Source organism: Rhinolophus sinicus, linkage group LG02, assembly GCF_036562045.2.
Source record: "Rhinolophus sinicus isolate RSC01 linkage group LG02, ASM3656204v1, whole genome shotgun sequence".
In the NCBI taxonomy this organism is placed as follows: domain Eukaryota; kingdom Metazoa; phylum Chordata; class Mammalia; order Chiroptera; family Rhinolophidae; genus Rhinolophus; species Rhinolophus sinicus.
This window is the reverse complement of record NC_133752.1, coordinates 28,181,148-28,325,324: the sequence shown is the minus strand read 5'-3', so window position 1 is coordinate 28,325,324 and position 144,177 is coordinate 28,181,148. Positions and strand designations below refer to the sequence as shown.

The following is a 144,177-nucleotide window of genomic DNA, read 5'->3' as shown; positions in this document are numbered from 1 at the left end:
CGATAAATTGCCTTTCACACAGTCAATTCACAAAAGATGTTAGTTTCTTTCCCCTTGAGCGATTAATATGAGTGGAATATCTACTGACTTGTCAATGCAATAGAATTGTTTTGCAGAATGAATTCTCATTCATTCTGCAAATATTTATGGAACAAGTCAGTCAGGGTTTGGGCATAAAAATAGATACTACTTAATAAATTCCAAGTATGAATTTTTAAATTTTTTTTTCAGTTACAGTTCACATTCAATATTATTTTATATTAGTTTTTATAAGTACAGCATAGTGGTTAGACATTTATATAATTTATGCAGTAAACCCCACGATTATTCTAGAACACCCCTGGCACTATATATAGTTGTTGCAACATTATTGACTATAGTTCCTATGCTGCACTTTACATGCCCATGACTATTTTGTAAGTACCAATTTGTACTTCTTAATCCCCACACTTTTTTCACCCAGCTCCCCAGTGCCCCTACCCTCTGGCAACTATCAATTTGTTCTCTGTGACCATGAGTCTGTTTCTGATTTGTTTGTTCATTTATTTTATTCTTTAGATTCCACATATAAGAGAGATATATATGGTATTTGTCTTTCTCTGTCTGACTTATTTCCCTTAGCATAATACACTTTAGGTCATTCATGTTGTTGCAAATGGTAAGATTTCATTCTTTTTTATAGTTGAGTAATATTCCATGGTCCTCCTTGCAGTGCTATGGCCACCAGCTCAGATGTATTCAATAATATCCAGCAGGGGTAGTGCTGCCAGCGCTGGCAAAATCTTCTGTTGCCAACGGATGTCACTCCCTGCCAGCATGAGTGCTGATCTGAGCCAGGCTTCTCTGACTTTCTTCTACCCCACTGTCTTAGGCAAAGGTCCAGGTGGGCAAGCTGAGCCAAGTGACAGACACTGCTGTCTTCTGAAGTCCTCCTCCTCCTTCTCCTTCTGATGCTGAGCCCTGGCCTAGAAAACACTTAAGATCTCTACTGGTTTCCTTTAGGACGAATTTTTCTTAAAGAGGTAATTCAGTCAGGCATAAATAGACTCCTGGTGGGTCTGCACCACCAGTGCTCAGTGTCTTAACTCACTGAGGTCAAAGTTCAAGAAGCTCGAAGTTGCATTAAATTTAAGCTGAAATACCCACAATAATATCCTCAGAACCTAGTATTGTTTGGCATAGATTTGTCTGTGTAAACTCGGTCAATATATTGGTACCAAACTCCCATGTTACTAATGTTATTATTCATATTATACAAATAGCAACAGCTTTAAATAGTATTTTTCTGGTGATTCTCATTCTGATAAATGATATTTTCATATACATGGAGAAAAATTACTGTCATGAAAAACATTAGGCTGACTTTTATCTTGATATTCTAAAATATTTCTTTTTGTATTGAAACTTGGAATACTTCATTTTGGGGAACTACCTGTTTATGACAATTTGCTACTTCAGTGTGATTTTTCAATGTTATTTTTCCTAGAGATCAAAGCATAATTTCTTGGAATAATTTGTATTTATATTTTATTTTTTTATTAGTTTTAGGCATACAGAACAACCTAGTGATCAGACATAGCATAACTCATAAAGTGATAACCCCAACAAGTCTACTACCCACTTGACACTGTACAGAGTTATTAAAACATTATCGATTATATCCCCCATGTTACACTACACATCCCCATGACAATTCTTTAAAATTATAGTTGATATTCAATATTATTTTATATTAGTTTCAGGTGTACAGTGTAGTGGTTAGACATTTATATAATTTATATAGTTATACCCCCAATATATCCAGTACCTATCTGACACTATACATGGCTTTTACAATACTATTAACTATATTCCACATACTGTACTTTACACCCCATGACTCTTTTATAACTATCAATTTATACTTCTTAATCCCTTTACCTCTCAAACCCAGCCCCTCAATCACCCCTTCCATCTAATAAACATCAGTTTGCTCTCTGTATCTATTGGTCTGTGTCTGTTTTGTTTGCTCATTTATTTTGTTCTTTAGATTCCACATAAGGTATTTATCTCTCTGTCTGATTTATTTCATGAAGCATAATACTCTCTAGATCCATCATGTTGTCACAAATGGTGAGTAATACTCCATTGTATAAATGTACCACAATTTCCTTATCCAATCATCTGTTGAAGGGCATTTCAGTTATTTCCATATCTTAGCTATTATAAATAGCACTGCACTGAACATAGGGATGCATATATCTTTTCAAATTAGTCTGTTGGATTTCTTTGGATAAAAACCCAGGAGTGGAATTGCTAGGTCATAAGGTAGCTCTATTTTTAGTTTTTTGAGGAACCTCCATACTGTTTTCCATATTGGCTGCAACAGTTTGCAATCCCACCAACAGTGCACAGGGTACCCTTTTTTCCACATCTTTGCCAACACTTGTTGTTTGTTGATTTATTGATGATGGCCTTTCTGACGGGTGTGAGGTGATATCTCATTGTGGTTTTAATATGCATTTCTCTGATGATTAGTGACACTGAACACTTTTTCATAAGTCTGTTGGCCATCTGTCCTCTTTGGAGAAATGTCTATTCAGGTCTTCTGCCCCTTTTTGAATTGGATTGTTTGTTTTTTGTGTGTGTGTGTGCTGTATGAGGTATAGATAGATAGATAGATAGATAGATAGATAGATAGATAGATAGATAGATAGATAGATAGATAGATTTTGGATATTAATCCCTTATCAGATGTATCATTGATGAATATCTTCTCTCACTTAGTAGGATGTCTTTTTGTTTTGTTGATGGCTTCCTTTGCTGTGAAAAAACTTTTTAGTTTGATGTAGTCTCATTTGTTTTTTTTCCATTTGTTTGTTTCCCTTGCCTGAGGAGATATGTGATGTATCAGTAAAAATACTACAAAGGGTAATGCTTGAGAATTTACTACCTATGTTTTTCTTCTAGGAGTTTTATGGTTTTGGGTCTTAGATTTAAGTCTTTAATCCATTTTGAGTTTATTCTTGTATATGGTGTAAGAAGGAGGTCCAGTTGCATTCTTTTGCATGTATCTGTTGAGTTTTCCCAGCACCATTTATTGAATAAACTGTCTTTATCCCAATGTATGTTTTTGCTTTCTTTGTCATAGATTAAGTGACCATATGTACATGGATTTATTTCTGAGCTCTCTGTCCTGTTCCATTGATCTGTGTGCCTGTGTTTGTGACAATACCATGCTGTTTTGATTACTATGGCCTTGTAGTATAATTTGATAACAGGTAGCAGGATACCTTCAGCCTTGTTCTCCTTTCTCAAGATTGCCATGGCTATTCAGGGTCTTTTATAGTTCCATATAACTTTCAGGATTATTTGTTCTAGTTCTGTGAAAAATGCCACTGGTATTTTGATAGAGATTTCACTGACTCTACAGATTGTTTTCAGTAGTATGGACATTTTAACCATGTTACTTCTTCCTATCCATGAGTATGGTATATGCTTCCATCTATTTGTATCTTTTAAAATTTCTTTTATCAATGTCTTATACATTTCTAAGTCTTTTACTTCCTTGGTTAAATTTATACCTAAGTATTTTATTTTTTTGATGCAATTGTAAATGGGATTGTTTTCTTAATTTTGCTTCCTGATATTTCATTATAGGTGTATAAAAATGCAACTGATTTCTGAATATTAATTTTGTATCCTGCTACTTTACTAAATTCATTTCTCAGTTCTAGTAGTTTTTTTGGTGGACTCCATGGGACTCTCTATTTCTCTCTATATATTCTTGTGTCATCTATAAAAAATGACTGTTATACCTCTTCCTTTCCAATTTGGATGCCTTTTATTTCTTTTTTTGTCTGATAGCTATGGCTAGGACTTCCATTACTACTTGTATGTTGAATAAAAGTGATAAAAGTGGACATCCTTGTCTTTTTTCTGATTTTAAGGGGAATGCTTTTAGCTTTTACCCATTAAAAATGATGTTAGCTGTGGGTTTGTCATATATGGCCTTTATTATGTTGAGATATGTTCCCTCTAGTCCCACTTTGCTGAGAGTTTTTATCATAAATGGATACTGGATTTTGCAAAATGCTTTTTCTGCATCAATTAATATGATTATATAATTTTTAGTTTTCATTTTGTTTATGTTGTGTATCCCATTGACTGATTTGCATATATTAAACCAAACTGGCCTACCAGGAAAAATCTCACTTGATCATGGTGATAATCTTTTTAATGTATTGCTGAATTCAGTTTGCTAATATTTTGTTGAGGATTTTTGCATCTATGTTCATCAGGTCATTGACCTATACTTTTCTTTTTTGTAATGTCTTTAGTTTTGAAATTGGGATAATGTTGGCCTCACAGAATGAGCTTGGGAGCCTCCCCTCCTCTTGAATATTTTGAAATAGTTTGAAAAAAATAGGTGTTAATTCTTCCTTGAATATTTGGTAAAATTTACCTGTGAAGCCATCTGGTCCAGGACTTTGATTTGTTAGGAACTTGTTGATTACTGATTCGATTTCATTAATAATAATCGGTCAGTTCAAATTTTGTTTCTTCTTGATTAAGCCTTGGAAGATTGTATGTTTTAGGAATTTATCCATTTGGCCCAATTTGTTGCTTATAGTATTTTCCATTTGGCCCAATTTGTTGCTTATAGTATTTTCTTATAAACTCTTGTATTCCTGTGGTGTCAGTTGTCACTTTTTCTATTTCATTCCTGAATTTATTTATTTGAGTTCTCTCTCTTTTTTTGGTGAGTGTGGTTAAAGGTTTACCAATTTTGTTTATATTTTCAAAGAACAAGCTCTTCATTTCATTGATCTTTTGTATTTCCTTTTAGTCTCTATTTCATTTATTTCCACTCCAATCATTATTGTTTCCTTCTTTGTACTCACTTCGGGCTTTGTTTGCTGTCCCTCCCCCCCCCCCCAGTTCCCTTAGGTATAAAGGTACATTGTTTATTTGACATTTTTCTTGTTTCTTGAGTTAGGCCTGCATTACTATGAATTTCGCTCTTAGAACTGCTTTGGCCCTATCCCATAGATTGTGGGTGTTTTCATTTTTGTTTGTCTCAAGGTATCTTTTTATATCTTCCTTGATCTCATTGTTAACCCATTCATTGTTTAGTAGCACGTTATTTATCCTCTATGTGTTTGTGTGTTTTTCTGGGTTTTTGGTTTTGGGGTCTTTTTTTGGTAATTGATTTCTAATGTCATACCATTGTGGTCAGCAAAGACACTTGATATAATTTTGAGCTTCTTATATTTAATGAGACTTGTTTTGTGGCTTAACATGTGGTCTATATTGGAAAATGTTCCACATATTCTTCTAAAGAATGTACATTCTGCTCTTCGGGGTGAAATGCTCTAAAAATATCAATTAAATCCATCTATCCTAATGTGTCATTTAAGGCTCCTGTTTTTGTGTTGATTTTCTGTCTGGAAGATCTGTCCATTGGTGTTGGTGGGGTGTTCAAGTCCCCTACTGTTATTGTGTTACTATTGCTCTCTACCTTTATATTAGTCAATATTTGCTTTATATATTTAGGTGCTCCTATGTTGGGTTCATAAATGTTTACTAGGGTGATGTCCTCTTGATGGATTGATACCTTTATTATTATGTATTGTCCTTCTTTATTTCTTATTGTAGTATTCATTTTTAAAGTCTATTTTGTCCAATATACGTGTATGTATTATAACCTCAACTTTTTTCTTGTTTCCATTTGCATCAAATATTTTTTCCATCCCTTTACTTTCAGTCTACCTGTGTTTTTCAATATGAGGTGTGTCTCTTGTAGACAGCATATACATGGGTCTTGTTTTCTTATCCATTCTGCTGCCCTATATCTTTTGATTGGAGCATTTAATCCATTTACATTTAACTTGATTATTGATAAGTACATAATTATTGTCATTTTATTATTCATATCTTTGATCTTTGTTTTTTTCTTCTGCTTAAAAAAATCCTTTTAACATTTCTTGTAATACTGGCTTTGTGGTAATGAATTCCTTTAGCTTTCACTTGTCTGGGAAGTTCTTTATTTCTCCTTCAATTTTAAATGCTAGTCTTGCTGGGTAGAGTAATTTTAGTTGTAGGCCCTTGTTTTTCATCACTTTGAATATTTTCTACTACTCCCTCCTGGCCTGCAGATTTTCTGTTGAGGAATCAGCTGATAGTCTTATGGGAGCTCCCTGGTAAGTAACAAGTTGTCTTTCTCTTGCTGCTTATAGGATTCTCTCTTTGTCTTTAATCTTTGCCATTTTAATTACAATGTGTCTTGGTGTGGGCCTGTTGGGTTCATCTTGTTTGGGATTTTCTGCACTTCCCGAGGATGTCTGTCTATTTCCTTTGCCAGGTTAGGGAAGATTTCAGTCATTATTTCTTCAAATATATTCTAGATCCCTTGCTCCCTATCTTTTGTTTCTGATGCTCCTATGATGCAAATGCTGTTATGCTTGATGATACCCAACAGGTCTCTTAAACTATCTTTATTGTGTTTTATTCCTTTTTCTTTTTATTGTTCCAATTTGGTGTTTTATGCTACCTTGTCTTCTAAATCGCCAATTTGATCCTGTGCTTCATCTAATCTACTGTTAATTCCATTTAGTGTATTCTTCATTTCAGTTATTGTATTCTTTATTTCTGACTGGTTCTTTTTTATGGTTTCTATGTCCTTCTTTATGCTTATCTTTTTGTTGAAGTTCTCAGTAAGTTCCTTAAGCAGTCTTATAACTGGTGTTTTAAACTCTGTCTCTGGTAGGTTAATTGCCTTCATTTCATTTAATTCTTTTTCTGTAGCTTTCTCTTGTTCATTTATTTGGAACAGGTTTCTTTGTTTCCTCATTCTGGCTGCCTCTCTGTGTTTGGTTCTATATATTAGGTAGATCTCCTAGGTCTCTCAGTCTTTGCTGGGTGTCTTTTTGTAGTATGTGTCCTTTGTGGTCCAGTGGCACAATCTCTCTGATCACCAGTGCATGTGTTCCAGGAGTTTCCCTTGTGTGTGTTGCACATATTCTCCTGTTGTAGTTGAGCCTTAATTGCTTTTGGCACATCAGTGTGTGGGATTGACTCTCAGGCTGACTGGCTGTGAGTATTGGCTATGCCCACAGTGTATGAGCTGCTGTGGGGGGGCTGATCCTTCCGAGGGAGATTCACCCCAGTGGGCTCTTGTGCCTGGGTGTGTTACTTGTGGGGCTAATCGGGTAGTGCTCTGTTGTGGCATGAGGCTGGCCTCTGGATGTGTTGTTTCTAGTGCCTCTTGGGAGGGGCTCCCATAAGGCCAATTTAAGTCTTGCCTGTGACCAGCCCAGGGCTACCTGGTAGAAAATGAAGAGAGAGAGTTGAACAAAATGCTCTCTTGGAGTCTCTTCCAGCTCTTGTATTCATATTTTAAAAGTGAAGATGACTGACAAGTATAATTATAGTTTTTATCTTCTCTTCTTGGTCATATTTCCATGAATGGATAAGCTATTTCTCAGGGAAAAGCTAGCTTTTTAGCTTTCCTAATGTAACATACACTTTTCAGGCAAAGAAAGTTTCACTCAGTTCATTAGAGTTGAATCTTATTAAGTGAGCTAAAGGAATGAATATATATCATATCATGATTAAAAAAAAACAAACCATTTAGTAATCTTTTTAATTAATAGATTCTGGCCCTACTGAGGACTATAAGAAGAGCATACAGAATTGAATATTTACTTTTCCCTTAAATGTTAAATAGTGTATAACCTGATTTTTTAAACATGATCTGTATATGTGGAAAGACTAGCAACAGGAAAAGTATAAAATTACCTAACAATTATATTTTTTGAATTAAAATATTTTTAAAAGTTACTTCTACTTCTGCAGTGCTTTCTGATAATAAAATATATTTGGTATTGAAAGTGTAATAACTCAAAAACACCCACTGAAAGGGTCTTTCTTTTAAAAATGCAACTCACAAAGAACCCAAATCTATTAATTCTCAAACATTAGTATATTTGCTAAATTATTGTGTTTTTATTTCTCATGCATTTGGAATTATTCACACAGAAAGCAATTCTTTGAGTAGAAAAGAAACATTGAGAATGATAATTTAAAAAAAAACAGATAAAAGGAAGATATAGTTGATGTTTTTGTTTTGGACTATATAAACTTATATAAATCATGATTAGGGAGATTGGGGATGTTTTTAATTTACAAAATGGTTGAAAAAATTTTTTCATTATAAAGAAGCAGAAGAGACTGCATATCAGGAAAGAGATTTACTCGAAAATAAACTGTTGGAATTCTTGTGATTTGCATGCATGGGCACTTCTATTCAAATTAGTACAATCTCTTCATACCACTACCTCTTGGTGCCATTTCTTTCATGTACACTTTAGGGGAAAGCATTTTTATAGATTTAATGTATTACATGGCTTTACAACTCCCTTTGTGTGACAAGCCCTAAATCATTACATTCAAGTGTAAGCATGTCTGTGTGTCTGAATAATGTTTTTGCAAAAGACAATCCAAATAAAGTTTCACCATGTGAAATCTGCAACTCAGTAATTTTAATTCCACATCAAGTTAAGTCTTGTACAGACAACATTTAGCTTTACAACACCTCATATTTTTCCCATAGGAAATGTTTCACATTGTAATGATTTTCATGCACAGAGAGGAATAGATGTGAGACTTCTTAAGTGAGCTGTATTTAATGAGTTAAGTTGATGTGTAGAACTACTAGGCACATAAAAAAATCCATGTATGTATTAGCTATCACTATTTAGAATAGTGGCAGTAGATAGAGGGATTATAGAATTGGTTACATATCCATTTCAATAACTTCTTCCTTTGTTACTTGCAACAAAGCAAAATAATAAGTAAACTTTAGTGGAATCTGAAGACAAAGCTTAAACTGGGCAGAATTTCCAAAAATCTCTATTCTAGAACTATTGTTAGTTCATTTTGGTGCTTATCTCCAGTAATGTTTTAGCACATAAAGAGATAAGAAACACACCTTTGACTTCTCCTACATAATTGGAGTGTCCATGTTCCAATTTAGCACATTATAACTATCCCAGGAGCAATCCAAAGTGTAACATTCATGCCAACATTAACAGAAAGATTATATTCTCTTCTCCACTAGGTTCTCCCTCCCTTTATATATCCCAGAATCCCTTGGAACGCTTACTTGTTATGAAAGACCAGCCATGTTTCCCTTTGCCTTGTTGCTAGAACCAGAACTCAGATTTTTCCCTCTCTGAGAATGATGAGCTCTCCAAATGCTACAAGAAGCTAGAAGTCCAGAATATGCTACATTACTTCTGCCTGTTAACACGGCTGAAATCTTTGTCATCCAAGGAAATTGTCTATCCATCACAACCAGCAGTTACTGCTGCCTCATGCTGATGGTTGTTGTAGTCACCACAGTGGTTCTTCAAGGTGAGTGAGAAAGAACAGTCATTACCACAACGACAAATGTTACTCTCAAAATTGGTCTGAGCTTCCAATATGACAGTTCTTAACGTCACTCAGACTACCACTCTAACTGCAAAGGCCTCACATGCAGCCTCCCAAGATGGATGACTAATTTGGGAGTGGGTCTAGTGTCTGCCATCAGATGGACCCAAATCCATAGTTTCCCCCCAACTACAAAAGAAAAGGATCAGCTCACCAATTCTGTCTCTGTCTGCCCTCATGGAAAGTTTTTTCCTCAGGAGCTTCCATGTCCTTTCCTGATCTAGTCAGAGTACCTGGCTCCATTATTTTTTGGATAGTTTCTTTGTCATGCCTTCAAAGTTACTAATCTTTCCTTCTGCAATGTCGAAGCTACCATTAACCCTATCCAGTGTATTTTTCAACTCAGACATTGTAGTTTTCATCTCTAGAAGTACAGTTTGGCTCTTTTTATTCCTTCAATATCTATTTAATTTTTTAAACATGCAGAATCCAGTTATAATAATTATTTTAGTGATTTTAGTGTTTTGCCTGCTAATTCTAACATGTATGTCAGTTCTGGTTTCAATTGATTGATTTTTTCAGCTATTTAAGGATCTTATTTTCCTGCTTCCTTGTATGCTTGGTTATCTTTGATTAGATGCCAGACATTGTGAATTTTATGATGTTGCGTGCTGGAATTTTCATATTCCTATCAATGTTCTTGAGCTTTGTTTTGGGATACAGTTTAAGCTATAAGGAAACAGGTTGCTCCTTTTGAGTCTTGTTTTTAAGATTTATTAGGTGGGGGCAGAACCATGTTTAGTCTTTGGCTAACTATTCCCCACTGCTGAGGCTAAACCCTTCTGAACAATCTATTCAATGTCCTGGGCATGTTGAGGTTTACCAGTCTGGTGGTAGGAGCAGGAATTATACCAAGCCCCGTGTGAGTGCTCACACTGTTCCTTGTACTCCTTTTAGATGATTATTTTCCCTTTCCTCTGACAGTTTCCTGACATACAAGCACTGGTGAAAACTCTGCTAAATAGTTGAGGGAGACTGTAGATCTCTGGGTTTCCTTCTCTTCTGTGGTACTCTGTCCTGTGCACTCTAGCCAGCTTGGTCTCCCTGGATTCTCAACTCCATTTACCCAAGTTAGGGAGTCTGCTAGGCTCCTCCTGTGTGCCCCTCTTTGCACCACAGACTGGAAATGCTAATAAACTAGCGCAAACAAAAGGCTTATCTAATTTGTTTTCTAACTTTCAAGGATAACTGTCCTATATTGCCCAATGGCTGGTGTCCTGAAACCATATATTTCATACATTTTCCCCCAATTTTTTGGTAGTTTCAGATGGGAGGATAAATCTGATCGCTGTTACTCAATCTAGGCTGGAAATGTAAATCCATCCAAATTTTGAATATCAGACAGACTCAATAATTTTCCATCTTGGGGACAGGATTTTAAGAAATGGTGCTTTGAAAATACCTAAATAAGAGAGATTTAGAGGTGGCAATCTAATTGGAAGAAGGGACTTGAAGCAGTGTTTGCATGATACTTTACAGAATTTTGAAAAAAATCCACATTATATCAAAGAATGTGGGCGATTATGGGGAAGGGGCTAACCCTGCTCTTGGGGGATTAGGGTCTGTATCTCTTTTTAACTAATAAAGCTCTTGGGATTCTTATGCAAATCTGTCCTAAATCTCCAGAGCAGGTTCAAACACCATATCTGAACAATTTTTACCCACAGGGAATTAAAATTCTATCCATCCCCTATCAATAACCCATGGGAAGGAGAATGCCTAGTAGAGTATGAAAAACATAGCAAGTCCTTCTGCTCTGGAACTTTGCATAGTCTGGCTGTTTCCTTGTAGACCTAGGATGGAATACAAAAGGGAACACTATGTGAGGTAACACAGGAGTTTCCCTCCCCACTTGAGTTCTTACGAAGACTACTGTTTCTGGTACCTCAAAAGCAGACATTATATTTTTCAAGAACCTACACTCACCCACATGAAAATAAAATCATCTTTTTAATTTTTAAAATAATTCCACAAAATTGACAGTTTTAGATGCTGAAAGAAATACAAAAGTATCTGACATGGAAGTGACTATAATCTAATTTATTTTCTAACTTTCAGGGATATAATCTGGTAGGGAAGTAAGTCATGTATTTATTAAAAGTAATACAAGGGAAAGAGAGGTAACTAGGTACATAACAATATAAAGTGTCAATCAAATAAGTGGCAAAGAAAATAATAATATTTTTCAGTTCAGAGGGATGGACAATCACTAGTTGGCATGGCTTAACCAGGTCTCAGGGAAGAAATGGGACTTGTGCTGTGCTACATAGGATTTTGATGAACAGATTTTGAATTTTTTCTCTTACAAGATTCATTATGGCTCATTTCTAGATAACTTGCATTTCACAGAATCACCTTCAAAGGTAAAGGAAAGTTTCAAGAAAGGGGAGGTAGCAAAATTATAAAATTCACGATCTCTCCCAATAAAAACCCTAAAATATTACATTCAGACACAGGTGAATTTCAACTGCTCCTGTGCTTTCCAGTCATGGTAGTGCCACAAAACTGCTTCTAAACTTTTATCACACCAAGGTGGGAAGGGACATCGTGCATAAGCAGGTACCTGATCATTGAGTACTTAATAGTGCGAGGAATCACCCATTATTCTGATCATTACCTGATTCAGTGAACACGACTAATGGACAAAGAGACAAAGCAGTTTCAATACAGCTGTGTGTGTTCTGTAAGATTGGTAGTATCATTTTTCTGCTGTCTGTAGAAGTATCTTATGGACCGGATGCTAAGAAATCTGCTGAATGTGGAACTGCTTGACAGTGAAGCAGAGAGAATATGCTGTTTCTCCCCTTTCCCCCCAGGACACAGAAGAGCAATAGGGTTCTGCATATATCAAGAGAAATATTAAATAGAACTAGTGAGAGAAAGACTCATGGAATTGGACAAATGAAAACAAATCTACAAAGAAGGAAAATACAATGCTGTGGACTCTCCTTCAGAGCAAGGGTAAATTAAAGAAAGACACTTGCAGCCAGCGAGGAGTGAGTAGTACAGAGTGATCATTACAATTATAATAGAACATAGTAGATGAGCCCTTCATTGCATGGCTTAAAAGTGAAAGTAAAACAGGCCCTTGGATTATGAGACTCTTTCCTGACTTGGCTAGATTGTGTCATTCAAAATATGAAGCATAATTTTAAAACATCTTAAATAAAGTTTGGTATTTTATTTCATAAAATTATAGTCACCATCATAATTAATATTCATAGTGAAATTTCAAGAAGTTCTTTATTTCATTTCCCACTTCCTACAATATTTGACTTTTAATGTCAAATTGAACTTTTTTCTCATCATGCTATGAACTTATATAAATTTTCAGATACTATCAGTACATGAATAGAGGATTCAAAAACAGTTCTAACTCTACTGCTAAATTATTGTGTTTTTTTTATTATTCCAATGCCAATTAAAATTTTAAAAACCATCTCTACATGAAGAACAAGTATAGATAATTAAATCCAGGAATTCCATCTTAATTTACTTTCCTTTTAGGAATAACCACCAATACATAAATGAAATAACATTGCTGCACTATTCACATCAGAAGTGGCATTATATACATTTCATTATGAATACTGAGATAGACACACATCTCCAGGTATGTTCATCAGGCAAGGTGACTACAGATGAAAGCACATGAGAGTCAGATAACCATGTAACTAATATTGTGTAAGTCATTGCATATAATAGTCATGCTTGAATTTTACATCCTCAAAAGAAAGAGATTAATGAAAAGCACCAAAAGGTTATAATCACTATTTCAAAGTGAAGCCAAATCCCTAAATCAAAAATGTTTATAAAAAACTTCATGTTCACTCTTCACTCAGGTACCACCAATTTTATTGATTGCACTCTATATTCCAGACACTGTGACAGAGAAGAAACGATTAACTATCACAAAATAGTTAATTTTATAATTAATAAAGATTGATTTTCATTAGACATAGTGGAAAAACACTTGAACTAGGTTTCTAAATGTGGCTCTGCCTTCACTTGGCTTAGTGACCTTTGGAAGGTTACTTAGCCTCACCCTGGATTTTAGTTTCCTTATCTGTAAACTAGATTATATCTGAATTGCTTTGCAGCTTTAAATTTCCATGCTCTAATGAAACATAAATTTGTTTTTATTTTTAAATCAGTGAAAGTATAGGTAGTTATGGTTGAATAAAACTTTAGGAAGAATTAGAAAAATTGGTTAGGCTATGTTGCTAATGAAACCATGCTCATAATTCCCATTTTGACCTAAGTTCTAAAATAGACTCATACCAAGTTCTACTGACCAACCTTGCAGAAAATGCTGATTCAAGGTTAGGGCAGGGGTGTGATGATAAGTGACAGTTTAACAAAAAGTACACACCCTACTGATGATAGTTTTACCACTGTAAACCAAAGGTCAACACAGATTCATCGATTGAGGTTGATTTTCCTTTACCTAAAAGAATAGCAATCTCTCCAGGAACTTGGTGAAAGTCAGAAGATGGAAGTAGAATCAGGCCCTTTTGGTGTCATCCTGAAAAGGCACTGACCATTTGAGAATGGTGACAAAAGGTAGCTGAGGAACTGGGAGAAAACACTTTCTCTATTTATAGATGAAAAGTGTGCTCCTTACCTTCTGAGCAGCAGATCCTAAAGCTATTTTTAGGAGCAAACAAAGCACAAATACTGTATATTACTTAATGCCAACTTTTGTTCAGATCCCCAAAAAGAGATATTTGTTCTGTGCCTACTATGTACCCAGTACACTTCTAGGCAATGAGGATACAAGAAAAAATTTTGGTTCAGTGGAGCTTATGTTCTAGCTGGGGAGACAGATAATATGCATTAATGAACAATTAAGTGAAACAACTTCAGGTGCAGAGACAGCTGTGAAAACTGAAAAAATGTAATGGGGTAGAAAGTGTAATGGGGTAGAAAGGAGGAGGGAGAAGGGCAGTAATGATGAAGCTAAGGTAGTCATCGAGGTCCTCTCTGAAGTGACATTTGGGATGAGGTGTGAGTGGTGTAAAGAGGCAGCTTTGCAAAGATACTGGGGACATGTGTCTTCACAGCCCAGAAATGGGACTCCAGAGTGTCAAGGAACAGAAAGAAAGCTCCAGAGGATGGAGCTTAGGGAATAAAAAGAAAAGACATTTTGTAGGTACTTGCAGGCCACAGAAATGTTTCAATGTTGTTTCAATTACATTGGGAAGCCATTGAGGGTTTTAGGTAAGGAAGTAATACTACTTATATTAGTTTCTTTGTTTTTAATTACAATGGCTGCTGTGTATATTGCATTGTTTGGGAATGAGAAAGGAAAAACAGACTTCATATTGAACAATTTCACACAGCTTTTCTTTAATAAAAAAATAAAATCAGGTTTTAAAATGTGAAACACTTGTTTAATCTTCATGTGTATCTGAATGTCAGATGTCTTCAATAAAGGCTTAATAAGGTATATTTGTTATTTGACTGTTCTATAATCCATTTTGTAAAAACAATCTCCAAGGGAAAGAGTAATGTTTAATAATGACTGAAAGAGGGACTTGGCACGGGCAGGGTGGATGGGAAGTGGGAAAGAAGATTGGAGGGGAGTACATAACACATGGAATGGAAGTCTCAGCACAAACAGGAGGTCAGCAACCAAAAACATGATCTATGGAAAAGTACAAACAGATAAATAATTAAACATCCTAATACGGAATGATGACAGGAAATGGATTTGTATTTTTTAGAGACAGCATAAACACCTTTTCTTGGTTTATTCAACTTAATAGGTCAAGATATGGAAAGGGATGGTTATTAAAGTACACGGAAATAACAGATGCTAAAAACATCTAGATTTTTCATGAAGAACTTGACCTAGTATAACATTATGTATATGTGTGTTTATTTTTCACTAAATACTAAAGTAACATATCTTCCAATAAATATGCTACACAAAACAAAATAAGAATAACACAAAAGTACAAAATTATTTTCCCAGGGTGGCCGTATGGCTCAGTTGGTTAGAGCGAGAGCTCTGGGCAACAGGATTGCAGCGCGAGCTCTCAACAACAAGGTTGCTTGTTCAATTCCTGCATGGGATGGTGGGCTGTGCCCCTGCAACTAAAGACTGAAAATGGCAACTGGACTTAGCGCTGAACTGCGCCCTCCACAACTAGATTGAAGGACAATGACTTGCAGCTGATGGGCCCTGGAGAAACACAGTGTTCCCCAATACTCCCCAATTTAAAAAAAAAAAAAAAATTCCTTTAAAAAAGAAACAAAACAAAAAAAAAACGAAAAAAAAAACAAAAGTATTTTCCCATAACCCTATATATTACCTATATAATAACAAAGAAAACCACTGTCTTTAACATTTTGATTTATGTTTTTAGTCTTTTTTCTATGTATGTTTTTACAATAGGAGTTTTATATTGTACATATCATTTTGTTCTCTGCTTTTATCACATAATATACATACACATATATTACATTGTGCACATTTTCTTTTTCTACAATACGCCTATATTGGTTAGTAGTTAAAACAGTTAAATGCAGTATCATAACAAAATTGATTAATATTTTAGAGAGAAAATCTGGTAAAATGATGTTCTATAAACTTAGTTACATTTTTTAATTTATAAGTAAAATAGGGAATGAGTTCTTCTTTCAGCGTAAGTGCTATCTGATAATCATTTATCCCCTCATTCTAGGTGTATAATATCTTCTATGAATCTCAGGAGAAAATTTGGATTACTGATGAAATATGGGCATTTTCTGAAGAGATGTGATGGTTGAATTATCTAATGGAGGAAGAGAAAGAGAAAATGTCTGACTTGTGGAAGAACTACATTTAGAGAACAAGAAGAGAAGATGTTGAGAAGACAGAATGGAGACAGAAGAACCAAAGCAATGCAGTGAAGCTAAAGGAGAGGAGAGTTGAAGGCAAGGAGTGAGTCATTCTTTTCTTTTTTCTCTGTGCTTTTATTTACATTCATTCAGTCTTTGTTCTCTAAGTATTTATCAAACACCGACTCTCTGCCAGGTATTGTGAAAATTGCTGGAGACAGAGCAATATGGTTGTGAGAATTGTACAGTGTACAGGAGGACTGGGTGGGGAGGGCTGTGGAGGTGGAAAGAAAAATATAGACATTATAGAGCTTTGCACAAATGACAATTAGTGGTCAAAGCTATAGGTGACTCACAGCAACAAACCAAGAACTTAAAGTAATCAAAGACAGGACTAGGAGATTACTAAATAAGGCATATAATGAAACTAACCAAATATTTAATATTTATTTTTGCCATGTAGATATAGCCTAAAGCAGGGTTTCTCAACCTCAGCACCACTAACATTTGGACTAGACAATGCACAAGGACCTGTCCTGTGCACTGTAGGTTGTTTAGCACATCCCAGACCTCTACCTATTAGATGCCAATAGCAAGCCCCACCCCCTTCTTCTCTCTAAGTCTTGACAAAGATTTTGCCAAAGATTGCCGGATTTGCCCTAAGGAGAGGGTAAAATTGTCCCTGATTGACAACCACTGGCTTGAAGGAAACATTCAGCTATTAAATAAAACTCACATGTATGGTAAATAATATTAAAGTCATGCTTTTAACTTAATGAATAGAATTTCTCTTGCTCACATGAGGAGCCCTTGGTGGTATGGAGTTAGAGAGGGGACATAGTCATTTGAACCAAACTTGTGCCATCATATGACTCTTCCATCTTCAATTTGTGGCTTTCCAGATTTCCCTGGGTGTCAACATCTAGCTAGCAGGCAAAGGAAGAGAGCATAGGATAACATAGGTAGTATTTATGCACCAGGTCTGAAGAGAATATGTCACTTCTTTTCACATTCCAATAGCCAAAATGGAGTCTTATTTCCAAGACAAAGTAGGCTGAGAAATGTTGCCCAGATGTGAGTCCAAGAGGAAGAGGAAATATGCTTCATGAGCAATTAGCCTGTCACTGTCAGTAAGCCAACAGCTACCTTGGATCTCAAATATAACTTTGTCTTTATTTATCAGATTTGTATGTCTACATGATTTAAATTAATAAAATCGTTAGACGAATCTCCACATATCTTATTGCCATGTACAGATACTGTTGCTTTAGAGACAGCAGTATGGAGTTTCAGTTGCAAAATAAAAGCAACAAAATGAATAAGGGATTCTGTACCGAATGACACATATTCATTATGCAAACAACTTTATAAGCAGTTGGGGGGAAACTGACAATGCTGTCCTTCAGAGAGATGCAGAACAGTATGTTAAGTGTTGTGATTGAAATTTGTTGCCCAAATTACCTCAAGAAAATGACTTGGCCGATTCTTTGGATGTGGATGTGGGTGCACTTACTTCATATCTGTAGTGCTGTAGTTGAAATACACAAAACATCAACCATCAAGAAAATGAAATAGACTTCACTAAAATCATCTGTAATGACAACTCAGATTCTCAAATTTATGACTCATTTGAAAAATAGAATAACAATCAGTTTGTTAAACATAATTAGTGCGTCACACTTTCCATTCTCATTTTTTTTGTTCTGTTACTATTTGAACATTTGTCATCATTTAACTAATAATCTAAGTAATATTTACACTGCTTAGATTATAAGAGCAATTTTTGAACACCCCAAGCTAATAGGAATACCCTCCAGCATTGGAGGCAAAAGATAACGTAATAGACACCCCAGATCAAAGCATGTTGGAGAGGGGCATCTCCAGTGTACTGAGAGGACTGACAGCCAGATAAACAAGTAGGTCTTATATTTGGATCTGGCAGCCATTTTTCCTTAGAAACATATTATAAATATGATTTGTTACCTAGGCTAGATGCAAAGACCTACGTAGCTCGTAAGGTAACTAAAATACAAACTTACTCATGGAAAAATCTGTACTAACCTGTAAATACTACTAAATTTCTTCTATTAGATTTGGAGCCAGTGAGATGTGATTAAGTAGCAACTGGGGCTCATAATAACAAACTCATATCATCGCCAGATGCATTAAAGACAGCAAATAAAAGACATCTGGAACCAAGTGTGACCATGAAAGTTGGTACTGTTTCATTCCATTTCCTTTCCTTCTCCTTCCCTATGAATGCAATTACTTTTATTTACATTTGTTTCTATGGTATGCTGAAGTGCAAACACAATAACCTTTTGGAAAACAAAATAGGAAGTTGCTATACCTAAGCCATTCCTAGAAGCAGTGTGAGACATGAGGTAAATCGCTTTGTGAATATCCCCCTCACTGTACAACAAGTCTGTTCAGGAAAAATCAAGTTAAATATTCAGAGCAGCTATGATGGGAAATAAGCGTTAGTGTACCATGTTTCCCTGAAAATAAGACCTAGCCGGACCATTAGCTCTAATGCATCTTTTGGAGCAAAAATTAATATAAAACCCAGTCTTATTTTCTGGGAAACATGGCACAACATTTTTCTTCTATTTATGATCCTCTTCTTTTGAGTCACTGTACTATACCAACAAAATCAGTCCTAAAATGAGGAGTGGCCATCCTTGGGCAGACAAAGCTAACTAGCCAGCAAAGACATGGCAGAGTGGTTGCTACCTGTGACTAAGGCACTTTGCTTTTAAGAGGAGTCATGTGACTAGTTCTGATCAATGAGTTTGAGCTAAAATAATGCATGTGACTTCCAGGCCAAGGTGATTAAAAATCCAGTGTGGGTTCCTCATGCTCTCTTCTCTTTCTGTGGCAATCTTGGAACATACATTGAAGAGGGAAGCACCACAAGGAAGAAGGAGCCTAAATCCCTGAGTCACTGCTTGGAGGGGAGCTGTCCAGGAGAGTTCTTTAACAAAAATATTCACTTTGGATGTGGCCTACGTGACAAATAAATAATGTAGTACAGCTATATTGGTACAGCTTGTTTGGGCTGTTAGAATACCCTTATTGAAACACAGCATAATTGGCTAGATTGGGACTAGTCTGAAGATAAATGATAAATGAATGATACCATGTTTAAATGTTTACAGGAGCATAGAGAAGAATTAATCATTGCTGTCTGTCTGTAGCAGTGAAGGTTTACTTGAGAATAGAGATAAGCTAGGTCCTGAAAATTATTAAAAAAGAGAAACCTGGGCAGATGCATCAGCACAAGAAAATGCATCATGATAGCACTGTGTAATGCATGTTTGCAAGACAATTAGTGGACCAGTTTGGTTGGAGGTAAATTTGAGAAAATGATTTTGAGAGGTTAGAAAACTTCTGGAGAGAATGGAAATGAGGCTTTGAAGATCACGCCATGAAGCTGATTCCATCAGTGAATGGGACTCACTGGAGATGTTACATAGTGCTTTGGCAACATGAAAGATGATTTTAGGTAGAATTGAGGAGACAGGTGGGGTGCTGGAGAGGATGGAACAGGAATTGGAGAATAATAGGGAGTACAAACTCTCTGCTGTTCTCAGGTCTGTCCTTCTCCTCTCCACAGGTAGAATATGTTCAGACCAGGTTTGTGCTCCTTGATATATGCAGTAGTCTATTGTCTATCCAACAGCCTTCCCCCCCTTCTATTTTGCTGACAAATATTCTGAATTTGTTAGTGGCAGTAATATATGCTGTTCTGGAGATGAATTGGACTTGTTTCAAGTCAGTCATTTCTATTACATTCCTCAGTACCAGGTGAAGCTACAGAAGGACTATGTGAGTCAGGACTGCTGAATGAAATGTCAGGGAAGCCTGCTGAGGGCATATGGGAGATTCCTTTCTTCACTGGTAAAAGAAAAGAAATCTTAAGGAAAATTTTTTACTCTTCCTCCCACCCTTCATTTTTGCTTTTGAAAGTGATGGTCAGAGATAGAGCTGTGACAATCAGCTTGAGACCATACAGTAAATATGGTGGAATGGATAGATGGGCATATATTAATTTCTTGATGGCATTATTAAGCTACCAAGCCATGAGGAAACTCTCTACCTCCAAATTTGTTGTTATGGGAGATAACTAGATGTCTTTATAGATTAAGTCTTAGTCTAAGTTTTCTTTACTTGGAACTAAAAGCATCTCTGACACCCAAACTCCAAAATAAATTCTTTCTCAAAAGGCATCTAAAATTTTCATATGCTCCAACCCATAGCAGGCTGCACCTGATGATTTCACACATGGAGACATGTCTGAATCCTGAGTATTGACATTTTAAGCAATTAAGCTAAGACCTTTGCAATATATGCATATAACTAACTTAGATCCAAATAAAATAGATATCAGATAAACCAAATATGGAAAAGTCACCCGAAAATTAAAAGCTAATGGAAATCAGGACATGAAATGACGTGTCTAAATAAAAATGTCAAATAATTCACCAGATTATCATCAATGACAAGAGTAGAAATAAATGAGACAAAGCATTCAGAAGATAGAAGGAAATTACTATTTCCATAAGAAATAGTATTATTTTGCTTGAGATTTGTAACATCATTGACAAGAAAAAGCACCTCAAATTAAAGTTTCCAAATCAGAAATGAATATATACTGTGTTTCCCCGAAAATAAGACCTAACTGAAAAATAAGCCCTAGCATGATTTTTCAGGATGACATCCCCTGAACATAAACCCTAATGCGTCTTTTGGAGCAAACCTTAATATAAGAAGGGGAAACACGGTATTTTTCCCAGGCTTACATTTAATAAATGATTCAAATAAATTCAGTTGGGAGTCATAATGTTTACACAGAAATAAGTACATTCTGTTCACTGAAGAAATAATTTTTCAACCCTATTAACATATATCTCATAGTGAAAGCAATTCAGAAATAATCAGGATAATCACCCTATCTCAAGATTTTTAATTTAATCACACCTGCAAAGACTTTTTTTTTTAACCATGTAAGGTAACATTTACAGGTTCCAGGCAATAGGATGTAGATATCTTTGGGGGGCTGAAGGGTGAAGGGGAGATCATTTTTTACCTTAAGACAGAAGCATACTAAAAAGTGATAAATGAAAAACAAGACATGGCCAAGAAATGAATGAACCAACAGAACAAATAACATTCTTATTACTCATATAGATGACTTTGATCATCTTAATGCAGTTAATGTCTTCCAAAGAAAACAATAATTAGACAACTTTATTTGTTAAAATTAATGTGGTAGTATAGAAATTTTAAAACCAAACAGCCAGTGCTAATAAATAAAAATTGGAAAATTATAGGCCTTTCCTCTGAAAGATATAATTAATATCACTTAAAGTGCAGAATGGATCTATTAGAATTATCGTGGGGAACATGATCCAAAATCATCATTGCTAGTATAATTCACTTGGATTCTTTATGGGATAAAAGAACATTGGGTGAGATATTTCTCCCACACCAACATTATTTTTGCTGACTTCTGCAGATAGTAAAGAAGAGAAAAAAGAAAATGTTGCCAAGAATTTAGACACTACAAAGGCTAAAAGAAATTGTTGAGTGACTGAAGCATGTTAGGAAATTTTATAACTCAAATTATAGAGCTATTATTAGTGCACTAAGAAAATTTATAAAGATAATTTTGAAATTCTTAGAACTATGGAATTCTAGGCTATATTATCACTACTACTTTTCTACTGTTGTTTCTCTATCCTGTCACTGTCTCCCAATGTATTATTGCACGTTAGAGAACCCAGTAGAAAAGCACTTTAAAATTATAGGAATAATAAGTCTTTTCATTTTATTTTCTTTGTTTTTCTTAATATTTTCAAAACCTGTACATACTAAGAGCAAGGCAGAAGTTTACATTCATGCTTGTAAGAGTATTTACTAGCATTTGCATTTTTATTATAGAATAACTTGTCCAGTATATATTTGCTGAAAAGTAAATATTAGGCTTCCAGTGAAGATGGTAGATTAGGTAAACACTGTGTTCACCTCCTCCCATGACTACATCAAAATCACAACTAAATTACAGAATAATAATCATTGAGAACCTAAAACTGAATTCCTATAACTATGAGGTCTGCCAGTTAAGTTCACAAACTCATCCTAGAAAAATTGCTACATATCTCGTTGCTGAATATCACTATGGTTACCTTTGAAGTACTCCCTTTGGGAAGCTATGCACTGATGCCAACACCTAGTCTCTCCTTCTAAGCAATTTTGGAACTCATTTTCTGGAATGGCCATCAGAGCTCTTGTCATACTACACTGGATGTCCTGAATGTCATCAAAATGTCTTCCTTTTAATAGTTCCTTTCTGTTAAGGTAAAGAAAGAAGTCATTGGGGGCCAGATCAGGTGAGTAAGAAGTGTGTCCCAATACAGTCATTTGATTACTGGCTGAAAACTCCCTCACAGACAGTGCCATGTGACCTGGTGCATTGTCGTGATGCAAGAGCTATGAATTGTTGGTGAAAAGTTCAGGTCATCTAACTTTTTCATGCAGCCTTTTCAGAACTTCCAAATAGTAAACTTGGTTACCTGTTTGTCCAGTTGGTACAAATTCATAATAAGTAATCCCTCTGATATCAAAAAAGGTCAGCAACATTGTTTTGACTCTTGATTTAGACTGACAGAACTTTTTGGTCATGGAGAATTGGCTGACTTCCATTGTGCACTTTGACGCTTTGTTTCAGGGTTGTATTGGTACACTCATATATCACCACCAGTGATAACACAGCCCAAAACATCATCTTGTCTCTCCAGAAGGTCTTGGCAAACTGTGACTCTTCTTTGCTTCTGTTCATCGATGAGCTCCTTCAGAACCATTTTTGCACACAACTTTCTCATGCCAAGATTTTAAGTTAAGATTTTCCTAACTGTGTCTCTATTGGTGTTTACTTGGTCTGCTATGCTTCTCACAGTCAGCCAATGATTTTGACACACAATTCGATGAATTTTTGCAATGTTTTCGTCAATTCTGCTTGTTACTAGCCACACTGAACTTTCTTCATCAGTGACACGTTCTCTCACCTCAGAAAAACATTTCATCCATTTGTACACTGCCATTTTCTTCATGGCATTATTCCCATAAGCTTGGACTAACATGTTCCTGATTTCACTTCCACTCTTGCTAAGTGTAGCAAGAAATTTAATGTTTATTCGTTGCTCTAGTTCAAGCTCAGACATTCTCATGACAGCACACAAAAATATGCAACAATAATGAACACAACTCAGCAAGACACTGCCATACATCGATATGAACACAGCTCTGAGACTCTGATATAACAACGTTATGAAATCTTACCGAGCTATTCGTACAGTGCTATCAATGTAAGTGCACAGTATCAAGTTTGCAGACTTAATTGTCCAACCTTGTAAGGATATAAAGAAAACTAGCTGAACAGAATTTCTATAATGACAGATATAAAGAAGAAGCCACATCAACACTGGTAGGAAAGGTAGAGGCAGGAGTAGATAGGTTCCACACTCATGGTGTGGTGGTTAAGAAATAGAAGTGATTCTTGGCTGACGAGGTCTCCCCTGAAGAGTGAGGGGTTCCAGCCCCACACAGGGTTCTCTAGCCCATGGCTCCTGGGCCAGGAAGAGAAGTCTCCATAACATCTGGTTGTGAAAACCAAAAGGGATTACGTTTGAGTAAGACAAACTGTGGCTGGAGATCTAGGCATTGCACGTATTAAAGAGCCCAAGTGCAGACTCACAAACTCAGTAGCTCTTAGCTGGAGCACTGGAACAATAACCAGAAAAGCAGCAAGGACAAATGAGGAAGAGACAAATTGATTAGCTTCAGAGTGAGGGCTGGAGGGGTAAGGGAAGAGCAGTTCACTCCAGGAACAGAAGTGCTATTGTCCCTTTGTTCAGCCCTCCCCCAACCCAGCTGACAGGCACAGGTGGGCACAATAGTTGAGATCTCCATTAACCTGGCTGACACCACTTGACCCTGGTGATTCCCTGAGACCTGCCCCACTCAAGTCACATGCCCTGCTCTAACCTCTTCCAGCAGCTTTTCCACTCAGGTTGGGGAGTTTCCTAAAATTGCTCAAAGGTCCAATAAGAAGTGGCTGGCCTCAGTGTGCTCCATACTACTTGTTCAATAGCCCCAAACATGTCATTAGTGGCAGCCAGCCTTGGTATTCAGCCTAGCCTCTCCCAAGCACCTCGAAACCAAACACAGGTGAGAACCAATTGTAGATCATTTTGTAACTTCTACCAGGTGGCTCCAGGCTGGACACATGCAGCAGCTGACCTTGGCCTGCACCAGAGACCTGCCCAAGAGGTCCTAGAACCCATTAGCCAGCTTCAGACCACACCAGAGCACCACCCAACCAGCTCCACAAACAATACATTCAAAGGGTGGACTTAGCAGGCACCAGAGCCCTGCTAAAGTGAATCCTTCTTTGTGGAGTCATCCCATACACAAAAGTTCATCCATTGGAGTCATGGCCATTCCTCACAGCAAGTCAACCTGAGAGTCAATTGCACCCAATAGCAATCAAGGCTCAACTACAACAGGAGGGCACACACAACCCATATAAGGGACACCCCTGGAGCACCCAGCTCAGGTGACTAGGGAGACTGCACCACTGGGCCTTACAGGACACCTACTACATAAGGTCACTCTGCCAAGACCAAGAAACATAGTAGATATATCTAATACATAAAAACAAACACAGGGAGTCAGCCAATTTAAGGAGACAAAGAAACATGTCCTGAATGAAAGAACAGGACAAAACTCCTAAAAAAGAACTAAATGAAATGGAGTCAAGCAACCTATCAGATGCAAAGTTTAAAACACTGGTAATAGGATGCTCAATGAACATAGGGGAAGGTGGATGAACTCAGTGAGAACTTCAACAAAGAGATAGGAAACATAAAAAAGAACCAGTCAGAAATGAAGAATACAATAAATGAAATGAAGAATACATTGAAGGGAATCAACAAGAGATTAGATGAGCAAATCAGCAATCTGGAAGACAAGGTAGCAGAAAACACCACTTGGAACAGCAAAAAGAAAAAAGACTTTTAAAAAATGAGGATAGTTTAAGGGACATCTGGGACAACGTCAAGTGTAACAACATTTGCATTATAGGGGTACCAGAAGGAGGAGAGAGTAAGGAATTGAAAACCTATTTGAAAAGATGATGATGGAAAATTGTCCTATTCTGGTAAAGAAAAGAGACATACAAGGTGTGATTAAAAAAAATACAGTGAATGTTTAAGTTAAAAAATATTATTACAGTAAAAGACACATTGCCATTAATCCCCCTCAAAACACTCCCACTCGTTTGGAACACAATTGTCCCATTGTTCTTGCCACTTTCTGAATCAGTTCTGGAAGTCCTCTTTCATGAGTGTCTTTAGTTGCACTGTCATAGCTGCCTAAATGTCCTGAATTGATTCAAAACAGTTCCCTTTTATGGTCATTTTGACTTTGGGGAAGAGCCAGAAGTTGCATGGTGCCAGATCTGGTGAATAAGGTGGATGAGGACACACCACAATGTTTATATTTGACAGAAATTGCCATAACAAAAGCAATGAGAGACACAGAGTAGTGTCATGAAGGAGGATGAAGTAAAGACACTCATGAAAGAGGGCTTCCAGAACTGCTTCAGAAAGTGACAAGAACAATGGGATGTGTTCGAAATGAGAGGGAGTATTTTGAGAGGCATTGATGGCAATGTGTCTTTTATTGAAATAACTTTTTTAAAATATAAACATTCACCATATATATTTTTTTATCACACCTCTTACAAGTCCAGGAAGTGCAAAAAGTTCCAACCAAGATATACCCAAACAGGCCCACACATCAGACATAAAATGCCAAAGATTAAAGACAAGGAGAGAATCAAAAGTAGCAAGAGAAAAGCAATTAGTTAGATACAAGGGAGCTCCCCCATAAGATTGTCAGATGATTTCTCAATAGAAACTCTACAGAACAGACGGGATTGGCATAAAATATTCAAAGTGATGAAAAGCAGAGATCTATAACCAGGATTACTCTACCCAGCATAGATATCATTTAGAATTGAAGGAGAGATAGTTTTCCAGATAAGAAAAAAAAACAAAAAAAAAAAAACTAAAGGACTTAATCATAACTCAGTATTACAAAAAAATGTTAAAGGAACTTCTTTAAGAAGAAAAGAAAAGATCAAAAATATATATAGGATAATATAGGAAAGAAAAATTTTTTACTGACAAAGGCAAACACATAACAAAAGCAATGGATCAACCAATTATAAAGCTAGCACAAAGGTTAAAACCATAGTAGGAAGATGATGTGTAATTATAATAATAAATTAAGGGCATAAATACATAAATACAAACACACATGCAAAAGAAGTAAAAAAATAATGACAAAAACATAAATGTGAAGGGAGTGAGTAAAAATTATAGTGATTTTAGGATGTGTTGAAACTTAAGTGACCATCAACTTAATATAGACTGCTATAAAAATAGCTTTGTATATATGCAGATCATGGTAACCACAAACAAAAATTTACAAGAGATATAAAAGAAATGAAAAGAAAGGATTTAAACACAACACTATAGAAAGTCAACATACTAGAGAAGAAAGCAAGAGAATAAGAAAGGAACAGAGAACTACAAAAACAATCAGAAAACAATTAATAAAATGGCAGTAACTACATACCTGTCAATAATTACATTAAAGGTAAATGGATTAAATGGATCAATCAAAAGACATAGGGTCACTGAATGAATTTGAAAAACAAGATCCATACATATGCTGCCTACAAAATACACACATCAGATGGAAAGACATACATAGACTGAAAGTAGAGGGTTGGAAAAAAATATTTCATACAAATTGAAAGGAATTAATAAGCTGGGGTACTAATAATATTATTAGACAAAATAGATTTTAAAACTGTAACAAGAAAAAAGAAGGGCATTTCATAATGATAAAGTCATCAATCCAACAAAAGAACCTCATAAATATTATATCTGTGCAACCAATATAGGAGCACCTAAATATATAAAGCAAATTATGATAGATATAATGGGAGAGATCGACAGTAATACAGTCATAGCAGGGGACTTTAACACCCCATTGACATCTATGGATAGATCATCCAGAAAGAAAATAAGAAAGAAACAAAGGCCTTAAATGACACATTAGATCACAGGGACTTAATTGATATTTTTAAGACACTTAACCCAAAAGCAGCAGAATATACATACTTTTCAAGTGCACATGAACAGATTTTCCAGGACAGAACAGATTTTAGGCCATAAAACAAGTCTCAGTAAATTTAAGAAGACTGAAATTATATCAAGCATCTTCTCTGATCACATGGTATGCAACTAGAAATCAATTACAAGCAGAAAACTGAAAAACACACAAAAACGTGAAGGTTAAATAACATACTACTAAACAATAAATGGGTTAACAACAATATCAAAGAAAGAATCAAAAGATACCCTGAAACAAATGAAAATGAAAACACAATGACCCCAAAATCTATGGGACACAGCCAAAGCAGTTCTAAGAGGGAAATTTATAACAATTACAGGCCTACCTGAAAAAATACAAGAAAAACCTTAAGTAAATAATCCAACCTACACCTAATACAATGCAGAAATAACGAACAGATAAATCCCAAAGCAAATAGAAAGAAGGAAATAATAAAGATCAGAGCAGAAATAAATGAAATAGAGTCTTAAAAAAAATACAGAAGATTAATGAAACCAACAGTTGGTTCTTTGAAAAAACAAAATTAATAAACCTTTAACTAGAGTCAACAAGAAAACATGAGAGAGAGCACAAATAAATAAAATCAGAAATGAAAGCGGAAAGTGACAACTGAGACCACAGAAATACAAAGGATTATAAGAAAATACTATGAACAATTGTATGCCAACAAATTGGACCAACTAGAAAAAATGGATCAATTCCTAGAAACAGAGAATCTTCCAAGGCTGAATCAGGAAGAAACAGAAAATTAGAACAGATTAATAACTACTAAAGAAATCAATTCAGTAATCAAAAAAAGCCCCAACAAGCAAAAGTCGTAGACCAGATGGCATCACAGGTGAATTTTACCCAATATTCCAATAACTAATACCTATCTTTCTCAAACTATTCCAAAAAATTGAGGAAAAGTGAAGGCTCCCAAACTCATTTTATGAGGCCAGCATTATCCAGATACCAAAAACAGAAAAGGATACTACAAAAAAAAATTTTAGGCCAATATATCTGATGAGCATAGGTGCAAAAAATCCTCAACAATATATTAGCAAGACAAATTTAGCAATACATTGAAAAGATCATACACCATGATCAAAGGTGATTGATTCCCAGAATGTAAGGCTGGTTCAATATCCACAAATCATTTAACATGATATACTAAGTAAACAAAATAAAGGGTAAAAAATCATATGATCGTATCAACAGATGCAGAAAAATCATTTGACATAATCTAACATCGATTTATAATAAAAAACTTTCAGCAAAGTGGGGATAGAGGGAACTTCCATACCTCAACATAATAAATGCCATACAGGACAAATCCACAGCTATCATCATCTTTAACAGTGAAATCTGAAAACATTTTCTTTAAAATCAGAATCAAGACAAAGATGTCCACTTTCACCACTTTTATTCAGCATAGTACTGGAAATCTACAGCAACCAGACAAGAAAAATAAATAAAAGGTATCTAAATTGGAAAAGAAGAAGTAAAACTGTCATTATTTGGAGATGACAATATTATATACAAAGAATCCTAAAGATTCCATAAAAAAAAACTATTAGAACTAATCGATAAATTCAATAAAGTAACAGGATTCAAAATTAACATTCAGAAATCAGTTAGATTTTTATATACCGACAATGACTATCAGAAAGGGAAATTAAGAAAACAATGCCATTTACAATTGTATCAAAAAGAATAAAAAACCTAGGAACAAATTTAACCAGGAGGTAAAAGACCTATACTTGGAAAACTGCACAACACTGAAGAAATTGAAGAAGATACAAGTAAATGGAAGCATATACATTGCTCATGGATAGGAAGAATTAACATGGTTAATATACCCATACTACCCAAAGCAATCTACAGATTCAGTGCATTCCTTATCAAAATACCAAAATTATTTTTCACAGATCTAGAACAAATAATCCTAAAATTTATATGGAAACAGAAGAAAATCTAATAGCCAAAGCAATCTTGAAAAGGAAGAACAAAGTTGGAAGTATCATGCTACCTGATATCAATGTATATACTACGAGGCTATATTAAACCAACAAACAAATAACAAAAACCACCAAAAAACATGGTACTGGCATAAAAACTGACACATAGAGCAATGGAACAGAATAGTGAGGCCAGAAATAAATCCATACCTATATGCTCAATTAATCTTTGACAAAGGATACAAGACTATACAATGGGGTAAAAAAGTCCCTTCAATAAATGGTGTTGGGAAAACTGGACAGACAGATGCAAAGAATGAAACTAGATTACTTTCATACACCATACAAGAATAAACTCAAAATGAATTAAAGACTTAAATGTAAGATCCCAAACCATAAAAGTCCTAGAAGAAAACACAGGCAGTAAACTCTGTGACCTTGCTTTTAGTAATATATATATACTGAGTTTGTCTAACTCGTGTAGTTATCTAACCCAACAAGATTATCTACAAGTTTGTCTTCTGTACTTTCATCTTTTCCCCTTCTGTCTCTCTTTACTTCTTAGGCTTTTCAGCTCCAGTACTGCTTTGGCTAATTTCTTCATGGTCCCTCCTCTCTTTCATCCAGCATCCATTGAACTTATTCATGGTTACCTGGCCATGCTTTACTAATCCACCAATTCAACAAATATTTACTGAGCACTTAAGTGGTCCTTGAATTTCGGTATCACTAAGCATCCAATACTAGGGTATGACTTTGGCAAGGCAGGATTTGAATATTTACATAACATACATGTATATGTTTTTGATATGTCTATATATTTATATTTTCTTGGGCAAGGGATATATATTTGATATGATATGTTTTTGATATGATATATATATCTATATATATATGTTTTCTTGGGCAAGGGAAACAAAAGAAAAAATAAACAAATTGGACTACATCAAACTAAAGAATTTTTGCAAAGGAAACCATCTATAAAATGAAAGGACATCCATCTGAATGGGAGAAGATGTTCTCCAATGGTACATCTGATAAGAGGTTAATATCCAAAATATGTAAGGAACTCACACAACTTAGCAGAAAAAAACCAAACAATCCGATTTTAAAAATGGGCAGATGACCTGAATAGACATTTCTCCAAAGAGGACATACACATGGCCAATATACAAATGAAAAGATGCTCAATATCACTAATCATTAGGGAAATTCAAATTAAAACCACAATAAGATATCACCTCACACCTATCAGAACAGCTATCACCAATAAATCAAAAAACAAGTGTTGGTGAGAATGTAGAGAAAAGGGAACCGTTGTGTACTGTTCGTGGGATTATAAATTGGTGCAGACACTATGGAAAACAGTATAAAGCTCCTCAAAAAATTAGAAATAGAAGTACCTTATGATCCAGCAATTCCACTTCTGGGTATTTCTCTGAAGAAATCCAAAACACTAATTCGAAAAGACATATGGACTTCTATGTTCATTGCAACATTATGTACAAGAGCCAAGATATGGAAGCAACCTAAGTGTCCATCAATAGATGATTAAATAAAGAAATGGTACATATATACACAGACTATTACTTAGCCACAAAAAAGAATGAAATCTTGCCATTTGCGACAACATAGATGGACCTAGAGGGTGTTATGCTAAGTGAAGTAAGTCAGACAGAGAAAGACAAATACCATATGATTTCACTTATATGTGGAATCTAAAAAACAAAATATATGAACAAACAAAACAGAAACAAACTAATAAAATGAATAAACAGAGAATAAAATTATGGTTACCAGATGTGAGGGGTCTTGTGGGGGATGGGTGAACAGGGGAAGGGATTAAGAAGCACAAATTGCCAGTTATAAAACAGTCACAAGGATATAAAATGCAGCATATGTAATATAGTTAATAATATTGTAATAAATATATACAGTGTCAGATGGGTACTAGACTTATCTGGATGAGTACATCACAAGTTATATAAATGTCTAATCACTATGTTGTACATCTGAAACTAATGTAATACTGTATGTCAACTGTAATTGAAAAATTAAAAAAAATTAAAAATAAATTTTTTTTAAAGTTAATATTTACTGAGTCAATATATATTTATTGATTGATTGAAAGAATGAATGAATGGTGACCTGGAGACATTTTTTGAGGGGACATTTTTGAGACATTTTTTGAAGTGAGCTGATTTTCCTCAGAGATATCCAAATGCATATAGCAGGTCTTTGATTCTCGCTTGTGACTTGTGAAGCCCTGCTGCCCATAGGTTAAGGGGGTGGGGGATGATGAACATAGTCAGTGTATCCCAGGAAACCCTGCAGGCAAATTCTCAAGGAATAGAGATAACATAAACCTATATTTTCATCGATTTGTATTTTTATTGAATTGTGTCTGGATGTGTTTTGGACGTTTATTCTCCTCATCATCTTTGGAAATTCTCCTTCCTCTCCCTCTGTTCTTCTCCTCTTCCTTTGCCTCTTGCCCCTCTTTCTCATTCTCCTCTTTCTCGTCTTCCCTACTGTTCACTGCCGTATTTTGTGCAAGTCATTGGAGAAATTCATCATTACCAACCAATAAAAGTTAGATGTGACACGCTAAACCTTTTCTGTCCTGACATCTGCAGTTACTTTCAGCTCTTGGAAATAATTGAGATCACTTAGTCTTAAAACTAATTGAACCTTTTAAAACACTTGCTGAGGCCAAATAAAAGATCGCGAATAGGGCACAGGCATTGGAAATAGAATGTAATTGAGCAGGATCACAAAGAGCAATGCCAATATGTATGTAGAGTCATGGTTGGCTAAGTCATATGCAATGGCACTCTCCTTTTTCAATCGCAACAAAACCTTTAAACTTTGGAAATACTTGGATTGACCTTGGGGGTTTATAGAATTGACATGTTTATAATATTGACCATATGGCAAGATGGAAAGAAACTGGTTCCGATCCTCTCTGGTCTCTGATAATACAGATTCTGTTTCCTCTGTTGTGACTCTAACATGCCTTTTTTGTTTGTTATTTTCCTGAGTCATGGGTTTTGGCTCTGATTAACTGGTAGGTGTAAAGAGCCAGTCAAATAATCACAATATAATGTTCATTACTGACAACATCTCTGGAGATGCCCCTAGTTTTCAGATGAGCCAACAGCACCCTATGTACCAAGAAGGACCAATAGCCTTGTCATTCAGAAGCAATAGGTTTTCACAGGTAATGGATCTCACAACAGGCCTCCTTTCGCATCAGAATCTGCTCCAAAAGTGATCTACTACATCAAAGTCTAAAGAAGTCAATGTCACTTGGAGGCAAACTGCAGAGACAAGTTTGTCTAACTCAGCGTAGTTATCTAACCCAACAAGATTATCTAACAAGTTTATCTTCTGTACTTTCATCCTTTCCCCTTCTGTCTCTCTTTATTTCTTAGGCGTTTCAGCTTCAGTACTGCTTTGGCTAATTTCTTCATGGTCCCTCCTCTCTTTCATCCAGCATCCATTGAACTTATTCAGGGTTACCTGGCCATGATTTACTAATCCACCAATTCAACAAATATTTACAGAGCACCTAAGTGGTCCTTGAATTTCGGTATCACTGAGCATCCAATTCCAGGGTATGACATTGGCAAGGCAGGATCTGAATATTTACATAACATGAGGAAAAAGAATGAAGACAAAACTCTTAACTTCTTTGGCAAACTACCTTATAAAGTAGCTGAAATTCAATAAGCCCTTTGGTGAAGAGAGACATTGTGAGCACACCAGGAAGCAGCCAGAGACCCAGTGACAAAGGTTGAGTTTTTCTATTGCAAGCACACCTCTTCCCCAAACGTTCTCTCCCTGAAAGCTGCTGACAGAGCTTTGGCAAAAGATCGTCCTCCTGTTGGCTGATAAGCTAAGCCCTGTTTTATATTTAACTCCTTCCAGCGCTGGCGGGGCGGGGGGGGGGGGGGGGGGGGTTGCGCGGTTTATAAGGGAGCTGTGACAATTTCCTCGTCAGTCCTCTTCCTCCCGCTCCCCTTCTATCCGACCCCCACCCCCGTTTCGGCATTCATCCTTGAGTGGCTGGTGGAAACTTGCAGCGAGAGGGAAAGACGCAAGAAGCCAGAGAGGTGTGCGAAAAGCGAAAACAGGCTGCCAAACCAGGGCATTCCTTCCCATTTAAAAAGGAAGTCTGCTGACGTCACTTAAATTTAACATTCTTTCGTGTGTAGCATTTTACTTTGGAAACAAAAATGAACTTTGAGGAAGGAGAAGACTCTAAGAGATACTGCATTAAAACGAAACATGTGGCCATTATCTGCGCGGTGGTGGTGGGTGTAGGATTGATAGTAGGACTTGCTGTGGGCTTGACCAGATCCTGTGACCCCACGGAAGACGGCCCTTCCCACGGTCCTCCCACAGCGAGCCCTCCCCAGGACCAGGGGGTATGTCCTGCCAGTGACGATGAAAGTGGAGCCTGGAAGAATTTCAGGCTGCCGGACTTCATCAAGCCGATGCACTACGACCTGGAGGTGAAGCCCGTGTTGGAGGAGGACACGTACACGGGCAGTGTGACCATCACCATCGCTCTGAGCGCGCCCACCCGGCACCTGTGGCTGCACCTCCGCGAGACCAAGATCAGCCGGCTCCCGGTGCTGAAGCGGCGCTCGGGCGCGCAGGTGCAGGTCCGGCGGTGCTTCGAGTACCCAAAGCAGGAGTATGTGGTGCTGGAGGCAGAGGATGAGCTCGCACCCAGCGGGGAGGAGGATCCCTATCTCCTGACCTTGGAGTTTGCTGGCTGGCTGAACGGCTCGCTCGTGGGATTTTATAGAACGACATACGTGGAGAAAGGACAAGTCAAGTAAGTATTAACTTTTGCTGTATTTCCCCTAAACTCATAGATTTACTTTCCATTTCTTTTCCTTTCCTTTGCACTTTGCACCTTTCAATTACTTTTTTGGTCTGATCTTGATCTAAACTTGGTGTCAGTTCTGCCTATTCATCTGGGAAGCAACAATTCTTGCCCTGTTGTATTTTTCAAAGATTATCGTAAAACTTGAAAGTATTGAGTGAGCTGCACCGAGTGGGGGAAAAAAAAATCAGTGGCAGCACATAAATAAATCTTTGGGCTTATTACCCATAATTCAATATGCAATGATAATGTAAAGCGTTTTGCAACATAAAAGATATGTTAAATGATTAAGGACATAAAAACATTGTTCCTCCCCACAGTCTTCCAACTGTGTGTGTGCGTGTGTGTACACACAATTCCATTTCCTGAGTCTAGCATAGATGGTTGCTTGCCTTGACAATTATTCAAAGTTTATTACCAGAGCTATGGTAAAGGCATAAACTCTCTTAATGATCTCAAAAAACCTTCACACTGTGGGCGTGATCCTTGTAACAGGAAGGAAGGGTACACCTGAGGTGTCACTGAACTTGAAACTACTTTGACCTTTACTTACTCAGATTCTGAATAGCTAAATGATTAAGAAACCTTAATCTTGTAGTTCAGAAATGTGATTCTGGGGCCAGCCTACTGTACATCCCTTTCCCATGCTGTTTTAAGCATCTACAGAACAAAGTAAACCTTTTGGTCATAATTCTTCCCATTGTTTGTCAGAGAGAACCAAAGACTAAAATAAAATATTGAAATACCCCTATCTTACTGTGTGGTACACTAACACATGAAGCAGAAACGCTACTTTGTAAAAAAAATTTCGAGGAATCATGCTCATGTAGATGGTGTATCTTAATATCAGTAGTAATAAAACAAACTTTGTTATTGTTTACATTTTTCTGTTCATAAGAATGATAAATGTTGAAAGCATAGAAAATTATAAAAATGGAAATTCAAAAGAACCTATAAGTACTTTCACCATCCAGTGGTGACCCCATTAACATGTTAATTCAATTAATATTTTTCTAGGCAATCAAAATTGTAATTATAGTATGTCTATGTATGTATCTATATACCTTTTTAACTTAACATATTATAAGCATTTTCCCTCATTCTTAAACATTTTCAAGAATCTGATTTTAAAGACTGTGCAATATTTCATTGTCTTAATGCACTGTTATTTTTTAAAACCAATTCCCTAATGTCAGGCATTTGAGTTGCTTCCAGTATTTTATTACTATAAACAAGTCAGAAAACAATATAGTTGTAAGTACCTACATCTTTAAGTGTGTATCTGTTTATTTCCTTATGTTAGGATATAAAGGGTATGAATATATCCAGAAACTTGTAACATTTGTTTTGCTTATTTCATAAACAACACACATGCACTACGGAAAACTTGAAAGATGGGGAAAATTATAGTGAAAAATAAAAATCCATTTATGAGTCTATCACTCAAGTATAGTCCTTGTTAATATTTAGGCAGATATTCTTCTAGTATTTTTCTGGCACAGATAAACATGATATGCTGTATGTAGTATTGTGTAATATGCTTTTAGGATATATCAACACTTTAACATGTTTGTTACTCTTACACAAATTATTTAATTGATACATAATAGTTCATTGTATGGATATAATGTAATTTATTCAACTTTTCCATTAAAGTTGGCATTTAAGTTGCTCCCGTTATTTTTAATCTATAAACACTTATAAAAATGTAATAAACAGCCCTGTAAAAACTATGTATGAGTGTGTATAACATTTTCTAATATTTCTTAGGAAAATGGTCCAAACTACCTATGTATGAATGCATGTACACATGTATGTGTATGCATACATATACATATATAACACGTGCATGCACAATGTGTATGTGTGTGTGCTTCTAAACTGACTTTCAAAAAGTATGTCCTAAATTATGTTTCCATCAACAATGAAGGAAAGTACCAACTTCTCTGAACCCCACTAATGATAAATGATTTTTGAAAGTGTTTGCACTTTGGTGGAGTAAAAGGCATACTATTCTGAAGAATATCCACCTCCAAGTGATTCTAAAAATTCATTAGTGTAAACTGAAAATGAGTTAAAATTTGTAAATGATTATTGCTAAGACTTTAAAACTGCTTCTTAGGTTGTGAAAACAATAGAAATTTCATCCAAGTAAAGACATCAAAATATTTTATAAAAATTCTATACACCACAGGAAGGCCAAACAAACATGGAACATGGTTCCATTAATAAAGTTCTGTTATGTACTTTATATATTTTTTAAAGTACTATATACATTATTCACTCTGATTCTTTGGATTATTTTACCACACCACTTAATTTTACCATAAAATACAAACGTGAGAACTGACATTCTGAAACTCAGCTGTCTTCATTGTTGGTCAGAAAACACTAAACAACAGCAAGATTAGCAAAGAAGGCTGGTGCTCAGTTAGAATCTCCGCGAAGATTGGTCTTCCTGAATTTGTTTGTTTTCATTGGTAGCAGTTGAGGCTCTCGTGTTACACAGGATGCTGCCAGTTCGGCACTGCATACATGCTTAGGGACAGTTCTGGCACTTACTCAATAACTTCATTTAGGCTAACAGGAATGCTTTTTGTTTTTCTTGTTACAAAATATTTCAGGCATATGAGAAAAGTGTATTGTTTTTTTCAAGCCTGTAACATTTTGACAATATGGGCCTCTAGGGGTTCCCATCCCCAGTGTCCACAGAAGGACCACAAGAGTGAGTTCACTAGAGCAGCACCATCCTTCCACATTATAGAGTGGGTTTTATAATATTTGATGTTAATGCAATTTAAAATACCATTATAGTCATATATTTTAGGTATGCAGTCAAAATTACATTCTCTGATATTTTTCCCTTAATGTAAAATTTAACTCTAGGGTTGAGTATTAGCAATTTGGGATATGATTGTTGCAACCATGATGCAAAGTAAACATGACTGCACTCAGTAGTAACCAAAATTACTTGATTTCTGCAAATACAACCAGGACTTGGACTTCACAGAAGGGAGACAACTATCTGAGCTTCTTTTCCTCAAAATTCTGAGGTAAAGGAGAGTTGGAGAAGAAGGTGGAGCCAGCTTAGAGTTCCCTCACATCATCTTGCTGGGGACAGAGTTGTAATGAGGCTTAGGGGGAGAAAGTTTAAGAAACTTAAAAGTTACTTTGAAGTTTCTACTCTCTGGTCTGTTCTTTAAAGTCTGAGGAAAACCGTTAAGGATTGAAACCTTTAGAATGTTTCTCTGCCCACACCTCCAAACCCCACCACACTCTTTTCAGTTGTTCTTTTCCCAGACAGAGTCACTTCTAATCAAATCGCCAAAGAATACAACAATATTTTCTTCTTTCCCAGGTTCAGCATTTTTCTCAGCATTTGAATTGCTCTTACACAGCATTCCCCAAAGTATGTTCCACAGCACTCTACTTGCATGGGATATTAATAGATTTTGCCAGAACAAAAGCACAGGGGGGCTCTGTGGCCAAATTAGTTTAGGAGGTAATACTAAATTTAAAAATGACCGTTTTTTTTGTGTTTTTTTTTAATGGCAGGCCTTTTCAGGACTTTTATATGACAATATCCATTATGAATCTCCAGAGGCTGCCATAGTTGCAGGTTCCCAACCTGATGTGATTATGGACTCTTCTGTCGTTCTCTGAGAGTAGGCTGTGTCTCTCTTGTTCACTGCCTAGCACACAGTGAGCACTCAAATATTATTGAATGAACATGTAGAAACATTTTCATACAGGCCTTTATACTACTAATGTTCTCTGGTGCCCCTTTCCTGTAAAGGAATCCAACTTCCACCAATGACATCTTTACCTTCCCACACGGTGGAAAATTTCCCTTGGTTCCTTTTCTGCCCATCTTGATGAAGGGAAGAGGAGTTGGTAAATATATATATATATATATATATATATATATATATATATATATATATATTTTAGAAACATAGTCTTCATACTTTAAGGACTAAAAATCATTGGAATTGACAGGAATTACAACAAGAATTTAAAAGGGGGACAGATGGTTTCTAGTTTGGGTTTTCTGGGTGTTCTTTGTGGCTTTGGTAGGACTGATGCTGAATTTTAACATTATGGTGGGAGTTCAATAGGCAAGTGAGAAGGTAAAAAGGAAAGGCATCAAATCAGAAAAGTAGTGTGGAAAGAAGAAATTAGTTTGTGGGTTTATATGAAGAGGCTAGCTAGAGATAACCCTGGAAAATCCATAAGAATAACAAGGAAGGACAGCTAATGATAGGCATTATTAAGGAAAAATTAACTGGTGACTATTTAGATGTGGATGGTGAAGAAAGAGCTGAATCCATGCATGGGTATATGGGAAATACTGCAACAATCTAGGAAAGAGAAATGAAGATCAGGTAGGTCAGTAGTTTCAAGCTAGATAGAAGAGGACACAATGGAAAAGACAGTTTGGAGGTAAGGGAGTCGGGATTTACAAATTGATTGTAAAGGATTAAGTTAAAGTTATAGGTCTAGGATGCCCCAGATATCTGATCTGAGTAATAGGCCACACATTTAATTGGTATTGGAAATAGAAGAGAAAAACCACATTTAGAAGGGAAGGTTATAAGTTCCACGTCAGACGCATTGCCTGCCTGTCAGACATCTAGGAAGAGATGTCTAGTAGACATTTAAATAAATAACTCTGAAACACAAGGTTAGGGTTTGTGATAAAGAATTAGGAATTAAGTGGAAACATGGTGAAAAAGAAATCAGTGAGATGGTCTTAGTTAAGTGTGTGGTATATTCTCACATGTGTGGATGTGTATACTTATTTGTAGTTTTGATCTTGAAATGTTAGTTATACGTCAGTTTATTCATTATATTCTTAGATTGATATGTTGAGCTGTCAGTATACCCATTATCAACAAAGAATATAATTTTTTTGGGGGGGTCTTGTTTACTTGTTGAAGGAGGCTTAGTAATTTCCTTTATTTTTAGAAGCAAGGAAACAAAAAGAAATTTTACTTGACCTTGAATGTCTTCTACATAGGAAAAAAGCAACTGGAAACTACTTAAAGGGAGAGAGAGAAAGAAACAGAGAGACACATTGGGGCGGGGTGGGGGGACAGAGAGAGAGAGAGAGAGAGAGAGAGAGAGAGAGAGAGAGAGATTAGGACAAAATCTAAACAATTGGTGAAACTGGGTAAAGTTTTTAGGAGTTCTCTTATAACTTTTCTGTAAATTTGAAGTTAAATAATTAACTGGTTCATTCATACCACCAAAAATATGTTGGAATCTGAATAAGCTCAATGGGTTGTCTTGTACTGATCAGCTTCCCTACTCAACTCTGGAACACTTTCTTTAGTCTACAGAGACACTGAGACACTTAGCAATTGTGGCTGCCTCGCTTGCATCAGAAGCCCTTTGTTTAAGGTTTCCACTCAGACCTTGTTATTTATTTTGGTGGATTAAGTTAATAAATTGCTGAACATAGCCTGAAAGTCTTCACTAGAAACAGTATGCCAGATGATTTATGAGATAATCAAGTTGATTGGTTTGTTTTTCTTTTAAGTTGATTAACTGGCCTTTGACTTGCATCACCCCTTCTCTCTTCAGCTTTCTTTAAAGTCACCTTGATATGATGCACTCAGAGCAGTCAGAAGAATGTTCTTCCCTTTAACAAATTAATAAACATAGAATTATATTTTTAATGTGCTGGGCCTCAAAAGTGACTTATTAGCACGGCCTAGAGAGGCCCTTATGGAAATATGGTTTACCTCAGCATGGTTGCCTGGCCTTGTATTTATTTAGGATGTAACAAAGAACAAAGAGTCTTTCCTGAACACATTGTGCTATTAGCCCAGTTTTTTCCACTAATTTGCAACACAATTCATCTGATTTTTAAAAGAAAAAGTTTTAATCACTGAATAAAGCCTCCCCAAAGAAGTTGTGTTCTAAAATTGTTTGTACTGTTATTTCATATGCCTTGTTTTCAAATTTACACATATTCACAAAACTTTAGTAAGTTTGAATGGGCTTTACCATATATAAACAGGAGCTTTTGAGTTATTCAGGAGTTCAATCACATCAATGTAGAACTCAGTCTCCTTGGAAATAAAAAGAAGAGGCTCCAGGTTGACAAATGGTGGGGAAGTAGAAAGAAACTGGCTGCTGTTCGTACTATCTGTAGTCACGTACAGAACATGATCAAGGGTGTTACCTTGGGCTTCCGTTACAAGATGAGGTCTGTGTGTGCTCACTTCCCTATCAAAGTCATTATTCAGGAGAATAGGTCTCCTGCTGAAATGCGAAATCTCTTGCGTGAAACGTACATCCGCAGGGTTCAGATGAGGTCAGGTGTCACTTGTTCAGTAGTATCTCAAGCCCAGAAAGATGAGTTAATTCTTGAAGGTAATGATACTAAAGTTGTATCAGATCAGCTGCTTTGATTCAACAAGCCACACAGTTAAAAACAAGGATATCAGAAAACTTTTGGATGGTATCTATGTTTCTGCAAAAGGAACAGTTCAGCAGGCTGATGAATAAGATCTAAGTTGTCCAGCTACAGAAACACCAAGATGTTGAGGGTTCTCAGACTTATTTGTGATATTTTAAAGATGCAATAAAAGTCATGATTTGGGGGCAGCAGAAGAAGAAGAGCTTGTCCTTCTCCCCCACTTATTTATTTATGTATTTTTTATCAGTGTAAGGATTCATGGATTTTTGTTTTATTCAATGGGTTATAATCCCATTGTTTCTTTTGATGTTCCAGTTCCCCCAGATTTGGCTAGTAGTAGTCCCCTCAAGCAGAGTCCTTTTCCTATTTACTTGTTCCCATGATTCTTTGAGAATTTTGTTACTTTTTGGCACAGCAAGATATTCCAGGGTCATCTTAGACTTTTCCTGACCCAGCAGCGGAATCAGCCATTTCTCTAAGGAATCACAGTTCATTTTAGTGGAGAACGGTATTTAGAAATGATCCTCTGGGAACCACTCTGTTTCCCCAAAAATAAGACCTAGCTGGACAATCAGTTCTAATGTGTCTTTTGGAGCAAAAACTTATATAAGACCCGTTATGTTATATTATATTATAGACCAGGTCTTATATGAATTTTTGATCCAAAAGACACATTAGAGCCAATTGTCCAGCTAGGTCTTGTTTTCGGGGAAACACAGTAGTTGTGCTCATTGCTACAAGCTGGTCATTGCATTTAGTCTTGTTCAGTAGACAAAGCTAGGAAATATATATGTGTGTGTGTGTGTGTGTGTGTGTGTGTGTGTGTATATTTTTATATCCATCTACCTATATCTATATGAAAAATCAATAAATACCAAATCTGCAATTACAATTCAATACCAAGTGTACATTCTAATCTTCTACCTTTACAAATATATAATTCTCTTCCCCAACAGTGAGAAACCTGCTTTCCATTATTTGTTTTCTTTTTTTCATTTGCTCACATCTAGCATACAAAGAAGGTTGTTTCTGAATTGCTACCTCATAACACAGCAACAACACAAAACTATTTACTAGAGCTCACTATTGATTTACAGTTATTTTGGGGTAAAATTTATATGAATTAAATGCACAGATCTAATGGCTACACTTCAATGAATTTTGACAAATGCATACATCTTTGTTACCTACACCCCTATGAAGATAAGAGATTTTTTTTCAGTTATCCCAGAAAGCGCCCTTTCTCAGTCAACAATCTTTCAAGACAGCCACTTTTCTGGTTGTGTTTTTTACACAGATTAGTTTTCTTGTCTGAGTGTTTAACAAGTAATTTTTATATCTAGAGAGTTTTTAAAAAGAAACTAAAAAATATTTTAATTTCTTATAGATGAATGTTGACCTATGGCATATTTTTTTTAGGTAAATTAATGTATATAATACATCCTTGAACCAAAATGAAATTCAGACTCTTACCATTGACCTCACAGACCTCACCAAATTCTTTTGCCAAATTCTGGTTCACTATACTTCTGCCACGCTGGACACCTTTCAGGTCCTCAGCCACTTTAAGTTCTGTTTTACCTCCGACACTGTGCACGTACTGTTCCCTTTGGTAGAACACATTTTCCTTAAGCTTCACCTGTCTGGCTTTTTCTCATCATTCAGATTTCAGCAAACCATCCTTACTGTAAGAGATCTTCCCTGACTACTCTAGCTAATGTTGCTCACTTTTCCTGAGTCATTCTCTGTTACTCCCCATTTTATTTTCTATAGAGCTCTCATTCTCATTTATCTATCTATCTATCTATCTATCTATCTATCTATCTACTTATCTATCATCTGTCTATCTATTAGGTTAGTGCAAAAGTAATTGTGGTTTTTGCAATTATTTTTAACCTTTTAAACTGCAATTACTTTTGCTCCAACCTAATATTTTGCCATTGTTATTCCCTCCGCACCTAGAATAAGGCCTGGGAAATGTGTGCGTGCGTGTGTGTGTGTGTGTGTGTGTGTGTGTGTGTGTGCATGTATGTGTGTGTATGGAAGGAAGGAATTCAATAAATATTTGTTAGATTAATGAATGATATAATAACTTATCTTGGTAATCTTTACAATATACCTTCCTTAGTCCCTGAGAATGTTGAAGGACAAAATATTTTCCTTACACAAATTATTAATGAATATAAGTCAACAGTTTTTATTTCCCCTTTCTTTTATATTTTTTAGTTTGCTTAGTCATCTAACGAACAACTAACTGTACAATAATACTATCTTACTGTGATATGACTACATGTGCAAAGTAAATATTCATTGTTTTTTTTGAGCCATTTCTCATGAAAAAATATTTCTACTTTGAAATGACGGGAATATTGAGCATTAACATTTTCACTTACACAAGCATATGCCTTGTTAGAGCCATAAAAAAATGCTGTCTCTTCTCAAAAACGGGCTTTATACCTCGCCAAAGTTTGCTTCACCTGGCAGATTACTCAGAGCACTGCCTTTGCATGGAAATGAAACAGGCTTTTTTTCTCCGGTGTAACATAAATAAGAAAGAATATGCCATTAGGGACAGGAGCTGGGACTCTGGGATACGCTCCTCTCTACTCCATGACAGAACACAGCTGCTCACTCTCACAAGGGCAGTTAGAGACAAGCCTTCCAGTTGGCTTGTTTATCTACTTGTTGTCCCACAGCTTTGGGGTGAAGAGAGTGATAGCTCATAATTGGGTTTATTTTTGCTCTTCTACAGTTCATATGTTTTTAATGATGGCACTAAAGTATCTAAATATTCATAGAAAATATCTGAAGCAGTCTCTGGATTTTCATTTATGTATTAACCTAAAAATTCCAGAAAAGACTTGGGCAACTATTTTATAGTTTCTGGATGAAAATTCATTTTAAGAAAGGTAATGGTTATAATTACATAGCTGATTTTTTCCATAGTAACAGAAACATAGAGGCTGTCAGAAGAGGCAACATGCGTTTTGTTTGTTTGTGTGTTTCTTTCTAAGGAGCATAGCAGCCACTGATCATGAACCAACAGATGCCAGGAAATCCTTCCCTTGTTTTGATGAGCCCAACAAAAAGGCAACTTACACAATATCTATCATCCACCCCAAAGACTATAAGGCACTTTCAAATATGCCAGTGGAGGTGAGTATTTTTTAAAAATTTTTTGTTTATGCAGATAGTTTGTTTAAAATATCAGGTAAATTACCCAATTTGCTAGGAGAGAATCCTACTGAATTCTAAAAGTAATTGTGTTCTAATAGCTTGTTTTAGTTTCAAAGTTTCAAAACACACTTTGGCAATCTCTTTCCTTTGAGTCCTAGAAGTCTTTAATCCAAGAGATCACAGTCCAGTCAAAAAGCCACATTGGGTTTTCTAAGCAAGAGAAAATACAGTCGACATACATCAGCTGGGCTCTGCTTAACGCAGAGAGTCTCCAGTCATGACAAATTAATGGCAAAATATTGGAATTACAGACTTAAAAATATTTGAGGGTCTCATCACTATTCTTGCTTTTTATTTTACTATAAACCCAGTTTTTAAGATAGAGATACTGCAAAATATCATCACTTAAATATTGGAATGTAGAAGCCAACTCCAGAAAATAGCACGCCTGTAGATTTTCTGGTGAATGAAACATACTCATTAAATGTTAAAAAAAAAAAAAAATAGGCTACAGTAAGTTCTGTCTGTACAATTATTAACATAAGACTCTTTCCCTTGTTACTGCTCCTCATCCCCATAATGGGTAATGGGTAATGCAGTTAACTAAAGTGTCACTATTAGTTAACTGAGGTTTATTATACCTTAAATGTTTGACCTGTAAGGGTCAGGCTCACCCTTAGATATAATTCTCATCTACCAAGTATTAAAAGGATAACCTGCCAAACTTACATCTGCCATCTTTCTGATCTATGATCTGAAATATCATCACTGGAATTCTTCCCATTTAATCATAAATATTACTCCAAAAAACAAGAACAAGATAAAACAAACAAAATCTTAAGAGGGTTAAAAAGTAAACTGCCATCGACTATGCATGCCTCAGTGTGAATTACTTTATCAACTTGGTTTCTTCTGGTATCCAGGGTCTGAGTGAGATTTGATTGGAGAAAAAAAGAGGAAAAGATAAACTTATAGTGTGACACACCAATCCAGAAGACTGGATCAGGGCAAAATGCCATTAGAATGTCTTGGCATGGAAGGGGGAAGTAAAGGCGGGAAGAGAAAGCATGCAAACTTTACTAACTTCTGCTTAAGACCTCCCCATATGACCTTTTCTTTTTGCAGAGTATACTCCTGAAAGTCTTGGAAAAGGGAGAATATTCTGGGTCATTAGGACATCAAACTAATAGCCGCAGGTTTTTATTGCAGAGTATCTTACTTTGCTAGAGCTCCAACACTCTCATACAAGCACAAACATACTTGCCTTGTCAATGATGCATCAATTCTAGTTCAGCTTCCCTCACTTAATCCCTTTTTAAAGCTTCTCCTTGTAGTGTGATTTATTGTGTAGCTGCAGGGCATATGGAAATGTTTAAACAATGGGTTGCAAGAGTTGGGCAAGTTTTTGCATATGAAGTATTAGGACTGATGATTGGCAGTGAGAAAAGCAAAGCTGGCCTGGACAGAAAACCAGACAGATGGGGTCAGTAGTTGCATCAAGCAATGCAATCCTTCTCTCTCTCCATGGTAACCAAGGCAGTGATTTTAGTGAACATACCTTGGGTCTTCGAGGTAGACAGCCAGAGATGGAAAAGAGAACCCAACATCCTGCTATGCCTGGTACAGCTGTTGCTGACCTGCACTTAGTCAAATCAGCAAATACCTACTTAGTTCTTCCTGTGTGCAAGGCATTGAGCACTAGCCTAGTCTTCATTAAGGGATCACAGTATCTCCTCAAGTTTTATCATCAGGATTGTGTGTTTCATGTAGAAAGATAAAGTCCTGTCCAGTTTATATCACATTCAAAATTGTATTTCTCTCTGAGAAACTTTTACAGTGTATAGCTCAATATCTCTTTCACAGTACTAAAAATAAAATGAATCTTCCTTTAGTCTTTTTGACATCACCATGTAGAGGTTCAAAAGAAATTTTACCCCTAAGCTTTGACAAAGGACTTCTGTCTGACTAAAAGCCAGGTTTGGAGTAATCATTTGCACACGATTGATCTTTTGATAAATAAAAGATTATCTTTTGTTTTTCAACAGAAAGAAGAGTCACTTGATGATAAATGGAGTCGGACAACTTTCCAGAAGTCTGTCCCCATGAGCACTTACCTGGTGTGCTTTGCTGTGCATCAGTTTTACCCTGTAGAGAGAACGTCAAAGAGGGGAATACCTGTGAGTCACATTACATATTTTTTAAAACCTATCACCTATGCATTTGTGATTAATTTGCTACTGTTTTTGAATCATTTTCCCCCCTATAACAGACTAGAAAAGCTGATTAGCTACCAGGGTCTGTGAACTTGATGGTACACTGAACAATATAGAAACATCTAAGCTAAAAGGACACAGGTAGAAAATAAACAAACACAACAGGTATAGAAATATGTAGCTTACAGTTATTGTAAGGCGAAAATTCACTATAAATGAAAAGCTAGCTTGTAAGTAAACCATCACAAATATATTAAAATATTGGGGCATGCCTAATTTAATAAGATGGTTGAGTATATGTGCTTGGGTCCCAGATAGTCTAGAGAGGGAGGAGGAAACTAGAGGTAAATCAGTATCCTTTGAGCAACGAAGCACTGAGAGATTTGTGGTGCCGTTTTTATATGTAATTCAAAATAAGACAACAGCAAAGTTTCAAAAGCAGTTTTTATAAAGTGTAAGATAATATAAATACGAAGTTTGTTTTTTTATCAAGATGACTAATTCAATAATATTCAATTGAAAGCCAAATACTTGTACCTAATCATTTTTCTCATTTTGGAGGCCCCAATTTTGCTAGTGTGTTTTCCTACCTCTGTGCTACATATTTTATATGTACATATGGACAAAATCATCACCCTATTTTAAAGATGAGAGAATTAAAATTTAATGTCTTTAAGTAATTTGTTCAAGATCGTCCAGCTGACAAGTGGTGGAGACTCAAATTCCAAATTCTTTCCAAATACTGTACCCTCCTAAGCCTTCTGAAATGTGATATTCTGACTGTATCTTTACTTCTTTACCAGTCACTAGAGGGAAGGATATTCCTCTATTTCCTGTGAAGTTAGCTCCTGGGAAAATTTACCTTAATGTTGGTGCAGTAAGGGTTGATTCTGAGATAGCCTAAACCTGGATTTTCAGTATGCAGCCTATACTGTGTCCAAATTATAGCAAAGGGAGGAATGTCCATTTTTCAAACGGACTTTAAAAGACCATTTTAAATGGGTTGTATATCATGATGACTGATCTGACTTTTGTCTTTCCTTTATCACATATGTTGCTTTGATGTGACCTTTAGATATGGTAAAGGACACTACTACCATTGGCTAAGAGAGACTATTACTGTGTAACTGCACTGGCAGGGTGAGTAATTAGCATCTGTATCAGTTAGTTAGCTGAGATCTACTGATGGATTTTACTATACAGAGGACTTGGAATGACATATTGAAAATGGTAGTTTGGCAGAAGATCCTGAAGTATCCTTTAAGTGGTAAATATTTCTTAAATGACTCTTCTATCAAAGCGGAGTGCATAACATTCTATCTTAAATTGCCGACGTTTTCCTCATTTGGGTGAGAAATGAAGATAATACTGTCATAATATATAACTTTCTGATTACTATTTGATAAGAGAGGAATGGAAAGCGAAACTCTCTTCAGACACTTCCCAGAGAGTCTGAGTCAGAAGAATTCAGTGAAAGTGAGGTGCAGCTGAGCAAGTAGGTGACCCTCCTATAGAAAATAAGCAACCAGTTTTCCTTTCTGCAAAAACTTGTAGGGCTATTTTCCTCAAAATAGAACCTTATAGGAGAACTTTAAGGCATTTATTGTGAATGACAATTCACAGTATATTTCACCTCTTTGACATTTAGGATGTACCCTGCCTGGCTCCCTATACACTCCCTCTAAATTGAAATCTAACAGCTAACACCCAAGCACAAATGCTCCCAGTACAATTTCCCACTCCAGAGAGAATTACAAATGAAAACAAATTACTTAAATGTACTTAAATGTAATATCAGAGGGAACCCACACCAGCCTCACAGTACTATATTCTTAGAGCTGAACAGATAGCAGGCATATGAGGAAAACAAGCGATATAAAAGACAAAATCCAAGACACAGTGGGGGTTAGTAGTGATAATTGAAAAAACAAGATAATTCCCCCCAAAAAAGCTATAAAAAAATCAAACATTTACACATACAACCTTTAATTATTACACTCAGAGATTCAAGAAGATATGATCAACCTAAAATAAAAACAGAAAGCTACAAGAACAATCAGAAATAGTAGTCAGAATTTAAAAACATGATTTCCAAAGCATGACCTGGCTTGGATCTTCAGGAACCATTTCCAATTCTTCCAAAACCAGAGTCTAATAAGCCTATACTTTCAGTTCCTGCCCACTGCTTTGTATTTTTATCAACTCCATGGAGATGCCTATATTGTTTAAAGCCCTGATATATCTTGTGGGTTTTCAATTTTTTAAATTGCATCTCCTATTTCTGTATGTTAGGAACAATGTGAGTTCATCAACCTTCAATTTATTAACACAGTCATGATCCCAAGTCCTTATATTACTTTGTCAGTTAAAAAAATAAATGAAGCTAGATAACTGTTGTTTAATACAATATTTTTAGTAGAAATTTAATGAGCTGTTCTTATCCACTCTGCTTCTGATAGTATTATTCTGGTGCATGAATCACCTGCCATTCATAATCTCATTACACTGTGCAATCCAAGAATCCACAATACCCTGCTTAAATTCTCCTGGCTATGTTCACCCTTCTAGCAAGAACACAATGCAATGTATAGATGATGTATTATAGATTGACACTTGACACCTATATAATTTTACTAACCAATGTCACCCCAATAATTAAAAAAAAAAACCCAAAGGAACATAAGGAAACTTTTTGAGGTGATGGAAAAAAAACACAACAACAAAAGAGTAATACTTTAAGGGCTATCGAAAACTCCTTTAAAGAAATAAAAAAATAAAGAGGGCAGGAGGAAACTTTTAGATGTGATAGATATTTTTATGACATAGATTGTGGTGATAGTTTCAGTATACGTATCCCTAAACTTACAGCATTGTATACATCAAATATGTAAAACTTTCTGTGTCAATCATATGTCAATAAAGGGGCTTTAAAGATAAATAAATAAACACAGAATCAAGGCCTATGTTCTTCTTAATTGCTTACTTGGAAAGAACATAGCTCATGTATTAGTAGTTGAACCAATATTATGTTAAAATTTCCTTGTTGCTTATGAGAAAAAATTACACTGCAGGACCCATTCCTAAAAATTTGTTAACAAAAAAGGTTTGGAAGGTAGCTCAGAAGACTTTTAACTGTGCATATCTCCTGTTTTAAATATTAGTTGTATTACATTTTGATTCAATCCTGAAAAAAGCAGAGTATCTTGAGTTACTTAGGCATATCATGGGAAACAATATCCCCAACAGGCATGTTATTAACTTAGTTCAGCTCAAAATCTCCCTATGGGATATACTGCAATTTATTTTCAAATTGAGAACAATGTGGGTTATGAATATATGTTTAAGTTTTTTAAATTATAAGTTAAGAGGAGAAACCAAGATGGTGGAGTAAACACTGCATCTGCTTGTTTCCATGAACACATTAAAATTGCAACTAAAGTATAGAACAATCAACCTGGAGGACCATCTAAGGTCTGGCTGAACAGAAGTTTTATAACTAATGATATAAAGAAGAAGCCATGTCGAGATTGGTAGGAAAGACAGAGACGCGAAAATGGCTGACCCATTTTCAGCTGTGTGGCGGATGAAAATTGGGAGGGACACCTTGGCTTTGGAGGTTCCCCCAGAGAAGTGAGGAACCCCAGCCCACCTCCAGGTTCCCCAGCCCAGCATACTGGTGCTGGGAAGAGGAGCCCCCACAACATCTGGCTGTGAAAAACAGTGGGGTTTCCAATCATCCAGGTGGGACAGAAGGCTGTGGGAAACCGAGACGTCCTCTTAAAGGGCCCACGCACAGACTCGCTTCCAGGCACTCACCTTGGTCTCCAGCGGAGGGACTGTGACTCAGGTGGCGTCAGAGGAATGGGGAGCAGACTGAGGTGTGTGCTTTTGATGTCAGGACTGGAGGACAGTCCCATTTTTCCTGTGAGGGATTCTCTTCCCATGCAGCCAGCAGGCAGCAGCCATCTTTAATATATTGAGCCCTCCCCCTACCCTTACAGTCAAATCTGAATCCGATTGGTCTGGTGAGCTCTGGGGCTTGCTCTGCTGACTCACTGGGACCCCGCCCCACCCAACTCCCTCAATGCCTGAGTGAGCAGCCAGCCCCACCCACATCGCACTCTTTCTTGGAAAACTATCTGAGTACACAGGCCCCAGGCAGATGGTGTGGTCTGAGAGTTTTGTTGAGTAGCGTTAGGCTCAGCACTAGCATCAAACCAGAGTCTACATTAACCTGGTGGCCTCAACGCTTCCCACTCCCTCATCCAACTTACATACCACGCGAGGCTTTATCAGCGGCTGAACTTTAATGGAGCTGGTAGGTGGCGGAAGGACTCAGGGTGTCCTGGCTTTTTGTGGAGCTACCCCAGGTCTGGTGGCAGCCATCCTCGGTTTGCAGTATGGCCTCTCCCACGTGCCTCCAGGTTAAGCACAGGTATCGAAAAACCACAGATTGCTTTGTAGCTCCTACCAGGTAGTCCCCAGCTGGTCACAGGCAGTGGGGGTCGGTGCCTGCACCAGAGCCCCTCCCAAGAGGCCCCAGCGTCAACATACATGGAGGTTGGCTTCAGACCACAGCAGAGAACCACCCAATTAGCCCCACAATCAGCACACCCAAAAGGCAGTCACATTATAGTGATACCAGAAGGAGAAGAGAGCAAGCAAGGGATTGAGAAACTATTTGAAGAAGTAATGACTGAAAACTTTCCTAACCTGGCAAAGGAAATGGACATACAAGCCCAGGAGGTGCAGAAAGTCCCAAACAAGTTGAACCCAAATAGTCCCACATCAAGACACATTATAATTAAAATGACAAAGGTTAAAGAGAAAGAGAGAATCCTAAAAACAGCAAGAGAAAGGCAACTAGTAACTTATAAGGGAGAGCCCATAAGATTGTCAGCTGATTTCTCAACAGAAACTTTGCAGTCCAGAATGGACTGGCACAAAATATTCAACATGATGAAAAGCATGGACCTATAATCAAGATTACTCTACCCAGCAAGACTATCATTTAAAATCAAAGGATAGAAAAAGTGCTTCCCAGACAAGAAAAAGCTAAAGGAGTTCATCACCATCAAATCAATATTACAAGGAATGTTAGAGGGACTTCTTCAGACAGGGAAAAAAAAGATAAAAATTATGAATAATAAAATGGCAATAGCTACAAATCTATCAACAATTACTTTCAGTGTAAATGGATTAAATACTCTAATCAAAAAACATAGGAGGGCTGAATGGATAAGAAAACAAAACCCTTACATATTCTGCCTACAAGAAAATCACTTTAGATTGAAAAACACACACAGAGACAGAAAGTAAAGGGATGGGAAAAAGATATCTCATGAAAATGAAAATAAAAAAAAGTTGGGGTAGCAATACTTATACCAGACAAAATAGACTTTAAAACAAAGGCTATAACAAGAGACAATGAAGGACCCAGTAATCCCACTTCAGGGTATTTATCTGAAGAAACCCAAATACTAATTTGGAGGGACATGTACATCCATATGTTCATTGTAGCATTGTTTACAGTGGCTGAGATGTGGAGACAGCCTGGGTGTCTGCTGATGGAAGAATGGATGAAGAGGTGGTGCTACATATATACAATGGAATATTACTTGTCCATGGAAGGGAATGGGTTCTTGCCATCTGTGGTGGCATGAATGGACCTGGAAGGTGTTGTGCTGAGTGGCATATGTCAAACAGAGAAGGACAGATGCGATGTGAATTTCACTTATATGTGGAATCTAAAGAGCAAAATAAACAAACAAATCAGAAACAAACTCATAGAGAAAACATTTTGATGGTTACCAGATGGGAGGCGGGTTGTAAGTGTGGGTAAAAAAGGGGATGGGATTAAGAAGTACAAATTGGTTGCTACAAAGTAGTCATGGGAATTTAGAGTATACATAGCATAAAATATTTTTTAAAAATATTTTTAAAAATAAAATAAAAATATAGGTTTAATACATACACATTATAGAAAATTTGGAAGAAAAAAGCAAAGAGGAAAAAGAAAAATTCCCCATGTTATCATATGTAAAATCATTTTAATTTATTAGGTTTGTGATGCTATCTGAGGTACATTTGAACCTTTGCCAGAAGTTTTAACTTTGCACTAGTCTCCTAGGAAGCAAATTCAGGACAAGTTAAATGGCAAGGGTTTCCTTCTTAGAGTTCCCAAAAACAGTAAGTTCTAATTAAGCCATGAATTTCTTTGGGGTATTTGACCTCTGTCTTCTCTAAACAAGGATGTGCTAAAAGAACTTGCCTTGCTGGAGATTATTTCAACTTTTGGCTTCCATGATAAGAGGAGAAAGTTGGGAAAAATTGTTCACTAAGAGAATGCTAGCTCAAAGTATCCATTTAATTAGGTTTATACTATAACTATATTAATTCTAATAACTCAGTAAAAGAGATTCTATTGTGCCTTCTTCCAAAAAGTCTTACAAGATGATTCCTGAATAATTGCACCTAGAATTATACCTGTGAACGAGTCCTTCCTACTTGCCTACGTCTTCTTCCTTGCTTCCGTCTTACTCCATTGTTTGTCTGGATCAAAGAGATTGATTGAGGGCAGAAAATATGTATGTCATGGATTTTTTTTTTTTGGATACACTTTATGTTTTAGAGCTGTTTAGTTTTTTTTAATTTATGCATTACCCTATATGAAAATAGTCTAATTCGAAATTTTTTCATTGTTTTAATACTCAGATATATTTTTAAACTTCTTATTTTGAAGTAATTTTAGATTTACAGAAGAGTTGCAAAGATACAACACAGAGTCCCCTTGTAATGTTCACCCAGCTTCCTCCAATGTTAACATCTTATGTAACCATTTATCATACATTCATCAAAAATAAGGAATTAATAGCTGTACAAAACTATTAACAACGAGTAGGCTACAGCTCTTATTTGGATTTCAGCTGATGTGAAATCCAAATCAGTTTTTCAACTGATGTGTTTTTTTTCTGGTGCAAGGTCCAATAGATGATGCTATACTATATTTAGTCATGATGTCTCTTTAATTTCCTCTATTCTGTGACATTTTCTGTCTTTCCTTGTTTTTTTATGATCTTGACACTTTGAAGAATATTGGTCAGATATTTGGTAGAATGTCCCTCAATTTGGGTTTGTCTGATGTTTTCTCATGCTTAGAAAACGGGTTTTGGATTTGGGGGAAATATTGCAGAGGTGAGGTACCCTTCTCATCACATCATAACAGGGGTGCATGCTATTAAGATGACTTAACACTGGGAATGCTAACTTTGATCCCTTGGTTAAGGTGATGTCTGCTAGTTTTCTCCACTACAAATTACCATTTTTGTTTTCCATACTCTTTGTTAGAAGCAGTCACTAAGTACAGCACACACCCAAGGAGAAGGGAATTAAGCTCCACTTCCTGGAAAGACTGTCAAAGATTTTATGGCTATATGTTATAATCACCTTAATAATTAATAAATACATGGGGAGAGATAATTAAAGACTATGTAAATATCCTATTTCTCTTTAAAGTTTTGACCAGTCTTTGTCACATTCATCAGTGGATCTTGCCTGCAGCAATTCTTGTCCATGTTCAAATGGCAATTTTCTACTTCCCTCAGAGCTATTCTTCACATATGTTTATTTTATTATTCTAAAAAGACAGTTTGATGTGGGTTTGCTAAGTTTTCAGAATCAGCTTGATTTTTATTAAAACACTTTATGAGTTTTTTTAAATTCTTTTTTTTTTTTTTTTACTGGAAGGGTTATTCTAAATTAGGGCTCTAATCTTCTCCAAAGGAATATATTTAATTCAGGAAGCCATAGAAGATTGCTAAATATTCTTAGTCTTTATTTAAATTTTAAAAAATTAAAACAAATTATTAATAAAAATAATATAAAGTTCTATGAGGTAAGTTAGAGTTTTTAAATGTTTATTTTTTTTGTTTTTAAAAATTTCTACTGCAGTAACAATAATAACCAAGCATCAAACAAATTTTGACTAAAATGGAAAGTAAGCTGCCAAGAAATGCTTTATACAGCCTAAATGACAATGCTGTTTTTTTTCCTCAAACAGCGCTTCATAGCAGCTGAGTTCTGAACTCAAAGTTCTGAACATGTTTGCAACATTCATAGTTACAGCAGAAAAATTATTCTCAGTCACCCAAAGTTCAAACCGAGATTTTGCATATTTATAATTTATCTGTGGGTAAGGTGCAAAATAAAATTTAGAAAAAATACATTACAGTCCTGTGATAAGGCAGTCACAAAGAAAATTAAAAAAAAAAAAAACTATTGTATTATAGTACTATTATGTTATTATACTATTCCTTTCTACCAAGTATTACTTCCTCTCAACATTCTGCCCACTGCTAGACAAACATTTTGAAGAACATAAACTTATAAAATTAAACACATTTATATCATATTCAGTAACACCAACTACAGTATATACCTTAAACATGCATTTATAGAATTACAGAAAATATAAAATTATTTTCTCTTTCTCATTCTGCTGCCTCAGCATTGATAACGAAACAGATAGTTCCTTCAATCAGATTATTTTCTTGGTTTTTATTGATCACCTATTATGTGCACAAGGAGGATGCTAAACCCTGAAGGGTGTGAACTATGCTAAGATATCTGTACCTCAATTGAGATGTGAAACAGAGGCAGTCTCCACTGTCCAGTGTCACCCAAGTGTGTTTTCAGGTCTTTGCTGGTCATTCCATCCTTTTGAATGCCGTAGACCTCGCCTGTGGAATGTCCTAGGCCATTTTAAAAGGGTGTGTCTATTTGGAACAGTTCAGATGAGACTCTGCAAAAGCTCAAGAGATGAACAGGTGCTAATTCTGTTAATCAGCAGTGGAAAGGGAGGCTGTTGTCCATAGGTAGAGTGACCATACATTTTGTCATCTATAAAATATAATGAGAAAAAAAACAAAACATGAAGAATAAAACTACATACACATAAAAAATATAATGAGGTGTTATTAATTATTAATTGTGACAAGAGGTGTGACAGGTAAGCAACAGACTTGGGATATTCCTGGGTAAACCTGGATGGAGGGTTACCTTTATCAACAGAAGACGCTCAGCAGACAGGGACAACAAGGACATGGACCCAGGGCACAGCTGACTTGCAGAGCTCCCAGGTGACAGTTGGAATCCTGCAGGCACTGGTCAGCTTCTGACCAGGGTGATGGTGGCAGTGGTAGCTGGCAGTCTGTTCCAACTGAGTCCTTTCTGTTCATGTAGTCTTTCCAAGTTCAGTGCCACCTTCATCTCACACCCTCACACAGCCTTTCAAATTCTTACCCCATCAACCTTACTCTGCCTTTCCTGGCCCAGGTGACTTTCATCTAGTTTTTTGAGACAGAGCTCTCTCGACTTCCCTCTGTTCTCTTTCCAATCTATCCTTATAGCATAAATTCTGTGGTTTGCTTTTTTCCTGGTCCTCTGTTTTTATTGCTAAAAAGCCTTTCCAAACAGGCTGTTGCAAATCAAATGGTTTTGGCTTTCAAATTTATGTGTGTGCATGAAAAGCCTATTTTGGAAGTCAAAAACTGCACTTTTCCTTGTCGCCTTGCATTCTCCTAATGTTTCTAATGGTAATACGGATACCACAATGTGGAGGTCACTCACATATGCGGAAGTGCAGACAGAAAATCATGGAGGTTAATAATTCAATGTATTATCTCTAATGATACCAATGCTCTAGATGGGCACATAAAACTCTTACGTGTCAGCACTGCTTAGGCATTAGCTTAGTCAATGCTCACAGGAATTCTGTGAGATAGATATGGTTGTTATCTCTATTTTGCAGCTAGGGAAAGTTAGATGTCAGTCTTAGGAATAGAGAAAAAGAGTCAGTATGATATAGTAAAAATAAACTTTGTACTAAATTCTAGTGTCAGTTCTGCCTTAGACTTTATTCATCTCATGTATACAGTGAGGGAGTTTAGTTTTAAAACTCTTCAAACTAAAATTTTAAAGAGTCCACAACTTTATTTAAAACGCTTGTGGCTAGTTAAATGTTAGAGTTCAGAAATTTTCAGAGTTTTGGAAAGTAGTGTGGTACAAATACTCTGTATTATTGAGTAACTATAGTTACAGAGGTATCTGGGGTGGCACCTAATAATCAAACAGTAATATTTCTGCAGCAATATTTTGATAATGAGAAAAATAAAGATTATAAAAAACCTCCTATTGATTCAGGTTAGATGACACTACCAAATTAGTTTGTTTTGAACATAGAAAAAGGTTTTTCATTTTCAGACTGAACTAGTGAAAGGATTGGGGTAAAATTATCATCACTAATGTAAAATATTATATTCAATTATCATTAATAGTGTCAGATTCATAGAATTGATGTGTAGAGCAAGACACTAGATGGAAAAAAATGTAATCACATTACCTGGAAAGTTTTAAGTACTCAGCAAGGCTAATAATGATTATGATTACACTTGTTGGTAAGAAGTGTTTCAAACCCGTCGAGATTTTTATAAATTTATTTGGGCCAAACTGATGACAATTGCTGGGAAGTAAAATCTCAATGGATTAAGAAAATGCTCTGGAGAATGGCAGTTTTGCAGCTTATTTTATACATTAGAAGCAAAGGAGGAGATGTAAGGAGAGTTAAAAGCAAAGTGGGAAATACATCTCTGTGATTGCATAGGAAGTAAAACTGAGACACACATACTTCTTTTACTTTGGGGAATACAGGATAGATAATAATTAACATTTACAGCGCATAGAGATTGTACTCGAGGAACAAGATAACAATGAAGGTTCTGTGGTCTCCTGCTCTGGTGGGAGGTTGTGCCCTGAGAGGTCTGCAAAAGAGGTTACTTTGAAATTTCAAAGCTGTGTTATCTTAGATGCAAAAAGACAGTATGAGGTCAGACAATTAAGTTTGTGAACTCATCCTAGAAAAAGTGCTACGTACCTCATTGCTGAATATCACTACAATCACCTTCGAAGTACTACCCTTGGGAAACTATACACTGATGCCAACACCTAGTCCACCCTTCAAAGCAATTTTGGAACTCTTTTTTCTGGAATGGCCATCAGAGCTGTTGTCGTATTACCTTTGATGTCCTGAATGTCATCAAAATGTCTTCATTTCAATATTTCCTTTATCTTCGGATAAAGAAAGAGGTCATGGGGGCCCAGTTCAGATGAGTAGGGAAGTTGTTCCAATACATTTATTTGTTTACTGGCTACAAACTCCCTCACAGACAGTGCTGTGTGAGCTGGTGCATTGTTGTGATGCAAGAGCCATGAATTGTTGGCAAAAAGTTCAGGTTGTCTTATTTTTTCACGCTGCCTTTTCAGCACTTCCAAATAGTAAACTTGGTTAACTGTTTGTCCGGTTGGTACAAATTCATAATGAATAATCCCTCTGATATCAAAAAAGTTTAGCAACATCATTGTAATAAGTTCACGAATGTAATTGTCAGACCTCATAGTTGAAATGGCCATATTATCCAAAGCAATATACAGATTTAATGCAAACCCTATCAAAATACCAATGATATTTAAAGATATAGAACAAAAAATCATCAGATTTCTATGGAATCACCTGAACCTGAATACCCAAAGCAACCCTGAGAAAAAGGTACAAAGCCAGAAGTATCACACTTCCTGACGTCAATTTATACTACAAAGCCCCAATAAGCAAAACAGCATGATATTGGCAGAAAAACAGACACAAAGACCAATGGAATAGACTTGAGAACCCGGAAATAATTCCACATATATATGAGCAAATAATTTTCCACAAAGCCAAAAACATACAATGGAGAAAAGAAAGCCTCTTCAATAAATGGTGCTGGAAAAATTGAAAAGCCACATGCAAAAGAATGAAATAGACAGCATCTGTCACCATATGCCAAAATGAACTCAAAATGGATCAAAGACCTAAATATAACACCTGAAACAATGAATTGCATAGAAGGAAGCATAGGTGCCAAACTTGTGGACCTTTGTCTTAGAGAGGTCTTATGAATTTGACCTCGAAGGCAAGGGAAGTAAAAGCAAAGATAAATGAATAGGACTATATTCAACTAAAAAGCTTCTGCACAGCAAAAGAAACTATCAACAAAACAAAGAGGCAACACAACAAATATGAGAAGATATTTATAAACCTCCAATAAGGGGCTAATATCCAAAATACATAAACTCATACAACTCAACAGCAAAAAAAAAAAAAAAAAAAAAAATCCAATTTAAAAATGGGCAGAGGACCTGAACAGACACTTCTTTCAAGAAGACATACAAATGGTCAACAGATCTATGAAAAGATGCTCAACTTCACCAACTATTAGAGAAATACAAATCAAAACCATCATGAGATACCACCTCACACCTATTAGAATGGCTATTATCAACAAGACAAGTGATAACAAGTATTGGAGAGACTGTGGGGAAAAAGGAACCCTCATACACTACTGGTGGGAATGTAAACTGGTACAGCCATTATGGCAAACAGTATGGAGTTTCCTAAAAAATTAAGAATAGAATTACCATATGACCCAGTAATCCCTCTTCTGTGTATCTTCCCCAAAAATCTGAAAATATTTATTCATAAAGATATATGTACACATATGTTCATTGGAGCTTTATTTAGGTGGCCAAGATAGAATATTACTTGGCCATAACCAAAGATGAAATACTGCTATTTGTGACAGCTTTGATTATTCTTGAGAGTATCACGCTAAGCCAAATAAGTCAGATGGAAAAAGTTGAAAGCTGTATGATTTCACTCATATGCGGCATATAAAACTGAAAGTAACAAACAAGATGAACAAACAAAAACTGATAGACACAGACAACAGTATGGTGGTTACCAGTGGGTAAGGGAGGATGGGGGAGGTAGAAGAGGATAAAGGGGGTCAAATATATGGTGATGGAAGGAGAACTGTCTAACCACTATGCTGCACAGCTGAAATTAATATAAAATAATATTGAATGTCAAAATAAATGAAGTGTAAAAAACTTTTAAAAAGCTAAATATATGCATACAAATTAGGTTCTTGAAGTCTTAAAATTTTTCATATTTATACATAAAGTTTATATATAAAGGTATAAAGTTCATGTATAAACTCTATAGTTAACCTTTAATAGAGTGTTTGAATAATAAAGGTATATATGACTCTTAGAAAGTAAGAAGAAAGAATATACTTGCACATCTTCCTCCTCACTCTATGCTATTTTAATATAGCTAGTCATAGCCTTAAAAAAGTCATCTCAGTAAAGCATGCATATAAACTGGAAAGATGACAATTACTACTAAAAATTGATGACAATTCAGGGGTGATTACTGAACTTTGTTATGAACAGAAGTGCTGAGGCTTAGCGGATGATGGAGGAGAGTTAGCCCCTCTACAAAGGCCACAGAAAGGTTGCAGATGAGGCCAGGGCTGAAGATGAGGTCAGAGAGCAGAAAGGCTGAGCTGAGGACCAGTGAGGTCACCAGTACAGAGGATTTTTTTCTAAATCACCAAACTTAAACATCACAGATGTTCTGCTCTTAAATAGATGCTATATATGCATAAACTTTTGAAGCTTCAAATAACAATGTTGGCATGTTAGCAGAATCTTTAAAGTAAAAATATGTTTGTAATGTATGACAGATAGAACACACTCACAGATATGCTTTGGCTAAGTACAAGGTTAATGGGCTGTATCTAGCTAGTCTGTGATTGTTTGATTCAGTTGATAAAAGAAGTGTTCATAAAATATGACCTATGATCCTTCATGATAAGGATCATAGCTCACAGGTGATCTGCAGACTGACCAGACTGTAAAGCTAGAACATACTTCTGTGCGGGTGCATTTCTCAAAAACAAAAGAGGAACGGACTATTAATACTTCTGTTTTTGTGGACTTTACATTACTATCAATCCTATTTAAGGACACTGCATTCATGTTGCTGCCAACAGAAATACAGACAGTAAGAAAAACCAGATTATATTGTTTCAGAAGCATTCTGCTTAAAGGGAGTCAATTTCCTGGCATGGGAAATGAGAAGACACTGGTAGAAAAAGCGCAGTCTTTTTCCTTCCCATTGCTCCATTGAGGGTGGGAGGCCTCCTGGTTGTCTCTTCCTCTTTCTCAGTCCTCTTTCACTCTCTACACGTTATGTGCTGCACTGAAGTACAGAGGACGTAGACAACAGTGAAATGAGTCAAGAGGAACTGCCCTTCGTGAAGTTTTTAATGGTAGGGAATGGACATGGTAGAAATTCTGAGGGAGTTTTTGCATATTAATTAGTTCACAGATGAAAACTTTTGAGACACTCAGTTTGCAACAGGGCAGTCCTGTATGAACATGATGGTTTTGATTTCACAGGGGGCAATTTACGTTTGCTCTGTTCAGTGACCACCAGCTGGAGACTTAGTTTCATTTAACTTCTTGGGAAATACACGTCATTGTTTACACAGAGGACAGGAGGGCAGTGAGGAAATGTATCACCACTTATGGCAAATAGAAAAAAAAAAACACCTCAAAGAAAGTTGGGGTGATAATTGAGTGAGTTGGGTTGCTTTTGGAGATAGAGATGATCAGATCTTTACTTATGCAAATAAAACAAGAATGTCGGGTACCCAGTGGATGTGAGAACAGTGAGCTAGTGCTGGCAATTTAAGGGATGCCCTTTCAGAATTTGTCCTTTAAATTATTGGATCTCTCCATTGTTCTTCACTTCAAAGAAAAGATGCCTCAAGATGTGTGCCTAAATAAATACCAAAATGAGCAATGCATTTAGAATAATAAATGAAGAAAGTAGACATAATTTTTTTTCTCTTTTTTTAAAATGATGAGTCATGTGTTCCAGTCAGTTATATGGGCTGGAACTTACTAGATGAATGGATCTTTTGCTTTACTTGAGGGTTCTGAATCAGGTCTTAAATTCAGCAAGTATAATTTATTTGAAGTCTTCACAAACTTTTTTTTAAGACTTTTTTGACAGCAATGTATGTAAGTTTCTACCATTTCACATCCTCACCAGCATTTGGTGGTGTTAGTGTTCCAGGTTTTGGAATTCTAGTAGGTGTGTAGTAGTATTTTATTGTTTTAATTTGCATCTCATTGATTACATATGATATAGAGTATCTTTTTAAAAAAACTTTATTAAATTTATTGGAGTGACATTGTTTAGTAAAATTATATGGGTTTCAACTGTATAATGCTATAATACATCATCTATATATTGCATTGTTGTACCAACTTACATTCTCACAATAGTGTATGAGGGTTCCTTTTTCCCTCCAACTTCTCCAATACTTATAATTACTTGTCTTGTTGATAATAGCCGTTCTAATAGGTGTGAAGTGGTATCTCATTATGGTTTTGATTTGCATTTGCATTTGAATAGCTGGTAAAATTGGGCATCTTTTCATATATCTGTTGGCTATTTGTATGTCTTCTTGAGAGAAGTGTCTGTTCTGGTCCTCTGCCCATTTTTAAATTACATATATATATATATATGAAATGCAAATCAAAACCAATACATATATACATATGTATATATGTATATACACATATATATGTATATATATGTGTGTGTGTATTTTGCTGTTGAGTTGTATGAGTTTTTTTATGTATTTTGGATATTAGCCCTTATTGGAGGTTTGTAAATACCTCCTCGTATTCAGTTTGTTGCCTGTGTTTTGTTGACAGTTTCTTTTGCTGTGCAGAAGCTTTTTAGTTAGATATAGTCCCATTTACTTATTTTTGCTTTTACTTCCCTTGCCTTTGAGGTCAAATTCATAAAATCCTCTCTGAACCCAAGGTCCCTAAGTTTCGTACCTATACTTTCTTCTATGCAATTTTTGTTGTTGTTATTTTGGGTCGTATATTTAGGTCTTTGATCCATTTTGAGTTCATTTTGGTATATGGTGACAGATGTCAGTCTACTTTCATTCTTTTTCATGTAGCTTTCCAATTTTCCCAGCACCATTTATTGAATAGGCTTTTTTCCCCCTACATTGTATATTTTTGGCTTCTTTGTGGAAAATTATCTACTCATATACAGAGGGTGTTAAAAAAATGTATACACATTTGAAGAAAGGAAAAAACTGTATTAAAATTATACTGATGGGAACCACTTTGAGCACCTCGTGTAATTGCAAAAGTCAAACATGACTTGTATTCATTTTTTGTTATTGGTAAAATTGAATATTACAATTTCAATACAGTTTTTTTTTCTTTCTTAAAATGTGTATACTTTTTTTGGCACCCTCTGTATATGTGGGTTTATTTCTGGGTTCTCAGTTCTAGTCCATTGGTCTTTGTGTGTGTTTTTCTTCCAATACCATGCTGTTTTGATTATTGTCACTTCGTAGTATAAATTGAAGTCAGGGAGTGTGATACTTCTGGCTTTGTTCTTATTTCTCAGGGTTGCTTTAGGTATTCAGGTTCTTTTGTGGTTCCATATAAATCTTTTTTTTTATTCTATTTCTTTAAAAAATGTCATTGATATTTTGATAGGATTTGCATTAAATCTGTATGTCGCTTTGGGTAATATGGACATTTTAACTACATTGATTCTTCCAATCCATGAACACAGAATATCTTTTTATTTCTTTGGGTCTTCTTCAATTTCTTTTAATAATGTCTTGTAGTTCTCAGTGTTAGGTCCTTCTGATCCTTTGTTAAGTTTATTCCTAGGTATTCTGTTCTTTTTGTTGTAGTTACAAAAATAATTGTTTTCATTTCTTTTTCTGAAATTTCATTGTTGGTATATAGGAATGAAATGGATTTTTGCACACTGATTTTGTATCCTGCAACTTTACTGTATTGGTCTAATAGTTTTTTGGTGGCGTCTTTAGGGTTTTGTACATAAAGATTCATGTCATCTGCAAAAAATGACAATTTGACTTCTTCATTCCCAATTTGGATGCCTTTTAATTCTTTCTCTTACCTAATTGCTCTGGCGAGGACTTCCCACACTATGTTGAATAACAGTGGCAAGAGAGGGCATGCCTGTCTTGTTCCTGATTATAGAGTAAAAGCTTTCAGTTTTTCACCATTAAGTATGATGTTAGCTCAGCGCTTGTGGTATATAGCCTTTATTATGTTGAGATACTTTCCTTCTATACCCATTATAAGTGTTTTAATCATAAATGGATGTTGTATCTTGTCAACTGCTTGTTCTGCATCTATTGATAGGATCATATGATTTTTCTCCTTTATTTTGTTTACGTGATGTATCGCATTGATTGATTAGCATCTGTTCAACCATCCTTGCACCCTTGGAATGAACCCCACTTAATTATGATTTATAATCTTTTTAATGTATTGTTTGTTTGATTTGCTAGTATTTTGTTTAGGATTTTTACACCTGTATCATCAGAGATATTGGCCTACAGTTTTCTTTTTTGTGTTGTCCTTATCAGGTTTTGGTATCAGAGTAATGTTGGCCTCATAAAATGAGTTAGGAAGTATTACCTCTTCTTCAATTTTTTGGAAGACTTTGAGGAGGACAGGTATTAAATCATCTCTGAATGTTTGGTAGAATTCACTAGTGAAGCCATCTAGTCCTGGAATTTTGCTTTTGGGGAGGTTTTGGATGATTGTTTCAATTTTGTTACTGTTGGTTGTTCTATTTAGATTTTCTAGTTATTCGTGACTCAGGCTAGGAAGGTTATCTATTTCTAAGAACTTGTCCATTTCTTCTAGGTTATTGAATTTGGTGGCATATAGTCCTTCATAGTATTCTTGTATGATCTTTTGTATTTCTGTGGTATCCATCATAACTTCTCTTTCATTTCTGATTTTGTTTATTTGTGATTTGTGTCTTTTCTCTTTTTTTTCTTAATGAGTCTAGCCAAGGGGTTGCCAATTTTATTAATCTTTTTAAAGAACCAACTCTTTTTTTGCTTTAATTTTTTCTATTGTCTTTTTGTTCTCTATTTCTTTGATTCTGCTCTAATTTTTATTATTTCCTTTCTTCTGCTGACTTTGGGCTTCATTTGTTCTTCTTTATCTAGTTATTTAAGATGTAATGTTAGGTTGTTTATCTGGGATCTTTCTTGTTTCTTGAGATAGGCCTGTAATGATATAAATCTCCCTTTTATTACTGCTTTCACAGTATCCCAATAATTTTGATATGTGGCATTTTCATTCTCATTTGTTTCTGTGTATCTTTTGACCTCTCCTTTTATTTCTTCTTTGATTCAGTCCTTCTTTAGTAGCATGTTTAATCTCCACATATTTGTGTTTTTTCCCACTTTCTTTTTGCAGTTGATCTGCAATTTCAAAACATTGTGTTCAGAGAATATGCTTGGTATGATTTCCATCTTAAATTTTGTGTGCCAACATATGGTCTATCCTTCAGAATGTTCCATGTCACTATAAAAGACTGACAGTCAGGTATTCTGGGATGAAAGGCTCTGTAAATGTCAATTATGTCTATTTGGTCTAATATGTCATTTAATGCTGATATTTCTTTATTGATTTTCTATTTAGATGATCTATCCATAGCTGCCAATGGGGTATTTAGGTCCCCTAGTATAATTGTTTTTGTCAGTTTCTCCCGTTAGTTTTGTTAGTAGTTGCTTTATATATTTTGGTGCTCCCTGATTTAGCACATATATATTGGTAAGTGTTATGTCTTCTTGTTTTATTGTCCCCTTTATCATTATGAAAATGTCCAGTTTCGTCTCTTGTTACCTATTTTATCTTGAAGTGTATTTTGTTGGATATAAGTATGACTACACCCACTTTTCTCTGGATGCAATTTGCTTGGATTATCACTTTCCACTCTTTCACTTTGAGTCCATATTTGTCCTTGCAGCTGAGATGTGTTTCTTGAAAGCAGCATATGGTTGGATTTTGTTTTTTGATTCAATCTGCTACTCTGTGCCTTTTTATTGGTGAGTTCAGTCCATTAACATTTAGGGTGATTATTGATATATGAGGATTTCCTACAGGCATTTTATCTTTTGTTTTCTGGTAGGTCGGTGTCTCCATTGTTTATTTGCCTTTGTGTTTCTGTCTGTTATTTTAGTTTGGTGGCATTCTATGATTTTTTCCTCTTTTTTATGTTATTTGCCTCGGTTATGGACTTCTTTGAGTGGTTATCATTAAGTTTATGTAAAAGAAAGTTTCATATATATAGTAGTCCTTTTTCTTCGGCATGCATCTTACCTTCATTCCTCTTTGCAAAGTCAAAGCTTTAGTTTCTCCCTTTTTATGTTTTTGTTGTTACAAATTATCCCTGTTTATGCTTTGAGTTCATTTCTGAATTGCAGTAACAAATTGTCTTCTTCTTCTCTTTTTCTTTTTATGTTTTTATCTCCTTTACCCTTTATGTTATGTTTAAGTGTATAGTGCCCTATTCTGTATATGGGTTGCTATTTCCTGCTTCTGACTGTCTGTTAGTCATCTTACTCATTGTTTCATATCCTTTTATCTTTTTATTTCAGGTAGAATACCCTCTTCAATATTTCCTGTAATGCAGGCCTTGTGGTAGAAAATTCACTCAGCTTCTGTATATCTGGAAAGGTCTTTATTACTCCTTCTCATCTAAAGTATAACTTTGCTGGATATATTATTTTTGGCTGATAATTTCTCTCTTTCAATAGTTTGAATATTTAATTCCACTCCCTCCTAGCTTGTAAAGTTTTGGCTGAAAAATCTGATGATAATCTAATGGGTGATCCTTTGTAGGTTACTCTTTTTTTCCCTGGCTGCCTTGAGAATTCTTTCTCTGTCATTAAGTTTTGACAGCTTCAATATAATGTGCCTTAGAGATAGCCTTTTAGGATTGAGATTATTAGGTGTTCTGCTTGCTTCTTGGATTCAAGGACCCAATACTTTCCACAGATTTGGGAAGTTCTTGTCAACTATTTCTTTGAATAGGCTTTCTGTGCCCTTTTCCCTTTCTTCTCCTTCTGGTATGTCCATTATTCTTATATTGCTCTTTCTGATGGAGTCAGATAGTTCTTGTAGAGTCCTTTTATTTCTTTTAGCTCTCAAGTCTCTTTCTTCTTCCATCTGTGTCATTTCCATATTTCTGTCTTCGACATCATTAATTCTTTCCTCCATCTGGTCAGCTCTATTTCTTAAGCTTACTATTTCATTCTTCATCTCTTTTATTGAGTTCTTCAGCTCCAGAATTTCTATTTGGTTCTTTTTAAAATTATCAATCTGTTTGGCAAAGTATTTATTTTGTTTGTTGATTTTATTTCTGGGTTCATTAAACTGCCTATTCAAGTTTTCTCATCTCATTGGGTTTTTTCACAACTGCAATCTTGAGTTCTCTGTCATTTAAGTCATATATTTCCACATCTTTAAGTTTATTTTCTGGCAACTTTTCATTTTCTTTCTGAGCTGCCTTGTTATCTTGGTTATTCATGATGATTGATGAATTATTTCTCTTCCTAGGCATCTACAGAAATGAATTCTACAGCAGGTTGATATGAAGAAGTCTTTCTTTTGTTTTTCAGGAGGTAGTGCTAGAGCTTTCTAATTTTTCTTGCTCTGCTCCAGTTCCTGGGAAGGTGGGCATCTCCTGTGTGACCAAATTGCCTTGGTCTCAGGGTACTACCCCTGTGGGAGAATGTGGTGGATAATAGGGTTCTGAGCCACTGAAATACCAATGGTGCTCCTGCAGCCAGCAGAGCTGTTTGCCTTAGAAGCCCTGAGTGCCTGCACTGGGAACAGCCCCAAAAGGTGGGGGTGGAGTGAGCTGGGAGAGGCTGCTGGTGTGTTTGTGTCTTTGTTCTTTTCTGAGTACTGGTGAATGCCAGCTCACAGCTGCCTCACCCCTATATCTCCATCCTCATCACTGGGATTAGCTGCAGTGTGCATCTGCCACTCAAGGATTGTCTCTCCAATTCTGCTCTTTAACCCACTCACTGTTACAGTTTCTTCTGGGGCTGCTGCTAGCCCTGGGAGGATGCGGGAGGCAAGTTCTGGGAGGGTGGGGGAAGGCAACCAGGCTCTGTGACTTGGTTTCCTGCCTGGCAGTGAGAGCTGCTAGACTATAGCTATCACACTTCCGTATTCGGTCTTTGCCCTGAGGTTTCTGACCCAATCACTAGGTTCAGCCGTATTACATGCTGATCAGTTAGGCAGGAAAGAGCATCTTTTCATATATTTATTTGCCATCTGTATATCTTCTTTGGTGAGGTATCTGTTAAGGTCTTTAGCTCATTTTTTAATCAGGTTGTTTGTTTTCTGGTTGTTGAATTTTAAGGGTTCTTTGTATATTTTGGATAACATACCTTTATCAGATGTGTCTTTTGAAAATATTTTCTTTTTTCATTGTCCTGACATTGTTTTTCACAGAGCAGACATTTTTAATGCAGTCAGATTATCAATTATTTCTTTCATGGATTCTGCCTTTTGTGTTGTATCTAAGAGGTCACTTTCACATCCAGGGTCATCTAGGTTTTGTCCTATTATCTTCTAAGAATTTTATTGTTACACGTTTTACAGTTATGTTTATGATCTATTTTGAGTTAGTTTTTTTGAAAAGTATAGGGTCTGTGTTCACATTTAGTTAGTTAGTTAGTTAGTTTTGTAAGGGGATATTCAGTTGTTTCAACATCATTTTAAAAAGACTGTCTTACTCCATTGTATTGCCTTTGCTCCTTTGTCAAAGACCAGTTGACTTTATTTATGTGTTTCTGTTTCTGGATTCTTTATTGTGTTGTATTGATCTGTGTACAAGATTTGACACTTAAGTTCGCGAACTTGTTGCAACAATGTTGCTAACCTTTTTTGATATCAGAGGGATTATTCATTATGAATTTGTACCAACTGGACAAACAGGTAACCAAGTTTACTTGGTTGTGCTGAAAAGACTGCATGAAAAAGTTAGATGACCTGAACTTTTCACCAACAATTCATGGCGCTTGCATCACGACAATGCACCAGCTCACAGGGCACTGTCTGTGAAGGAGTTTTTAGCCAGCAAACAAATAACTGTATTGGGACACCTTCCCTACTCACCTGACTTGGCCCCCAATGACTTCTTTTTTTATCCGAAGATAAAGGAAATATTGAAATGAAGACATTTTGATGACATTCAGGACATCAAGGGTAATACAACGACAGCTCAGATGGCCATTCCAGAAAAAGAGTTCCAAAATTGCTTTGAAGGGTGGACTAGGTGCTGGCGTGAGTGCATAGCTTCCCAAGGGGAGTACTTCAAAGGTGACCATAGTGATATTCAGTAATGAAGTATGTAGCAGTTTTTCTAGGAAGAGTTCGTGAACTTGATTGTGATGCCTCATATGTATTCTTTTGATGATACCTCACTGTCTTTATTACTGGAACATTATAGTAAGTCTTTAAATCAGGTAGTATCAGTCCTCCAACTTTGTTTTTCCACTTTTAATATTGTGTTGGCTATTTAGTTTCATACATGCTTAGAACTGGTAGGGAAAAGCTATACTTGGTTTGATTTATAACTAATGTGATAGGACACAAAATAATATCTTAGATACTTATAGAGTTTATGTAGCTTGTCCAATGTCCGACCCCCACTCCCCACCCTCAGGAAAATTTTGAATCATTGTATTTTAGACTCTGGGAATAAAAAAGTTAAAATATCAAAAGGATAATTTGAGTAGCAATGGATAGCACAAATGGAAAACATGTATCCAAGGGCTCTTCAGATGAGAAAAATCACGATTGATTTCCTCAAAGACAAATTATACAGATATGATAGATAGATGATAGATTCATACATAGATATTAAAAAGACAATAACATTTTTAAAATATGTTGAACAATATGCCAATCATTGTGTCTTACATTATTTCTAGTCATTGAAATCACTCAGCGAGTTATACAATATTATTTTCCTTTACACATAAGTCTCAGAGATGTGAAGTGATTTGTCCAAGACTATGAAAAACTGAAAGCCAAAGCCCACATTCTTTCCATTATTTCATGTATCATACTTTTTGTGTTTTATCAAATGAAGAATAATTTTTACTGAATTTTTGTGTTTTTGTTTAATAGCTCACTATATATGTCCAGCCAGAACAAAAGCACACAGCTGAATATGCTGCAAACATAACTAAAATTGTGTTTGATTATTTTGAAGAATACTTTGCTATGAATTATGCTCTTCCTAAATTAGGTGAGAATAATTTTTTATTTTCTTATTTTAAATATTGCCTTTGCTTTCACCTAAGTTAACCCACTATCTCCAGCTTTATCATCCTTGGTTAATACTCATCTCTAAGTCTTTTTATTGTATGCCTGCAATATGTGTCTAATATTTACTAGATGTTGAAAGATTCATTCTGGATTCTTCCGAGAATAATGTCTATATTCGTATTTGATAAATATATAGTCTTTTATTTCCAAATAAAGATTGTATGTGCACAAAATTGCAGATGTTGATAATGATGCAGCCAGAAATAGAAACCCAGATCAGTTGATTTCAAAACCAGTACCTACCCCAAGAGCTTAGTTGCCTCCTTACCATCAATGAGTTTGGATATAATAGGAATAAATGATTCTGTCAGAGTCCCATGTGCCTCCAGTCTTTCTATTGTTGTACAAGACTATCCAGATTCTCCAGCAGTTAAAATGAAACGCTGGTGCTCCTAACATATTTATTTTCCTGATATGGGGGGGGGGGGGTATTTTTAAAATTAAAAATAGGGCTATAATCAAAATGGTATGGATATGACACTTCTATCAATAACAGAAATGCTTTATTAGTATGCTTGAGTGGTATAAGCAAAGACTTTAAATGGAACACCCACATCGATAACTGTAGTGATGAAATGAAAGCAACAGAAAACCAACCAACCAACAATCGACTTCTCTATTTCTATTTCTGCCCTTATTTTGATAAATTCTCAATGTGAAGCAACTGGAATGTGAAATTCTCTACATGAAATGGGTGTGGCTCTAAGCAAGCTTGTAGATGCCCCATTTTCTCTTCAATGGCAGCAGCTCCAATTTTTTTTTTTTTTTGATTGCTTAACAACTATTAGAGACAGGAAGAGAAACAACTTTTCATCAAAATCAGAATAATTTTTAATTAAATATTAACCACATCAAATTAAAAGTATTTTTTCTCTTTATCTTACTTGTACCACCCATGATACCTGGGAAGTGGAAATCTCACAAATTGATTTCTGTATTCTCCTCGCTTTCTTTCTGCCTCCCTACTACTACTAGTAGTAGTAGTACTACTACGACTACTGGTACCACCACCACCACTACTTCTACTACTACTACAACTAGTACTCCTGCAACAACTAATACTACTATTATAACAACTACAACCACCACTACTACTACTTCTACTACAACTACTACTGCTAAAACTACTACTATAGCTACTACTACTACTACAACTACTTCTCTTCCTCATTGTCCTCTTCCTCTTCCTCCACCTCCTCCTCCTCCTTCTTTTTATTTATCATATTTCTATATGTATTTCAAGCCTTTGAGAATTAACTCCTTCTTAAACTTTCCTTAGAAATGACTTCTGCATTTATTTTACCCCCCAAAATTAAGTGCACTGGAATCAATCATGTCAGCAGTCAGCAGAGAAACTAGGTTACAAAAAATTCCTTTTTTTTTTAAGACTAGATGCAAATTACGCTCTATAGCATTATGGAAAAAGGTAGCCCTGATGGGAAATACTTCTCTACCTTTTAAGAGGTTTTCTTGTGACAAATAATCAAACCTATGAAGATAACACAAAAAGGAAACTACTGCTATAACCTTGACCTCCATTTAAGATACATCCACTTTCACTTTTTTTATAAACTTTAAAAATCTTCATTTTAACCAGAAAGAAAGGGCCTTTTCTTGTATATTAAATGAAAATTTACTTTATTTTAACTTATGTGCCTCATTTAAATTCTATGTAATAATAAAGAAATTATATTCTTATTATAGTTCATTAACTGGAGAAGCTGTATTCTGTCCAGTAATCAAGCTGAATATTTTCTGTTTTGAAATTTAACATAGAACTGATCAGGACTGTCTCTTCCTGTCAGAGAATATGCCTAAGATTATAGGCCCCAGCAAAAATAATGGAATAGAAAGTCATGAAAGAATCCAGCATTTTAGACCTGAAAGGAAATTTAGAGAAAATATAGTCAATTTCATGTTGATCTAACTAATTTAACACATACAAGTGGGTGGTAAGCTACTCACTTAGCAGGGAATCAGGTTGACCTCAAATGGTATAGAATTAGAGAAAAAGTAGAATTTATATTCTCTAATACTCTGTAACATTGGATAGAAATATATTTCTGTGCTCTTGAAAGCTCTGTGCTTCTAAGTGCTCATTTGAAAACTTCATTCTCTTAATTCCTGATAGCTTATCTCCAAAACATATGTTCTGTGTTCTAAGTGAAAATTATTTTTTAAAAATCTTTTAAAAATGAAGTATAGAGAGGAACAAAAGACATAAACTTATAGAGGACTTGAAAAGAACATTGCCATTAGTAAAAGTGTGTCATTAGTAAAATTGCCATTAAAAAATAAAAGACACATTGATATCTGGAGCTAACAGGAAAAGGTCCATGGAAATTTTGAGTGCATTAAAACTAAAAAGTTTGCGCAAATAGATTATTGTTTTTCCCTCTAAGTAATTATTTTTAGACTTTTTAAAAAACATTCATCCAAAGAACTTAATTTGGTAAGAAATGTTATGAACAAATGGAAAGAATGTATTTCTCACCGGACTCTTTCTTTTTCCATAGATAAAATCGCTATTCCAGACTTTGGCACTGGGGCTATGGAGAACTGGGGACTCATCACGTACAGAGAAACGAACTTGCTTTATGACCCCCAGGAATCAGCCTCATCAAATCAGCAGAGGGTGGCCAGTGTGGTTGCCCATGAACTTGTGCATCAGGTACAAAATTTTAGCATTAGATTAGCTCATTTTAAAAAGTGGCTTAGGACATAGGAATAACTGAAATAGATTCTAATTTAGCAAATAAGAAGGTAGCCAACTCAGAAAATCCTGCTTGAAAGTCTATCTTAGTGCTAATAAACATTTTTACCACAAAGAAACTTTTAAGATACATTGTTTTGCCTTTACTAGACACACAGAAAGTCTTCCTATAACTTTAAATATTCCCAGTAACTCCTAAATAAAGACAAGAAACTAAGGAGAATTTAAGATTATTTTAAAACCATGAAAAATAAAGCAAGAAATAAATGCTAAGTAGAATGCCTGCCACTTCTATGTCAAGTGACAAAATTTGCATGAACAAATGAACATATTGAAATTTTTTAGGCCTCACTAACTAACTATCACTTTATTGCTTATAATTTCAGTGGTTTGGAAATACTGTGACCATGGAATGGTGGGAAGACTTGTGGCTAAATGAAGGATTTGCTTCCTTTTTTGAGTTCCTGGGAGTAAACCATGCAGAAAAAGAATGGAAAATGGCGAGTATTAAATACATAAGCTCCAAATCTTATGCAAAGCAAATTAAAGCCTTTGGACTATGACCTTGAATTTGAGGCCAAGTAAAGTGGTGAACTGGGAATTTCATGTGAGAATGAGGTGGATCTAGCTGGCTCCACTGACCTGTACCTTGCTTCCAGTCTATGGCCAGGCCCTATAGGGTAACTGACCACTAGGATCTGACGATATCCTTGATAGAATCACTCAAGAACATGTGTCAAGGGAGGAAAAAAGAAAAAAGTTTGCTTAGACAATGCCAACTCTGTATTCAAGAAAGTATCTGTGGCACTAACCCTTTGAAAAATGCCTAAACCTAATTTTGTAAATAATTTAGCTTACACGGGTTGCTGAAATAGTGTGGTAAAGAGATGAGAGCATAAACTTAGATTCAAGTTCAAATTCTGGATGAATCATTTCTGAGATGCTTTACAGGGAATGTGACCTTGAGCAAGTTACAGATCCTCTCTGAGTCAGTTCTCTCTCCTCTATGAAACAAGAACATCGTTTTCTATCTTGTAAACTTCAAATCTCCCTAATGTACATGTAATTATTATTATACCATGTGTCCCCGAGGAGCCTGGAACAGGAGTTTCTATGAACGCTACAGGTATTTTTTTCCAAAAAGCTAGATATGCTTTTATTTATATTTACATAGTGTTCTTATCTGTTTATAAACACGAAAATATAAGTGTGTAGATGTGTGAAAGAAGAGAATTAACAGGAGTGTGTACTGTATAGACTACTGCCCTCTACTGGACAGAATAAAAAGACAATGTTAAAAGCTTGAAGCCCTTGCAGTTTCTACAACCTACTTTAAAAAATGAAAAAGTTAATTTTAAACAATTGTTTATTTACATATTTAATCTACATCAGGGTTTTTAACCATGGAACTATTGACATTTGGGGCTAGATAATTCTTTGTTGTGGCATGTTGTACTGAGTATTGTAGAATATTTAGCAGCATCCTGGGCCTGTCTACTAGATGACAGTAACCCTCCCATTTCAGTTGTGAAATCAAAAATGTCTCCCCATATTTCCAGATATTCTCTTGTGGGACAAAATTTCCCCTAGTTGGGAACTACTTCTCTTTGCTGAAAATGGTTGATTTCATAATTTATTGAAATTAAGTTACATAAATGAAAAAAAATTGTGCCTTTTATTTTCTATAAAGTAACATGATGCCCTTCTTATATCAAGATATTATAAGACATTATAGCATTCTAATATTGTTACATTATATGTAATATATAATATTTTAACGTTACAAATTCAGTGTTTCAAAAACACCAATTAAATTCCAGAAGAATTTAGTATGCAGTTCTTAAATGAAACTTAATCACATGATTTAATTCATTCATTCTTCATTCATTCATTCATGCTTCACTCAGTGAATACTATAAAAAATCCAAAACTGAATACAAAATTTTACTAAATTGGGGAATTCCCAATTTAGGGTCTTGTAGGTGGAGGGGACAGATAAATAAAGATGCTTTCTAAGTGAGCTTGGCAAGTATCACAATAGTGGACCCTCATTTCACAGGTGAAAATCTGATGCCCAGGGAGGTAATATAAATTTCCATTGTCACAGACAATTGATAGCACAGCTAAGACTAGAGTCAAATTTCCTGACACTGAGAACAGGATCCTATCCACTTATCTAAATGTTTTAGAGGGACAGAAATTAAAGTCGAAGTCAAAACTACCTTGATTGGCAGTTATCACTTGACAACAGTACCTTGTTTATTATAAAAGGAAATCACAACACTGGAAAAAGTAAACTAATATTTTGAATTAAGTAAGACCAACAAAGACCTTTTTATTAATAGAGATTTACCAGAGTTAGACTTTAGAATCTAATTGATTAAGACTCAAAATAGCAATAGCCGCTGTGTTAAGTTTTCACTCTCTGCCAGGTACTATGCTTACTGCTTACCATGCATTCGCTCATTGAATTCGCGGCATGTTTCTAAAAAGCAGATGTCATCATTACCCTTATTTAACAAGTGAGGGAATGTGTTTAAACTTACATGTCGAGAAAATGGAAAAACTGAGCTTTGAACCAAGGAAGTCTGACTGTAGGGTTAGACCACTCAATCACTCTATTTTGCTGGGAAAACCTAGGGCTGGAATGAGAAGATGATTATTAATTAGAACTAGAGCAAAAGTTAATGTTTTCTTCAATTAATTATGAATCATCCAAATTCCAATGATTAGTTGACCAAAAAAGTTCCAAAAAACAAAACAAAGCAAAACCCTGAACATGAATTTTTGGCAAAGGAACATGCTTCCTCACTTAATTTTCAGAACAAATCTGTGAAGTAATGATCATCATTCCCATTGCACAGATAAGGAAATAGGGCCTGAAATTTTTGGCATATGTCTGAAAGTCATACAGAAGTAGCAGAAACAGAAGTCAAAGATAGTTATGTTTTCTTGACCTGTAATATAGAGGCAACATCAAAGGAGTTATAAATAGGAGAAGGAAATAGAATCAGTATAGATCAACTAGTATAAAATATGATTAATTTTAACACCTAATGCTTGTTTTAAGTGATTTGAGTCACTTATATTTATTTTCCCCAAATTTGTATTATAGACATGATATTTTGAAATATGAACCAGTATAAAGGAAGTGATATATTTCTTTGGTTAATTCTGTCATTTCAGCGGGACCACATGTTGCTTGAAGATGTGCTTCCTGTACAAGAGGATGATAGTTTGATGTCTTCACACCCAATTGTTGTCACTGTGACAACTCCTGCTGAAATAACATCTGTTTTTGATGGAATATCATATAGCAAGGTGGGGAAGATAACGCATTGCTTCACACATCTTCCTGTTTAGTGGCTTTTGTTTTAGTAAATGTCTAAAAATGGTAAGATGGTTAGACTATGCTAATGGACTTTGGGAAATGGTGTAGAACTTGTTCTGAGAGCTGAATATTCAATAGCTTATACTCTTCAGGGGAAATGACCAGTGCTGATCATTGTCTCAGGATTTTGAATCATATTTTTAAAAATTTCTGTTTCTACTTTTGTTTATAACACCTCTTATTTTGATAATCGAACATTTAAACTTTAAGCGTCAAATTTTAAATGGTTTTATTTGATTTTTTTTTTAAAGACAGTAAATCTTTTTGTGTCCATGTGGTCAACGAGAAATGCCATATATGTATGAGGACCCCTTGTCTAGTAGAATCCTTCAGAGCTTCTAATAAGTATTTGAATCCAACTCAGTTTAAAGGAATTACTTTTTTTTTTTTTTTTAAGATTTTATTGGGGAACGGGAACAGAACTTTATTGGGGAACAGTGTGTACTACTTCCAGGCCTTTTTTCTAAGTCAAGTTGTTGTCCTTTCAATCTTAGTTGTGGAGGGTGCCGTTCAGCTTCAAGTTGTTGTCCTTTCAGTCTTAGTTGTGGAGGGCACAGCTCAGCTCCAGGTCCAGTTGCCGTTTTCTAGTTGCAGGGGGCACAGCCCACCATCCCTTGTGGGAGTCAAGCCGGCAACCTTGTGGTTGAGAGGACGCACTCCAACCAACTGAGCTATCCGGCAGCTCAGCTCAAGGTGCCATCCGGGAGCTCAGTGGCAACTCAGCTCAAGGTGCTGTGTTCAATCTTAGTTGCAGGGGGCAGAGCCCACCATCCCTTGCGGGACTCGAGGAGTTGAACCGGCAACCTTGTGGTTGAGAGCCCACTGGCCCATGTGGGAATCGAACCAGCAGCCTTCAGAGTCAGGAGCATGGAGCTCTAACTGCCTGAGCCACTGGGCCAGCCCCTAAAAGAATTACTTTTATTCATTTTTAGATAATATTTAAAGATGACTTTGTTAGTTAGCATGTTGTAAATGAAGCATTTTATCCATTATAATTTTATGAAGTTACTGAAAATCTATAGTGCCCGAAGTTCTATGTTACCCATTTTCTCCTACACCTCCTATAGCTTCTCCTCTAAACATATTCATACCTGTATGTGACATAATTTTGTCATTTTCTACCTCAGCCTCTCAGAGTTTACCCACTATGTTAAGCTGCTCAAACGTCACTTCAAACTAATAACTAATATATTTGTTATTCTGGGTGATATGTAAAGTTTTATGTAAGACAAAATGTTATAATTGTGAAAGTGAATACTAGATAAAATTGGCTTGAGTGAAAAAAATACTTCTGTATATTAATATTTGAAATTTATAGCATCATATTTTTTTTGTCTTTTCCTCTCATATTATTCCCATGCAATTTTTCCAGGCTTCTTTTATTTATTTTTCTTTCACATTGTCAATGATTCTTTTTAATCTTTCTATTAAAATGAAACTTTTTAATCCAGAGTATATTTTAGTAACTCACAGAGAGTTTATATTTATTGAATCAGTTTGTTTTTTTTTTTCCTGAATCCTGGATGCTCCATGGAGGTAAGATATTAGGGTAGAAATACATAAATGTTTCTAATCTTTCCACGAGTCACAAAAAGAATTTATAGTACTTAAAAATATATAGTAAAAATTACTAACTTAAATGTTTTTCTGGTCATTTACTTGAAAATTGATTTAAAATTCTACTAATAAGAAATTTTAGTACTAATCTTATAACATGTAAAAAGAATGTAGAGAGCAGAGGCATTGATCAGATTCTTTAGACTAAAGGAAGCCCAATGAGATGAACCACTTATTTTTACAGAAATATTTCATTTTATTTTTTTCAATTATTTTTTTCAATTACAGTTGACATTGACATAAACCATTTTTGAAGAGGATTTTATGCCTAAATTATATATCTATATTAAAATATTTGACAAGATAATTATCTCAAATATCTACTTCCCTCTGTTAAATTCAACTTTTTTTCAAGTGTTGAATTGTACAAAACAAGTAGCCAAAATTTTATCCTGAAACTACCTTCCTTATTCATAAAAGAACATGATTTTTCAAAAACTTTCCTTGCTTCTCTTTCATTAGGAAAGCCCCATCTGCTGGTTCATTTGTTGAAGTGCAATAATTACTTCAACCTCGAGTCACTGAAATGCTGGCCATTTCATCAACTTCTCTTTTACCTTTAAGTTATTTTAGAAGCATAGATACAGGGGGTGTACCAAGTGGTATTCTTATCCTAAAATTATAGAGCTATAAGCATGTAATTTAGCAGAATTATCTTCAAGAAATCTCACAAATATGATCATGAAATACTACTGTGTTTCTCCGAAAATAAGACCTAGCTGGACAATCAGCTCTACTGCATCTTTTGGAGCAAAAATTAATATAAGACCCGATTTTATTTTACTGGGAATATAATATAATATAATATAATATAATATAATATAATATAATATAATATAATATAATATGGTATAATATGGTATAGTATAATATAATAGAATAAAATAGAATACTGGGTCTTATATTAATTTTTGCTCCAAAAGGCGCATTAGAGCTGATTGTCCATCCAGGTCTTATTTTTGGGAAAACAAGGTAGTCACAATAGTGGTATTTGTACCTGACATATCCTATGTTAGTTCAATTTGTCATTTTTTTCCACCTAGGGAGCTTCCATTCTGAGAATGCTTGAAGACTGGATGACACCAGAGAAATTTCAAAAAGGATGTCAGGTATGATTTATTATTTTTAATGGTATTAAAAGTAAACTACACGTAAATGTAGCTTATAAATGTTAAGATATGTGATTAAAGACAACTAATTCCCTTTTTACTTTTACTTTCCTTACTCAGAGATAGATAACATAGCAAAACATTAAAAAGTGATTTTATATCTAGTTAAGTGCCTACATTTTAACAGTAATTACCATTTGGCAGAAGTTTCAATGAAGAATTTTAAATAGGTTACTTCATTATTTTTTATAACCTTTACATGTTCACTAATCTGTTGGGGCTGCCATAACAAAATACCACAGACTGGATGGCTTAAACAACAAACACATTTTCTCACAGTTCTGGAGGCTGAGGAGTTGAAAATGAAGGTGCCAACAGATTCAGATTTTAGTCAGGGCTGTCTTCCTGGTTTGTAGGTGGCTGTCTTTTCACTATGTCCTCACATGGCAAGGGGAGAGAGAGAGAGAGAGAGAGAATATCTGGTATCTCTTTTTATAAGGATACTGATCTCACCCTCGTGACCTCATCTAAACCTAAACACCTCCCAAAAGCTTCATCTCCAAATGCCATCACATTGAGGATTAGGGTTTCAATGTATGAATTTCTGAGGAAGACAATTCAGTCCATAGCAACATGATATAAAAATTTAAATCTATCTATTAAAGTCTTCTCTTACAGTTCGTAAAAGACTTTTCTTTATTAGTGAATTTTAAAATGGTTAATATAAACATTCCTATTATGATGGATTCAGTGAATAAAGAAGGCCTGCTTCCTTGGAAGCAGAAATGACAATAAACTTTCTAAAGAACTTCTCAAATCCCACTTAAGCTTATTACTCGCAGTAGATCTACCCACTAGATGCTCTGTTTTACTTTTTGTTCTTCTAGCACACTGTAAGCCAATTCTCAAGGGGTCTTATATTATCAAAGTAGGTATGTGTCCCTAACTACCCTGTCTGCAGGTTGGTCCTGTTGCAGCTTAGAGATGACACTGTCTTCCTACTTTTTGCCTTCCTTCTCCATCCCTCCTACTCTGACATCCCAGGTAGTTACGCAGAATTGTGCTGATGGCGTGCAACTGATAAAGTAGTACACAAGTCAGAGCAGTACACTTGCCAACCTTCCCAGAGACTGTCAGTGCAACGATCTCCTTGGACAGTGCCTATCCATCATTCCTGAGTCTCTCTACCACTGTCTTATGTGGCATTTTTTATACTACCCAAAAGGGAAATAGTCCCTTCTACCCAATACTAATTTTCCTGGGTGACTATTAAAGTAAGAGATAAGACCATGATTTAGGAAATATTCAGGGAGTAAGTACATCAGTACCTTTTCCTCCTTTTGTCCATTAACAAAATATTCTGTGTGGACATTAGGGGGAAAGGGAGGAGCTATGTGCTTGTTCGTATGTGTACATTAGAATATCTTGTTTTGCATCAGCTTCAAACTCAAATTTCATCATATCTTCTCTCACTGTAAGTAGCTTTAGTGAGAAACTATATCTTCCATATTTTTGCAGATACTCCAGTGCCTAGTAGAATGTGTTACACGTTAGAAGATCCAAAAAAATGTTTCTTGAATGAATGAGTGAAAAGTCTACAATAAATAATATAGGATATAGAAATAAATATATAATTCCTTTTTAAAAATTGAGTTAAAATTCCATTTGCATAGTTTTCATTCTTCAAACTAATGAATAACACATTCTTGGAATCTTCAAAGCTGACTTCAAATTATATGATTTTACATAGTAACTTTTTTAGAGAAGTACCACAAGAGTCTTTAAAAGTGAATACCTATTCTAATAGTTCAATAATATTCTTGCATTTCCTTTAGCCCAGTATCTGTGGTGTAATTAATTAATAACCCAGTCATGTCTAAAACTAATATTTCTCAAGTTAAAATTGTCTTTCTTCACCCTAACTGTGAATATAGATAGTGTTAGAAGCTGAAGTAGAAAGAGTAGATATTACTCTTTCATACCATTATAGTGCTATGGAATGAATGTGACAAACAAACAAACAAACAAAACAAAAAAAAACCTCACTGAAATATTAACTTTTTCTTTAATTTTCAAACAGTAGCTAATATCTAAAAATAGTACATGATCAATATAGGCTACACTCAATAAGCTCTCAAATCAATTAGAACATTCTTTCACTTAGTTCAAGTGTCCGAACAGAATCCCTTCTTGAATTATCATCATAATCCGTGACATTGTTCAAGCTCTTTCCCTTGTAAATACTAACTTTCTGCCCAAAGTGACTCTTCATTAGCTAACCTGGTGTGGTTATGGGGTTAGCTAATCTGAGGATGGCCAGCTGTCTGTTCTCTTCCGTGCTCATTACCTTTTCCCAAGCCCAATCTCAGACAGCAAAGATACAGAGTGAGGGGAAATAAGAGCAAAACCATCAACTGGAAAATCTTTAAGGCTGTGCTTTTACATAACAAAGCATGACAAATAATAGGCCATTCATAAAATATATGGTCATGAAATAGAAGAAGAGAAATACATTCAAACTTTCTTTTTCTCCTAGCATCAGTAGTATCCCTGATAAAACAGGAATGGCTGAGCTGGAAAACATCCTTTCCCTTCCTGCAATACTAATAATAGAAACATTGTTCCTTTCCTTTTGTGCTCAAACAATACCAACTAATGAGGGACTATTATTGGTTGACCTAGGTCATCATGAAATTTTGACAGAAGTTGTGATTATTCAAGGTGAAGAAGGAAATTTCTTAATCTAGAATATTCAGAAGTACTAATCTAGACAAAATGAAATGAGAACCTTTTAATATACTGTTTATATTAATGTCCATTTATCCTCTAGCTCAGGAGAAGCAAGAAAATGCAATTTAAAAAACAATAACAATATTGATGGAAACCCCACAGAATTCTCTTCAAGATAATCTCAGGCACATCTTTTCACCTCTCTATGAACCAACTTCCTTTGCCCCCCAAAAATGTGAGAGTTATATTAAATAATATTTAAGGTCCCTTCCAGTTCAAGATTGCTCATTTCTAAGCTTAAGACATTGTGAATATATTAATACTAATAAATTCCTCTAAATTAATTTTAAGAAGCTACTGTTCATTAGACATTGTCATTAAAAAGTAGCTATAGTTATAATTACTATTCCAAGTAACCAATTATTTTATTAAGAAAGAATGAATGATTTGTGCAAAGTCTAGAATGATACCTGAGATTGACAGAGTATGTGCCTTTCATTTCTTCTCCCTTCCTTTGCCTGCTCTCCAGTGGCAGTGCTGAGTGGTGAACTAATCAAAACAACAGATTTGAAGGCAGCATTCCAAACTGGCCTCAGCCCTCATTCAGGCTTCCTGGAGCAGTCCTGCTAATATTGTTTTATCTCTATATACCTGAAAAGAAGAGGAATTTAGAAGATAATGTGACTTAGGTATAGCACCTCCTGAAAATTATAGCAATTTAGAGTGGAAATGATATGTACAAAGTCAATCACTTGTTATTTTCTTTGAAGCCTCAAAGAATACTTAAGAAGCTTCTATTTCTATCAAAGACTTCCACATTCTAAATGGAACAACTCTAGATAGTAAGAGGAATGATATACAGGAGATTTGGAAGGTTTCCTTGGAGAACCACCAGTGGCACCCAATTATGAGATTAGGAGAAGATTGGGATTTTTCTCTATGAATATATTACATTATATCTGAAAATTCATATAGAGAGAGATTTTGTGAACACAATTGTCAAAAGGGGAAAACTTATAGTTAAAAATTTGTATTTTAAAAATATTTGAAGAGTGAAGACAGTCTTTAAAGTGAATAATTTCCCCAATTATTATTATTATTATTATTATTATTATTATTATTCATTTCTTTAGAGCAGGGGTCTAAATCTGGCCCACCACTCATTTCTGTAATGTCCACAAAAAAAATCATTTCTAAATTTTAAATGGCTGAAAAATTCTAAAGAAGAAGAATATTTCATGATACATGAAAGTTAATGGAATTCAAATATCAGTGTGAATAAATAAGGATTTATTGGAAAACAGTCATGCTCATTCATTTACATATTATTTATGGCTGTTTTTCTGCTAAGGAGGCAGAGTTGAGTAGTTGTGACAGAAATTATATGGCCCACAATGCTTAAAATCTTGACTTTATAGCTTTCTATAGAAAAAGTTAGCAGAGCCCTGGCTTAGAGCCACGCTCACTTGTTTTGTTTTTGCATATCACCTCAATCATTTGTGTGTGATGGGGTCATCTAGTGTCTAAGATGAGAAAACACCACTATAAATAAAGGTAAAGGATGCAGCCATCAGTGGACAGGTAAAGGTCACAGAATTATGGATCCCTCTTCATAGTGGATCAAAAATATTACGGTCTGTTGACTGTTTGCTGAATACCTGACTCCCCTTAAGTATCTTATATTGCTTGTCCAGAAAACACTAAATTCTTTCTCTGTCTTGTTCACAATTCCATTAGACCAAAAAAATAAATAAATCTCAGTAATAAGAAAAAATATTCCTTATGCTTTACAAATAAATTATTATTTGTACAATGTTTTTATTGGTTACAGGATGTTTTGCTTATAGTGTACCATTTGATTTGCATTCTAGATACACTTGCTACATTATACATTAGAGTGAAATATGTCAAGGGGTTTATCTCATGTTGTGGAACTATGAGAAAAGCACACATTGACTCCTAAAATACTTGTTATCTTTCACATACAGATTTACTTGGAAAAATACAAATTTATGAATGCAAAAACTTCAGATTTTTGGAAAGCACTTGAAGAGGTAAGGAAGAATATATTCCCAAATATTTCTTTGTCTGATTAACAAATTATTTATCAGTTATTTCTTTATCTGATCAGTTGTGCTTTTATTTCCCCTTATTTGTTAATTATTCTCCATGTTTTTTAAATCTTAGGCAAGTAACCTACCAGTGACAGAAGTAATGGACACCTGGACCAACCAGATGGGTTATCCTGTACTTAATGTGACAGATATGACACACATCACACAGAAACGCTTTCTGTTGGATTCAAGAGCTAATGCTTCTCAACCACATTCAGTTCTTGGGTAAGGATCTGTAATGCATTTCAAGAGAAAAGCAGAAAATTGATGGAAATACTGGCCATTTGTTTAGATCTTGCTCTTTAGTACGTAACTGATGGGTGATAATATAAAAGCACTGTGTCTGTAGGGAAACAAAGGCATTCAGAAATAGCTCAGTGGTCTCCAGGTTCAAAATGGTGGAATGAGCACATGCATCTAAGTTCTATTCTTCCCAGAAATCACTGAATAAAGGAATAAAGGTGCCAAAAGAAATAAACTCAGGAAAGTAAAGAAAATTAAGGGAAAGGGCTATACGTATCATAGAATTCTAGAAGAGGTAAAGCAGAAGGAGAAATATTGACAAAAAATAAACTGAGGAAGATGCAGCCAAGAAAAAGGGACTTGCAGTAGAAGTGGCAGCTGATCTTCCCTATGCCTAGGCAGGTTCTGGGCTCATTGTCAACATGAAAAGTGGAGGGCAAGAATGAGAAGTGAGGCTGAAAATAAGAGAATTAATTTGAAGTCTAGACTCAGGACATTGTTCTATTCAGACCTCCCTCCCTACTCTCTACTTTTCCTTCATTTACTGCCATCCTTTCCTCTGTGCAGAGCTCTCAGTAGAGGAGAGCTAAGAATTTCCCTTTGGTTGGGATGCCCAGAGTAAAGCTTTCCTCTTATGGCATTTGCTGGATGGATGGGTAAAGCTACCAGCTCCCTTCAGACAGACACAGAGCTTCCAGTCAGACTTCCGGTTCAAAATTATACCTCTTCTCAACAGTAGAGGGATTACGTACAAGACACCAAGAATAATCAATTTAGTCCTTCTTTCTTAAATATGAATGGACAATCAAGGATCACAAAACACATGAAAAAATCCTAAAAGCTTTTAGAAAGGGTAAAGTCCCACGTGAACAAACAAAACACTTGTCTCTATACAAAACATAATTGAGGAAATAGAAAATAAATGTATGAAATATATTCAGAGATCAAAAAAGCTATTATACCTATTAACTAAGAGCAGAATGTCTTTGAAAGGACAAACTGAGAACACACAAAGATCTCTGGAAGATTAAATTTTTGATTGTAAAAAATATTAATAGACCAATGAAAAAAAAATTGGGGGAATTCTCTAAAAATATAAGGCAAACACACATAAAACTGGCAAATATGAAAGAAGATAAACATGGAGAGTCTAGCACCCAACTAATAGAAGTCTGGCAAAAAAAGAAAACAGAGAAACTTGAGGGGAAAATGATACCAAAGAAATAATAAAGAACACGTGGGTTCTGCTGAAAAGGCCCCACTGAGTACGCAGTACAAATGGAAAAAACAAAAATCATATCTAGCTATGTTCTCATGAAATTTCAGAAAACGGGGATACATGAGTTAGTATGGCATTAGTCTCTTCCACAGCAATCCTGAATACAAGAAAAAAAAAGGAGCAATCATCTAAAATGTTGAAGCAAAAAATATTTTCAACCTCTCATTCACTATCCAGTGAAACTAAACCAAATGCAAAAACACAGAAAAGACATTTTTAGACATGCAGCCCCAGAAAATGCTTTCCATACAGCACTCCAGGGGTGTTGCAGGAGGGAGAGAAAAATATGAATAAATCAAAAAAAGAGAGGAAGAGATGGGATCCAGGAAACAGTGTATCCAACTTAGGAAAGCCATAAGGAAATGCAGGCTGACAGTGATCCAGTGGGCTCACAGCTCTGAGAATAAGAGCAGATGACTGGGGCTAAGGTAGGTGATCTCCAGGAAAGAGTGATTGGGAGGATGGGAAAACTTGAGGACTTGGTGAAGGCCCATCAGTTCGATCAACTCTAAAGAAAATTTGAAAAACTAAAAGGCTATATGCAAAAATTGTGATTAAAAAATATGAAGCAAGTAAAGTGACTTTATGCCGTTGATAAAGAATAAGTAAAAGGAGTCCATTTGACCCTTATGTTAGGATGGTAGGGGGGAATTTTACTTAAGTGACTCAGGGGCTATGAAATCAGACCATAGAGAAGGGAATATATCTCCAACACACTTCTTGGCCAACAATCTGTATATAGAATAATTTCATAAAGGTTATTTATTGGCTTTTAACTTTTATAATCAACCAGTGGATAACAAATACAAAAAAAATTGTTATTGTGGCAAAAAGAGAATGCAAATATAAGCAGTCAACATTGTGACAAGAAAAAAATAGCTGACAGAAGAAAGGAGCTAGCAGAGGGAGAACAAGTGGAAGAAAGTGTTGGAATACTAATTCTGTCATGTGCTAGAGCTGGCTCTAATCCTAACCCAGGGACATCATCCGGTAGCTTGAAATTGGTCATGATGTGAGTTAATGGAAATCAGCAAATACTCTGTTCCCTTCCCAAAGCCGGTTAATTACCAGCACTCCATAGGATATCCTTCTTTTAGAGTTAGGGGAGCATAGCAATACTAACATCTATAAACCAAAAATAGCAGTATGAGTATATTATTTAAAGGAATAATTGTGACCTATAGAAAGTCTAACAATAATTTTACTTTATGAAATTTTGACTGTTAAATGGGGAATGGAGAAAGTAGTGTAAGTAGCTCAATCACCCTCTCTCATGGACGAGTTAATAAACACTATTTAAAAAAAATAGAGGTATTTAGAGTTACAGAGCTAGACATCAGAAGAACTAAAACCAGTAGCATTTAAAAGGGGGTGCTGGCCTGTGGGAAGGTGGCTTTTCAATAGCAGTTTCTTTAGTGTTTTTTTTTTATCTTCTTTCTTTTTTTTTTTAATTAAAGTTTATTGGGGTGACAATTGTTAGTAAAATTACATAGATTTCAGGTGTACAATTCTGTATTACATCATCTATAAATCCCATTGTGTGTTCACCAACCAGAGTCAGTTCCCCTTCCATCACCATCGTTTTTGATTAAGGATGCTTTTATTTACTAATTGCACAAATGAAATTGTCCTGAGCATTTCAACAGCAATTACAAACTCAATCAAATCCTCTTGCATATGTCGTTTATGAGAAACTTTTGAACGTTACTTAAAATTTTATTAAAATCCATTTACAATTTCAAAATACAAACACCTAAAGACACAGACTTATAAATCTAATTTTTATAAAACTTTCCTATACATTTTTTTGAATTTAACAAATTAAAATTCATAAATAAATTTCTTGGGCATTTTCAACATATTAAGAATCAAAGCTTTAACTATAAAATCAGACTATTCTAGACATCCAAACACAACTATTGAATTAAGATATTCTGAGAAGTTCAGTTAAAATTACAAATTAAATATGTCATTTTCTCAGATTTTTTAACACTTTTCAAATATTGCAAAAGCTGGCAAAACATGTTGACATAGCTGATAGTTTCAAAACTTAGCACGCTTGTATAAGGTCAACTTGTACAAAAGTCTTAATACTACATCTACTTCTGTATAACTAAATGATTATTTTTATATACGTTTCTGGAGTGCTCCCAGAAACTCCCAACGGAAAAGAACAAAATCAGGATCTCAGGATGTCCAGCCCCTGGGTGTACCCATCTGGGGGTACCACCCCAGCCCTGCATTACCCAGCTGAGCACCCTCCTAGACTGGAGCCTGGCTACATGGGAGCAACATCACGTGGCACTGATCCCATGAACATCATTCCAATTTCACCCATGTTAATTTTTATTGTCCCTTCTTCCCACTTAACACAGTTTGGATAGAGAGAATTTTGCATGCACCCCCCACTCAAGGCAGCGTCTAATCTCCACTGCCTGATTTCCAATGAAATCTATGTGTTAATAGTCTCATTGACTTTATTTTATAGTCACATATATAAATCATCACAGATCAATTATTCAGTAGCAATTAGGATAACACGAGGAAGGAGAATTACAGGGTGTGAAGAAGATGTCCCAGAAAGTTTTTCATTTAATAACTATAATCTGTGTTCTTTGTAGTTAGTTACTGTTTTATGTTCTAGCAAATTAGATTGGACAAATTTAATACTGCTGGAGTCTTTAGATATTAAAATTTTAAAGTATTTCTCTCTTACAAAACAAGCTTCCATTTGGAAATCTCACAGTAAATTGTTCTCTCCTGTCCTATGTGTGCACTGGTAGGCTGAGCCTGAGTTAATGGGTTGGCCCATTAACAGTGTGGCAGGGAGGGTTACAGAGGACTTTCTTTCTTGAGGAAGTGATATTTAAGGTGAGTAAACTAGTGTAGAAGTTTGATCATCAGGGATATTCAAAACAGAAACTACAAGACATATGAGGGCTCCGGAGTTAAAAAAAGGTGGTATACGTATTCTATGCAATACTCATTGAGCATGTACTAAGTAGCTGGCACTATTTAAAGCACTTTAGGGTGTTTTATTATAACAGATGGGGAAATGGAGGCAGAAAATGATTAAGTAACTTATTCAAGGTTACACAGTAAGCATGTGATGGAGCTTTGATTTGAACACAGGTAGTCTGGCTCCAAGAAACTGCACAGCAGAGGGGCACTAGGAAAAGTGGTGTGAGATGAAGTTGGAGAGGAAGGCAGAGGCCTGGCATGCAGACGATGTTAAAGATTTTGAACAATGGTGTATAAATCCAAGGACTTTAAGGAGAGAATTGGCAGGATCATGCTCATATTTTTCGAAGTCCTCCTCTGGCTGCACTATGAAGAACAGATCAGAGAGGCAGGAGTGGGACAGGGAGACCAGTTAGGACGATGCTATAGAAAGTGACCATGTTAGAGATGATGGAGTGACCAGGCTGCACTAGGAGAGGGTCATGGCTGGAGAGGTGTGGCTGATATTCCCAAGATTAGGCTGAGCTAAAATTTCTAGTTAAAGAATAAACAATGTTCAGGGAATTGAATCAGATGAATTTACAGAAAACAATCTCCTGTTAGAATATAGTTCTATAGTGTTCATAGCCATATTTCTAGAGAAATGAAAGATCTTTATAGACCCACTTTGTGATACACACTCCCTTCAGTAACAGAAGCTGTTTTCTGACTTCCAATTCAGGACTTTGGGAAATAAGTCACACTGACAGCATACTCAGATATTTACAAAAATTCAAATTGACAAAATGCTTTCTGTCCAAGGCCTCAGAGAATGAAAAGCACTGAGAATTATTAAATGAGCTACTTCTAAGATACTGGTTGGCACCTAAACAGGAGAATTATATCAAGAAAGCCAGTGGTACTCACCGTTTACCAGCCACACCTCTTTAATTCTCAGACAGTCAGCTGTCCCAAAATAAAGGACATTCAGAGAAACTGGATATTTTGCTGTAATCCAACTTCTGAAGATTAATAGTTCAAGCCAGAACAAAGGAAAATTTGAGTTCCTAGGCCAAATGAGATCAATTGGGGGGGAGTGTCTGTATATACTTCTTTATCTTTTCTTTATAGTGGCAACCAAGATTATAATGGCGACAACTTTTGTTTTTTACTCTTTCCTTCATTATATAGGAATGAATTGAAACATAGAGGTGACTTATTATCAGGTGATAGATAATTCAGTTATAAAAATCAACATAATAATTTCTGTGATTGTCCTGTTAACTATGAAATGTTTGTTTTATAATTTATAATTACTATTTTATGTTCTAGTAAATTAGATTGGCCATATTTAATACCGCTATTTAATAGCTTTTGGATATTAAAATTAAAAAGAATATTTATCTCCTGAGAAACAAACTTCCATTGCAAAAGCATAACAGTAATTGCTCCCTTTTGTCATATGTACCCACTGATTCATTGAGCCAAAGACATGCCAACACTACTTTTAGACTGAAGGAATTTTTAAAACTGCTCCTTGGTTATGGATTTCTCTCCAAACAAACAAAAAATTGTATTGCCAAATGAACTAAATATATCATCAGTCATAAAAAATCTTTAAATTATATTCATCAAGATTTAGAACATGGAACTATATTAACATTTACAATTTTCTCTAATATTTTCTTTAGTTTCTACCTTCAGATACTATTTTTGTTTTATTTAAATTTATATAGATACATGACTTTTAGTGATCATTTGTCATAAAGTCAATCCACTTGTTCTATTAAAAAAAACATAAAGCTATATGTGCATAGGGAAATAAACCTAGAAAACATGTGCTTCCCTGTTGAGAACAATTGCTAAAAATCAGTAGTAGTTCCTGAGCAAATAAGCAAGAAAAAGACATTATATCAAGAGTCATCCTTCCTTATTTTTCTCTGGATTGAAAAATTAGATTATATATATGCCTTCATACCCTCAGAAACTAATGAGTTCTTTCTCCAACTCTAGAGTCCACTTGCTCTCTGTTGAGATACATTCCTACCTAATAGACAATGTGTTTGGTTAATTTGTACTATAAACTGAATGGCCTCCTCCCTTTTCTCACTGCTTAAATATTCCAAGATTAGGGAATTCTTACTGATCAAAACCTTTTCATAATTCAAATGGCTCACATGTATACACGTGTTGTATGTGTGTGTGTGTGTGTGTGTGTGTATAAATATATATATAAGTTACGGTTTTAACATTAGGGGCTCAACGATCTCTTTGAAATGGGCCAGTTTCACATCTCCATCAGGGGGAACTCTCTATCAGGCAAACTTACATGTTTTCAACAGTCTACTCAATGTAAACAGGAGGAAGAATGGGAGTAGGTGTGTTACCTTGGGTTAATCAAAGTCAGTGACCTTAATGAAAATTAGATTGGTCATGTTTAATACTGCCAGAGCCTGTTCTATTGTTAGATATAAAGAAAAAAGTGAATTACACCTTTTAAAAACGAAAGTGGATACTCCTGAATTTTAGATAACAAAGAGGAGACTCCATCATTTCATTTATGTTATTTTCATTTCTTGGCATCTAGTACTCTCAAATCTATTATTTTACTCAGCTTCAATTAGATTAGATCCTATAAGTGATTCTAAAACTATAAAATTATATAGCCTTAACCCTCTATCCTTTTTGTCTTAATGATACTGTTACAGAGTTCAGAGCAATATTTTTTTACATGACCTTAATAGTATAACTTATGCCCACTTTTAGGCCCACTGTAGTTGCAGAGACCATTTTAGAGGGGATAGTCGAAATGTGAAATCCTGACTCTGCACATGGGGCATCCAGACACTGTGTGCTCTGTTGATTAGGTCAGGTTGGCATTGGGGAAAGGCACGAAGGAATGAAATGTTAGTCTACGTGCAGCACCAAATCAGCAGAACAGTGAAACAATGAAACATGTATATAGGATGTGACTTTAAAAAATGCTTCTTTGTCTGTTGAGAAGCTACAAGGGATCGCTCTTACGTTGTCTTCCCTAAAAGCAAAAGCAAATCCTGAGGTGATCTTTAAAGGAAAAGTGACTCATTAAGAAGTGTTTCTAGAAAAGACTGGTAGGGGAAAGGGAAGTGGGGAAATCAAGCACATAGGGTGCAGTATCGAGCAGGTCCTGCAGAAGATGGTGTCTGGACACTGAACTTCAGAGTGGTCCTGACAGATGAAACAAGGAAGATGCTCATGCCCATCCATCACTAGCAAAGGGCTGCATCCAAGAATGTAAATTCTCAGGAACTTCTAGCTTTCCTTGCAGGCAGCCAGAGGGCAGGCCTCTGACGGAGAGACCCAGGTGCTGGCTATTAGCAGGGAAAGCACGGTGGATTCTGGAGTGTACAAAAATGATCAAGAGACTCAAGGGGATAGGGTGGAGCACTGACAATGTCTGCTATAGGACCCAGGACAGTTTATGTATTAGTTCGATGAAACTTCTAGCCAAAAAAACATTCCACTGCAATAAAATCCTCCAAGAGAGCTAGTAACAGCTCAATTCTATTATAAAACATTTCAGTAGTTATAAAACTACTAAAACTACTAAAAAAGAAGGAAATAACATATTTTATAAACTATATTGAAATTATATCACATTTCATGCAAAATATATTCTCTCTGAATTACATAAATTGTATTATACCTTAAAAAGAGGAATTATCATTCGCCCATTCTCTATTAGGGACTTGAACAATCACAAGGGAAGAAAAACAAGGCCAACCTTGAGTTGAAACCCAAATCCCAAAACAGATTCTCCTTCTCTTTAGATCTCCTGTATTTTCTGACTGATAGGAGATGATATGAGAACAAACAATTAAAAAGACATTTAATACCTCTTTTATGAGATTTCAAGACTAAAATGTTAAATACATATTGTATTCTCCCCTCCCTGCTCCATAAAAAAAAAAAGTAAGTAGCTAAAGAAAACACTAAAACCCCCGGAAACAAGATTGCCTGAAGATATTTCCTTTGCAGTACATCAGTTCACATGATTCTAAATAGGAGATATTTAAAGAGCATGAGAAACTTTAAGAGATGATGATATTGTAATTTCAATACAGTATATAAAATGTCTTATTTCCTTTACAGCATTTTAAGATTATCTTCCGAATTCTAAAAATGCTTTGTGTTCATTGACAGAAACTGTAGCATATTAGTACTATATGTGCAAGTATGTGTGTAAATGCTCAATATTATTATATAATGTATTATACTGGGGGTGCCAAAAAATGTATACAAGTTGACACTGGTCAACGCTGCTCAAACAGTAGTTTGCCATAATCAGAAGTGTCTGGACGCTGATGGTAACCACTTTGAACACCTCTTGTAATTTCAGAAGTCAAACGTGACTTGTATTCATCTTTTGTTATCGGTATATATTGAGTATTACAATTTCAATACAGCTTTTCTTTCTTAAAATGTATATACATTTTTTTGGCACCCTTTTATGCAATATCTTTGTTCCAAAGCCTCAAAGCATTTTATTGAAATAATCTTTTTCATCCTCAGCTAACTTTTTGATACAAAGTTCCAAATTTTAAAGATTTATAGAAATTGAAAGCAGTTACATGGCCTATCTTCATCACTAAAGAGTATTATATTAACTGTATCAATTGTATACTATACACTGGATGATCACTTATGAGGAAAATTTGATTGTCTACTGCTTTTAAAATTAATTTTACTTTGGATATGTTTTTATTTTTCAGTAATGAAAGTTAAATTTTTCTTTCTAAAAACCTTTAGTTACACATGGAATATTCCAGTCAAATGGACTGAAGGTGATACGTCAAGCATTACATTCTACAATAGGTCAGAAACAGGAGGTAAATATTATCAAATGATTTACTTCTTCTTTGGATTAATATACCACATTAAATTAATATAAATGTAAAGAAATAACAGCAAATTGGAACCTACGATACAAATTTCATCTAAAAGACATCTCAAACAATTTATTGATGAGTACAAATCCTTATCTACAACAATGAAATTTTTCTACCTTGAGATATTCTTTTTAATGATTTACCAAGACTGACACAATAATAAATACCCATATCCAAAGGAGAAGGGTCACGTACCCAACCATTGGAGGATCAATCTATAAATTTTCTTCCTTTCCTTCCTCTCTTCCTCCTTCCCTCCTTCCCTCCCTTCCTTTCCTTCTTTCCTTCCTCCCTTCTTCCTTCCTTTTTTCCTTTATATTAGATTAGTAAGCCATTGAATTTCTTAAAATGTTATGTGACAAGCCTGACATTTTAAATATTGTCATTAAATTATACCTATCATTTTCCCAAATCAGCATATTAGACTTTTTAACTACTCCAAATTATCTTTTCTAAGTTGTAATTTGTCAGCGGTAGCTCAAGGCACTATCTATACCTACATCCATCCACCCATCCATCCATCTCCCTAAATGAATTACTTTGCGTTTACCTGTGTTAAACTCAGCTCACTTAAGTTGATTTCAAATATATTTCTGTATTCTATCTCCATTGATTTGTCCTTTTTCTTTCTTGAAAAATTTTAGTTATGTAAAAAACAAGGAGACCTAATCATATATTCTCTGCTCTAAATCATTGAAAAAATAATAATAAGTAAGGCATGTTTTAGCAGTTATCCCAGAAGAATCCTGCTTTTTATACCTTTTACCATTGTTTTGTGTTCAAAAACCATTTCTTATCTAAGATAAATGAGACTCTTCTTCTCCCCATCTCATGAGGACTTGGTTTCAGAATAACTTTCACCTGTGGCTCCTATCCTTTATTTACATATGCCTATTTGTTCCTGCAAAATGCTCTAAAAAACATAATTAGGTAATATTTCCGTTAGCAAGTAAAGTTTTACCCTAGTTCCAGTAATTATTTTTTTAAACAGCTTTATTGAGATGTGATTCACATGATATGCAATTCACCTACTTGAAGTATACAATCCAGTGGTTTTTATTATATTCACAGACATGTGGAACCATCAACACAGTCAATTGAAGAGCATTTTAATTACCTCAACTCCATAATCTTTAGCTGTTAGCCTCTCTATTTTCCCATACCCCTAGCCCTAAGCAACCTCTCATCTACTTTCTGTCTGCATAGATTTGCCTATTCTGGACATTTCATATAAAAGGAACAATATATGTAGTATTTTGTGACTGGCTTCTCTTAGCATAATGTCTTCGATGTACATCTATCCTGTAGCATGTGTCATTATTTCATTGCTTTTTATTGCCAAATTATATTCATGTCATATTGATCTGCTACTTTTTGATTATCTGTTCATCAGCTGTTGGGCTTTTGGATTGTTTCTACCTTTTGGATATTATGAATAATGCTGCTATAAACATTTTTGTGCAAGTTTTTGTGTGGATTCTGGAGGGGTTTTCTTTTTTACTTTTGGGGTGTTTTACTTTCATGACAAACTTTTTGTAATTTTTTACTTTTATATAATCTCTACCAGCTTTGGTATTGTCAAGGTAAGACCCCTTTTTATTAGTTTCACAACAAAACTTTCTCTTGCTCATTTATACTAACAATTACTTTAATTGTTGTGATCAACAATTCTCCTTAATTCTTCCAGAATTCCCAAGCCAATGCCATTTTGTTTTTGTATTTTATATGATTATATTGTATTTGAGTACCATGCTTTATCTTTTCTGACCTGTCTTCTGACCATTTTCTTATTCATAAGCAGATTTGCAAAAGGAAAATGGAGAAAACAGAAAAAAAGACACCTTTAAGAATCTGTAATAGCACTGATAAAAGGTGTGATAGGCTAGGATTCCATTGGGAGGTTTTCAGTGGATTTGGTTTAATTATTACTACATATTTTCCCCACTGGTCACCATTGGTTAATTGAGGGTTGGAGGAATGTCTTGGAAACTGCTTGATTTGCTGTTTACAAATTGAAAAGCATGAATGTTTCATCTACACCAGGGGTGTCCAAACTTTTTTCAACGTTTTTCACCAAGGGCCATATGCGGTAAAATACACAAACAGCCGGGCCACTCACTTGAGGTGAAGTACGTATTGCCTCACCTGGTTTATTTAAGTAAACTAAATATATTTTTGGAATTTGCTGCGGGCCAATTAACAATGGGTCATGGGCCGCAGTTGGTCCGCGTGCCACAGTTTGGACACCCCTGATGTACACCAACACAATTTACCCAGCGTTTTCATGGAATAAGCTTTCCATATAAGTGAATTTTCTAGATAACTAAAACGTACTCAGGTGCTTCATAAAATAAATTTTAAGAGTTAGCAACAATAAACATTTTTCCTTACATATATTACGTATATATTAGATAGAATATTTGAATAATAAATTTCATTCCTAATTAATTAAAAAGTTAATCAGTTCTTCCAAAGCAAGTGTTTATTGAGAACTAACTTATGCGGCAGACACAGGGAAAGGCATGGAGACAATACTGAGAGGAAAAACACACAATCCTTACCCTGTCGCACTTACTGTCTAGGGAGGATGCTGACGGGTCAGCAGGCAAATATAATACTGTCATAAATGCCTCGTCTGGTAATAGCCAAAGGCACTCATTGGAGAAGCACTGGGCCAAATTTGGGGATTCAGGAAAAGTTACTAAAGAAAAAGACATCTAGGTTTAGAGTGTGGGAGGCTAAAAGTAGAGTTTAAATGGGTGATAAGCTTCACCAAGCATAGACAGGAATTGTGCCCTGGACAGAGTATGCTGGTATGCAAGTGAGAGAGCTGAGAACTCTCACAGAACTCTTCATCTCTCTGTCATTACAGTTAACACTTTTTTTTTTTTTTTTTTTGCTAAAACTATTGACTTATCTGTCTCTCCCCTCCCCATAGAATATTCCTTGAGGAAATGGAGTTTATTTTTTGTTGTGGTGATTTTTCTCTAGGTCCTGCAAGTACCTAGTAATTGTTTATTGAATGAATGAGCTTTAATGTCCACAGAGCTTTGATGACAGACTTATTTTTATCTGAAACGTCAGAATCATGACTGGTCACTTAGCCAGAAGCAAACTAGACATTCCTTCCTGCTTCAAAGTGCCCGCTCCATTCTTAGGCGATGCACTAAGTTCCTGTTTCCTGTTTGGGGACATCTTCAGCTCTCAGCTCAGAGCCCCGATGATGATCAAGTCCTGAGTGTACAGAATGGGCAGTGAGCTCAGGTTACCAGCCCTACCTCTCTCCTCTTGGTTTCTTTGATGATTCATCAGTTAGAAATTTCCCAGGCAATGGTGGGACTTCCCCACCAAAGTCTTTTATTTACATTTGTATTGTACATAATATTTTAAATGTTAAAAACGTTAAACATGTAATTTGCAGCAAAGGAAGAGGAACTTTATCACTGGCCATTCTAACTTGCCCTGAAAAACCTGTCCTCTTCCCATCTGTAATATATTTTCTGCTGTCACTTTCATTCATCCTTATTCCTAGTATTATTACTTTATATTTTAAACACCATCATTGTTGTTTAAGCTTTAATATGCTTTGTCTTTTCTTTTTTAAGTAAATTATAAGCTTCTTGAAGATACAAACAACACAATGTACTCCTCGTCCCCTACCCATTCTATTCCCAGTAAGGTATGCACATCCCAAGATTTACTAAGGGTTTAGTAAGTCGTTGCATAATGAAGTCTTGCTTGCTGCCCCCATCCCACTGCTGTGCTTTTGGAGGTTATCTGTGCATACTTTAATTATGCCTCTGTCTTTAGTACTATTTTAGCTATTGTCAGTGTATCTAACTTTAGTAGTATACCACCTTTTTGTTTTTAATCTGCTGCTTTCTAACATTTAGAAGAATTGAAGATTAACACATGATATCATATAGCCAATCTTGTTAATACATAATATTTTAAAATAAGCATTCCTAAACACATAGGGTCTAGGAGAGGGTCTGGAGCGTAGGAAAGGGTATAGACTTCGTGAGGACTCTGTTACTAACTCTCAGATGTGAGGATCCGTTCTGGATGGTTTAGACAGCCAAATTCTGACTACCATATTAATAGGATATTGCTAAAATTTGATAGTAGTTATATTTGAATATTTCATATCAAAATAATGATGGAAATATATTTTTAAATTATACGTTTAAAATAAATACTTTAACAAGAGAGAAAGAGAGAATAAGAAACTTTTTTCATTCTTTCAAGCTGAGACTCATGGAATGTTAAATTTTGATTGTATCATTATGGATTCAATTATTGGATTCAGTTTTGCAGGTTCAGAAGCTCAGTTTCATCAAGTCAGCCCTGGTCAACCAAGTCTTGGAGTATTCATTCACATAAACCAAAGCTATAAGAATGCTAATTTGTTAATTTACACAAATAAAAAAATACTGACCAAGGTGAACCAGAATACTCATGTCAGCTAATTAGATTTTCTCTTCCCAGGAAGAGAGTTTACTTAATAAGGGTAAAGAAAGAGTTCAGGTACATCTATTATTTTAGAGATGTCATCAAGCTGATAGCATTAACAAGGGAGTTTAATTATTGCATTTAAAGGTGTATAAAATTAGCAAGAAGCAAAACAAAGCAATTTATAAGAGTATTTTGTGATCATTAAATTTCCATTTTCATATATATATATAACAAAATTACAAGGTGTTTACAATATAATTTCAAATGAAAAGGATTACTAATCATAAAACAATAATTTTCCATTGTGTGTATTCTGTGTTTGTGTGTGTGTGTATATGGAAGGTGCACACACACACAGAAACATACACAGAAGATAAACACATAATGTTACTTCTATGCACCATCTGGAATAGGCATCAATATTTTAGTCCTGCCTACTTCATTATGTAACTAAACAACCCAACAGTATTTTGCCATTGACAACTGTTCTGAAAGTAGCATGAACTTGGAAAGTCTCTAACTACTAATTTCCTGGATCTCAACTTCCTCATTTATAAAGTGAGAAAAATCACAGTAACTCTAGACAGGCTTAACTAGGTATATATAAAGCACACTAAAATACTGCAGTATTTAGATGGATTGCCAGGAACTTCTCAATGTTATTTATATTTGCTTTGCTATTTATAGAACTGGCAGCATATCCCCTTTCATTATAACGAGGATAGCTACCATCTGTTGGACATGTAACTATATGACCAACACTTTACCTATGTTATTTTATTTAATCTTCACAACAGCCCTGTGAGAGATTTTTATCCCTTTTTCCCTCATGCCGAACTGGGACACAGAGAGGTCAAGTGATTTGGCCAAGATCAAACAGCTAGTAATTCACAGAGCAAGGATTTTTATTCTAGATCTGTCAGACTCAAAAGTTCATGAGCTTTCTTCTGTAACACATGGCTCAGTGCTTAGCAAGAGGCTCTCCTCCTGATACAAACATTCAAAGTATACGGTTCCCAAAAGATTAGCTTCCTTTTAACAACTTGTCCATGGGAGAATGACAAAGAAAGATAAATATTACATGAGTGAGGTAAAGGTTTATAATTTGTCAAGTACGTACTCTGAAAGGTCCTAAAGAAACTTATTGTCTTGTTGAAGAGTGTACAAATATATTATGAAAAACTACTGTGTCTTGGATATCTTCCAAACCTCGCAATCATTTCCAAAATTTAAATCATTTTTCCTCGGAAACTGACTCATTTCGCTCTATTCTCTACTGGCAACACCATTATTCATCAAATCATGCAAGACATTTTCCCCACCTCTAACTATCCACATCAAGACAAAAAAAGAATTGTATTGATTTTACCTGCAGTGTTTCTCTTGAATACATCATCTCCTTTCTATTTTCATTATCTATACCTTAATGTAAGCCCTCATTCTCTCTTGCCCTAGATTATCACAGTGGACTCTAGAATCGCCTTCTATTATGTCTCCCATATCACTATCGAAATTATCCTTCTAGAAAACAGACTTGAACATGTTGTTTCTCTGCTTAAAAACCTTCTCCATCATGGAAACAACCAAAGTGTCTTCTGACAGCTGATTGGATAAAGAAGATGTGGTACATATACAGAAAGTGCCAAAAAAATGTATACACATTTTAAGCAAGAAAAAAATATGTATTAAAATTATGCTGATGGCAACCACTTTGAGCACCTCTTGTAATTGCAGAAGTCAAATGTGACTTGTATTCATCTTTTGTTATCGGTATATATTATTACAATTTTAATACAGTTTTTTCTTTCTTAATATGTGTATACATTTTTGGCACCCCCTGTATACAATACAATATTAATCAGCCATAAGAAAAGATGAAACACTGCCATTTGTGGCAACATGAATGGATCTTGAGATTATCATGGTAAGAGAAATATGTCAGACAGAAAAAGTTGAGAACCAAGTGATTTCACTCATATGTGGGATATAAAACTGAAAGCAACAAACAAAGAAGACAAACAAAAACTCAAACACAGTCAATCATTTAGTGGTTACCAGAGGGAACAAGGGTGAGTGGAAGAAGTAGAAAAGGGGTTCAAATATATGGTGACAGAAGGAGATTCAACTTTGGGTGGTAAACACAATGCAATATACAGATGACATATTATAGAATTGTACACTGGAAACCTGTATAATTATATTAACCATTGTCACCCCAATAAATTTAATTTAAAAAGCGAAAAAAAAAAAAAAAAGAAAAAAGATATCTTAACAGAAGACGTATTCCTTAATATGACATGTGGTTCTTCACATTGAAACCCCAGCCCATATTTATAGCCTCGTCTCCTGTCTTCTAATATCACATCCTACACTGTCATTACATTAAACTATTTGCAATTCCTCAAATATACTAAGTAATCCCACACCCTTATTTAAATTGTCCATGCAAACAAAAGAATATATAAATTTAAAAGTATAGGAGTATTCCTAACAAATCTAGTCATGTCAGAACATAGCTATTATTTTAAGAGATTTTTTAACCTAAAAAATGTCTCTGTTTCTTCAATGTTGAGCTTCTAAAATTTATTTACTAGAGCCTTATGTAAATAGTAGATGCTACTTTAGAAAGAAAGTTAATTTGGTATATCCACTGATGAAAAAGCATTGATGTAATCAATTGAAATAAGGAAGTATAAGACTCTACAAAGATAAATAAAATGGGAAGAGCAAGCCTGAAATGGATTATAAAATCAAGAATGTTGTGTTTGGATTTCAGTTCTTGACATTTTAAAAGTGTTACTGATTCTTAAATCATTATTCTGCTTAGCAATAGCCATTTCCATCAATTTGAATGTTGATTTTAATAAACAAAGTATTCTTTTAAATGTTTACATTTTTGTCCCCTCCCAGGATGCCCCAGTGAATATTCTTTGTGTAATTATTCCATCATGATTAGCAATATATAAGTGACCCCCAGAAAGCAAAGCACTTCTTTGTTTTAAGGCATTGTTTTCTTTTATTGAATGAATAATAAGCACAAAATTCTTTCACCCATTTTGCAAGCTTCTGCCAGTAAGAAGCATAAGTCACAAATTATAGGACACTTATTTACATTACTTATTTCTTTTTCAGCTGATGCACTACAGGGACATTCTAAAGTTGGGCAACTAAATAAGAATTAGTCTTGGGGGCTTTGGAGCCAAATCAAACTTGAGCTAATATTTCTTTTCTTTTCATTTTACTCTCTGGGTCTAATTTCCCTGTGTTTACAATATATGCAAATATGTTTCTCATTAGTGTTTATTTACTACCACAGGAATCACTTTGAACCCTTCTAATCCTAGTGGAAATGCTTTTCTCAAAATAAACCCAGACCATATTGGGTTTTATCGTGTAAATTATGAAGTACCAACTTGGCACTTGATATCTACCATGCTTTCCTCCAGCCACAAGGTAAGAGTAACAATGACTGTGAGTTATTTTATTTTTGTTCTAAGAAGAACATCTCAATGATATTAATTTTTCCCCCACAGTTTGCTTTAAGAATCTTACTTCTTTTTCTTCCTCTTCCCAGAACTTTTCTTCTGCTGATCGTGCAAGTCTTATTGATGATGCTTTTGCCTTGGCAAGGTGGGTTTTGAAATGACATAGATAATTTAAAATAGTGTGGATTTTGTCATAAAAATTTTTGATGAATTACAGCAAAATTTAAGAATTAATTTTAGTTTAAAATATCTAAAGCCACCATTTATAACATTATTGTTTACTTTAACTTTTTTTTTAATGCTCAGATGAACCTTATAGCCAAAATACTGATACTAGCCCTAACATACATATACAAACTCACCTACCCTATGGACTTTGTGTAGGGCTTGTCTATATCAGAGTCCTTGAGCTAATTAGGTGTAACATTTACAAATATTTAAAAGTATACTTTCAAATTTGATTTAATAAAAAGACAAACAATGTGTTTCATGACCTCAGTTCTGTGAACCAAAGCCTATTATAAGATTTTTATGGCTAGAGTCATCAAATCTTGTTCAGGTCACTGTGGTAAGAAGAATGAGATATGGTACTCTAGGATTGATTAGAATTAAGATACTAATTAGGAAATTTCACTATTTTTTTTCATGGCCTAAAGGTAACCTAAATTTAAAAAAATAATAATCAGCATAGATTGGGGGAATGGAGGAGTAATTAACTGTAGGTTTTTTTTTCAGGCATTCTAATACCAGTAATTCAACAGCTATTTGTTGAATTTCTGGCACGTCTATAGGAACTAGGGACACAGCTGACTTGTTTTGCTGGTTGTGTAGTGGCCTCATCCTAGATACCATGTTTCCCCAAATATAAGACTGAGCCGGACAATCAATTCTAGTGCATCTTTTGGAACAAAAATTAATATAAGACCTGATATTATATTATACTGTATCATATCATATCATATTACATTATTTTATAAGACCCTTATTTTGCTATCAGTAAAATAAGACTGGGCCTTATATTAATTTTTGTTTCAAAAGACGCATTAGAGCTGATTGTCCAGCTAGGTCTTATTTTTGGGGAAACACGGTATGAGCAATATACCAAGAATGAGACGCTACTTCCTCAGGAGGCTTACAATGGCTCGTTGTCTGAGTTGGGTATTCTTTTTATGGAACCCTATATTTCCCCATGATATTATATTGTCATTGCTTATTAACTATCCCTAGCACCCACCAAACTGTAAGTTTCGTGAGGGTAGACACCCAGATCATTGTCCCATTCATTTTATCCCCAGCTCCTAACTGCCTGGCCCATTGTAGATGCTTATTAAATATGAGCTGAATACATGGCTGGAAGGATAGGATACCACCACTAAAGGCATGGGAGAACTATTTTACACAGACTTCCTAGATAGGCTACTGTACATCAGAAAAACTTCTTGAAATTTTTTAAGGGAATTTTTAGGGTTAAAAACAGGTGCTCAAACCAGATTAAAATTCTGGTGCTGTGCAATCTTGAGTAAATTTCCTACTCTCTCTGTGGCTCAATTTCCTTATTAGTAAAATGAAGATGACCTTAGAAGACTCTTGAGAAATATATGAGGTAATGCACATAAAGCACCCAAAACATTGGCCTAGAATAAGTGCTCAATAAATCATATTACTTAACGAAAATGCATCCACCATTGATTAGCAACAACAAAGAAGCATTTAGAAAAGCTCTTCTGAATTTGTAATCTAGATTCCCTTTGTAGGGAATAGACAATATGATTCCCTTTAGTGAATCTCCATGTTTAATCACCTGGATACATAGCAGATTATTTTATAGTAGTCTCCCTGTATTTCCAGTTTTGCTTTCTGCAGTTTCAGTTACCTGCAGTCAACTGCAGTCTGAAAATATTAGATGGAAAATTCTAGAAGTAAGTAATTACTCATAAGTTTTAAATTGGATGCCATTCTGCATAGTGTGATGAAATCTCGCACCGTCCACCTCCATCCTACTCAGGAAGGTAATTATCCCTTTGTCCAGAGTCTCCACACTGTATGTGCTACCTGCCTATCAGTCACTTAGTAGCCGTTTGTGTTATCAGATCAACCGTTGTAGTATCACAGTGATTGTATTCAAGTAACACTCATTTTATTTAATAACACCACATTCACTTAACTTTTATTATGGTATATTGTTATAATTGTTCTATTTTATTATTAGTTATTGTTGTTAATCTATTATTGTGCCTAATTTGTAAATTAAACTTTATCACAGGTATGTAAGTATAGGAAAAAACACTTTATATAGGTTTTGGTATTCTCCACGGTTTCAAGCATCTGTTGGGGGGTCTTGGAATATATTCCCCATGCATAAGGGGGAACTACTGCATTTTCATTATATTATGATATGTAAGTCAATCATTTAATAAATATTAATTGAGCACCTACTCTGTACAAGGCACTGTATAGACCTGGGAAATTAAGTGGTGAAAGGAGATGATCAATATTTTAAAACGTAATAGAACCATTTAGAATTTTTTTCAGGAAAGCTCTCCTATGAATGCATAATGACCTTTTCCACAATGTAGTATCTTAGCTGTTAAAAATTGCACAGAACTGTAATATCTTTATAGCTTAATTTCCATCACAACACAATGCAAACAGCTCTTTTTGCCTTAAAAAGTGAAAGCCTCTTGAAGAGTTCTCTCTGAGACACTGTGTAAAGTAAAATAACTCACACAGTGAAAGACTTTTTCGCATTTGCTCAACTCGTTGGCCACAGCCCCATGAAAATTTGAAGAGCTGCAGAAAGAAAGTGAAAGAATTTGAAAACCAAAAATTATGTAGAACCATACAACAACCAATCCAGAAAATACCTGAGATATGAGCTTAGCTATTGAGCTACCATCCAATTTCCTTCTGCAACATGTGAGAAAAACAGGATTCAGAGAGGAACAGACTCCACTGGTGTTGATTAGAGACTAGTCCAGACCACTCTGAAAGAGTGAAGAGAGGAGAAATGTGTAGTTAGATAAGTGCCTGTGGTAGGATTAGAATTGACACTATTTTTCTCAGGTGTTCAAAAAGAAATGTGACTATTATGTTTCACAAGCAAGACTAACAGGGCACATCTAAAAATAAATGTATTCTTAACTTCCCACCCCCAAATTGATTGGTACACTCAAAAAATGCTGCTACACTTACTGCCCTGGATGGAATATCCAGCTGGACACATTTGTTGAGATAAGGAGTAAAAATTCTCCCAGTCACTGTGAGTCCCGCAAACAGGCTCAGTTCAATTATATGCCCTGCCCAGTGAAATCATCAAAGTTTTCAACTTCATTTTAAGTTTCTCCCAGCCCCCAACTCAGGCCAGCTGCTGGCTGGCCACCTGCAGTGGGAACGATATGCTTGATTTCCTCTCCATTTCTCTGCATGGAACTTCTGCTTCTCACTCCTTATGCTTCCACTGGGTTCCTCCAGCCTTAACGCAAGGAGAACAGAAGAAGAGAGGAAAGACCCTGACATGCTGTCTACTTTGGGTCCTCTCTGAACCTTATAAATGATTAACACTGACTCTTCCTCATGTCACCATTTGCATGGTGTTTTTGCGGCTCATACCCGTTCTGTGGCCAACAGTGTTTTTCCTGCAGTTCCCATGAGGAGCATGTGAACGCCTCTGAGCCATAGGAAGTATTCATGTATCCTTTGCCCCGACAAAGTCTGGAAGGACAGGCCACCTCATGCAGTCCCATCTCTTCACTCTGAGGTCAGAGCACTAGCCAACCACAGCCTCTCATCCTTTAGATTTCTTGGCGTATCAGACACCAGACCACTATGCCTCCAAGCTCCAGGATACATAGGGAAAATTCTTCAAGTGATCTCATCAAAGGCCCCTTTCGTAGGCTTGATATGAGGGGGAAAGCCTTCACAGTACACTGACAGCACTCCCAAAAGTCCTCTTCTAAAATGTCACTTCCTCCCCCTTACCTGCTCCAACCTCTTTATTAGGATGGTGAATAGGTTATCAGCTAAGGGTCACAAAACCAGTTTCTGCCCATGTTAGTCCCAATTTGGTGGGCCTGCATCTTACTTTGGACCATAGGCCAAAGGGGCTGGTTTGGGGGCCTTGCCAAAACTGAGACAGAAATAATCCTTTGTTGTACACCTGTTATGATAGGTTTTATCCTTTTCAATAGCTTATTTTGTGCTGTGCAGACCACTGTGTGCTAAAGCCAGGATAGGGATGAAAAATAACATAAGGGAAAGTGGAGACTGCCAGCTAACAAGCCCATGGGTGGCAGCAGGAGTCCCTGGGTGAGGGAAGAATGGCAGAGAAAACAGCTTAGAACGGCACCTAAGCTAATGATACAAATAGAATTCTAGCCAAGTTTCAAGGAGCAGTGCCTCCAATGATATCCAAGGTAAGGGCCAGGTTAGCAAATAAAAACCACTAGGTGAACATCAGCCACGCCAAAATTACAGCCCTTTAGGTACACCAGTTTTGCCATTTTATAGGTGTTTGCAGAAGGGAGCAGAGGATAACACAGAACTGGATAAACAACTTCTCTACCATCATGTGGACAGCCCTTTAAAAGAAGGCAGAAGTAGAGGAATGGGGAAAGATCAAAAGGGATCTAGTTGATTGCAAAGAGACATTTTAAGCCAGAAATCTGAATTTAATTGGCGAGTTAACGGTGAGAGACCAGATACATTAGAACATTCTAAAACTGTCCATACTACCTGAAGGCTTTGGCTGAACGTGAGCATGTGGGGTCAGTTCCATCCACCTAGGCACCTCTCTCAACCATTCTACTGTCCCATTCAACAGCCTTGTTTAACAAGACAATTGTTTAACCCAGGCTTCTCTGAGAAGGAAGTCTTTCCAGGTCACACCCAGAGAAGACAAAACAAACATTTTGGTACAAGAGTTCCCAAACTTCCTGCATGCCTCAGCCCAAGATAGGAGAGCAAGAATTCCCTCATAGGACTTCTTTTTCCTCTTCTTCTCCATTGAGTTTGGTGGGAACTTTCTTTAAGTTATAGCCTCCATCCTCTCTATACTATATGAATTATAGGAAAATTCCATGATTTAAGTCCCTCAGCCTGGGTTCTCACTATATAAATGGAAGAGTTTTGAATAAAGAAAATTCTCAATCAACTTTGGCTTTCAGAACTGCTATTTGCTATGCATTTAAAAAGAAATGGAACTTGATACTTAAAGTTGAATAAGAATGCTGTCTTAGGTTGACTTCCCTAGAAGCAGAGTGTGAAATGGGAGTTCTTGTACATGTGGTTATTGAGAGAGAACATGTGGTTATCTCTTGAGATAGGGAGTGCAAGAGGCAGGATGGGGCAGGGGGAAAAAGCTGAGTCATGATATGGTCTCATCTGGAGTGTATCTCTGCCAGATTCAACTAGGAAGCTATGAATTGTACCATAAAGTAGGTCCAACTTGAGGAACCCACGCTGGTTTGTTGCATTCCTGAGTCAGACAATTAATGGTCAGGAGTAGCAGTGTATAACTTCTTAAGCAAGATGAATGTATTTGGCTAAGGGCTATTCTCTGAAGAAGGTGGCAGCTGTGAACCAACATAGTGCTATAAAGAGATCTGGAAGGGGCACTATAGATATCTTTGTTCTAAAAAAACAATTCTTCACATATAGCTCCAGTAATATCAGCATTGTCTAACAACCTGTGAGAAATACAAATTCTTAGGCCCTCCTCCAGACCCACTGAATCAGAAATTCTGAGAATGGGTCCCAAGAGAGTGTGATTTAACCAACTTTCCAGTGTTACTGTGATATGCTAACATTTGAGAATCATAATTCTAAATGATACTACTTTTCCTCTGAAGTATCAAATACCATTGATCCCGTGGATAAGAGCTGCAGAGTAATGTGATTTGGGGGAAATGAAAAGTACATCAGCTTAATTCTCAAAATATTATTCTCTATAATATCAAGCATAAAAAATTCACTCCCAGTCCAGTGTCCTGAACACATGACTCAGATTTAAAAAAAAAACAAGTGGTACCAAAATGGAACTATTGCATGGCTATCACGTGTGCTGGAAAAATAAGACACTAGGACAGATATTGATTTTTCAGCATTTGAATATGTAATATTTAGTCGAGGCCTCTAACCTGTGGATCATCAGAGGCCCTCCTTACTTCTGTTTATGCTACCCAGTTAGCCAGTTCTTCTGGTCCTTGTAACCAGACTCTTCTAACCTTTTAACCTGACAGAAATGTCCAGCCCACTTGATTTCTGACCAAATCATCTGTCATTCTCCCTAAACTTAGTCTCTTTGCTAATTTGATCCTCACAGCAACAACTATTCCTCATAAGTACTGATTTTCCTTGGAAATACGACCTAGCCGGACAATCAGCTCTAATGCATCTTTTGGAGCAAAACTTGATACAAGACCTGGTCTTATAAGACCGGGTATATAATGTAATATAATATAATATAATATAATATAATATAATATAATATAATATAATATAATATAATATAATATAATATATAATATAATATAAATATAATACTGGGCCTTACATTAATTTTTGCTCCAAAAGACGCATTAGAGCTGATTGTCTGACTAGGTCTTATTTTCAGGGAAACACGGTATCTTAAGAAAATACTAACTGGACATAGTTGTTGCTCTATCCACCAGGAAAATGGAGAATCATTAAAATTAGAAAATCATCAAGTTTCAAATAGCAACACAAATTCTACATTTTTTTAACTTAACAAACAGTCTCAATAAAACATTCCATTTCTCAATATTGTTTATACTTTTATTAAGGGAGGCTGAATGCTCCAAAATATAAATCCTTCTAAATCAGACCAGGAACAGAGAAAAATAGGAGAAATTAGCCCTCTGAACTGAAAAGAAAACTCTGTGTCATCTCTCATTAGTAAAAATCGTATGATGCCAAAGAGTTTTATTCTTATTTACCTCTCCAATTCATCCTCTAATCAAACTCTTGAGGAAAAAGTCAAGATATAATTACATTATACTTCATTCATAAAATGACCTCAAACATAAGAGCCCTCAATGCAGCAGTATTACTAATTCCATAATTTAAAATGTATTAATTAATTTAAACTTCCTAAGTGTAATTTGGAAAAACAGGATTCCCATCTAAAATTCTTTCCAAAACCTAGGCTAAAATCTGAAGCATAACTGATTTCTAAGAACATGATTTGAAGAGATTCTAGAATCCCTTCTAAGGAGGCGGAGATTAGATTATTTAAACTTTGAAATGCCAATGGTAACTTCAAATTGTCTGGAGGAACAAAATCCATTTTTATTTAGTCATATTATTGGGAAATATTTTAAAAAGGAGATATTTTAATGGGAAATATAAGTTCAATTGGAATGTTTTAAGCATTCATGATTAGAGTACTGTTATTCATGTTTCCTCTATATCAAATGCAAATAATTTCAAAAGATATATTTATAACGGTGTACATCTTATTGTTTTGTCTTCCTCTTTATTGTTGAATGCTTGAAAGTATAAGACATCATTATGAACAAAACTCTTTGATTGGGCTTCAGCAATACATGCATTTTTCTTAATTGTATAATAGAAGGAATTTCATTAACATTGAATTCTGTAATCTCATATTAGTTCTTTCAGTCAAATAGAAAGTAATCTGTTTTTTAATTAATTGTGGTGTGTTTTTTTTCCTTTCTTTCTTAGAGCTCATCTTCTAGATTATCAGGTGGCTCTGAACTTGACCAAGTACCTCAGAATGGAAGAGGATCTTTTACCATGGCAGAGAGTCATTCCAGCTATAACCTATATCATTAACATGTTTGAAGATGATAAAGAGCTATACCCTTTGATTGAGGTGATGTTAATGGTATATTTTATGAAAGTAAATGTTTAGCCGTTAGCAGAACAGGAAGATTTCTGAGAGAAGGAGCTCCTGGAAGACACAAAAGCCTATCTGCCTGACAAGTGAAATCAAAGGAAAATACAATAACTTGACTAGTCAAAGCAAAGAGATGCTATTTATTTTTTCAACTTGAAATGTATCAGTATTTCTGGTTCAGTATACCACTCAAAGGTATATTTTAGTGTTATAAGGAATACAGTAATTAATCTTTTATTTAAAATAGACATTTTAAACCATACTAAATAGATCCTATTTTTAATGGCTTTATCTAAGTCAAAATGAATTTATTCTTACCGAAATATAACATTATATTTCCTTATTTTTACTGATATTATTTCCACATTGAGATTTTATTATAAGATTATCATTCTAAATACTTTGCTTTGTGATTTCTGTAGCACTTTTGCAAGACACTTGTAATTTTAAACAAATTTTAGATTCAAATCTCTAGCTCTTCTACTTAGTAAATGAAAGGACTCAGACAAATGATTTAATATTTGTCTTAATTTCCTTTGTGCAATAGGAATGTCAGTGCTTGGCTGCCTATGGTAATGAGATAGTGAAGATCATGTAATATAAACATCCTTTGTAAATCCAAAGGCAATATACAAATATTAGTTATCATTATTATTATTTCATAAATAAGTGTAATATTCTTGGTGTAGTAAGCATGTCAATCGTTATTCTATTTCTTACAAACGTTAAATAAGATGTGGAAGTTAAAAGGGGCTAACCAAAGTTTTACAAACAGTAGAGAATGATCGAATAGTCTGATCTTCAGGATTGAAGCAAAATTACAGTGTGATTAGAACTGAATACATCCCTTTCCTGAAGACAGGCCCAAATTTCTCTGAACTAGTAGGAAAAAAATATTACAACGGGAAGGGGGGGCCGTAGATTATAATAAATGAGAACATATTGATAAATAATGAATTATTACTCATTGTACATGGTACTTTTATTTCAGGACTACTTCAGAAAGCAAGTGAAGTCCATTGCAGATCGTTTGGCATGGGATGATACTGGAGACCACAACATAAAGTTATTTCTTACATTTTTTAAACTAATATTCATTTTATATCTGTTAGTGTGTTTTAAAATATGTTGAAAAGAGCTCAAGGTCCAGCTTTGTATGTGTTTATTTCCTAAGGTTACTCCGTGCCTCTGTGTTGGGACTCGCGTGCAAGATGGGAGACAAAGACGCCTTGGACAATGCCTCCAAGTTATTTGAGCAGTGGCTAAGTGGGACGAGGTGACTGCTCACCATGTTTTCAACACTAGAAGACCTTAAACTGTGAAATGAGAAATTAAAATCTCTGAAATACTGTTTATTCTTCTAGGATTCCTGTAAATCTCAGACTTCTGGTATATCGATATGGAATGCAGAACTCTGGCAATGAAACTTCTTGGAACTACACTCTTAATCAATACCAGAACACACCATTAGCTCAAGAAAAAGAAAAACTGCTGTATGGATTAGCATCAGTGAAGAATATTACCCTTTTGTCAAGGTAAATTGGAGCTTTTTTTCACTTCTATGAATGGTATTTCATGGTTTATGTGTCACAGTCTGTTAAAGATGCTAATTAAATTACATGTTTCCCAAAAAACCTATTACAATTATTTTCCCTGCAAGAAATAAAATATAGCTGCAATAGTGGCTTAAACAATAAAGAAATACAATCTCATATGAAAAAAATTCTGAAGGTAGACAGTTTTCAGTTGTGTGCAGTTGTTCAACATTTTCATCCAGGACTTAGGCTCTTTCACTTTCTGCTCTGTCATCTTCAACATGTTGGATAACTCATGACTTCCAGAGCTCCAAACATTTTGTCTTCACACATATATTTTCAATGGAAGAAGGACAGGAGCAAAAGAGTCCCTCCTCACAAGGCTCTGTCTTTCATATTAAGAGGTCAGTTATCTCCACTTCCTCTCATAATCCAGAACTCGGTCACACGTGATCATTCTGGGTCTACCAGTTGATCATTTGTAGAATAGAATGAATTTAAATTCCTTTGACTGATTTTGGTCAATCATGATACTCTGCAGCTAAGGTAGGAGTCTACCTTCCCTAGGATCAAGGATACCTTGATCCAAGCCCAGAATAAAACTAGTCTCTGTTAGCAGAGAAGGAGTGTCTGCCACATTGTGCATACATACACAAATAAAGTATGCTTAGATTCCACGCAGAAGGTATAAAGACTGCTTGAAGCTCATCTATGAATTCTTATCCCACTATACACCTATGCCCCAAATCAACTAACTCCTGCCTTAATCCATTATTTTGCTTAGTTGTGGTTTCTGAATTATTTACTCAATTCATTTAACCAACATTTATAATGCCCTTTCTATGTATAAGCATATAGATTGTGGGACTAAAAATGAATAAGACATGATATCTATCCTTGAGAAACTTATAGATTTGTGGGAGAGGCAGAATGTAAATTATAAACTACAATGCAATAACCAATTTGTAAGGACTACCAGAAACAGTTTGTTTTAACCTGACAGGGCCAACAATACACCTTCACCATCTTGCCTCAGGGTTATATGTCTATCCTCCTGCTCACTGCCCAGAGATAGTCTACCAAGAACTTTATCATCTTGACAGTCAAAACCTCACATTGATACATTACTTGGATGTCAGTGTGTGGATTGTATCTGATGAGAAAATTAGCAAGTACTTGGATGCCTTACTAAGACTTTTGTGAACTAGAGGGTAAAAGATAAATTGCACAAAAATTCCGGGGTCCACCACTCCAGTGCAGTTTCTGGAAGTCCAATGGTCCAGAACATGTTGAGATATTCCCTCTAGATACAGCCATGGCACAAATTTAATAAAAATCTATTGATTTTGCCACAATTTATTTATTTGGACTTATTTATATTCTACTATAACTATAGCCAACTAATCTAAACATATAGGTTACATTAGGAGGTTGTTTCTTACAATTTGTGGAAGAACAAATAAGACTTAACTGTTATCTCATAAAAACTAAGAGTATAAATACTTTCCCTTAACTTACTGGCTCCTTTTTTATAGTTCAATGAGGTAATAGGTAAATGAGTAAAGTGCTTCTATTCAATAGATAGTTACCTTTTAGTTAATAGTTAAAATGTTAATCTTTATTGTTTTCAGTACTTTAAAAATAATTTAATTTTCAATGTTCCTGTAGTTTATATATCACTAGTCCTCAAATCATAGGTTGTTTTTTAAAATCAGTTAAATAGCTTAGAAAATTTTAAATTGTGTTTTATCATTTGTCATATTTAATTATCTTTGTTGGTTGGTGCCTCAAGAATTGAATTACAGGAATGAAAGCTATGTTCTTTTGGAATTTAGCTAAGGGTGAACATTAAAATTTCCTTTTGACTTTTGGCTTTTCTTAGGTATTTGGATTTACTCAAGGACTCAAACCTTATTAAATCTCAGGATGTATTTACCGTTATCCGCTATATCTCATATAACAACTATGGGAAGACTATGGCCTGGAACTGGATACAGCTAAACTGGGAATATCTAGTCAACAGGTGAGATGATCAGAATATGGTTTGTTGTTCTCTTTGTTGAATACTAAGAGAACTATCTAAAATTCTTTCTTTTTCTCTTTACTGGACTTTCTTTGATATCAATATAATATCTGAAATAGCGTATTATCAGAGGTAAAGAATCATGGTATTTTCATTCCAGGGAAGCAATATACTAATTAATTTTCAGCATAATTTCTTTTTTTTAAAAAATAAAGTTTATTGGGTGATAATTGTTAGTAAAGTTACATAGGTTTCAAGTTTACAATTCTGTAATACATAATTTCTTTTTTGGAAGAAAAAAAGAAATTGTTTCCCCCCGATCTGAGATCTGGAGAGATGCCTAAGTCACATTATTTTTAGTTTCGTTAAAATAAGTTAATATAATTTTTCATGTTGTGCTAGCATCTAATATAATGCCAGGCACATATTTAGTTCTCAATTAATATCTAATGAAAACTAAATGAGAATTCCTGGACCTGAGTTCAAATTAGAGCCCTATATCTTACTGAGCTTATATGGATGATAACTTTTATCTCTCTTGACCAGATAATTAAACTTCAGGCATGTTGAAATATTCTTAAAAGGGAACTGTATTTCCCAGGTAATAACAATTTAAAATGACACATAGCAAATTAACTAAAGACATGCTTTCCCAATGTCTTATTTCTACAGCCCCATACAGAAGAAATATTGCTATTGTTGGTCCTAATCCTCTAAGTTTAATGATATTTCCATTAAAAAGATATTTCTTTGACAGAGTATAAAATATAATATAGAATATATATGCCAAACAAATATGAAAACATTGACTAAAAGACCTTTACCATATGTAATCTCCATAGCAGGAGATAACCTCTGGTATCCCCTCCTAATCTCTTCTGTCTTCCCATCAGCACTGCCTCGTTGACTGACTTGTCAGAAATACTAATGACTGTAACTCTTATTTCTGTTCTCTTTTTTACTCCACAACTCACCAGAGTGCCATTTTATGTTGATTCACATTTCTCATCATTCTCAGATCCAGATTATATCTCTAGCTCTCAACCAAGATAGCCTACATTGCTTTTGCCTATTTGTGATAAATTTTTGCTTTTTTTATTCTTGTAAATGATTGGGTGTAACTCTTCATCCATCTCTATGAAAATTGATTGGTGCACATGTGAGTTCCCATGCGCACATGATGCTTTGTCCATCTGTTTATAATTGTTTCAATAAAATGCTTGGTTTAGAATTAATAAACCTACCTATACAGAACATGTTGTTATCTGGGGGTAACAGTACATTTTATGTAAGATGAAGCCTTCCATTTTGAAAGATATATGCCTAATGACAAATATTGTGTATTTGTTTTAATTGAACAGACTATAAAACTTTTTTTGGTATATGCTGCAAGAAAGCTGTGTAGATGAAGAACAATGCTTACTTTTGTATTATTGAGAAAAGATAAGTAAATAGTGTTCATTTTGCACAATAAAATGGCCATTCATTTATTGTCTTTTAAATAGAGTATTTCTCAAGGCCTATTTATTTGAATAGCTCTGGTGTAATTTATTTCAAATAATGCATTTTTCTTTTTTAAAAATTAGTTCATTGTTATTCCTCTTTAAAAATTAAGAAGTAGAGAAAAACAAGTGTTATTTTGTCATAAAAGTCATAAACCTCTGGTCTTAAAATAAATCTATTAGACAAAATACTGAATTTAAAAAAAATGAATAAATTGATAAACTATTTCCAATGCTAGTTCCAAAACCCTCACCCAAGGCTTTTAATATTTCTACATAGTCTAGTGATCTAATTCTCATGAGGTATTATTTCAAATAGCCTCAAACATAAAGTTGTGTAATAACCACATGTCAGACACACACACACACGCACACAAATGCCCAATATTAATTATGGTTAGTTTGAATAAATAGAATTTTCCCATTAAAATTGGATGAGACAAATTGAACACAAATGAGCTAAGCTTTATCCAAATATTTCCAAACTCTTGAAAGTTTTCCAGACAGACTTCAAAATGAGTGGTTTTACTGCCTCCATTTCTGAAAAATTTATTGTCATCCTAAAATAAATAAACTGCTTTTTTATAAAGCTTTTGTCATGTGATTTTATGACAACACCACTAATGCACTTTCCAGTTTGAGACTTAACCACAGAGTTACAAAGATACTTCAGAAATTATTCTTCGCTTTTATTTATTCCACTAACTCTTAGATGAAACTGTGAAGTTGGATGAACCCAATAAATCAATAGTGTGGTATGACAAAATTTGGTTTTAATGTATGACTATGACTGAAAAAATTAAGTTGATGGGACATAACTGAAACCATTTAAACATTATCTCATAAAATAATTTAATAAACAACTAAAAGTTTGTGTGTATCAAAGTCATTCATTTTGGGAAACATCATAATACTTGTGTATATATTAATTCCACAAACATTATTTTCATATAATTATTTTTCAAAATGTTTAAGATATATTTAAATCCTTATTTTAGTTTTAAAAGTAATCAATATGATAAATACATAGCACATTTCTCCTTAAATGCTACACTTTATGTGAGACTGGTTTCTTGGAAATGAACATACTTTGTTCTTACACTTCTAGTGTTTACATAGGTAGTTGCAGTCTTTATTCAATCTATCCATTGCTAGCTCCCAAATATATCTTTTAATTTTTAGTACCTAAGAACAAAAGAGAGAAATATTATAGAAATTATAGAAGGTCACTGAGAAAAATTGTTTTCTTTCCTGTTACAGGTAAGAAAGATTCAGACTTTCCCTGAATCTATAGAATATCATTATAGCAACTTAATGTGTTTTCCTTTTCTACATCCCCATTTTCTTACTATAATATGAGTACATATGTATTGTTTTGTACACGATGCAGATAAGCAAAAAGGATACAAAAACCACCCATAATCTCACCACCTAGAAATAACCCCTGTTGTCAAACAACTGTTTTTCCTTAAATAATTAGTTATGGCTGTTTATTTATTTACAGAAATGGCATCATTATACATATGGTTTTATAACCTTTTTTCATATCATCCTATATTGTGGATGTCTTTTTTAAAAATAGTTCATTTATTTCAGTTACAGTTGACATTCAATGTTATTTTATATTAGTTTCAGGTGTATAGCATAGTGGTTAGATATTTATATAACTTATACAGTGATTCCCTCATTAGTCTAGAACCCACCTGGCACTATATATAGTTGTTGCACTATTACTGACTATATTCTCTATGCTGTAATTTACATTCCCGTGACTGTTTTGTGACTCCCAATTTGGGTTTCTTAATTCCTTCATCTTTTTCATCCAGTCCCCCAACCCCCTTCTCTGGCAACCATCAGTTTGCTCACTGTATCTATGAGTCTGTTTCTGTTTTGTTTGTTCATTTGTTTTTTTAGATTCCGCATATAAGTGAGATCATATTATCTGCCTGACTTATTTTACTTAGCATAAATACCCTCTAGATTCATTCATGTTGTCACAAATGGTAAGATTTCATTGATTTTTATGGCTGAGTAATATTCCATTGTATGTATGTACCACCTCCTCTTTATCCAGTCAACTACTGATAGGCAGGTTGCTTCCATCTCTTGGCTGTTGTAAGTAGTGCTGTAGTGAACATAGGGGCACATATAGCTTTTCAAATTAGTTTTGGATTTCTTCAGATAAATACTCAGAAGTGAAATTGCTAAGTAATAAGGTAGTTCCATTTTTAATTTTTTGAGAAACCTCCATACTGTTTTCCATAGTGGCTGTACCTATTTGCAATCCCACCAAGAGGGCAGGAAGGTTTCCTTTTCTCTGCCTCCTCAACAACATTTGTTGATCTATTGATGATAGCCATTGTGACAGGTGGGGGTGATGTCCCATTGTGGTTTTTATTTGCATTTCTCTGATGATTACTGGCAATGTGCATCTTTTCATATTGGTCTATTGGTAATCTGTATGTCCTCTGGAGAAATGTCTATTCATGTCCTCAGCCCATTTTTTTAAATTGGATTCCTTGTTATTTTGGTATTGGGTTATATGAGTTCTTTATAAATTTTAGATATTAACACCTTATGAGATGTATCATTGGCAAATATCATCTCCCATTCAGTAGGATGTCTTTTCATTTTGTTGATTGTTTTCTTTGCTGTGCAAAAACTTTTTAGTTTGATGTAGTCCCATTTGTTCATTTTTTCTTTTGTTTCCCTTGCCCAAGGAAATCTGTTAGTAAAAATATTACTAAGGGTAATGTTTGTGAGTTTACTTCCTGTGTTTTCTTCTAGGAGTTTTATGGTTTCACATCTTACATTTAAGTCTTACTCCATTTTGAGTTTATTCTTGTATATGGCATAAGAAGGTGGTCTAGTTTCATTGTTTTTGCATGTATCTGTCCAGTTTTCCCAGCACCATTTATTGAAGAGACTGTCTATACCACATTGTATATATAGCTTTGCCTCCTTTGTCATAGATTAAATGACCATGTTGGTATGGGTTGAATTCTGGGCTCTGTATTCTGTTCCATTGAGCCATGTGTCTGTTTTTATGCTAGTACTATGCTGTTTTTATTATTATAGCTTTGTAGTATAGTTTGATGTCAGGTAGCATGATACCGCCAATTTTGTTCTTCTCTCTCAGGATTGCTGCAGCTATTCGGAATCATTTGAGGTTCCACATAAATTTTAAAATTATTTGTTCTAGTTCTGGGAAAAATACTATTGGTAATTTGATAGGGATTACATTGAATCTATAGATTGTTTTGGGTAGCATGGACATTTTAACGATGTTAATTCTTTTTATCCATGAACATGGTATACACTTCCACTTATTTGTATCATCTCCAATTTCTTTCTTTGGTGTCATAGTGTTCTGAGTACAGGTCTTTTACCTCCTTGGTTAAATTTATTCCTAGGTTTGTTTTTTTCTTTTCTTTTTTTTTTTTATGAATTGTAAATGGCATTGTTTTCTTAATTACTCTAATAGTTGTTGTTGGCGTATAAAAAGACAACCAATTTCTGAATGTTAATTTTGTATCCTGTTACTTTACTGAATTCATTTATCAGTTCTAATAGTTTTTTGATGGAATTTTTAGGATTCTCTCTATATAATATTGTCATCTCCAAATAACAACAGTTTCACTTCTTTCTTTCCAATTTGGATGCCTTTTATTTCTTCTTCTTGTCTGATTGCTGTGGCTAGGACTTCTAATACTATATTGAGTAAAGTGGTGAAAGTGGACCTTGTCTTATTCCTGATCTTAAAGAGAATGCTTTTAGGGGCCGGCCCAGTGGCTCAGGCGGTTAGAGCTCCGTGCTCCTAACTCCGAAGGCTGCTGGTTCTATTCCCACATGGGCCAGTGGGCTCTCAACCACAAGGCTGCCAGTTCAATTCCTTGAGTCCCGCAAGGGATGGTGGGCTCTGCCCCCTGCAACTAAGATTGAACACAGCACCTTGAGCTGAGTTGCCTCCCGGATGGCTCAGTTGTTGGTTGAAGCGTGGGCTCTCAACCACAAGGTTGCCAGTTCAACTCCGCGACTCCCGCAAGGGATGGTGGGCAGCGCCCCCTGCAAATAAAATTGAACACGGCACCTTGAGCTGAGCTGCCACTGAGCTCCCAGATGGCTCAGTTGGTTGGAGCGTGTCCTCTCAACCACAAGGTTGCCGGTTCAACTCCAGCAAGGGATGGTGGGCTCTGCCCCCTGCAACTAGCAACGGCAACTGGACCTGGAGCTGAGCTGCGCCCTCCACAACTAAGACTGGAAGGACAACAACTCAAAGCTGAACAAAACCATCCACAAGTAAGATAGAAAGGACAACAACTTGACTTGGAAAAAAAGTCCTGGAAGTACACACTGTTCCCCAATAAAAACAAAAACAAAATAAAAAACAACAAAAAAGGGAAAAACTGAAAAAAAAATGTTTAAAAAAAAAAAAAAGAGAATGCTTTTAGCATTTCCCCATTGAGTATGATATTAGCTCTGTGTTTGTTGTATATGGCCATTATTATGTTGAGGTATGCCCCCTCTATTCCCAGTTTGCTGAGAGTTTTTATCATAAGTGGATGCTGGATTTTGTCAAACCCTTTTTCTGCATTTATTGATACGATAATGTCATTTCTATCTTTCATTTTATTAACGTGGTGTATCATGTTCATCAATTTGCAGATAATGAACCAAACTTGCATTCCAGTTATAAATTCCATTTGTTCATGGTATATGATCTTTCTAATGTATTGCTGAATTAGATTTGCAAATACTTTGTTCAGGATGCTGGCATCTATGTTCATCAGGGATATTGGCCTAAAATTTTCTTTTTTGTAATATCACCTGGTTTTGGAATAGGGATTATTGTGGCCTCATAAAATGAGCTTGGGAGATCCCACTTGAAATTTTTGGAATAGATTGAGAAGGATAGGTGTTAATTCTTCTTTGAATGGTTGGTAAAATTCACCTGTGAAGTCATTCATTCCAGGACTTTTGGTTGTTGGGAGTTTTTTGATTACGGGTTTGATTTCGTTTATAATAGTCAGTTGGTTTAGATTTTCTTTTTCTACTTGATTCAGTCTTGGAAGATTGTTATGTTTCTAGGAATTTATCCATTTCTTCCAGATTGTCCAATTTGTTGGCAAATTATTGTCCAATTTGTTTCTCATAGTATTTGCTTATAATCCCTTATATTTCTGTGGTGTCAGTTGTCACTTCTCCTATTTTATCCTGATTTTATTTATTTGGGTCCTCTCGCTTTCTTCCTTGATGAGTTGATGAAGGGTTTATCAATTTTGTTTATCTTTTCAAAGAACCAGCTCTTGGTTTCATTGATCTTTTGTATTTTTTTTTTAGACTATTTCATTCATATCCACTCTGATCTTTGTTGTTTCCTTCCTCTTACTCACTTTGGGCTTTGTTTGCTCTTCTTTTTCTAGTTCTTGTAAGTGTAAGGTTAAATTGTTTATTTGAGACTTTTCTTGTTTCTTGAAGTAGATTTGTATTGCTATGAATTTGCCTCATAGTATGCTTTCACTGTGTCCCATAAATTATGGGTCATTGTGTTTTTTGTCTTCCTTCGTCTCAAGGTGTCTTTTGATTTCTTCCTTGATTTCATTGTTAAGCCACTTATTATTTAGCAGCATGTGTTCAGCAGCATGTTTTTTAGCTTTCATGTATTTGTGTGTTTTTAAGTTTCTTTCTTGTAATTGATTTCTAGTTTCATACTATTGTGGTCAGAGAAGACACTTGATATGATTTCAATCTTATTAACATTATTGAGACTTGTTTTGTGCCCCAACATGTGGTCTATCTTGGAAAATGTTCCATGTACACTTGAAAAGAAGGTATATTCTGCTGCTTTGGGATGAAATGCTCTAAAAATATCAACTAAATCCAGGTGGTCTAGTGTGTCATTTAACACTGCTGTTTCCTTGTTGATTTTCTGTCCATTGGTATCAATGGGGGTGTTGCAGTCCCCTACTTTGATTTTGTTACTGTCAATCTCTGCCTTTAAGTCTGTCAACATTTGCTTTATATATTTAGGTGCTCCTATGTTGGGTGCATAGATGTTTACTAGGGTTATGTCCTCATGTTGGATTGATCATTTATCATTATGTAATGTCCTTCTTTGTCTCTTATTACAGTCTTCATTTTAAAGTCTATTTTGTCCAATCTAAATATTGCTACCCTAGTTCCTTTCTTGTTTTCATTTACATGAAATATCTTTTTCCATCCCTGTACTTTCAGTCTATGAGTGTCTTTTGATCTGAGATGCATCTCTTGTAGACAGCATATGCATGGGTCTTGTTTTCTTATCCATTCAGCTACCCTGTGTCTTTTGATTGGAGCACTTAATCCATTTACATTTAAGTAATTGTTGATAAATACATAGTTATTGACATTTTATTATTTATATTTATGATCTCCCTCCACTCTTCTTCTAAAAGATATTCCTTTAATATTACTTGTAATACTAGTTTGGTGGTGGTGAGTTCCTTTAACTTTTTCTTGTCTGGGAAGCTCTTTATCTCTCCTTCATTTTTAAATGATAGCCTTGCTTGGTAGAGTACCCTTGGTTGTAAGTCATTTTGTGCCCATCCCTTCTTACCTGCAAAGTTTTTGTTGAGAAATCAGCTGACAATCTTATGGGAGCTCCCTTGTAAGTAACTAGTTGCCTTTCTCTTGCTGCTTTTAGGATTTTCTGTTTGTCTTTAACCTTTGCCATTTTAATTGTAATGTGTCTTAGTGTGGGCCTGTTGGGGTTCATCTTGTTTGATACTCTGTACTTCCTAGGCTTGTGTTCATTTCCTTCTCCAGGTTAGGAAAGTTTTGACTCATTATTTCTTCAAATAGGTTCTCAAAACTTTGCTTTCTCTCTTCTCCTTCTTGTACCCCTATGATGCAAATGTTGTTACACTTGGTGTTTTCCCAGAGGTCCCTTAAATTATCATTTTTTAAAATTCTTTTTGTATATCTGCTGTTCTGTTTGGGTGTTTTTTCCTATGTTGTCTTCCAAATTGCTGATTCAGTTATCTGCTGATATCACCCATTGAGGTCACCACTTGTGGGGCTCATTGGGTAATACTCTGCTGTGTTCTGAAGCCTATCTCTGGGTATGTTGGTTCTGGGTCTCTTGGGAGAGGTTCCAGTTTAGGCCTAGGTAAGCTGCTGTTTGTGACTGGCCCAGGACTACCTGGTAGGAGCTACAGCAATTTGTGGTTGGTTGCTGACTGTGCTGAACCTGGAGGTGCATGGGAAAAGCCACTCTGCAAACTGAGGATGGCTGCCACTACCATTGTGTCTGCAGTACTTCAACATAAAGCCCAGGACACCCCAAGGCCTGCTGTCACCTGACAGCTGCCCATAAGGCTTAGCCACTGATAGAGCCTCATGGAGAATATGAGTTCAGTGAGGCAAGGTTTCAGGGGTCCCCAGGGTGGGACAACTGGTGTACACCAGATTAATATAGATTCTGGTTTGGCAACAGTGCTGAGCCTGGAGCTACTTAGCAAAAGACTCAGAGCACACTGAGGCCAGCTGTTGCCTGCCTGGGGCCTGTCAACCCCAAGAGTTGTCCAAGAAAGATTGTAGCATGGGCTGTGGCTAGCTGCTGGCTGCAAAAGTTCCTCCAGTTGCATGCAAGTTGAGGCCAGATGTTTGCTGTTGAAAGAGCTTCATGGAATGTGTATGGTGTGTCTGGCTGCTGGTCAGGGAAAGTGCCTCAGGCGGTGTGTGAGCTGGGTGGGACAAGGTCCCAGAGAATCACCAGGCCAGTGTAGATTAAGATTTGGCCTCATGGGAGGGAGGGCTCAACACAAGAAATATGGTGCCCACCTGCTGCCTACAAGAGAGGAGAGTTCTACACAAGGAAAACAGCAACTGTCCCTCCTGTCCTCACCCTGAAGCCACATAATTCAGTCTTTCCCTGTATGTTTCTGTACCTCCTGGGTCACTGTCCCTCTTCTGGAGCCCAGGGTGAGTGCCTGTGAGCAAGTGAGTCTGTGCATGGGCCCTTTAAGAGGACATCTGGGTTTTCAGCAGCTTTCTATCTCACCCAAACTGGTGGAACCCCCACTGTTTTTCTCAGATGTTGTGGGGGCTCTACTTCCTGGCATTGGTATTCTGGGTAGTGGAGCCTGGTGTGGGGCTGGGTCCATCTCCCATGGGGGGGAGGGAACCTCTCCGACCGAGATATATCTCTCCCAATTCTCAACTGCCACATGCAAGTGTGGGGCTGGCTGTTTTGCATCACCACCCCTCCTACCAGTCTCAATGTGGCTTCTACTTTATATCCTTTGTTACAGAACATCTGTTCAGCTAGTCTTCAGCTGAATCTCCAGGTTGATTGTTCTACAACTTAGTTTTAATTTTAATGTGGTTGTGGGAGGAGGCAAGAATGTGATTTATCTACTCCACTATCTTGCCCCCTCGTTAATGTCTTTAAGTGTGCTTCTTCAACATGATTTTTGATGCTCAATTGTATTTCAATGGGTAGATACATCTTAGTTTATTTTGTCATCCTCCATCTGTTAGATAATAGAATTGTTCCAAACTTTTCACCATATAAATAGCGTATTTATGGTCATCTTTGAAATTGAATCTCTTTGTTCTTTTTGAATGTCCTTGACAAATTGCTCAGGATATAAATAGTACTGGAAGTAATACTGTTGTGCTAAATGATGTATTCATTTTTAGGGTTTCTGATGAAAGTTACATAATTGTCACCCAGAAAAAAATGTACTAATAACTTTACCTATTTTTCTAATCCTTGCCAATACTGAGCACTATCATTTTAAAGTATTCTTGCTAAATGAATATGTGAAATCTTGTATATTAAGTTATAATTATTTTATCTAGTAAATCTTATGGAGCATCTACTATATGCTAGGGATTTTGCTTGCCATTGAAGATGCAATGATAAAGAGAAACAAATCTAGTCCCCTGTCTTCCCGGAGCTTAGAGTCTAGTGATGGAGATCAACATTGAGTAAAGAATCCTACAAATTTGTGTATGCTTAAAACTGTAATAATTACAAATAGAAGAGGTTCAGGGCACACTGAAATAGTGTAAATGGGAAATTGGCCAAGTTAAAAGAAGTTGGAGGTTAAGGGCTTCCCTAAGGAAGTGATGCTTGAGCTGAATTCTGAAGAAAGGGCAGGAGTTAATTAGGTGAACAGGTGGTGAAGCGTTCTGGCTAAGTGTTTACTATAAGATAAGAGGAAAGATAAGGGCCAAGCTTTGCACAGTCATGTCAACATCTGGGCTTTTGTTCTAAGAGCAATAAATAAGTCACTAAAGAGTTTTAAGTAAGAAAATGAAATGATCGATTTTACTTTAAAAAGAAAGCTCTGGTGCTGAGGTAAAGCACAGACCTACATGGGGGCCACAGTGAATGTGGGAAAAGCAGTTAGAGAGATATTGCAGTAGTCCTGGCAAAAAATAGTAGTAGGTTTGCCTATGGATATAATGATGAAGGTAAAACATAAGAACAACAGTTAGAATTGGGTGGTAGATTAGAAATGGGAGGTGAAAGTGAGGTATCAAGAATAATGCCAAGATTTCTAGAAAAGATAAGGTTTGAAGAAGGAGAATGATGATTTCAGCTTGCTATATATGATGCCATTGAATTTCTTTTGAGATTTCGAAGTGAAGATTGTTTCCAGGCGATTACAGCCCCTTGTCAAATGCTAATTAAGGTTTGAGTAAAGTGGAGACTAAAAAATGCTCATTATATTTATTGGCATATAAGTTATTGTAACTCCAGAAGAGGTTTTCAGTGGAGTGATGGGGGCAGAACCCAAATTAAAATAAGTCAATAAATGAGTCAGTGGTGGAAATATAGGCAAGAACGGCAGAGAAATATCTTGAAACATTTGACTATGAATGGGGAGGTGAGAGAAAAGAAATTAAGATAAGAGCTAGATCAAAGGAATGTGTTTTTTTATAATATGGAAGATAATTTTCATATGTTTAATATATTAAAAGCTGATAAGAAAGATCCAGTGAAGAATGAGAAATGTAATGTGTAAGACAGAAAAAATTATTTTTAAATAAAGTTTTTAAGAAAGTGGGGGAAAATAGGAACCACAACACAGGTGATTGATAGGAGGAAAATACCTATATTTATATAGGAGTTACTCTGCATTTTCTCTGTCAAGTAGAATGCAAGGTCATTTTTTTATGGGGAGGAAGGAAACAGGGGAAGTGTTTGGAGGTTAGAGGAGAGTGAAAACATTTGAAAAAGGCAATTCAAAGAGGAAGAAAATGAGTTTGCCAAGGTAATATAGGAAGATTGTTAAGGTGGAAAGCTTATTTAAGATTGATATCTGTGAATTTATAGTGATACATTATGGGGAAAGGTGGGTGACCTCCCTTGACAGAACTTGGCCACCTGGTTCAAACACAGAGAAAATGGCTGTTGATTTCATCCAAAGTTGGAGTTCTGATAAACACAAACTATTAAAATATAAGGGATTTAGGGCTTAGGCAAAAATGTTATTGAAAACGGTAGACTGTGGAATCTAAACTATAGAAGGAAATAAGTGAAAGAAGAGGAAGAGTTGATGGTCCAGGCGAAAATAGGGGTAGGGATGGTCAATGGGCCAGAAATCCAAATAAAGTCAAAGTACGGTCATAGTAGAAACTGAACTGTAAATTATGTCATGGGGGGTGCATAAACAAATAATTTTAGATGAAGAGTGTTTATAGATGGTCACAAGATATGACCATCGCAATTGGTGGCTGAGTTCGAGTGAGGAAAATATCAGTGGAAATGAGATCAAGCAACTAAGGAGCTGAGATGTCATATTGATCATCCATGTGGACCTTGAAATGACCCAGCATGATGGAATGGCTTGGAGTAGAAAGGAAAACTAGGAGTCAGGTGCCAAAGTGTATCATAAATAAAGTGAGGGGGAATAACCTGAAAGAATATAGGTTTTTAAAGAGAGTGGAGGAATAATAGTCTGGAAGCAGCAATGGGGAGCCTGGCGTACCTATTCCAATTCTGACTTGGTGCTACGAAGGATGTGGGAAAATAAACATTCCCCAAATGAGAAGTGTTATTTCCTGTAAAGGGATAGTTTCAGAGAACTAGGTTGAAAGGTTCAAGAGATTGGGAAGATCTAGGAGGCTAAATCAAAGAGGCAAGGAGGTATACACATTATAGGGACAATGTTGAGAATAGATGCCTCAGAGTCTTAGATTTTGGATAATTGCTGATGACATGAAGTAAAGGGAAATTGTTTGCCTTAGACTTCTAAGACATAAAGGATGAAACACATGGTGGATTCAAATTCAGTGGTGTCTGTGGTAAGAGTAAGCATTGGACCTAGTACACTGAAGATCATGGTTACTCATCAGAACTTTTTGTCTTCTTCCCACTGGTCTATATCCTCTTTATAATTCTTCTGCAAACCACTGATTCATTGTTTTGCTAATTTCATGTTTGTATATTTCTCCCTCTTGCTAATTTGAAGGGTTCTTTATATAGTGAAAATATTGGTTCCTTTTACAACAAAGTAATAAATTTTAACTTTCAATTTTAGGACATTTTTAATATAAAATTTTTTTAAATGTATATGCAACAAAGTTTATCAGTTTTTATCTTTATGGTTTCTGTTGTTGCTATGTAATAATTTTTAAACGTAAAATTTCTCTTACTGTTTATTAACTTCTTTATCTATTGATATATTTTCTTTTATCCTTCCTCAACATCCCAACGGTTCACATTTTATATGTATTTTTATAGTTGTTTTTCTTGCACTGTGATTAGCTGTGATGCGATGTTTACCTATATCACAATCACTGGTGTTACGGTCTGCAAGGAAATTTCTGATTCTCGCTCTTTAAGAGAGAAAATGGAAAAGGGACAAAAATAGAGATGATATTCTATCTTTGCACTTAGCTTCAACTGTCTTTGCTTAGCCTAGCTGATACAGAACATAACCCAAATATGCAAGTAGCTAATATGGTTTTTTGAAAGCAAAATAAATAGCCTATATTCAAATTTGCATATCTGCAGGAAGGTGCATAGAATATTATCATAAAGGTGATAGAGCTTTTCTGCTATAACGGAAATATAGAAATGCAGTAGCTGGAAAGACATTAATTATTTCTCACTCAGTTTAGTCTCCTGAAGTGAGCATTCCAAGTGGTTAGATGGTTTTGTAGCTTGAAGCCCAGAGGCTTAGCCTATCTATGTGGTTGAAGCTTGGAGAAAAGGGAGAAGAAAACAAGAAGCCTAAGGCAAGCAATTTCCTTAAGCAAGGAGGTGGAAGAAATTGAACACTTCTGCTCATGTTGCATGATAAGAATTGGGTCACCTGTCTAGACTTCCGTAGCTATGAAGGAGGCTGAGAGTGTAGTCTCTAGCTGGATTTTCATGTGTGCAGATAAAAGGAGAACTGATTTGGGGAATACAACAAGCAGTCTACCACATCTGGGAAAGTGGTATGAATCTGCCTAAAAAATGAAGTGCAGAGTTTACTAAGAATTTCTCCTGAATAGAATTAAATGTTTTGCTTACTTTGAAAATTACTTTTAAAAAACCTCCACAAAATTAAAGGGAAATGTCTGCATCTAGAGAAAGGATTTAAAGTTCTGTGTACTTATATTCCCTTTTTCTCCCTAAAATTTCTCTTCAGATACACACTCAATGACAGAAACCTTGGCCGGATTGTCACGATAGCAGAGCCATTCAACACTGAACTACAGCTCTGGCAGGTATGAAGACAAAACCTCTGAAATTGTCTTAGAAGGGAAAAAAATTAGCTTTTCTAAAAGAGAAACAGTATTTTCTCTATTTCGATTACAGAAGACAAGGAGAAATAAATTATGGTATCTAATTAAATGTATAACTGTGTTTTTTTTCCTAAACTGAAAAAAATTCAAACAAGCAAGAAACAAGGTTTAAAACCTGAGACAGGCAAGGCCTCCGGAGCTTAGAGGTCGGTCTGCATGAGATCATGCAGGTCACTACCAATGCAGGAACAGTGTAGCTCCCCTTTCCTGGTAAATGTCACCCTGGAATAAATTGGACAAGATGTCATTCCTTTCAGAATTCATAGTTTTGGAATTTCAAAACTAAACCCAAATCTTTTATGTTTCAAATATCTCAATTCCTAGAGGAAAAAAAAAATTATATTAACGTTGGACACATTGTATAAATTTTCAATATCTGTGTAATTAGAAATTGGAATGCTAACATTCTTCTCTGTGTTAAGAAACATAATAATTCTTATTTTTGTAAATAGCAAATAATACTATGGTTGAATTTTGGGGAGAGATTTGGAGGCAAGTGGGAGGACAGAACCAAGTTTAACAGTTTTGGGGTTTTTTTTTTTTTATTTGATTGTTTGTTTTGAGTCCTTAATAAGAAAACTGAAAGTGCATTAAAATGCTTCAGACCCCAAGAGTGAAAGGCTAAACAAAGCCATCATTCCACAGATTTTCCAGGGACCACCCTGGGGAATGCACAGAAAATAGAGAAACCAGCAGAAGCAGGAATGGGCATATCAGCTGTTACTCTGCTGCTCTCTTTCCCCAATATGTCAGAGCCTCTTTTGGCTTGACATGTTGCCAAAAGCCTTGGGTGCTAATGGCTAATCTGAGAGATGGGCTCAATCTAAATGATGCATCAAGAGATGTATCTTAATGTTGAGTAGTGATACTGAATTTCCAGGTAAGAAGGAAACAAATCCAGTTTTGTAAATGAAATTCTTGAAGAATAATTGTGCCTAATATGACTTTCTTAATTATTTCCCTTTCTTTTATAGATAGAGAACTTTTTCAAAAAATATCCAGAAGCTGGAGCAGGAGAAAAACCTAGGGAGCAAGTGCTGGAAACAGTGAAAAACAATATCGAGTGGCTAAAACAAAACAGAGAGACTATAAAAGAATGGTTTCTTGCTTTACCTATGGATAATTAATGTGTTCAAATATCATATTTTAACTTTGTAAATCTATTGTTTCTGCTATTAGTCATTTGGTGGCCTAATTTATAAGCACTGTGGAGGGAATCATATACACAAATACTGCTTTTGCCAAGCATTACGTTTTATGTCTTACAAAGCTTTAAAATTGTTTGTCTTTGTTTATGAAGGAAGATACTAATAGAGTAGTTAATGTACTCAGGGATTTCTTCTAAGTGTACTTCATAGGAGATTCTTTACAAACGGAAGAGAACTCAATAGCCATTTTAATGTCTTTAAATACCATTCTTTGTATCTTAAATCTGTGAAAATAGAACAATTTGGTGTTAGCTTTACATTTTTAGCACCAAAGAAACACCACTAATCTTTTCTCTTGATTGATTTTTAACATTTAAATACCAGTACTTGAGGGACCAATATTACCATCTTAGTCTTTATTTTACTATTCAGAATTACACAGATCTAACAACATTTTATTCACATATGTCTTATTCCTTTCAATCCTACCAAAGTAACTGGGCTTAAATTTTACTCAAGGATTGCATGAATTAGCCAAAAAAATGCTGACTGTTGCCATTGCTTTTATAAAATCAACAAGAGAACTCTCCTCTCCTTTTTAAAATAAATCTGAATGATTACCTTGAAAAAATATATATTGTTTTTCAGTGTCACTTTACTCTTGAATAATAACTGCAATGTTCCCCAAATAATTTATCACGATGCAAATATGATTGAAACCCTACCTTTTTCATGCTTGGTACTCTGTCAACTTGTTCCATTCCCTACAAAGCTCCTCAAATACTCTGTGAAATTAGAGGGAAGATAATGCTCAACTTTGTTCCATGGATTTTAGAGGCAAAAGGCTAAATAATTGGAAACTGGTCAAGAAAAAGCGAAGGCTGATTATTTTATAAAACTAAATGGAATTAGAATTTAGCTTCAAACTAACCTAGCAATCTAAGTGTGAAAATGAGGAAACACATGGATGTCTCCAGCATGACTCTGCATATCTGAGGATATATCTTCTTATAGTAACTTTCATGTACAAACCCCTACCCTAATCCATACAGAATAGCACAGATCAAATTTATATTCGTGACTTGACTATGTTTAATATGGTACTTGATGGCTAATAGATTCACAATTTAAATCCAGTAAGCAGAAAAGACGGTAAATTACTATGTTCCAGTCTGCTATATCTAGAAAATCTAAATTTATTTGGAACCTTCAGACGGATAAGGTAATTTAAGACTGGCTTGATGATAATTGAAGCACATAAAAACAATAAAAATCTTAGCTTTCATTTTATTTACATAACAATGTGTCCTAATCAAGTTCTCTCAAACTTTGTGAACTTTCTTATTGCTGTCTCTTAATTATCATTGCTCAATCCACACAGCGAAACTGGCAAATTCAAATGTAGACTGGGAAGAAATAAAATGATAAAAAGAAGAAATTTCCAGACCAAAACTTTAAAAACATTATTTAAAATTACTTCAGAAGAAAAAAATGCATTAGCACCACAAATCATCAGGATAACTCCACTACGCTCGTGGGGATTTACACTCTAACTTCTAATTGACCACAGTCAAAACCAGCACTTGAAGTCTATATATTGTTTCAAGTGTACAAATAAGGAAAGGGGATGGTTTATCCTTCTGCCGTATGTAACAAATGAAGTTTATAAAGAAAAATGTAAGTTTGAGGGAGACGATAAATAAAACAGATTCCAACCTGTCTACAGGTCATTCTGTTTCATTCTATTTTAAGCACTAAAATTGAGAATGATCAGGTTAGTTCTCTTTACCCCACATGAATAAGAGCTGTGCACACTTTCTCATAATGTAATTCCACTAGCCCATCAGGCCCTTATCAAACAGTATCTGGTTTTTAAAAGGCTGATGACCAATAGATAGGCCTCTGCCAAGCACAGTGTACTACTGCACTGACTAGGTTTTGTCCCAATTTTCACAGGGGAAAAAAGTACGTTGTTTCCAAAATTAAGCCGAAGTAAAAATAATCAACTTTAAAAATATAACTGGAAGGAATCATCAAGATCATGTAGCAAGAAGTGGGGCCAGTGTTACTACCTTCCCTCTAGGTCGCCTACTCCTGTATTTCAGATCATTACTATGCACCCACATAAATATAAACCAGAAGTTTCAATAATAAGCCATGAATGCAAAAGTGGTGGTGAGGAAGGTCTGGGAAGCAGAGATATACAGCTGGATTGAAGGCAATGGTATTCCTCCAGTTTGTGCTCCATGGTGGTGAAGTATTAGTCCAAAAACACATAAAATGAGGTGGGAACAAAAATCTAGAACAGTAGTTCTCAAAGGAGATTAGGGATAAGAAGGGAACAGAAGGAAAGGGAGTAGAATTACCAATGGAGCTTTCCAAAACATTGCTAAATAACAATAATAATAGCCAACACTTTTTATTTACCAAGTACTATTCTAAACACTAGCACTCCACATGCATTCATTTTTATATTTAAACTTTATAAAAACCCCATGAGGTTGTACAGTTAACATCCCTATTTTACAGATGGAGAAACTGAGACAGAAAAGTTATTACAAACTTGCCCAAGGCCAAAACAGCAGTACGTGGCACCAGCAAGGATTTGAATCTAGGCAGTTTAGCACCAGAACCTATATTCTTAACCACTGTGATAGAGTAGAAACACACTCTTTAAAATGAGACGGACCCAGGTTTGAATTTCAGCTACTTGCTAGTCCAGTGCCCTTAATCTCTCTATTGTTCAATTTCTTTGTCTATAAAGTGGGGATAAAAACAGTAACTGCCTCAATGGGATATTGTGAAAATTAAATGCAAAAATGCATGCAAAGGATGCATGTCATGTAGGGGAAATAACCACTCAATCAACATTAGATGTGTTAAAATAAAAAAACAAACGGAGACCAGCCTTAAAAACTCCCTGAGCAGACAAAATCAGTTTAGTCATATAAGCAAATTTTAATTTACCTTTTTTCTTGTTTATACCTCTGGGTCATTTCTTGCTTATACCTCTGGAAATCATGAACTAAACCAAGTGTTTCCCAAGTTTGATATGAGGTAACCACTAACGAATTCCCTATCATGTAAGAAAATGTTAATATTATAAACAATCACTGTGAAAAATAAAGGTACTGCCTTCTCACTATATAAGCTGTTTTATAACAATATATCCCTGAACCTCATTCCATGTTTTGGTTTGAGTTCTCCCAGTTCATGAACTATCCTTTTTGTGTGTGAACAATAAACTTTTGCTAATAACTACTTCAGTGATTCATTGAACTTTTGACAGATGCTATTATTGTCACTATTATGATATCCCCCAGTCCCCACTTAAGCCACTCGTTTGGAGAATATAATAAACTTGGTCGAGAAATATCCAAACCTAAGCAACTGAAGGCACTAAGGAGAGGCAATGTGTCAGACTGTTATTGTTCACAAATAGCCACTCCCCTTCCTGGAGAGGATTCCATTATGTTACCCGATTGCCACGGGGATACGAAAGACAGTTTGGGGAATATAATCAATAATGTTGTAAAGATTTTGTAGGGTATCCAGTGGACACTTGTCTTATTAGAGAGATCACTTCACAGATGGTGTAGATGTTTGACCACTGGGCTGTCCACCTAAGGCTGAAGCTGAATAACAATGAATGTCAACTATAATTTACTATATATATACAGTCACAGGATGTGGAGTACAGCATAGGAAATAGAGTCAATGAAATTGTAACAGCTATATACGATGTCAGAGGGGTAATAAATTGGGGGATGGGAGTTATCACTTTGTGAGGGGTGTAAATGTCTATTACATTGCTTTGTACACCTGAAACTAATTCTTAAGAAAATGTCTCCAGACATTGATTACCGTCCTCTAGAGGCCAAATCGCCCCAGGTGAACATCATTGCCTTACCTTAAACTTGTGACTAGATCCTGCAGGCATTATTTAGTCACACTACATGACAGGTGAAAAGAATGCTGCTGACTGAAAGCAATCTTGCTTGGAGTTACAGAAATTGAAGAACCATTGAGAGGGAAAGAAACTTGGGGAAAATAATGATAGTGAAGACAATACTGGATAAGGTACTCACTGATTCATTCAAATAACTAAGATTTATAAAGTATCTGTTATATGACAAGACTTGTTTCAAGTACTGGTTGTCCTAGATTTGGGAGTGGCTTTAGAACACAATAAAAAGAAAAACTGGAAAAATTCAGTCAGGGAAGTAATGGAGTAGGATGAGACAAATGGGGCAAGGAGAATGTGGGAAGGCAGTGACTAACTTCAGCAATTGACAATATTTTGACCTGACACTCCACTAGAGAGCCCTTGAATACTTATATTTGCCATATATATAAATGAAATGGTTACGATCTAATGCTAATTTAGATCAGCTGATTTAAAGATGTATTACATACTGTCTAGTGTCACTGGGCCACCCTTTCGACCACCTCCTATGTCCATGTCCTCCTGTATTGCCAAGCTGGGATGTTAAAACTGTACTTCCCAGATTTCCATGTGATTTAGATTCTATCAATGTTATGCACTTGTATGAGATTTGGAGGGGGAAAAAAGAGAAGGATTATAACAGAACAATTCCTTTCCAGGACAGTGCAGGGGAAAAGCAGTTTCTGGAGAAGATATGAGTTAGCAGCCTCTGAATTCTATGTCCTTTTGTATTTACCATCTCTGTGGTACAGGGACCTTTGATGTAGTTTCCTCATTTCTGGGTAATATGAATGGTTTCTGATATCTGGGTCAGAAAGGTGACAATATGCAACCTTGAAAACAGAAGCCTGGCACTGACCCTCTAACTTGTATTCTTCCAGCCCTTTTAATGATATGTAAATGCCTAATTCTCTGAATAAATCCTTTTGTGCTTGGAATATCTAGACTATTTCCTGAACCAACCCTTGAATGATATAAAGTGGAAATACAGATTTGATTTTGGTTTATATTTTTATTTTACTCAGTGTTCCCTTCCTGCCCACTGTCCTTAGCATATGAAAACTTCAAGCTGGGCCCCTCATTTGGAATAGACTGATGGACTAGATTGACCTTCAGAGACTCCGCCCTGGACCTGAACATTTTTAGAATATGAGAGAAGTTACAATAGGCAGCATTTGAAACACATTATCCCTGTAGTAAAGGAAAAGGAGCTAGAGCAGTGTGTTTCCCTTTAGTGTTGGGATATTGTAGGCACATTTAAACACACCATTGATTTCTCCATTCCCTCAAATGTTAATTATAGAATTACCAAATGACCCAATAATTCCATTTCTAAGAATATACCCAAGAGAATTGAAAATACATGTCCACATAAAAACTTATAGAATCATTCATTATTCATAATAACCAAAAAGTGGAAATACCCCAAATATCTATCAACTAGTAAGTGGATAAACAAAAGGTGGTATAGCTATGCAATGGCATATTATTTGGCCATAAAAAGGAAAGAAGTAGCGATACGTACTTTAACATGGATGAACCTTGAAAACATTATGCTAAGTGAAAGAAGCCAATCACAAAAGACCACACATCATGTAATACTATTAATATGAAATATCCTGAGTAGGCAAATCTATAGAGACAGAAAGTAGGTAAGTGGTTGCCAGGTGCTTGGGAAAGGGATGTGTGAAGTGAGTGCTAACGCTTTCTTTTTGAGGTGATGAAAATGTTCTAATATCAGATAATGGTGATGGTTGCACAACCCTGTGAATATACTTAAAACCTACTGAGTTGTAATACTTTAAAGAGGTGAATTTTATGATGTATGAATTATATCTCAATAAAGTTATATTTTAAAAAGTTGTCTTCCTTCTTTTCTTTGGATCCTCACTAAGCAAAATTACAGAGTAATGCTGGCTCATGAGGACACCTACATTCCTTACAATAGATACTGTGTTTCCCTGAAAATAAGACCAAGCCGGACAATCAGCTCTAATGCGTCTTTTGGAACAAAAATTAATATAAAAACAGTATTACATTATTATATTATATTAATTATATTATATTATATTATATTATATTATATTATATTATATTATATTATATTATACTATATTAAAGACCTGGTCTTATATTACAGTAAAATAAAACCAGGTCTTATATTAATTTTTGCTCCAAAAGACACATTAGAGCTAATTGTCTGGCTAGGTCTTATTTTCAGAGAAACATGGTAGTGACAATTTTCCTTCTGCCAAGATGCAGAAGTTTGTCTCTTTAAAATTGTTTCTACTTCCAGGTTCAAGAATTTTCATTATTAATTCCAAAAGATCCTTACATTTTCATTCAAAGATGAAGCTGATTCTTAAATTGAATTTTTCATCATCATGACTCCATGTAATCTGGACTAAACTAAAAATCATTGCCTCCACCTCTCTTCCCTCATAGCATAGTACTCGTCCCCAGGATCACAGTTGCAAGCTCAAGAGTGATCACTCAACCCAAGTAGATAAAATTAATGTATTCTGGGTTTATGATACATGGATAGTAAAGAAGATAAGTTCTCTTTCTGATAGGATTGCTAAGATAGATTCCTGGGGCTGATCTCTGCACATGGAAAGAAGCCAAGCATAAATAAGTACAGTTAAGACAGGAATGACTGCGTCCTGACTATTATAGCCACTGAATCTAGCTGTCTGTATAAAGACATTCCCAGACCTTTGAAATACATAAGTCTAGTAATCTTCTCTACATTTAAACTAATTTAAATTGGTTTCTCTCATTTTCAATGAAAAGAGCCCCAATGCAATGTTCCTTCACATTCCCCCAAGAAAAAGTTATGTAGGTAGGGGAGAATGTTATGGAAAATAAATTGTAAAAGCTAATTGAAAGTGTCATCAATTGTGACTAGATAGAAGAAAGGAACAACTTAAGGAAGAGGAAAAGGGAAAGAAGAAAGGAGGGAAGGAGAGAGGAAGGGAATATTTAGTTGAAAAGGAAAGAAAGATAAGAAAATTGTCATAATCATCATCACATATCAGCATGTGAACAGAAGGAATCTTCTGATTTGTTTTCCAATATTCCCACAAGGAAAAAAACAAACAGGCAATTTTTTTCTTCGTTTTAAAACTGAGAGTTAAAAGAAAATTAAATAATAGCCATACTGAGACCAATATAATATTCATTATCATCAAAACAAAGGCAATCAACCATTGAACTTCCAGGGCCATGCAAAAAACAAGTAAAACTCCCCACCCTCCACCCTCAAAGAAAAAGCAAAACAGAATAGATGTTTAGGAGAAAAGTTAAGCTACATGAAGAAAAAAATTTTTAATAAAATAGGATAAAGCTTACAGCCTGAAAAATGTGTTTGTTAATTTAACCATGTGTCACATTACATTATGCATTTTTAAATACCTAGGGAGAATTTAAATTTCTATGACAGGTATCAATTTAATTTTTAAAATTTATAATGTGTTACTTTTCTATGAGGTCAGTTAGGTAAGAAAAAATTATAAATGAAAGTCATCCAGATTGAAAATGAAAAAGTAAAATGATCTCTATTATCAGATGACATGATCTTGAATATAGAAAATCATAAGAACTATTAGAACTACTAATGAATTCAGCAAGGTTGCAGGATACAATGTCAATATACAAAATAAATTATGGTTTCATACACTAGCAATGAAAACTCTAAAAATGACATTAAAATCAATTCCATTCCAAGGCCACCTAAAATGGTAAAATATTTTGGAATAAATTTAACAAAATAAGTCCAAGACTTGTTCACCTAAAACTAGAAAACATTGAAAAAGAATTCTGGTCAAGATGGCGAAATAGGTAAACGCTGTGCTTACCTTCTCTCAGGACCACATCTAAATTACAATTAAACTACAGAACAACCATTATTGAGAATCATCTAAAGTCTTGCTGAACCAAAGCCCTACAACTAAAGGCATACAGAAGAAGCCACCTCAAGACTGGTAGGAGAGGCAGGGATACAAAATGGGCTGGTCCCACTCCCGTGTGTAACCAATGAAAATTAGGAGGGATATCTCAGCTGTGAAGGTCCCCCCCCCCACTGAGGAGCAAAGGGTCCCAGCCAATCCAGGTTTTAAATGCCAGGGAGAGAAATCCCTATAACTTCTGACTGTGAAAACCAGTGGAGATTGTAGCTGAGTGAGACGGAGGTTGGCTGAAGTTCCAGCAATGCTTATAACGGACCTGCACAGATGTACTCACAGGCTGACTCACTCACTCTGAGCTCCAGTGTTGGGACAGCAGCTCAAAAGATGAAAGGGACATACGGGGAGAAACTGAGTTGTCTGGCATCAACATGAAGGCTGGAGAGACAGCTTTCTCCTGGTCACAGGAGCTAGCAGAAGCCATTGTTTTTTTGTTGAGCCCTCCCCATTCCCGACATGCAGATGCAGGCAGCAGCAGCATCTGAGTCTCCAACAATCTGGCTAACACCATTAGCTCTACCCAGGGGATTCTGAGACTACACCCCAACCAACTTTTGGGCCACTTCCAGTGGCTTTTGGGTACAAACCACCTGCCTTGGCTCAGGCTGCAGACTTTCCTAAAGTCTCCCAAAGGTTCACAAAACCCAAAGAAGCAGCACCTGGCTTTCGTATGTCCCATACCTCTGGCTGAGCAGCCCTAAGCCTGGCACTAGTGGCAGTTGTCCTTGGTTCACAGCTTGGCCTCTCAAGGTACCTCCAAGCACAGCACAGTCAGTGGCCATCTGTGGATTGCTTTGTGGCTCATGCCAGGTGGCCCTGGGCAGGGCACAGGCAGCAGCTGAACTTGGCCTGCAGTGAGTCCCTTCTCAGGTGGTCCTGGGACTGGCACATTCAGTGGTCAGCTTCAAACCAAGCTGGAACCAAGCTGGAGGCACTTGGTTGCCTCCAAGGACAACGTACCCAAAGGGCACACGAGGCAGGCACTATAGCCCCGCTAAAGTGAATCATGCTCCATAGGGTCAGCCCCTCCACAACAGCTCCTTCAGTATTTTCATGGCCAGTCCTCACAACTAATGAGCCCAAGGTTCAATCCTTCCCATTGACTTGCAAACAGCAACCAAGTTTCAACTATAACAGGAGGACACACACAACCAACACAAGGGACACACCTGGAACACCTGACTCTAGTGACTAGGGAGACTGCATAACTGAGCCCCACAGGATACCTAGTACATAAGGCCACTCTACTAAGACTGGGAGACATACCAGCCCTACTTAATATATAGAAAAAACACAGGGGAACAGCCAAAATGGGGAATCAAAGAAACATGTCCCAAATGAAAGAACAAAACAAAGCTCCAGAAAAAGAACTAAACAAAATGGAGACAAACAATCTACAAGATGCAGAGTTCAAAACACTGGTTATAAGGATGCTTAGTGGTCTCCAGAAGAACTTCAACAAAGAGATAGGAAACATAAAAATAGAGATAGAAAATATAAAAAAAGAACCAGTCAGAAATAAATAATATAATAACTGAAATAAAGAATACATTAGAGGGAGTCAACAGTAGATTAGATGAGACAGAAGACTGAAACAGTGATTTAGAAGATAAGGTAGCAGAAAACACCCAAAAAGAACAACAAAAAGAAATAAGAATCCAAAACAAAGATAACAGTTTAAGGAGCCTCTGGGACAATATCAAGCATACCAACATTCTCATCATAGGGATACCAGAAGGAGAAAAGAGAGAACAAGCAATTGAAAATGTATTTGAAGAAATAATGATGGAAAACTTCCCTAACCTGGCAAAGAAACAGACAAACAAGCCCAGGAAGCACAGAGAATCCCAAACAAGATGAACCCAAAGAGGCCCACACCAAGACACATCATAATTAAAATGCCAAAGGTTAAAGACAAAGAGAGAATACTAAAAGCAGCAAGAGAAAAGCAGTTAGTTACCTACAAAAAAGCCCCCATAAGACTATCAGCTGATTTCTCAACAGAAACTTTGCAGGCCAGAAGGGATTGGAACAAAATATTCAATGTGATGAAAAACAAGGACTACAACCAAGGATAGTCTATCCAGCAAAGCTATCATTTAGAATCCAAGGACAAATAAAGAGTTTCCCAGACAAGAAAAAGCGAAAGGAGTTCATCAACACCAAACCAGTATTACAAGGAATATTAGAGGGACTTCTTTAAGATGAAAAAATAAAAATAAAAGAAACCGTCAACAAAATAAAGAGGCAACCAACTGATGGGAGAAGATTTTTGCAAACGCCTCTGATAAGGGGCTAATATCCAAAATATACAAAGCACTCACACAATTCAACAACAAAAAAGCAAACAACCCAATTGAAAAATGGGCGAAGGACCTGAAGAGACATTTCTCCAAAGAGGATATACAAATGGCAAATAGACATATGAAAAATATGCTCAACATCACTAATCATCAGAGAAATGCAAATAAAAACCTCAATGAGATATCACCACACCCCAGTCAGAATGGCTATCATCAATAGGACAAATAGTAACAAGTGTTGGAGAGGCTCTGGAGAAAAATGAACCCTCATACCCTGTTGGTGGGAATGCAGATTGGTGCAGCTGCTAGGGAAGGCAGTGTGGAGGTTCCTCAAAAGATTAAGAATAGAATTACCATATGACCCAGCAATCCCTCTCCTGGGTATCTACCCTCAAAATCTGAAAACATTTATCCATAAAGACACGTGTGCTCCAATGTTCATTGCAGCTTTATTTACGGTGCCCAAGACATAGAAACAACCAAAATGTCCTTCGATAGATGAATGGATAAAGAAGTTGTGGTATACATACACAATGGAATACTATTCAGCGGTAAGAAAAGATGAAACAGTACCATTTGTGGCAACATGGATGGATATTGAGATTATAATGCTAAGCGAAATAATCAGACAGAAAAAGTAGAGAACCATATGATTTCACTGATATGTGGTATATAAAACTGAAAACAACAAAAGGTCAAGACAAACAAATGAAGGAATGAAAACTCATAGACACAGACAACAGTTTAGGGGTTACCAGAGAGTAAGGGGGGAGGGGGGCTCTAGAAGAAGGTAAATGGGGTCTGATATATGGTGATGGAAAGAGAAGTGACTCTGGGTGGTGAACACACAATGTGAGATATAGATAATGTATTACAGAATAGTATACCTGAAATCTATGTAACTTTACTAACAACTGTCATCCCAATAAACTGTAATGAAAAAAAAAAGACATAGAATAGTTGAATAGATAAGAAAACAAGACCCATAAATATGCTGCCTACAGGAAACTCACTTCAGATCAAAAGACACACACAGAGTGAAAGTAAAGGGATGGAAAAAAGGTACTTCATGAAAATAGAGGGAAAGGAAGGAAGGAAGGAAGGGAGGGAGGGAGGGAGGGAGGGAGGGAGGGAGGGAGGGAGGGAGGGAGGGAGGGAGGGAGGAAGGAAGGGAAAGAAAGACCAGGAATAGCAATACTTATACCAGACAAAATAGACTTTAAAACAAAAGCCATAACAAGTGACAAAGAAGGACCCAGTAATCCCACTTCTGGGCAGTTATCGGAAGAAACCCAAAATACTACATTGAGGGGACGTATTCATCCATACACTCACTGCAGCATTATTTACAATAGCCAAGATATGAAAGCAACCTGGGTGTCCCTGAATGGCTAAAGAAGAGGTGGTACATACATACAATGGAATATTACTCAGCTAAGGAAAGAATGAAATCTTGCCATCTGCAACAACATGGATGGACCTAAAGGGTATTGTGCTGAGTATAGTTAAGTCAGATAGCAAAAGACAAATGTCATATGATTTCACTTGTAAGGATAATCTAATGAACAACATAAACAAACAAATAAAACAGAAACAAAGAGATACAGAGAACATTTTGATGGTTGCCACATGGGAGGGAGTGTGGGGGTGGGTGAAAAAGGGGAAGATATTAAGAAGTACAAATTGGTTGTTACACAGTAATCATGGGGATGTAGGGTACAGCATAAGGAATATAGTCAATAATATTGTAATAACTATGTATGGTGTCATATGGGTACTAGATTTATTGGGGTCATAGATGTGTGGAGAATTGGAGGCAGAGTGAAAAGGTGAAGGGATTAAGAAATACAAATTGGAAGTTACAAAATAGTCAAAGGGATGTAAAGTAAAGCATAAGGAATATGATCAATAACATGATAATAACTATGTATAGTGTATAGTGCTAAGGGGGTACTAGACTAGCTTGGCAGGTATCACTTCTTAAATTATGTAAATGTCTAACCACTATGCTGTACATCTGATGTAATGTACAATATAGGGAACATAGTCAATAATATTGTGATAGTGTGGTAGTGTCAGATGGTTGCTAGATTAACATGGTAATCATTCTTTAGGTATATAAATGTTGAATAACTATGGTGTACATCTGAAACTAATATAATATTGAATGTTAGCTATATTTTAATAAAAAACTTAAAAACAAACAAAAAAACATTGAACAAAATTAAACATCTAAATAAATAAAAAGACACCTCAGGTTCATAGGTTGTCAAATTTGATATTGTTATAATAGCAATACTCCCTAAATTGACTTAAAGGTTCAACACGAGTTCAATGAAACTTTAGCTTGCTTTTTTGCAGAAATTGACAACCTGAACATAAAATTCATATGAAAATGCAAGGGACACAGAACAGCCAAAAGAATTTTTAAAAATGAGAACAAAATTGGAGACCTCACATTTCTCAATATTAAAACTCAATACACAGCTATAGTAATTAACACAATGTGACGCTTACATAAGGATAGACATACAGGTCAATAAAATAGATGAGATTTCAGAAAAAAATTTTTACATTTATGGACATTTGATTTTTTATGAGTGCCACAACAATTAAATGGGGGGAAAAACCATCTTTTCAACAAGTAGTGCTGGGGTAACTGGATAGCCACCTGCAAGAAGAAGGAGGAGGAGGAGGAGGAGGAGGAGGAGGGGGAGGGGGAGGGGGAGGAGGGGAGGGGAGGGGGGGAGGAGGAGGAGGAGGAGGAGGAGGAGGAGGAGGAGAAGAAGAAGAAGAAGAAGAAGAAGAAGAAGAAGAAGAAGAAGAAGAAGAAGAAGAAGAAGAAGAAGAAGAATTTGGGCCCCATTTTTACACCATACATAAAAATTAACTCAAAATGAATCATAGACCTAAGAGCTGAAACTACAAAATTCCTAGAACAAAACAGCAGTAAATCTTTGTGACCTTGGGTTAGGCAGTAATTCTTGGCTATAACACCAAAAGCACAAACAACAACAAAATAGATAATTTACACTACATCAAAATTAAAAAGTTTTGTACTGCAAGTGACACTATCAAGAAAGTAAAAGACAACATGCAGAAGGGAAGAAGATATTTGCAAATCACATATCTGATTAAGCACTTGTATGCAGAATATATAAAAACAAAATTCTTACAGGCCAATAATAAAAAATGAATAACCCAATTTAAAAATAGGCAAAAGATTTGGACAGACATTTCTCCAAAGATATAAAAATACCCAATAAGCAAATGAAAAGATGCTCAACTTCATTAGTCGTTAACGAAATGTAAATTGAAACTAAATGAGATACCATTTCATACCCACTAGGGTAGCAAAAATTAAACAGATGATAATAACTGTTGGCAAGGACATGGAGAATTTAGAACCTTCATGCACTGCTGGTGAGAATGTAAAATGATGCAGCTGCTTTGGAAAATAGTTTGGGAGTTTTTCAAAATATTAGGCATAGAGTTATTATATGACCCAGGAATTTTACTCCTAGGTATATATCCAAGAGAAATAAAACCATATGCCCATGCAAAAATCTGTACACATATGTTCATAACAGCATAATTTATAATCATCTAAAAATAGAAACAACCCAAATGATGAAAGTATATTAAAATATGGTATATAAATATAGTGGAATATTATTGAAAAAGAATGAAGTTCTGATACATATAACATAGATGAATCTTCAAAATCATTTAATTTCAAGTTTAATGGGTGAATTTTATGATATGTGAATCACGTCTCAATAAAGATGTTTTTAAAAATCATCCAAAAATTGAAGAAAGAGAGAGAATGTCCCCAAAAAGACAAAATCAAAATAAAGAGATATCATTTTTACCCATCAGATAACCAAAATTAAAGAGATTGGTAAAATTCACTAGCCCTCTCACCACTGCTGGTAGTGAGTGGTATGGATTGAAACAGTCCTTTAGCTGAGAATTTGGCAATATATTTTGCAATTTAAAATATGCTTTTCCTTTGACCCAGCAATACAATTTCTAGAGATTTATCCTGTAGATCTTGCACGACTTTCACACAGTATAAAAGGATGAAAGGATTTTCACTGCACAGATCCTGAAAATCAAAAACTTAGTGACAGTCACTAAACTTTTTAAATAAATAGTCGGACAATTAAGTTCGCAAACTTTCCACCTGGCTCCTACACAGTAGAAAGTTCCTGAACTTAATTGTGCGACCTTTCATTATCTGCTATGTGTTTAAGTCTATGGTTAGGCTGTACATTTAAAATTGATCTATTTCATACGTAGGAGCTTCTGAACTATACTATAGGGTGGTTATTAAAGAATTGTTTGCAAATGAGAAAAAAAAATTATGTGTCTACATTCTCTTTCTTACATCGTTGGTGTTTCCTTCTCTACTCGATTCTTTACATTAGCAGAGAAACATGCTGTTATTTCCCCAAAGGTTAAAAAAAAAAAATCTCTTGACCCTGCTTCTTTTTCCAGATCTCTCCTTCTCTTTATTGTAGAATTTATCTAAAGAGCTACCTATGCTAACCATTTTAGAGAAAAAGTTAGCAGAAACTATCAGATTTTAACTGGGCATGACAGAGATCCAAGATAGTGGAGTTCATGAGCACATTAAAATTATAGTTAAATTATAGAACAATCAACCTGGAGAACCATTTGAAGTCTGGCTGAACAGAAATTTTATAACTAAAAATATAAAGAAGAAGCCATGTCCAGACTGGTAGGAAGGGCAGAGAAGCGAAACTGACTGGTCCCAAACCTCCGTGTAGCAGATAAAAATTGGGAGGGATACCTCAGCTGTGGAGATACCCCCAGAGAAGCAAAGGACCCCAGACACACATCAGGCTCCCCAAACCAGAGTACTGGTGCTGGGAAGAGGCGCTCCCACAACATCTGGTTGTGAAAAACAGTGGGGATTCCAAACATCCAGGTGGGAAGGAAGGCTTCGGAAAACACAGACATCCTCTTAAAGGGCCTGTGCACAGAAACTCACTCACTTGCAAGCACTCACCTTGGGCTCCGGTGGAGAGATGACAATTTGGGCTAGAGGGGCATCAGAGGCATATGGGAGCAAACTGAGGTAGGTGACTTTGAGGTCAGGGCTGGAGGACAGTCCCATTTTCCCTATGCGATCTTTCTCCAGTGTAGCCAGCAGGCAGCAGCCATCTTTAATGTGTTGAGTCCTCCCCCTACGTTTACGGCCAAATCTGAATCTGATTGGTCTGGTGAGCTCTGGGGCTTCATCCTGCTGACTCACTGGAACCCTGTCCCAACTCCCCACTACTGCCGGAGGCATGTTCTCAGTGAGCAGCCAGCTCCTCCCACATTGCACCCTTTCTTGGAAAACTATGGGAGTCCATGGGTCCCGCAGATGACCACTGGCCTTGGTGTGCTCTGAGACTTTTGCTGAGTAGCTCCAGGTTCAGCACTGGCACTAAACCAGAGTCTGCATTAACCTGGTAACCACAACACTTCCCACGGTAGTGACTCCCAGAGACCCTGCCTCAACCAACTTTCATAGTGAATGAGGCTTTATCAGTGGCTGAACTTTAAGGGAGCCGGCAGGTGGCAGCAGACCTCAAGGTGTCCTGGCTTTTTGCAGAGCTACCCCAGGCCTGGTACTGGTGGCAGGTGTCCTCGGTTTGTAGCGTGGCCTCTCCTACATGCCTCCAGGTTTAACACAGCCAACGAAAAACCATGGATCACTTTGTAGCTCCTACCAGGTAGTCCCACACTGGTTATAGGCAGTGGGGGACCTGGGCCTGCACTGGAGCTCCTCCCAAGATGCCTCAGAACCAACATACATGGAGGATGGTTTCAGACCAGAGTAGAGCACTGCCCAATCAGCCCCACAAGCAGCACACACAAAGGGGGGTCTCAATGGGCACCAGAGCCTGCTGGCGTGACTCCCCCACACAGCAGCCCATAAGCTGTAGTTAAAGCCAAACCCCACAGCCACACACTGACATGCCAATAGCAATCAAGGCTCAACTATATCAGGAAGGCACACACAACCTACACAAGAGCCACTCCTGGAGCACTTGTGCTAGGGCCCCACAGGGCACCTACTACATAAGGCCACCTGGCCAAGACTGGGAGACATAGCAGATCTACCTAATACATAGAAACAAACACAGGGAGGCAACCAAATTGAGGAAACAAAGAAATATGTCCCAAATAATAGAACAGAAGAAAACTCCAGAAAAAGAACTAAATAAAATGGAAGCAAAAAACCTACCAGAGACAGAGTTCAAAACAACGGTTATAAGGATGCTCAAGGAACTTAGTGAGAACTTCAACAGAGAGATAGAAGGCATAATAAAAGACGTAGAAACCATTAAAAAAGAACCAGTAAGAAGTGAAGAATATGAAAATTGATATGAAGAATACACTAGAAGGAATCACCAGCAGATTAGCTGAAACGGAGGATCAAATCAGCACTGAGATGTAAGAAAGAGAATGTAGACTTACTAGTGCAATGCTTTGTTGAGTAAGGTTGGTACCTAGTGCATTGGCCTTAGCTACGAGCTCACGTATAATAGCAGAAAAGGTAGAAAATATGGGTATGAAGGCTGGTATCTTATTCCACTGTATGGGGACAACATAATTTATTTTAAAAGTTTGGTGACTGTCACTAAGTTTTTTACTTCCAGGATCTATGCAGTGAAAATCCTT

At 35.7% G+C, this 144,177-nt stretch overlaps 1 protein-coding gene across 1 annotated transcript; it reads left to right on the top strand.

The window, feature by feature from the left end:
• Positions 1-33,505: 33,505 nt before the first annotated feature.
• ENPEP (glutamyl aminopeptidase) lies at positions 33,506-127,897 on the top strand. The gene is made up of 20 exons (XM_074322470.1): positions 33,506-34,353; positions 43,846-43,987; positions 46,054-46,185; positions 69,187-69,307; positions 71,904-72,058; positions 72,487-72,600; positions 75,287-75,421; positions 78,152-78,217; positions 82,936-83,001; positions 83,135-83,286; positions 92,312-92,391; positions 100,223-100,359; positions 100,481-100,536; positions 108,093-108,243; positions 109,259-109,332; positions 109,442-109,543; positions 109,632-109,802; positions 111,685-111,825; positions 125,960-126,038; positions 127,091-127,897. The coding sequence occupies exons 1-20, from the start codon at positions 33,746-33,748 to the stop codon at positions 127,241-127,243; spliced, it is 2,835 nt and encodes a 944-aa protein (XP_074178571.1). The 5' UTR covers positions 33,506-33,745; the 3' UTR covers positions 127,244-127,897.
• The last annotated feature ends 16,280 nt before the right edge of the window (positions 127,898-144,177 follow it).

Coding starts and splice junctions, on each gene's coding strand:
- ENPEP (XM_074322470.1), top strand. CDS start 33,746: ATGAACTTTGAGGAAGGAGAAGACTCTAAGAGATACTGCATTAAAACG. Junction 72,601..75,286: donor CAGAAAAAGAATGGAAAATG/GCGAGTATTAAA, acceptor CTGTCATTTCAG/CGGGACCACATGTTGCTTGA. Junction 126,039..127,090: donor CTGAACTACAGCTCTGGCAG/GTATGAAGACAA, acceptor TTTCTTTTATAG/ATAGAGAACTTTTTCAAAAA.